The 144,179-nt window shown below is 40.5% G+C and overlaps 1 protein-coding gene and 1 pseudogene across 2 annotated transcripts; both read left to right on the top strand.

Annotated features, from left to right (window-relative positions):
• The first annotated feature begins 55,048 nt into the window (after positions 1-55,048).
• Positions 55,049-125,429, top strand: klf7b (Kruppel-like factor 7b). Of its 2 annotated transcripts, XM_039818284.1 has the most exons (4): positions 55,049-55,527; positions 101,516-102,167; positions 111,937-112,060; positions 116,944-125,429. In XM_039818284.1, the coding sequence occupies exons 1-4, from the start codon at positions 55,426-55,428 to the stop codon at positions 116,993-116,995; spliced, it is 930 nt and encodes a 309-aa protein (XP_039674218.1). In that variant the 5' UTR covers positions 55,049-55,425; the 3' UTR covers positions 116,996-125,429. The 2 variants fall into 2 exon arrangements, with proteins under 2 accessions (XP_039674218.1, XP_039674219.1); XM_039818285.1 differs by lacking the exons at positions 111,937-112,060; positions 116,944-125,429 and adding an exon at positions 109,884-110,300.
• Positions 125,430-137,886: 12,457 nt separating this feature from the next.
• On the top strand, positions 137,887-140,915 carry LOC120570089 (annotated as a pseudogene).
• The last annotated feature ends 3,264 nt before the right edge of the window (positions 140,916-144,179 follow it).

Genomic DNA, 144,179 nt, shown 5'->3' with positions numbered 1-144,179 from the left:
GTGAGGCCTAAAGCTAAAATGACTGGTCTTTAAGAGAAGACCAATAATGTCACACTTAACCAATTGATTAGTGATTAAAATATTCATTGGTTACAATCTATGTATGCAACCACACTGCCTCTAAAATGGCTATCTGTCTGAACACACAGTTAGAATAGAATAGCTATGCAACACTTTCAGATGTTGGGTGTGTAAACACATAAAAGCCTATAATGGCTTCTAGCAGGACTTTTTCTCCTGTTTTATTTAAAAAATGTAAACTGATCTCAGTGCTGTCTTCCAGCTTCACCATGCTTTACCGTGATAAACTTTCACACATTCACAGTGTAAGCTTCCTTTCCTTTCCTGTTAGTCAGTGTAGCTTCTCTGTTCAAACCACAGTCCTGTAATGTGGTCTATACAATATGAGCCGCTGAGAAGCCGGAGCAGTTTTGGTCAAGTGATTTGCTCAAGCTGATGTACTTATTCTCTTTCTACAACCACATTTTCCACAACGTTTGTGGGATTTAGACTGAAGCTGTGTATTATTGCTTCTCCTCCCCCCGCCCCCCCTCCACTCCCCTTGGCCTTGATATCAAATAAAGATGAAGGTGTCGCCCTAATCGACATTGTTCCCAATGAATCATTTAGCAATGTTAGTCTAACATTCCAGATTCCAGGTCAGTGCTTCTCACTACTCATCCCGCTGCCAGCAGGGTTTAGCCTGGTTCGGCCTGCCTGCTGCAGACTGGCAGCGCTCTGTCTCTGCTGCTGTTGCCAACCAGCAAACCCTTTTTCTGCCCTGGCCGTCCCTCAGGCCCCAAGCTCCGATGTGTGCAGGCACTTCCTTGCTGGAGCAGAGAAATGCTGAGGGGGGTGGAATATTTTAGAGAAAAACATTTACCACTCAGCTTGGATTGGGTCGGATTAATGCATCTGTATAAATCTGATCTGTTATTCACTATCTTCCAGCCCTTTTTTGTTCTTTGGTTTAGCACACTTGTTATGAAGCTCTTTATATTTTATCCCACTGGCATTTAGGTTGTAGGCTTTTGCATGATTGTTAATAGGTGACTTTACAGTATGTGTATGTATGTTTTTTGGCTGTAACTTGCTGCCTGTCTCAGCAAGGATCTGGGTAAATGTAATGGGCAAATATATATATAAAAAAAATATATAATATATAATAATGTTGCCTGATATTACTTTTGATATCAACTAGGTAGTGTTTTGTCTTTTTCTTTCTACTGTATTGCTCCTTTAAATTGTTTATTTGTTATTGTTTTCAATTATTTCTTTGTCTTTTAGTTTTCCTTTATCCAAAATTGTAAATATTGTAAAATAAATTTAAATTTCTTCTTTGAAGGTAGGGAGAACAGCGTCAGTTGTAAACTATATATATATATATATATATATATATATATATAAATATATATGCATAGATCAATAACAGTGAAAAAGATTGATGTACGGGTGTCTGTGTGTGTGTGTGTGTGTGTGTGTGTGTGTGTGTGTGTGTGTGTGTGTGTGTGTGTGTGTGTGTGTGTGTGTGTGTGCACTCGCTGCAGTGTAGCAGCCAGTAAAACTAGGTCAGGAGAGAAGGGCTCCCTAGAAGACGATGTGAACTCGTCACCTTGAATTGCGTTAGAGGCTGCTGAGGGAAGGGACGGATAGAGAGGAGGGGGAGGAGGAGAGGGGAGGTCTAGAAAGGACAGCAAAAGAGAGAGAGAGAGAGAGATGTAGAGACTGGGAAGGAGGTGCAGAGCGTGTAGGAGTGAAGAGGACAAACAACAAGAAAAATGAATGGGAGTTGGAAAAGAAGTCAAAATAAATCCTGACTGTCAGATGTGCATGTGTCCCCTATGGCTTCATTTAGTTTGGACATGTCATCATGTACAATATTTCATGTACTGTTACATAAAACAAACACCTCTAAACTTACGATGTAAGATGTTGTTTTTGGACATCTGCTAAATGTCTTTATTGAAGCCACATTTAAATTCTTATTCATGTGTCAATGCTGGAAGGTATCCTGTGGAGTGTTCTTGTAGACACACACAGGCTTCACTTATGTGTTTCTGATCTGAATAGGAGAGTTAAACTATCCGTCTTTTTAAATTACTCCTCTTTTCACATAACTATTGATTCTCTCTCTCTCTCTCTCTCTCTCTCTTTCCTTCAATCTTACTCACTCCAGAAACATTATTGTTGAAGGAGTCAAAGCACAACAAATTATGTGGGAAATTGCTGCACGTGAGATCATAATTGGCATCTTTTAAGCCCTTGAGAGACTAAGGCAGCACTGAGGACACTTGTATGAGGAGAACAAGGATACAGATGAAGGCATGAAGGGAGGATGAGTGGGATGCGTGGGGACACTTAGGGATGTTTGAACTTTTCAGTCACATGTAAATAGCGTGTAACAGGAGTCACTCAGTCTCTGACTTGTTTTTGTCATTTGGCTATGAACATGGTAAATCAATTAACATGAAGGTCACTAGGTAATGGACATGTTATGTACAACAGAGCCCAAACATGGCAGCTGTCCTCAGTGGACAGATTTAGGGGAAAAAAACAGCTAAACATCGACTGTGTGACCAACAGTCATGCCACCATATATAAGTGTAAGGTATGAGTGTTAGGTTACTTTAAAAAAAGGTTTACCGGATGTGACATATTTGTGCAGGCAACCCTGTCTCCTAAAAGTTACATCCGTACAACTTAACTCTTTTCTCAATTACATTTCGAGGGAAACTTATTTTCTGCCAGGTTAAAACATGTCCTCATACCAGCAACAGGCGCATGTTGTGAAGCGGTGGCACGTGGTTAACTGTGTGATTGAAACAAAAATACTTGGTTAGGTTAAGGAAAAGATAACTTAAGTTAAGTATGTAGGTTAAGGCATTACGTAGGTGATGTAAGTTAAGAAGGTTATTTAAGTTAACTTACATACTTAAAGCTTTAGAGTGTAACTATTTTATATTGATGAACATCCGTTTCATTCAAGCCATTGCCAAATGTGTTGATACAAAGCTAATTAAGACTATCAGCTCCACAAAACTCTCTCTTTATTTCTTGAGTGACGATAATTACCTCTTCTGAAGAGTCCATCATGTTTTTTCAATCCTCTGTGTCCTCCTTGGCTACTAGCAACTGCGTGGAGGAGCGGTGGGGGTGGTGCGCGATTACAGAAGGCTTGTATCATGTGGACGCGCCAACAGTTTTGTTGTCATTACTTAGAATTCCTCATGGAGGCGACAGAAACTACGCAATGTATCGATTTAAGTTCAAATAGAACATCTTTGACTTTGGTTTCACAAGGGAGGGATTAAAAAAGCATTTGTGATACGTCAAAAACAAACATAATTGAGAATGCAGTTTAGTTTTATGGGAATGTAGGAGGCAGGTGTGATGTAGGGCTACATCAACAAGAAAGGAGTCGTTTTCTTTGGAGGTTTTAATTGGAAGCAATTGTAAAAACTGTAAAAACAACATTCAATAAAACACAACACATTAATGATAGTGATTACAAAACAGGAACCGTCAACAGTAATCAGTCCAAAGGTATCATACAATATGATTTATATGAACAAGAAAACTGAATTCTCAAAAGTAGGCTAGCTGTAGAATTAGTTACATTGCTCAAAGTATCACCTGTGAAAGAGTAAACTTAAGTCTCAATAGTAAGTAAAACACAGAATCTAGTAAACATACACACACAGAGTCAAAACACCAACACTTATCTCAAAAGTTAGCATGACTTAGCAGCACACAGCCTCCGGCAGTGTAATGACTAGCGTGGTACTATTTGATACTTCTTAAGTAATTTTCACTTTCATTGCTGGGTGCAGAAGACGAATTTCATGCATATGTAGTAGACAAAAGAGATTTATCTTATCTTACTCAAGTATAGGAAGCATCTTCCGATGGTGGCACTGTCTTGCCTTCAAGTTAAGTGAATTAACCCCCTACCAGCCCTTTAAATTTCTTTTAGTTTGATATGCACTTTGAACCAGAACAGGAAGTCGGCCATTTTAGTTTTTAGAATGCAGCCCCATTTTTGCTAAATGGACTCAAATTCCATCTGCTGCGCATGCAATCCTTTTTTTTTTTCTTCGAAAGCATCGTCTGTAATACTAGTGCGATGAATATTTTAAAAAGCCTAATTTCTGTAAGTTAGTAAATTGTAAGATAAACCGCATGTATGTTAGCAGGTTATCAGCTTAACCGCATGCCATGTATACTGAAATCACTATACAACTGATGCATAGTAGGAGTTTATACTATAGTGTATACTTTGATTATGCATCTTGCTAATTGTATATTTTTGTTTGTGTTCTACAGTTTCACTCCTATTCATACTGTATATGACGGTGATGCCAAATAAATCATCAGGAGCTTGGACGCTATATCCTGACTCCCGCTGAATTGTGTACATGCACACACACAAGGAGCGCAGCATAGGCGTTATACATGTAAGTAACCAACTAATTAAAGCTTTATAGTTTGCTCAAATTACATGAAAGTTGTTGTCCCCCAATAGAAATTTGGGGCATATAGTTATATATTAATATATTAATCACAGGGTTGGTGGTTCAAACCCTTTCTCCTCCTTTCCATGTCGAAGTGTCCTTGAGCCAGACACTGAACCCCAATTGGTCCCAAAGGCCGGACAAGGATTGCCTGGCATGGCAGCTACATCGCTGTGTGTGTGTGTGTGTGTGTGTGTGTGTGTGTGTGTGTGTGTGTTTGTGTGTTTTTGTGTGTGTGTGTGTGTGTGTGTGTGTGTGTGTGTGTGTGTGTGTGCTATATAAATGAAGTCAATTTACAGCTCAAATAATTCCAAGTACACTACAAAAAAGTCCTTGTACCTTGTAAAGTCCAATTAGGGGAAAACAAATTTCCCGGGACAGGACACAACTACTGTCTGCTGTTACCATGGTGATGGTGTGTGGACTGTGCTTCTCAGATTCACGTAGAGGTCGGCACAATTTTAAGGCTTCACTGAATTAAACAACTCTGCACATGGAGACTGAGGAGAAGGGGGCTTAGAAATCCTGGATTAGTGAGGCTAATGAAGAGAGAGCTTAACCCATTCAAACTGCTCAGTCGTGAAACATGATCAAGTCAAATTTAGTGAATTTAGAGAAAAAGAGAGGCAGGAATGAAGAGGGGAAGAAGGAGAAGGAGGGGGATTTAGATAGAAGGAAAGAGAGGTGAACAGTGAAGTCTTATTCAGTGTTTGTCCCAGTGCAAACATATCTCACACTTCTGCCACAACACATCACAAGTACAAACCCATAAGAAGTACTAACCTCACCTGCATGTCTTTAGAGGGTGGGAAATATTAGAGCGTTGGGATCAAACAATGAGGAGATTGTTTCCGGGTATATTTAGCTTGTTTTGTTTGGGGGTTTAGTGAAGCCATTTTTTAACATTATGTGTAAAACCTTTCCTAAATAACTAAATAACTAATAACTAAAAACTAAATATCATTATGAGACATGGAGTTAAGTTGTAAAGAGTCACCGTGTTGCATACAATACATACACATTAGGTGAAAGAATGAATAAGGCTTTGTGAATGTCACAAATACATCCCCCAATTTAATGGGAACAAATCCAATTTTCATTTGTGACATTTCAAAATTGGCTTGACATTTAGATGAACTATGTTAATTAAAATCTATTTATTCTTAGTAAATAAACTGAATACAAAAGTGTTGTCCTTGGACAGTCTGGACAACAAAATCCATTCAACCTCCCACTAAAAAAAATATAAGATGTAATGGATTCAAAATGACATTTTACAAAATGTTATGTCAATCAAAACAGCTGTAAGGATGTATAGTATTTACCATCAGTTACACAAAAGTAAAGGTACATTCTGGCAAAATATGTCACAGCTCATTGATCTTCAGTTCTGAGCCGTTATGGCATTTTGCGATGAAATCTCTGATCCTTCAAAATTGGATTTTCACTTCACACACACAGTGATGTTTCAAGCTGCACATATTAAGACATTACAGCACATTTCTGGTGAATATCAAGATAAAGGAAAACATGTGGGTACATAGAGAATATGATGAAAGCAATAATAATATTTCACATGTCCATTCTAATAGTTTTTTAAGCAACCAGAGATCACAAACAAGATGAAAACAGAGCACTTGCATGTACCCATCATTGTAAACACAGAGTGCTCTTCTGCTGCTTTGTCTCTCAGCCCTCTATGCAATCGTTGTGTTCTGGCAAGCTGCAACAGAAAATGACAGTAATTCAGGTAATGAGAGTGAAATAGCAGGATGGGAGACAGAGGCTTAGCCGTTTCTAAAACTCAGTCTTCAAAAACCTTAAAACCAGGTTGAAAGATGGGAGGAAGGCAGGAAGGGAAAAAAAAGAAAGATGGAAAGAAAAGATATGTCCAGTACTGCTGAGATATTGTCAAACAAGATCTAAAATGATTTCGTTCAGTTTCCCTGACCAGGATGTTTCAGGTCTGGCCTCTCTGAGCAGACATGAAAGATGGTGAAAATGCTGTCTAAACGCTTTTATCAAATCATATGACAAGATCTTCTCACTGGAAAACGAAAGGATGAAGCAACTGCAGAGAAGATAATGCATGGAAAGATTCCCATGTTAAGTCAAAACATCCAAACTATCATTTGGAAAGATAAAGGTAGTTGTGAGAGTATTGACCATCATTAAGGATCAACGATGGAAGAAGCTTGATACCTCTTAGTCACCAAGAACCTTGGTTTGTCTATAACATTTAACGTTTCTTTTAATATGAACACGATCTTGCCCTGACCTTTACAGACTAGTTGTTTGACATTAACCAGACATTAGTCTTGCATTGCCAGACCTTCCTCCACAGCGCTGCGGAGGAGGGTCTGGCTAGTCCACACAGCATTCCGAGATGGGAGAAAAACATGCTCCGGTTTATTGGCATTTCTTTAAACCAATCACAATCGTCTTGGTTGATGCTAAGCACTGTGCCGCTGCAAAATAGCCTCGGGAAGAAACTTGTTTTGGTGCAACATGTGTACGTTCAAAGGTTGTTTTAGTCGTGTGAGAGAAAACTCAGATAGGACAGATAGTCTAGCTAGCCTTCTGGATTTATCCTGCAAAGATCTGAGGAACAGTTAACCATAGTCCTCGTAAATCCACCTAAATTTTAAATGCCAACACAAAGAAAGCGGAAGGTAACGGACATCCTGGCGCAAAGAAGGATAGCCGGTGGAATTTCCGGCGGCAAAGGTTCAAACCCGTAAGTGGAACGTCGTGGATATAGACTAACCAGACATTTACCCAAAAGCTGTCTGAATTAAACGGAAAATACCTTGTTTGTAACTGCCCTTTAGAACGACACATAGAAGCGTTTTTTTGATCTGACGCCTCAATCAGCAGTACAATGTCATTGTTAGTGCCTCCCAAAAGATCTTGGTTAAAGGTCCCATGACATGGTGGTTTTTGAATGCTTTTATATAGGCCTTAGTGGTCCCCTAATACTGTATCTGAAGTCTCTTTCCTGAAATTCAGCCTTGGTGCAGAATTCCAGCCACTAGAGCCAGTCCCACAATGAGCTTTCCTTAGTATGTGCCATTTCTGTGTCTGTAGCTATTGAGGAGGAGAGAAGGGGGGCAAGGTGGAGGGTGGGGGTGTGGCCTTGACCAACTGCCACTTTGCTCATTTGAAAGCCATGATGTCTCTCCGTGCGTTCATGGACATCGGAAAAATGTTTTTCCGAGTGAAAACGTCACCATTCACGTAACGTCCTGTGGGAATCAGAGGTGGGAAACTCTGGCTGGATTTTGATAACCGAGTTTCCCAGTTGGTGACGTGTTGTTGACAACTGACGTTTGATGTAGGCGACTTTGGTTCACTGAACATATTTCAATGACAATAAACTGTTTATTGTGGACAAATGCCTCTGCCATAAATAGGCCTATGTTCGTTGTCCTGCAGATAACACAAACAAACACCTGGCGATGTGCTGTTTGGATGCTCGCATAACAAAACAGCAGACAATATTTATGTTACGCATATTAATGTTAAAAAACCTCATAAAGTGAAATTTTCTTGCCATGGGACCTTTAACCATAGAGGTTGGGAATCACAAAACGTTCATATGAGTCATTTCTTTTCAGCAAATAAAGTCACTTGTTCTCTCTCATCATGCTCTGGACCAGTCAGTAACATTCAACACTCTTTCCAGTCAGTTCCTTGACCATCAGAAAGCGTTTTTGGATTGCAGAAATGAAAACTAGAGCTACGTTCCTGCTGCCAAAGTTCAGGTAAAACTCCTTGGTACCGAACAAAGTAGCTTGAAAAAATTACAACAGTGCAAAAGGGCCTTGCAGGAACATGTTTCTACGTTGTTTACTTGCAGAAAACATCCACACCGCCTGGTTCCAATGTGTCTGAACACAGAATTTCCTTGGTTCACAGTTCAGGCGTTCAGCACTAATTTTTATCCTCCAGTCCAGGAAGCACTGAGAGTCATCTGAATCAAGAGGACAGAACCTGTTACTCCCCATTAATGATGCTGTGTATGTGTAAGCACTAATTAGCCTCCATTACCTTGGATAAGAGCTGCAGAGAGAGGAGAGCATCAAAATTTAATGAGCCTCTTGTAGCCGCTCTGAATCTTTGCTGTGTTTTAAGTGCTGTATCGAACTCCTGAACGCTCTCGTGCACAAACACTACTGGTGCATTCAGATAAATAGGCAAGTTAGTTGATTTGAGTGATATTAGGTCAAGGGAAAACATCATGTCCGCTTAATAAGGGCTGCCTGTTTCTGGCTGAGAGCCACTTGTAAGATACAGTGCCTTGCGAAAGTATTCGGCCCCCTTGAACGTTTCGACCTTTTGCCACATTTCAGGCCTCAAACATAAAGATATAAAACTGTAATTTTTTGTGAAGAATCAACAACAAGTGGGTCCCAATTATGAGGTGGAACGAAATTCATTGGCTATTTCAAACTTTTTTAACAAATAAAAAACTGAAAAAGTGGGCGTGCAAAATTATTCAGCCCCTTTACTTTCAGTGCAGCAAACTCTCTCCAGAAGTTCAGTGAGGATCTCTGAATGATCCAATGTTGACCTAAATGACTAATGATGATAAATAGAATCCAGCTGTGTGTAATCAAGTCTCCGTATAAATGCACCTGCTCTGTGATAGTCTCAGAGGTCCGTGTAAAGCGCAGAGAGCATCATGAAGAACAAGGAACACACCAGGCAGGTCCGAGATACTGTTGTGGAGAAGTTTAAAACCCGGATTTGGATACAAAAGATTTCCCAAGCTTTAAACATCCCAAGGAGCACTGTGCAAGCGATAATATTGAAATGGAAGGAGTATCAGACCACTACAAATCTAACGAAAGACCCGGCCGTCCCTCTAAACTTTCAGCTCATACAATGAGAAGACTGATCAGAGATGCAGCCAAGAGGCCCATGATCACTCTGGATGAACTGCAGAGATCTACAGCTGAGGTGGGAGACTCTGTCCATAGGACAACAATCAGTCGTATACTGCACAAATCTGGCCTTTATGGAAGAGTGGCAAGAAGAAAGCCATTTCTTAAAGATATCCATAAAAGGTGTCGTTTAAAGTTTGCCAAAAGCCACCTGGGAGACACACCAAACATGTGGAAGAAGGTGCTGTGGTCAGATGAAACCAAAATCGAACTTTTTGGCAACAATGCAAAACGTTATGTTTGGCGTAAAAGCAACACAGCTCATCACCCTGAACGCACCATCCCCACTGTCAAACATGGTGGTGGCAGCATCATGGTTTGGGCCTGCTTTTCTTCAGCAGGGACAGGGAAGATGGTTAAAATTGATGGGAAGATGGATGGAGCCAAATGCAGGACCATTCTGGAAGAAAACCTGATGGAGTCTGCAAAAGACCTGAGACTGGGATGGAGATTTGTCTTCCAACAAGACAATGATCCAAAACCTAAAGCAAAATCTACAATGGAATGGTTCACAAATAAACATATCCAGGTGTTAGAATGGCCAAGTCAAAGTCCAGACCTGAATCCAATCGAGAATCTGTGGAAAGAACTGAAAACTGCTGTTCACAAACGCTCTCCATCCAACCTCACTGAGCTCGAGCTGTTTTGCAAGGAGGAATGGGCAAAAATGTCAGTCTCTGGTGCGCAAAACTGATAGACATACCCCAAGCGACTTACAGCTGTAATCGCAGCAAAAGGTGGCGCTACAAAGTATTAACTTAAGGGGGCTGAATAATTTTGCACGCCCAATATTTCAGTTTTTTATTTGTTTAAAAGGTTTGAAATATCCAATAAATTTCGTTCCACTTCATGATTGTGTCCCACTTGTTGTTGATTCTTCACAAAAAATTACAGTTTTATATCTTTATGTTTGAGGCCTGAAATGTGGCAAAAGGTCGAAAAGTTCAAGGGGGCCGAATACTTTCGCAAGGCACTGTAAATTTACTTATAGAAAAACTTGAGTTTGGGGACAATGTACATGCTCTCTGGATGTCATTTTAATAAAGTGTTTTGGGAATCTCAGAAAAAAAAAAACCTAGATGTTTGTGGTAGTGACCGCACACAGACCTGAACTTTAATAGGCTAAATGTGGAGTCATGACCACCAATATTTGTGTTTTTTTTCTTGACTATTTAAGTTCATTTTGCAGTTCTCAGCACCTTGTGTTCTATGAAACAAGCTTTCTATGAAAGCTTTTTCTTTTGTTAAAGTAATCTTTCATGCTGTCAGGTGAGAGATTTTAAGGACAGGGGAAGGCACCAAAGAAATGTTTTCCGGTCCCTGTAGCTTTAGTTGAACATGATGGATTGAAATTGTCTTTCTTTGTTGTTTATACCTGTTGAGAAATGGATTAACCCACACAGTTCTATTTCATTTTTAGTGCTGCCTGCTCATCATATCCGTATTTACATTCACTTGTGTATAATGTTTACAATATAGTGTTGTGAGCGTCATACAGTATTTAGCGTCATGACAAATGAGAGTGGTATCAATATACTATATACTAATACTAATATACTATACTGTGAAATGTAATTCAGTCAGAGACACATACATCAAGGAATTGACCACATTGGTAAAACAGTTGAGATTTGGCAGGAAAAAAAGCCTTTGCTATTTTAAGGAGTTCTCAAAAATGGCATGGCACAAAAGAGAATACTACTAATCATTATTTCAGTCCAAAACACAAGGATATTCAACTTGCAATGGTATATGGTTTTTGCTTAATAAATACTTTACATGATTAATAGATTATAAAAATTGCTGTTGGCTGATTAAGTATTTGAATAATGTGTGTTCCAGCACTAGATTGTTGATATTTTCCTCTTTTATTTGCCTTTTTAATCCTAAAAACACTCAAACTATTTCATATAAAGGTTGATTTTATCCTTTAATACAACTTTTTTTTCTCTTTTGCCTTTCTCAAATACTGTACTGATTAGCAAAATTTAAATTGGATTTAGAATTGATGAAATCTAACAGATATCCAACCCTAGAATGATGAAACCAGGTTTCTCAGATTTTCAGGGTTTGAGTAATTGTTTCTAACCCAGTTATGACACTTACAAATATCGACCAGAAACTCTGATTACTTTAGATCGCCTCTCGAAAAACTTTATCAAAATGGTGACATTTTCCATATGAGGTCTCTGCTTTGGAGGATTCTGCAGTGTTTGATGAGTATCTGATAAACCTTCATACAGACCCACACACACTTCAGACAGAGCGTCTGCCTCCTGGGCCACTAATGGACACAGAGAGCAGCAGAGATCAATACAAGCAGAGAGAGAGAGAGAGAGAGATAGAGAAACAAATTAATGGACCTTTCGGATGCCTTTTAGTTTGTATTGCAAGTTGTGAAAGGGAAATTAGCCATTGGTATGTGCGTGTCTGTGCAATGCTTATTAACAATAAAGCAAGTTAAAATAGGGTTCATACATTTAACTGTCCATTCCTATTCTTGGTGACCTGTTTTTTCTAAGGTATTAAATTTCATGATGTGAGAACCATGGAAAGCATCAAGTGGCGAGAGAAAATAAGAGAGAGTTCATCAGATTTTTGCTGCTTCATACCTATAGAGAATATTAACAAGATGAAAAAAATTTAACTTTACAAAGAACTTTAGGCCTGTTTAAACAAATCTGTCATAGTACTTCATTATTGATTTCATCGACTGACAGTGATTGTACCTTACATCCAGTCTAATTTACACTGCTGATAGACAAGAGGGTGGAACACTTGGTTGGCAGAAGACGCATGGCAGCAGGCTAGTGTGTGTAGGAGTCCATACTTGTAAGTGTTTAGCCTTGCACCATTTGTGACCTTAGCCCTAGCTAGCAGCATGTCTATTCTTTTCTACTGTAGAAGAAAAGTGGAGTAAAAGTACTGTAAAATCAACTGACACATTTAGGATTTAACGTTGGTTTGAACCCTGGGCAAATGTTTTATAATTTCTGTTTTTGAAAATATGTTTGTACTCTTTACAAAGACCTTAAAGTATTAATGCTGTAACAACTCCTGTAGTGAGAAAAACATTGATGATAAACGTAGGCATTACTTTAAGACTCCCTCCTCCATGCATCTTACAAGGAGGTGAAGTCGTGCTCTACTGTAACTCAGTCAAAATTATTGAATATCTGATGGGAACTCTTGTTCTTTTCAGGGAAACAGTCATGGCTTCACCAGTCTGTGTGTGTGTGTGTGTGTGTGTGTGTGTGTGTGTGTGTGTGTGTGTGTGTGTGTGTTTATCAGAGCATTACTAAAGTATATTGTATTTGATAATGCTTTCTGCGGTCCTTTGGGCTTTTGCAATCATGTAAACTTTACTGGTAAACTTTTAAAGACTTAAAACTTGCTTTGGACATGCAATCCATCAGTGAAAAAAGAGAAACTCCCAGATTACCTTTTTAATAGCTTGCTAACTCCCTAATTTAATGTGTTTGGTGAGCAGACAGAAGCTTGTAGGAGGCGATGACACGTACAGTTCAGCAGGAGTTTTTGACCACTACACTACATTATTTTCTGGGGGGACATTAATTATATTCATATGCCAGTGTCCCCTCCTGTTTGTCTTATCTATTACTATCAGTGATATGGATGAAAGTCATTACACTGAATGATGAGTTTGTGTTCGCCTGGTTTACACAGGAGTTCAATTACAGCGTATAGATCTACTTTCGGCTAATGTTTTCTGAAGACAAACAAACCTCCAACTTAATGAGCAGCTCGCTAGAACAAATTTGGACTAAATTGAATTAGACCTCGTGCTGATGCTGCCCATGCTGAGTATTCTGAAGACTCGGTCGTTTGTCAGTGCCACCAAAGTGATGATGTTAACGTGACTTAAAAACAAATCTCGCTGTGTAACGAGCTCAGGACCTTGGTCATGAAATGCACGATGCAATTATAAGTCATTTTAAGTCTCATAGCAATTATTGTTAGCTATCATCAGCCACACAAAGCAGCAGCCACTTCACCGATGGACTGAAGACTGCTTCCATTTGTCACTGTCACACACACACACACACTCACACACACACAAAGGAAGGACAATTCATACTAATACACACACATAGAAACATAGATGCACAAATGCACACTACAATTAAAAGATACCAGGGTCCGTGCCCAAACACATAATTTAGTGTTATGATAAACTTTCATTCTGGCTCCTAAGTGGACGTCTTTTGAACGTTCAACAGAGATGCTAACCTTGCTCAGTGGGTAGCACTCACAATGGAGTATCCTATTTTGGCGCAGGTGCATTTAGGGTGTGTAGGAATCCATTTTTGCTAGTTTAATGGCAGAAAAAAGGGTCTGTGTGCCAGGCGCGTGGTTCAAAACGGTTGTACTTAGTGTCTTAATTAATCATAGGACCACAATGGAAATAAGTTTGTAACTTTCTTGTATTATCCTCGACAGTTCTGATAAATGTACAATGTCACTGTGTTGGCATCTTGTTATGCATTTATTTCTGTTACTGTCTAATAAATCAACAACAAGTTTTGGGCGTAACATGCAATAAACCAATCAGAGTGTCATCTCCCATTCCCTTTAAATGCCAGGCGTGTTTATACCTTGGCGCATTGTTATTATGATGGCGGATTTGCTAAGCAGGAAGGAGAGATTTTCAGGAGAAGAAACTGATCTGCCGTGAAGTTAAAGCACGCGGGCAGATCATATATGGCATGAGCACTATGCCACCAAAACTCCACGAGGTGAAGCAGGAGTTAAAATAACAATTAAATGCTATGTTAGACCAGGTTTTTGTTTGCCAGTGGCGCGATCGCTTTCCGCTGCCTTTAGATAGCAATACGCCACGAATGCACCAGAACTAGAGCTTCGTTCGGGCCCAAAAAATCAAGCCCGACCCTGCCCGAGCCCGTGCACGTTGTGTCCGAGCCCAGCCCGGCCCGACACATTAACTGGAATTATGAGTCCGAGCCTGATTTCAACCCAACACTTTTTTAATCCGTGGGCCGTTATAACTGACGTTCTCAACTACAATTCAGAGTTGTTTGAACTGCAGAAATCTGTTTAAAATGATCTTAATGAATAATGCAACAGGAGCGAAGCATGTAAACTGCGCTGTTTGTTTATTCAAAATGGAACGGATCGCAAATGGATCTGAATGAAGAAACGTAAAAAACTCAACGTATTTCTCTGTGAGGGCTTGCCCACTTGCCTCGCCCTCAGGGGGAGCCTATGCTTGGAGAAGTAACAAAAGAGGACGTTCAAGGCTGACTATCATCTTTTCTGCCACGGGGAGCCTGCTTCATGTGTCTCTTCATCATCCACTTCTCCGTTTTATCAGCTGTCATAGGCGAACAGCGTGCCGCACTTAATGCACTCAACAAAGCCGACACATATGTTGTCACTGCCCACGACTTGTTTAAAATGGTTCCATACCTCCGACTTTCCTCCAAACTTGCTCAAAGGTAATTCTCCCGTTTTTTCTTTTTTTCTTTACATCCTCAAGCTCCATGTTGCACTTAAGCTCCACAATACAGCCCGCAGCCCCGGTGTGATGTGTGCGAGAGGAGGAGACTCCGCGCATGACTAACTGTAGTCCAACTTGTGTAACTTTTTGGACACATTTGTTACTTTGGCCTAAATAGATAATAGTTCTGATTATGGCATAGCTTTCTCCCCACCCAATTAGGCTAAAATAATGATTAAAAAAAACACAAATGCTTGATCAAGGGTCCGGCCCGGCCCGGGCCGGCCCGAGGATAGTGGCGGAAAATAACGGCCCGGCCCGAAGTCGGACTCGGGTCGGGCTCGGGCAGAGAATCGAAACTCTAACCAGAACACACTTCCCTGTAAGACCAGCACGTCAATGGGCACAGAGATGGGAGCAGGTAAATTTGCTATTTAAATGACGTGGACGCTGGACGAGAAATGGACAACTGCTTTGTTAAGAAAATCTAAAAGACGTATTCGTTTGATTTCTGATGAGGAAGGAGAGGCTGGGGTCGAATTGAAAGTTAAGCAAAAGGTTTAATGAACAACACGATGAAAACGACATGACAAAAACAAATGTTACACTGCAGCTGACAGCGGACTGAATCCATGCTTCTCCTTGTGGAGTCAAATAAAAACAGCCATGCGACATGACAAAACAGTACACTGTAAACAGCGGACTACAACATGCTTCCTCTTGCGGGGTCACAGTTGAAGCCCTGAATCCTTCTCTGGATTCCACATTTATTCCCTACACCTGGGTGGTTCCTCAAATGAAATCTTTCCCTATTGGTCAGATGTCTCTCAAAAGAAAAGGTGTACGTTCCCAATCAATGTGTCTTGAGGCCATACCCGGTCACAGGATCTTACCGAGGCTATGTCAATTGTTTCCAAACTACAGGAATACACATTCTTTTTCCTAATCAATTCTGGCCCAACAGGGGATGGCTCCCCAAAAAGCAGGAACAACAGTTACCTTTTCTGTGAGGACAATGAGTCTTCTACAGCATCTACTTTCATGCTAAATAACAGACATGACCTAATTAATTCTTTAGAAGCTTGAGTTTGGGGTGAGGCAGACAAATGCTAATTAGTGTGGTGTGATGCAATCGGTTGATTCAGTGTTTTTTCTAGCTACAGTGTTCATTTAACTAAAAGTATGTTTTTTTTAATCAGACATCACCAATGGTTTAACTTTTTACAACCTAACAGCTTCGGTCTTAAACTAGCAAAGAAACTTGCGTCGGACTTTGCGCTGCGCCGGGTGCGAGATAGGGCCAACAATGGAGTATCCTATTTTAACTGGCACCTTACTTTTTTCCTGTGACAATAAAATTGCTGTTTAATTTTATGTTTTATATTACACTCCACTGGCATCTGCAATGAGGCTCCAAAGGTCCAAACTAAGATGACTAAAATCTATATTTTACTTTTCTATATTTCAGGCAGCAAATCCTCTGCCAAATAAACTGACTGTGACTGGAGTTTGATCTGGTCTCTTCTGGCTCCTCTGGCCTCTGACTGCAGGGTCTACAATGTCACATGATCACTGCCTCTGGTCCTGTGTGTCCTCTCAGCCCTGATCTCCCTCTTCAGAAACAAAACGGTACATTTAGTACAGAACACAGGAAAACATAATTTATTTCCTGGTGATCTCAACATGAGCTTCTGTTTTTTTAGATCATACAGCAGACACACAAAGAGAAAGCCCCACAGACATTTGTAACTGCATCCATGGATACTGTCGGCTAGGTAACAGGGAAAATGCTTTATTGCAATACAGTATTGTACATGACAGACAAGAGACACAACAACAACAAACTGAAAACATCTATTGAAGGTTTAGTCTTATAGTATTCAAGACTCATTTTTGTCTAAATAAGAATTAAAGTTTGCCAGTTTATAGTCACATTCATAGTAAGTATCCATAATGGTCGCTTGTTCAGTTTGTTGTTTCAGGATTTGTTATAGAAATGAGTGCCAGTGTCTTAGAACTAGAAAGAAATACAATGAGGATGTTTTTTTCTTCTTTTTAACAAAATATCTCTCCATCGCTCTGCTTCCTCCAGACTGTCTGTGTGTGTGTGTGTGTGTGTGTGTGTGTGTGTGTGTGTGTGTGTGTGTGTGTGTGTGTGTGTGTGTGTGTGTGTGTGTGTGTGTGTGTGTGTGTGTGTGTGTGTGTGTGTTTTGGTGGGGGTAAACTCACCTTCACCCATTTCCTTGACCCAGTTTCAGTGTTGTGTCTCTGCTGCACCTTTTAAAGCTGAAGGAAAAGAAATCCCATTTAAATCCCCCCCAACATGTCTGACCTTCTCTGCTGCCCCTCAATACACACACACACACACACACACACACACACACACACACACACACACACACACACACACACACACACACACACACACAGCATGTTGTCCTCTTTCTGCCTGGCTTCACCACAGAATTTGGGCAGAACAGTTGAATTATTCAGTATTACCGGCTTCCGCCAAAAAAAAAAAAAAACCACAAAAAAACACACACACACACACACACACACACACACTGTGTGACTGGAGTAGATAAAGAAAAGGTGGAAATTACGAATCACCTCACAGATTTTAGTCTGTTCACTTTTAATTGTCCTTTTTTCTTTCTTTTTGACCATACCAATATGTCCTTTTTTCAAAGATAACTCCTCATACAACTACCATTAGCTATATCATTTTATATTTTATTTGTTACAGAGTTTATTGTTGTGCTTACAGTAAAACTGTAGACAGACGTAATCAGTGTTGTACAGCTGCATTATTTATATGTATGTATGTATGTATGTATGTGTATGTATGTGTGTGTGTGTGTGTGTGTGTGTGTGTGAGTGTATGTGTGTGTGTATATATATTACTGTAACGCTAAATCCAATGAGTATGTAAGGTAAAAGGGGTCAATCATTGTGAGAACTATCAGCAGCTCCAGCTCCACATGGCTGCGCTTGTTTTGGTGTGACAGGACATTTGTTTGGTTCAGTTTTCAGTATATAGTCCTGTAGTTAAAGTACAGCTATGTATAATCTTTGCTAAAGTAAAAGGTTCATATAATTAAGACCATACATGCAAATTTAAAGTTTAAGTCTCTCATTAAGTGATGCAAAATTATAGAGGGTGTGCAAACAATGTGTGTCTCCAGTGTATAAAGTTGGATTTCTGAGGACTATGGTTAACTGCTCCTCAGATCTCTGCAGGGTAAATCCAGACAGCTAGCTAGACTATCTGTCCAATCTGAGTTCTCTGTTGCACGACTAAAACAACTTTTGAACGTACACATGTTCCACCAAAACAAGTTCCTTCCTGAGGCTATTTAGCAACAGCACCGTGCCTCCATCCGTCGTTTAGCGCCAGCCCATGACGATTGTGATTGGTTTAAAGAAATGCCAATAAACCAGAGAACGTTTTTCTCCCATCCCAGAATGATGTGTGGACTAGCCAGACTCCCTTCCGCAGTGCTGTGGAGGAAGGTCTGGCAAGACTAGTCTTCCACTATTTTAGGAACAGACGCATCAAAATGCGTTACTAAGCGATCGATGCGCCATTGCAGAGCCAGGAAGCCTTCCGGTAATAGCTTTTTTTTTAGGCTTCTGATTGAGCAACATGAGTTTATGATTAGGGTTATATCACCGCCTGTTGGTTTGGCATGCTCTTAACAGCGGTTCAATTGTGGTTTGTTTTTTTTGTTTTTTATTTAGATAGAGATTTTTTAAACAAACTTTGACACGGGATACTTTTGTTTGTTTTCTGTTTCCTACCAACAATCACAATTGGCTTATTTTGACCACAACCATGATCGTTCCCTACTGTAACATACAAGTACTAATTTTTAACTCAAAGCATGCTCCTTCCCTAAACCCAGCCAAGTGGTTTCTGTGCCTAAACCTAACCAAACCTTAACCATAGCGTTGGATAATCTTAAACGATAATTTGCCGTTAGGGCGTTCGGATCAGAAAATGTATTTTTTTTAATATAATTTGGAAAACCTGTGTTGCAGCAGCCAGAGGCATTACGGTGTGCCAATGTCCACTTTGCATATGAGTTCAACCTCTCTCTCAAAGTTCATCAATTAACTGCAAATCTGTGTTCAATATGCTTGAAAAACACAAATAATGTTGGCAAAACAGTTAAAAATCACAATGGAAATGCTAATAAGAGCAGACTTGAATACAGCATGCTTGTTTGAACCATGATGGAGCCTGAAACACAACACAGCCCCATCTAGTTTTTATATGTGGTTATCCACCCTAGTGAGTGCTGGCTTTTGGAGGGCCAACGTGACAGAACAAAACAACAGGGACCCTGTAAAAATACATTTTTCAAATTCTCGAAATTCTTTTTTTTTTTTTGGCAATCTTTATATTTTTTCATGCATGACAAAAAAGCAAAATGATCTGATCACTTCTGGACCTAACTAACCTTCCACTGTTGTGCGGCCTTGTCATCTTTGTCCCTCGACAATGAAGCTCTCTCCATCTCTGGGTTGTTATTTTGGTTTGGCTTTCTCCCCTAAGGCCAAGCTTATCAGACAGACCCTGAAGTATTGACGCCAAAATCCCAGTCTAGTTTCTTTGCACTTCTCAGCAGGTGGCCACACACACACACACACACACACACACACACTTCAATGGTGATGTCCTGAGGGACAACAGCGAAGGAAGAAAACAAAAAAATAATACCACTCCATGGAATTAAAGAGCATTCTGTCTTCTGTTTCAGATTCTTCTTTAACCTCCAGCTATCCTTCCAACAAGACAGATTTTGTAGCCTGTGGTTCATCACAGCACACACACACACACACACACACACACACACACACACACACACACACACACACACACACACACACACACACACACACACACACACACACACACACACACACACACCTACCTAATAGATGAATCTTTACCAAACACTGCAGATGTCACCGCTGGGCTGATGACATCTGGTCTGCCAGCTTATTGCTTAGATATAATTACATTCACTGTAGAAATATGACCAAATATCTTGTTACTGTAATTCTTAACACACAACACCTTTAGAGTAGCAAGACAACAAAGTGTAGCATGTTAATGTTGAATATAAGCATGTAACTTACATCTAAAGATACCACCTTTGCAGTACCTGCTGAACCAGGAAACATCATGAGACACTATGTAAATGAAATTCTCAGTCATCCAAGTGTGACGATATCTCAAAAGCCGATGTGCCCTTTGAAGACATTTCACCACTCATTCAAAAGGTTTCATCATTTCTACTGACTAGTATAAGTCCTTGGTATTAAAAATCATAAAATGAATTGCAAGAAAATAAACCAATGCTGCCACCACCGTGCATGTGATGTACATGTGTGGCTATATGCATCAGAGTCAGAGCAGCAGATGGTCCTTTTATGTCCTGATAGAGTGTTCACACCTGAAGACAAAATCTAAAGACCTGTGGCAGATATTCAGGCAGAGATATAAAATATAAAAGCTAACTACCTGTGGCATTTATTCAAATGAACGACAGATGGTACAGAGCAGATAAAGTAGCAGCTGAAAGGAGAGATAAGGAAACTCCATGTGGAGTGTGTTTGGTGTCCTGATCTAAACACCTCACCAGTGTGTTGGTGGACGGTTCAGGGGACATGAGCCACTGTCAGTTTTCAGTACTGACACACAGTAGAGGAAAGTGTGACATTAATTTCAGTACAAATGAATAATAAATCACGTTATTCTTTTCACTTCATTTTGGTATTAGGTATTATAACATTTTCATTCTTTATTTACAATTAACAAAACGGCTCATGCAGAAGAGTGTCAAGCAGATAAATGTCTTAAGATAAGACTTCAATAGTGAACTGAAACTTTACTGAACCAAGCGAGGAAGCTGCAGCGGTTGAGATTCAAACGGCAAACATCAAACTACACAAGTTATAGATGGGTTTTTTTCATTAAAGGAGAATTCCGGTCAATTTCAACACGTAGCTCTGTTGTTTGTACATTTTGAGTGCTGTATGTAGCGAGAAAAACGAAAACAATCGGTGCTGCCTATGCAATGTTATCCTCCTGCTACAGTTTGCACCCAGGAGGCTGAAACAGGGCATGTTTTAAACGTGCTTTTAGCGTCTTAACATGTTCAAAATGTCATTACAAGTGCCTACCCATGTGAAGGGATTCCTTCCGAGTGAACACAGTGAATCTGACTGCAGTATATGTGCTAATTCATACCTCTGTTTAGTTGCGGTGTTGAGCCGGCAAGACTTAGGTAAGACAAGTGCTTAGGGACCATCTACAACACCGAAAAGAGATACAACAAAAGTATTTATTGATTTAATGATTAAATAAGGTAGTGTCTTTAAACTTACCTCAATTATAAATTGTCTCCTGCAGCACCTACTTTAAAAAAATAAGCATATGCCTATTTTGAAAATATTTTTGTATCTCTTTTCAGTGTTGTAGTTTGTAGATGGTCCCTAAGTCTTGCCATCTCAACACCGGAACTAAACAGAGCTGAATTAGCACAACTTTATGCATTTTTTTCCACATCTACTGCAGTCAGATTCACTGTATTCACTCGGAAGGAATTACTTCACAGGGGTAGGCACTTCTAATGACATTTCGAATTCTCCTTTAAGTACCACTATAGTCAGATAGTGAAAATAACAAGCCTCTTTATATTTTGGTGGGTGCCAATAGGTGGTGAAAATGCTCCATCCGTTTTTAACATTAAAAAGAAGAAGAAGAAGAATTTCCAGTCAGTGCATAACGGCCAAGTGCGTTTTGAGACAACACTACCCTTTTGAAATGTACGCACTACACAAGTGAGTACATAGGGTACAGTGTACTGCATGTAAGTGTACTCACAGAAGTATCCAAATTGAGACACAGCATTAGTCTTGTTAAGTGTCTGCATGTAAAGCATGCTAACCACACTTTTAAGTAGCATTAATGTTTACCACCCTCACACTCTTTGACGTCCTGACTCCTTCCTTTTCTCTTTACTTCCACATTTAACAAACAGATGCACCAAAAGGCCACAACAGAGCTTTTAACAAGTTTTTTAATCCCAAGAGAGACTCTCATGCCAGCCCCTCACAAAGCAGCAGAAGAGACTATGTAAAAAGAGGAGGACAGATGAGAGATGGGTGGATTGAAAGACAGAAGGGAAGATGGAAGGATAGATGGAGATGGAATTCAGACAGGAGGTGAGGAGGCGGAAAGCAGTTTGAGAACTTTCCGCACAGCGTAGAGTTTCAGAGGGGCAACTAGGCATGTGTGTTCGTGTTGTGTCTATCCATTTGGAAAGCTCATAACTGGTGTGTGTGTGTGTGTGTGTGTGTGTGTGTGTGTGTGTGTGTGTGTGTGTGTGTGTGTGTGCGCGCGCATGTGCACGTGTGTGGGTGGAAACAGTATGCTACGATAAGGTTTCTGCTTCACAGAAGTTTGGAGAAAACCACCAGAAGCACAAACTAAAAAAACTGCAGTTTAGAGGATTTTGAAACTAAAATGTAGCTGTTTTTCACAACCACACACTCTCTGCTCTCCGCCTGCTTTCTGCTTCACATGACCTTCATTGAAAAAGGGAAGCAAAGTCTTCCAGTAACATGATGTCATCTCTGAATAAAACATGTTGCAGTAGAGCAGGAGTTCTCTGTTGGAGGAATGATCTCATCCTTTTACAGGAAAGATCTTCTCCTGAGCACAAAAAGATTTAAATGCCAGTGTCATCACCATATCACATCAGATTTAAAAATATACTGTGGCTTCAATTAAATGGATAGGGATGAGAACTTACACACACACACACACACACACACACATATGACTCATAACACATCATGAAATCTTAAAGATACACTCCCTGATTGTGTCAGATTGTTTTAGAGTGCTCAATAGCTGCACCAAATCCCTAAATTTCCTCCCACTGGTGAAGTTTCAAACCTGGCCACGTTAGCTGTTCCCCACCACCACCACCTTTGCAGTCTTTATGCTAGGCTAAGCTAATGGCCTACTGACTCCAGCTTCATATTGAACAGACAAAATTGAGAATGGTATCGATCATCTCTTCTCACTCTCGGAAAGAAAGTGAATAAGCATATTTCCGATAATGTTGATCTTTTCCTTTAGGGCACATTTTTAGATTGCATTTCTCTGTTCCCCCACTCCTAACCCTGCGTGAACTTTCTTCCACGGTTTGAAAATATCAACAATGAGCTGGGAGGAAATTTGGATGCTTAAAATAAGTCTATTTTGTTCCATGTATTGTGAACTGAAATACAAAAACTGTACCAAGCATGCTTTTTGCATGCTTTTTGCTAGAGGATTTTTGAAAGTTGTTTGTTTGCCAGTGCCAAACACACACGCACACACACACACACACACACACACACATACACTCGGAAATGCCATAATGACCATGGAAGCATGATGTACAGCCAGCTCACTCATTTTGGTTTGGCACAAGAATAGCACTGTACAATTAGAGAGTGATGTGAACACACACTCAAGGCCAAGCTGTGCAGGTGCAAAAGGATTGAAATGCTAACACTGTGTTGTCAAAACAAACAAATAAGGTAAAGAAATATGGAAAAAAAAGCCAATCAAACCAGGCAAACTGAGATCTGAACCTGCACAATCAATTTCACTGCTGATCATTTTAGTCGAGCAATCAAACTAATGAGAGCAAAGAGGAGAAATTGAACATGTAGTAATTACAGGAGTACATCACGACCTCCTGCTGACGTACAAGGCCTGCCCAGGAAGTGACACGTAAGAGAGCAGCCACTGGTTAATTACTATTGACCCTCCACTGTCGTCCCACTGGGCGTCAGCCTCAGTCGCTCCTGATGCTAAAATAATTAATGCTGTCGCCGTCATCCCCGGTCCCTGTAGCCATGGTAATGAGAAGACCCCCTGGGTACCCCGTGGTTGTCAAGCAGCAGTTAACCAATGAGAGTCTGTGTGTGTGTGTGTGTGTGTGTGTGTGTGTGTGAAATCATTTATGTGTGTGTGTGTGTGTGTGTGTGTGTGTGTGTGTGTGTGTGTGTGTGTGTGTGTGTGTGTGTGTGTGTGTGTGTGTGTGTGTGTGTGTGAAATCATTTATGGCTTTGGTTTTCAAGACTCTTCTTTTTTTTCTTTTCTTTTGACAACAGTTCAGATGTTATTTGTGCTCCACCTCACATTAACATGCCCAAATTAACCAAAAAGTGCCTTTAAATGTGCTAAACCTTTAATTAAGTTTGGATGTATTCTGCAAAAGTCATCAGTAATACGGATAATTAAAATTGTTATTTTCTCCAAAAAGTATTTTGGAAGAAACATAATTTTTGTTGAATGTGTCACAATATTGTCATCAGGATTTTCAAGGATAATTGGGACAACCAGAATCTAAACCAGAGTGCAAAGCTAGTCAAGTATAACGAGATGTTTGTATTTTCTGTTTTCTATAAACACAACAAAACATGGGAAACTGAAGGTGTCTAAACCTTCAATGATTGAATTTCTATAACCTCCACAAATGTGTTTGTGCACCGTGAACACCTTGAATACTTTAAGTGCCACTCAGCACAATTAGGTTTAAAGCTGCTTTGTGTGTGTGTGTGTGTGTGTGTGTGTGTGTGTGTGTGTGTGTGTGTGTGTGTGTGTGTGTGTGTGTGTGTGTGTGTGTGTGTGTGTGTGTTGGAGAGAGTGTGTGTGTGTGTCTTTCCCTTCTAAGTGGTTGCAGTCACCGTGAAGGTCCTGAAGCAGCTATTGTGTCACTGCTGGCAGCTGAAATCAGAGTTCCAGTCTAGAGATGACAAATAGAATCAGATATAACAAAAGCCTTTACTTTGTTCACAGCGGCCAATCAATTCATTCAATCAGTTGTTATAAAATCGCCTAAAATGAAAATCTTTTCTGAGCTCCAGCCTTTTGGGAAATGTGAGTCAGAGTCAGATGAATATATCTGTTTAATCTCTGTGCATTCAGTAGAGAGATGGGTCCACATTGTTTGCAGCCAATACACAAAGACAGTACTCCACAAGTGAAATGTAGTTTGTTGCTGCAGTCCGGATGCTTTTGTTTGACTAGTTGGCAATATACCCATGTGCTCTTGTAGAATATGTCATTCCAAAAAACAGCCTCCACCCTTCTGGTTTCCGGCTTTCCACAAGATTTTGAAGGAAAAGGACAAACACAAACTGGAAGCACACTTTAGTATAGTCTAAAAAATCCCTGTATCCTGTATCATGAAGCTATATTAGCAGCAGTTGTTCTGGCTGTGATCATCTTGCACTGTTTCAGGTCACATTGATTTTTTTTTCGGTTCTCCACAGTAATCTCTTGCACTCTCAGCATGTCTGTTGTCCTCTTCTTCCACTGCTTTCATATCCGTCAACTGCACTGGCTATTATAGATTTAATCGCAATAAATGTGGGGGCCAAACAATTTGTGACTTGAAATGCACTTGAAAAGGATTATGGGATACTTGACATTTGTGTGTGCTTGTGTGTCTGTGTGCATTCTCATTTGGATCCAAAGGTGTCCTGGTGGTCCTCTGTTTCCTGTTGGAGCCTCTAATCCTTTTAAATCAGCTTTGTTAATCCCACTTTCTTCTCACAGCTGCTGTGGCTTCATGCAGGCACATACAAGCATGCTTACCACTGTGCATGCGGGCTGCGTTTTCTGCCTGCTTCAAAGTAACACTGACATTTTTTGAAATACGCTTGTTTGCTTGCTTGCAAAGACAGAGCAAGATTAGAAGATCAATATTAGTTTCCTCTGTGTGCATCCAGAGAGTTCAGAAACATTAAGTCCATTAACATTTGCCGAGAGGCAGTGTACACTTTGGACAGGTCGGGACAAGATCATGATCTCGTTATTCCGATTTTTATGAAAGTGGAAAACGTGTGGTGTGGTGCCTGATTTAACTTGAAAGTGTCTTTAAAAATACATAAGGTTGGTTGAATGAATATACTCCTCTTAAATACTTGATGAAGTGGAAAATTCCTAAATGTGAAAACAATAATTAAAGGGTAATTACCATTTTTTTTCAACCGATGCCCCATTTCCCCATGCATTTGTGTCTAATAGACTGATGTGACCAAAAATCGTTGAAATTGGTCCAGTATTGAGCATGATCACAATGACGGGCCAGCAGTCATCATTCTCAGGTTGTTACTAAAAGTGTCTGACAACATTATCGATCTCAGGACGTGACTTTTTGTCGGAAGACAGCGGTGTGAAGAGTCGAACGCCAGTTAAGACCTGGGGTCCAGGTTGAAAAAAAAAGGCGGTTACCCTTTAACTAAAGAAATAGAGAGAAAAGGAAGGATAAGAGGATGAGAGATATAAAAGCAAAGCAGCCACTTCTCTGCGCTACCACTGGGATTTCTTTTTTGTTTTGCAACTTTGCCCTTTTTCTCCTTCACCTAATCTCTTTCAAATATTCTCTCCAAATCTCCCACCAGCCCCCTTCCCAAAGATCTGTTTATGGAGGCAGAGGCTTTGAACCCAGACAGTCTTTATAGTTCAGAGGCTGTGAGGTGGCAGCTGCTAATGTCAATGCTAATGACTGTTTGCCAACCTGGTGAATGCTCAAAACACCTCTGCACTTCCAGCTTATAGAGGCCAAGTTGCCAACAGTCCTGAATTCTAATTTCGGAGAAGTCAGATGGTGGTTTTGGGAGAAGGGTGGTACCAAAAAAGCTTTTTTCAAAATAAGTGGCTCTATGAATGTATTCATTGAAAACAAAGATGAATGAGACAAACAACCCAGAGTTGCTAAGCTTTCGAGTTATTGCAGAAGTGACTAGAGAGGCTGCATTCTTCAGCTATAGCATGTCAACACCAAATTAGCATCTGGAAGCCCTAGGGACAGAAACACTGGGAAGCCCCTGTTTCCCCGCTAAGGAAAACCTGAGGAGTGACACAAAGCTGCAGGGAGAAAGAGAAAGAGAAAGAGACAGATCATAATGAGGACTGCTCTTATACAGAGTGTCTGCAGCTGTGTCCCATTTCAGGCTCCTCTTCCTCTCCTTCTTGCAAAGGATACAGCCTGTCCTTAAGAAGGCTGAAGGTCAGCGGGCTGAACCTGCACGTCCTCCCAAATTAAACAGTCTACAGAGGATTCAACGGCACCGTCAGATCATGCCATGAGCCCTCTAGACATAATCAGCAATGTGAGCAGTGCTCACCACAGGGTGGGGCACAGAGCACAGAGCAGACGTAGGATTAGAGTAGGTTTAAAGCACCAATATGCTAAGGGTAGCAGGAAAGCACCTTTTGTATTCATTAATGAAAAAGCTGCTAGCCCAGTCTGACTGTTGTGTGGTATAGCCCTGCTTGAAAGATCATGGTACAGTATGATTTTAGGGGGGGGGGGTTACAATTATGTCGCTAAAGTTGCTAAAACAAAGAGAATGAGTTTTATCATGGGTCACATTCAGACTGTATTGTATTGATTGTGCATTGATAGGTCATCCACAAACAATGTCAATGATGAAGATGATTGAACTTTGAGTACAGTGGCGAGGTGTGAAGTCTGAATAGGGCACAATGCCCAAGGTACAAAAAGGTACAAACCAAATCTGATCATCCGTGAGGGCTTCATGCTACTGTCACGGCACAGGTGGGCTATACTAGTTACTAACAAGTCCCAATATATGCTATAGGCCTTATTTGCCAAAGTCAGAATGGATGGTTGTGGCGGCCCAGCATCCTTTTGCATCGCCAACTGTTTACTGAGCTCTGCGTTTGTTTCAGTTCATTTAGGTGAACAAAGAACTGCAGCCGTAAACTAAACCGAAATACTTCAGGAATGAGGGTTCTCATTCGTTGTCTTCATTTACCCAGCCAGCTCATATTAGATAAGACCCACCTCAACGTTTGACAAACAATCAATGGGTCAAATGACAAGCAGTGACCAATTTCCAATTGGTATACTCAAACGGATATGTTGCTGATTTAAATCCAGCTCTGTGTCATCTTTGTGTGGGCAGTGTGTTTAGATCAACATTGTTTGGCTTCCCTCTGTGGCGTCAGTGCACGGAACTCCCTAGGGAGCCGGGCAGCGGAGGTCTGTCTAGATCCGCCGGATGACGCAAAACACGTCACGGAGGACTGCCAAGATCCGCTGCTCCACTCCTCCGTGCACTGGTGCCATGGATGGAAGCCAAACACTGTTCATCTAAACACACTGCCCACACAAAGATGACACAGAGCTGGATTCCTTTAATAAAACAATATGGAAGTGCCTGAAAGACTATAGATGATTTATGTCAGCCAAAATCCATTGTCCAAATCTCAACCTACCACTCTGATCTCAAGGTAATATTGGTCCTTTATAGCTTAAACTTAGCACAAAATATTGCTAATTTGGTGTTTGGTTTGAGATAATATTATTGTAGCTATACTGTATAACCTAGTTGTAAACTAACATTGTTTAGTGGCTAAAAGGAGGCTTGTACTATCCAGCCATCTCACTGTTGTGTCCTCTTATCTGTAAACCTTTTTTCATAGACTCTCTGCAGTTTCACAATCCATGTCTTCTCACAGCTAACAAATACAACACACATTTACCACTTGTCACACTTTTCTGTTTCACTCTGTTATTTCCTCCTCACACAGTGTCATTGTATTCCTCTCTTTTCAGCTGACTCAGTGATATGTTCAAGGAGTTTTCCACCAAAACCTTTTTCTTTATGCCGCTGTATAACTGGTGTCTATTTGTTTCAGGTTTCTGAATTCAACTCAACCACCCTGTGTGCATTTCTCATTCATATTTATCTTCAGTCAATTTATGCCATGATTTAACCTAGTTTTCTTTTCCCCTGTTAGCTCTACTGTTCTTCACAATTAGCGTCCAACACTAACTGGCTCTTAGTTAGCAATTAGTGTCCTCTCCCACAATAAAACACTTCAGTAATAACTGCAGGTCTCTTTCCTCCCATCTGAAAAATACATAAATACATCAAAGCAATTAAATTAGAAGCACAAATTATAATAGTGAATGAGAATGCAATAAGCAGCTAAACTCAGATGAGTTCATTAGAAAAAATCTGAATGTGCTGAAGGATTTGCCAGGAGATGGTGCTGACTATGAATTGTATATTGGTAAGCATTGATTAGGTGGCACCATAGTTAAAAAGTGTTTTAAAAAGAAACCCAAAGATACAGTGCAGTACGTAAAACATAATTTCAGAACATAACATTTCAGAAGGCAAGGCAAGGCAGCTTTATTCGTATAGTACATTTCAGCAACATGGCAATTCAAAGTGCTTTACATAAAACATTAAAGAGCAGTTAAAAAAAATGCTTAAAAAAAAATTAAAACATTAAAGACCAGTTAAAAACGATAAAAAAAAAAAAATTATTTTAAACAGGCAGGACCATATTTCTTTACCATCTCATCCACCACGGGCCCCGCAGGAACATGTGACTTTGTACTCTTGTTACCCATAACAAGAGTGGAAGTACTTCTCTTTAACTACAATATAGCTGTCGCTATAAGGCTTAATTTAATCAGGCAAACTTTGCAAAATCCTAAACAGTTCCAACTGTTTTCCTTTAGATTTTATCATAAAATCTATGTCACACCCACGTTGGAGAAATTCTCAGAAATATGTCCGTTATCTGTTCAAAAATACCACTAGATAAAAGACGAGAATAAAAAAAAGAAAAACGTTTTTAAAATTTTAGGTGACCTACCCTGTGAATGGTATTTTTACATTCACTGTTTCTCAGTTAAACACATTATGTGTATTATTGAGGTCTAACAAATGTGCTGAATGCATTTTCTTCTTCATGAAACATTAGTACAGCTGATGTTTTATTATTTGACTCGACTTTAAGGGCTGAACATAGCAGACCAGTTGGACCGACTACTGGAACAGGTGAACAAGGGATTATAGTTTCCAAATAAGGAATGGATCATCAATGATTTTTCCAAATGGTTAAGATAAAAACTGTTTTGCTTGTTTTTTTGTTTTGCAGTGTTTCTTACAAGAAAAGTGGTCCGACAGCCGAAACAGCAATTTCACACGTTTTCAAATTCAGATAAGAGTCAAAGAATAGACTCTTGCACATGTTCACATAGCCCATAGGCCATGTATTTTTCAGACAGCACTGGCTCTAGTGTGTGCACCATTCATTAACACATCTCACCCAGACAGAGACCATGGAATTAACATGGAAAAGAAAAGTTACGGGTTATAACAGTGTTTGAAGACTGGGTAACTAAGAGGAAAATGTCAACAGATTCACAGCCTCGGGGCGGAAAACCCAAATCAAGAACTACCATCTTTTTTATCCTCCAGTGCAAAACTCAAGCACTGAAGCAGTTGGCAGTTGCATAGCAATTAGAGCTAGGATAAATCAATACCTCCCAGGATGTGACACAGTGAAAAGGCTTCCTTTCACACAAGCAATGAACTATTAAGCTCAGTATATAAATATTTATAAAGTGATGGGAGATGGGAAAGAGATGAGAACTATGGCTTGGTTATCATGCTCTATAGGCAGCCCAGAGCCAATGATCACTGTCAGTGCACTCAGCTGTATTCTTCAGTATCAACATTCTGTTTGGATTCTTTTCAGTGACAATTTTCCCTTCTCTTGTTCAATAATAATTGTACATACACTGGTACAATTCTGATGCTTTTTATTGAGTAGTCGAAGTGATTTAATAACTTTAGATGAGAAATCTGCCAAAATAAACTCTAAACTTCACTCAATTAATGATAAACCTAATTGTTTTTAAATATAGTTTTACCACACTAATTCTATGTCTCTTTCTGAATTGTTTACTTTCTGTTTTTCAACAGTGTAATGGTAAACACTCCGAGCCACAACTCCGAGGCAAACTGTGAGTATGTTTTCATCTTGCTTTTATCTAAACGTTGTGCATAAATGTGACAATCCGGGTGAAAATTGCTGCTTTTATCTCGTTCTCAATGCCAAAGCCTCATTATAGGCAAAATTTGGCGACAGTTTTGTCAATTAATGTGACTGAAAGCATGGCCTATAAATTGGGTGTTTGCAATGGAAGTAAGTGTGCAGATGTTTTGATCTTTCCACTGACTTTTTGGAACCACATAAAAAGTCTGCGCCTAGATGGATAAAAGAAATTCCTCTGTGGATCACGTGACCATCCAGCCTTTATAGTACATTACGTGACACAGACAACTGTGGAAAATGTGGGATTGAAGCAACACTATAAGACAGCAATAAAAGTTTTGTTGCCTTTTGTTTAAGTTGGTCATCTGTCCCAATAGAAATTCATTGATTCCATTAAACCAGCAGATGCGGTTCAATCTTAGCTAAAATAAAAGAATACATGTTTATTGGTTTGACCTCACTTTCCTCATTTGCTGCACTTCACTTTTCATAATTTGTACAAACACTAATTAACTTTATATATTATCATAATTATTGTAGTAAGTGGTTTTCACTTCATTGCACTGATTGTTCAGTTTAATTAATCTGATAGCGTGGATTGAATGATTTTACTTCAGGTAAAAAGCTCAGCATATTGCAAGTGCTTGTTGTTTTTTATGAAGACATATTTACCTAACCACATAAACATTTAATTATAACAGCATGTCGATTAGTGGCAGCCTAAAATGTCCTCTTACTTGCATAATAATATATTTTATATAATTATGATGTCTATAAAAGAAGCAGTGACCTTCAAGTTACTGGTACTGTACAGCAGTAAAAAAAAAAAAAAAATGTTCACACAAAACTAATTAGATATAGCTATTAAGTTCACTGGCAACATTTACTGCCAGTGGAGAAGTACAGAAATACAGTTATATGAACATAATTTAAAAAAAAACTCATTTAAACACATCAAGCCATACCATTGCTTAAAGGTCCAATGTGTAGGAATTTCTCCCATCTAGATTGAGATCATATATCACAATCAACTCTCTCACACCACACAGTTCAAAGTACGTATTACAGCTACGGTAGCCTTCACGCTTCAAAAAGCCGGTCTCTTGCTCTTTTCAATAGCCTTTATCTTTTTCTGGGCGAAGAAGAAGACTCCTGTTCCTGAAATTTGGATTTTGAATACGTGTGGTCCTCCATGTTTCCTTCTTCAAACTTGCCGGTGTCGGGAAGCTACGATACCCATTAGCAGCATTAGCAGCACCTGTGAGTTTATCATGTGACGGGGAAAACGCGAAAGGCGGAGCATTATGTCCTGTATGTCCCTTACCGGCTAACGTATTTCAAGATGGTGCATGAATATGGAGCGTCTACCCCAGTTCATGTGAATGCAAATGTAAAATTTCCAGCCAAAAGGAATACTTGGAATTGATGGTGGCGGTAAATATTAATGAAAAAGGACAAGTTTGTGAACGGTCAACACAGTCTTTGATAATGAACAACTAAACACGTTACACACTGGACCTTTAATAACACACCAACCAGACGGCCAACCCTCGGCAGAAAAGCCAGTCGGACTGATCAGTCTCCCCGTGTTGGTCCAAAAAGTGCCACAGAACACACCAAAGAGACGAGACGTAATACGTCTCCATAACGGCAGGCGCCGCTAATCTGTATTGTTGCCCAAAAAATGAAAACCGGCAGCTGATTGGACGAACACGTCACATGGGTTTGTTTTCTTCGGAAATTCAAAGCCAGACTGTCATGGCGGCTCGTTCAGAATACGATCTCACTACTAAAATAGTTCACTGAAACGAGCGAGAAATCGGCCATGCAGGTGCTGAATCTGTCTTCATTTCAGCTCAACTCACCCAACTCACCCATTTCTGGGTGAGTCCCGACTGCCCTGTCTCCGACTGAACACGTCAGGTCGGCCAAAATTAACGCCAACGGCCCCTCAGACTGACGACAGCACGGGACACACCGAATAGACTTGAGTCACTGACCTCGCCAGACTGTCCAACGGCCGATTATCGGCTTGGTGTGTCTCAGGCTTAAGGTCCGCATACTGTAATCAACATGGCCAGTGCAGTTTATTCTGAGTCACCTCTGCAACTAAACATTCAGTGTCTGGACAGTAGCTCTCATTGAGCATGCTCAGGCATGTCATCCATATGTCACCCACTGCATATGTTTGTAATATTTTGTTTTGACAATAAGACGTCTATATGGCACTGAGAAATAAGATTATTTAGGATTTGGCTACACAGATAATACTTAGTAGAATCAATTTATTTCTGGTTTTAGTTTTTTTCATGGGATTTGTTGACAATAAGAAAAAGATAAAATATTGAAGTCCTTTTAGTTTTTTTGACGTGAGCATCACCCGCACCAACTACGACATTAAAACACTGGTTAGAGCTTAATACAGTAAATTAGCACTCTGAAAGAAACTTCTTCTTCTTTTTGATACTTTAAATTACATTTTGATGCTAAAAGTTAGAAAGTTTGCTTGCAATTGCAGTATTCTTGCATTGCCATGTTGCTACTTTTCATTGAGTGAAGGATGTGAATGCTTGTTCAGCCTCTGCAAACAGTTTTTATACACCGGTGAGGTGCACTGTAAAGGTCTGAAAATAATGATCACCCTCTAAACATAGGCCACATTAGCATCACATTAACCTTTGGGAAGTGTGTGTGTGTGTGTGTGTGTGTGTGTGTGTGTGTGTGTGTGTGTGTGTGTGTGTGTGTGTGTGTGTGTGTGTGTGTGTGAGCCAGGGTTAGAGGACAAAACGGTCAAATTCTTTCTCCTCCTCCTCCCCTCCCTCCCTCCTCCCCTCCCTCCCTCCCCCCTCCCTCCATCTCTCTCTCTCTCTCTCTCTCTCTCTCTCTCTGTAATTCCCTTGAAGTGGATGTCATGTCCTCTCCCTCTTCTTCTTCCCCTCTCTTTCTTCATCTGTCTATCTTCTTTTATTTATCCGTCTCCTGGCACAAAAACAAAATGGAAGAATGTGACACTAAAAAGCACTTTCTTCCCTTTTCTCTTTTTTTCTTGTCTGTCCTGTTTTCTTCTCTTTTTTTACCTGCATTTATGTTATGTATGTACTTATGTTTTTCTCTTAAAAACACTCATACCATTCTGATATAATATTTGATATCACTTCTGGTGAAGTATGCTAATCAATTTGATCAAAAACATGTTTGAAGTGTGATTGTTGGCTTATACATAAGGATGACGAGGGGGCTATGGCAAAGCTTAGCTTATCCCTTGGGCGTGGGCAGTATTATCTTGTCTCACACAACCACCCTTTATATACCTTCCCAGAAACTAATTGGAGTGGACCAAATGACTGAGGTGGAAGTTCACAATATAGGTACTATATGAACGAACAGATATTTACAATTTGTCCACTTCTGTTCACAAATCATCCAGCAATTACAGAGCGAATGTAAATGTAATCACCAACTTCAGGAAAACATGTTTTATCTAAAACAGATATACAGTATGTCCCCCTCCTCTCCTCAAACATGGGGGAACCAGGAAGTTTACACATATGAGAGCCTTTGCAGAACTTTTGCCTTAGGACCAGAACAGGCAAATAACAAGGTAACATGACAATATAACAAATGTGTTAGCAGCCAAGTAAATGTCGCTTTATTACTATGCTTAGCATCGATCAAACAGAAGACAGTTTGTGGTGCTGGCCTTACTGCTTTTCATGTTTCATGCTGAGCTGTACACTGAATCCTCCCATGTTCAAATATGTAAAGGCTACATACCTAGCATGACATGCAACATCATAACATTTTTTCAACACATTTTTCATTACAATGCATGGTAAAGTTGGTTTATTTTATTTTTATGTTTTTATCCATTTCTCCCTGCCTCAATTCCAGCTTGTATTTCAGAATTTCGCTACCTCAGTAGTTCAGTTTTTAATTACAAAAAAAACAAAACGAAAGTGACCAGAACCAGTTTTTGAATGCCGTTTTTTTTTTTTTTTTTTTTAATTGGATGCTATTATTAATATTGTTAAAAGTTGTGGAAATTTGATCTGTTGTGAAAATATCGGATCAGACATGATCAAGTCTCAGCAGCTCTTTAGAATCTTCTAATTTTTCTCTTTCTGTAGCGGACGCAGACATGATGCGTAGTATGATGCATGGAAACATAAAATCCAAAAGTATAAGCTCATCTATTCTGGTAAATAACACACACACTTTTTTCTTCAGCACCTAAAACTACTTAACTACTAAACTTTTTAGCTACACGTCTGAAACTTTTGGGCAAAGTACCCACATTTGTCTACTACTAATGGCAACAATTTAAACTATATCACAGACTTTGTGAGATGATGACAAATATAAGGTGATCCTTTGTTACAACCTACCCCACTACTGGGGTAGGTTGTAACACATACTGGGGTAAGTTGTAAAAAACTAAGGGTACTCAAAGTGATATGCCACAACAACAGTTTTATTTTAAATGAATGTCTGCAACAATAAAATATGTGTGTGAATATGGGGAGTGTATGTGCATATTGTGTGTGTTTGTGCATGCACACATGTGCGTTTGTGTGTGCATGTCTTTACGTGCACATTCATATGTGTGTGTGTGTGTGTGTGTATGTGTGTGTGTGAGTGAGAGCAAATTAACAAAAAACATATTTACCCCCATTTCACAGAACGAACAAATGAAATGCATTCTTTATCAGTCACAATGGTGACAGTATAGTCACTGCAGTATACTGTATATGTTGTGTTGTGTGTGTGTGTGTGTGTGTGTGTGTGTTACTTTCATCACACTCTGGCTGCCTATATTATGGACCGCTATGGGCTGACTGGATTACAACCAGCTACTGTATGGATGATTGGAAAGCAGGGAGAAGCAGAGTCTGACAGCTGAGGAAGCATTTAAAGGAACATGCCGGTATAGTCAGATGAGAGGACGGATCAGTTTGTATCTGTTTGTTCTGTACAGAAAGATCAGGATGTGTTTAGCCAAGTATTAGAAACACACTTCACTGTCATCAATCCAATCCACCACGCATTTATTTGGCTGCTACTGAAGCACAAGAAAAAATCTAAAATTGTTGCTTTTCCCTCTGGCTCATTTGTTTGTATGGATCATTTAGATTATCTTGAACATTTGGTTATGTCAATAGTATTTTTCAATTCAAATCAATTTTATTTATAGTATCAAATCATAACAAGAGTTATCTCGAGACACTTTAGAGCTAGAGTAGGTCTAGACCACACTCTATAATTTACAAAGCCCCAACAATTCCAGTGATTCCCCCAAGAGAAAGCAGTGGCTAATGCGACAGTGGCGAGGAAAAACTCCCTTTTTAGGAAGAAACCTCGGACAGACCCAGACTCTTGGTAGGCGGTGTCTGACGGTGCCGGTTGGGGATGTGATGAACAGTGGCAATAGTAGTTACACTAAAGATAATGGAACAGTGACTACAAATGGTAGTCATAGTAGTTCATGTCATAGCGTGGCACAGCAGAGCATAGGTGGACGTAGCAGGACGCAGCCGGACGTTGCAGGGCATCGCAGAGCGTAGCAGGGTGAAGCAGGACCACAGCGACCACTGCAACCAAGATCTTGGTGCCACCCTAATCCAAGGAAATATGCTAACACTAATAATGCCCGAAATGATACCAAACTTCTACACTAGTAGGTTATTTACTCATAAAACGATGGAATGGAAAGTTTGTAAGTACACCAGGAGTTTATGTAAATAACACTTGCCTGCTGGCTTCTGCTCTCTGCTGCTACTGCTACCGGCAGTAAGACGAGTGCTTAGGGACGTCTACAAATTACAACACCGAAAAGAGATACAACAAAAATATTTATTAATTTAACTTATTTTTTTAAAGTGCTGTAGTACAACTAGCAGGAGACAAGTTATAATTGAGGTAAGTTTGGAGACTACCATATTTAATCATGAAATTAATAAATATTTTGTTGTATCTCCAGTGTTGTAATTTGTAGACGGTCCTAAGACTCGTCTTACTGCTGGTAGCAGTAGCAGCAAGAGCAGAACCACAGGCAAGTGTTATTTAGTAAACTCTGGTGTACTTACAAACTTTCAATCATCTTTTATAGTACATAACCTATTTTACTAGTGTAGAAGTTTGTATCATTCGGCATTATTAGTGGGTAATGTACATGATACACTCTTGGATCCATTAGCGCCTGCACTAAGCTATTCAGCTGATAACGCTAACTCTCCCAATGTTCGACCCAGGTGAAAAAAGCTTGGGGGGTTTGGCTCGAGGTCATGGGGCAAAGTACCCTAGGGTGAAATTACTCCGAACCATCACTTTAATGTATTAATTTAAACGTTTAGCTTTGAGGCAAGAATTGTTTTACTCTTAAGTCAATTCTTAGCAGTGTTCTTGTGAATAATTCTCAGAGGCTTTATAAATACGGGTCCTGAAAAGGATGGAGGGAGGATTATGAGGGAAAAGAAGGGATGCAGTGTAGATGCAGTCACTTATTGTTTTTTGTCAGCTTATGGCTTTTAATTAATTGATGTAGTATGAGTATTTGAAATATTGCTCATTTGTTTCTCTGTAGCTAAACAAACTTGTAACTCCATCCCAATTCTTGTATGGCTAAATCATAATGAAAACACAAGAAAAGCTTGAAAAGAGATAAAACTAAAATACATTTAGAGCTACAGACTTGGTAAGTCAACAAAAGAATTAAACTTTAAGGCACTACTGCATTTTCAGGAAATGTAATAACTATTTGTCTTCATAGTATGACCTAGGTAATGTTTGTTGTCCCTCGTGCATGAGGGATGGAACATTTGATCAGACCATCACCTGCAAACAAGAAAAAAAGCTATAATTGCAAAGCTCAACTGCAGTGAGCTCCAATTGGCCCAATCTCCTTTTTAAGCTCTATCCAAGTAGAATTTTGTGTGTGTGTGTGTGTGTGTGTGTGTGTGTCTCTGTCTGTCTACTCTCTCCTCCCTCCCAGTTTTAAGCCCAGTGCTGAGCCACTAATGGAGGACAAGCCTGTTAGAGCAACACGCTACGCTTTACTAGCAGCACACCAGGGACACACACACACACACACACACACACACACACACACACACACACACACACACACACACACACACAATAAAAACTCACACATGTATTCATACAAAAGATAACACACAGAAATACCCCAAAATCGGAGCACATACACACAGATGAATACTCAGGGAAACAACAAGCATTCAGCTCCATTATGGGCAACACACACACACACACACACACACCAGACACTAAACACACCCTTACACACATCCCAGTAGAGTCCACCACCATAGCAACAGCCTGCAAACAGCTAATCTATTCAGTGATGCAGCAGTTGTCTCTCAGCGTGAGCAGAGCCTCCAATTATACCTTCATTTGTTTGTGAGTTGTTTTGAAGTCAAGATGAAAACCAGCAGAACGGCAGCGCTGTGATTTAGAGGAGCATCAGACCTTAGTACCACTTCAGACATCATACAACATGGCTTTATTCTTTGGTACAAAAAAAGGCCAGAGGGATAGTATTGTTGGGTCAATGTTGTATCAGGAATACTAAAGGCGCCTACACACTGTAAGATAACAGTAATCCTGCAGCAGGTTCATTGCATATGCGAGATGGGACTGATCAAATCCTTATCTGTGTCAGACTGTGTGATATCAGTTTTGAAGCCTGCATGCCACATTGTGCTATGTATGTAAATAAATGGTGCTACACGTCATCAGCTGGCGTCATCCATCTGCATCACTCTCATATTTTGAAAATGCAACAAAACAAAAACAAGCTTTGGCTTTTAATTTTATTCACAAATGTCACCTAAAGTGTCACATTAAACAATGTTTTGCCACTGACAGGCTCAAATTTGTTTAAATTTCATCCATCCATCCATCCATCCATCCATCCATCGTCATCCGCTTATCCGGGATCGGGTCGCGGGGTCAGCAGCTCCTGCAGGGGACCCCAAACTTCCCTTTCCCAAGCCACATTAGCCAACTCTGACTTGGGGATCCCGAGGCGTTTCCAGGCCAGGGTGGCCTGTGAACTATATTTGAATTTCAGTTCAAATAGAAATTCTAAGTTTACTGATGCCAGGTCAACACAGTAACTTTAGCTAATAGAATTAGCTTGCCTCCGCTCTGTCTGCAGCTCTCTACTCTTGGACAAGCATTTTTCTTTAGGAAAATGTGCTTTGGTAAAGGATTTCTTCTCCTTTGGCTGGCAGTAGTCATCCACGCTCAAAATGGTCACTGCAGACCCAATGGTCTGCATTAGGATCCATTCAGCACAACTAGCCTCACCGTCTTTCTAGTCTTTATCTTTTAGACAACACTAAGCTACGCTTTCTATAGCCTACTCAGACACAACAAACTCTCCCCAACTCTCTCAATCAATCCACACCATGTCCTCTGGCAACAAGTGATCTTCGAGATTTCGGAAATATAACATAGGCTGTTTTTGAGGGGGGTTTCCAGCCTGGCCAAAATTTAAACTTGCACATGGCACTAGTTTTAACCACACTTACTCAAATGTAGTAAAGCATGTTGAACGAAAAGAGTGAAAAAGGAGAGAAGGAACAGGCTGTGAGGAAGGAATGAGGGTTTCAGAGACATAGCAGTGTGTTAACGGGAGCCAAGCATGGAAAATTGGACTGAATTTTCCGCCTGTGCGATTTCAATACACAAACGCAGGCGTACATAACCACTCTTAATAAGTGCCGGGCTAATGCATTGTATAATCTCCTCTAAATTAATATGTTAGACACAATTGCCTGGTAATTAATTCCTGTCACAGCATATCCAAATGAGAAGATTTATTCGGTTCTGTCAATCACAAAACCCTGGAGCCTGAAGCAGATTATTGCCCAGCGACGTGGCAGTGTAAGGATGATGATGTGCTTATGTGTGGCGGTTGTATATGTCTGGTTTGTTTAAACATCCATTTCCCAGCCTTTAAAGAGCTAGTGACGAGGGCCAGTCATCAAACAAAGGTCATTGTGATGACGGGATGAAGGGAGAGTCCAGCCTTTTGTTTTATGGCTTCATAAAGAACATAATGTCTCCAAGGGCTCTTCAACCATCCAACATCCAACCTCCATTTGGTATCATGGCTTTTCCTTTCCCACATGCCTTTCTCCGTCATTGAGTACGTTTACATGCACACCAATATTCCACTATTATTCAGAACATTACAACATTCCGAATTTGATACAAGTCATGTAAACAGCCTATTCCGGTTGGATATTCCGAATAAGGCCTTTTTCCGAATATAGCATTTTCCGATTAAGACATGGGATATTCCAGTATTATTTGGGTTTTAGAGGCATTCTTTGGACATGTACACAGCGCATTGGAAATATGCGTCTGAATCAGGATTTGTATCGCAGTTTACGCCAAGTTTACCGCCTCTTGCCTGTTTACGGTTTACGGTCAGCTCTGTGCGTTGCTATGGTTGATGTAAACAAACCAACCAGCCAACAGTTTGCAAGGCTACAGACCTGATAAGAAGGAGAAACACAGCAACTTTTAAACATTATCAAAGACTTGGATATCAACAGGTTTTTGAATATGCACACACATCGCTACGCCGAGCTTTTCAAAAAGCTGGTTGAAGGAATGAAAGAGGGACGCTGTGTTCGCACGGTCAAACAAGTCCACCGCCGCTGGTAAACTTTGAAGAAATCGTATTTTGCACAGCTGCATGTAAACGGAAATATTAGTGGAACATTCACTTTCATTAGTCATGTAAACAGCTTAGATGGGATGTCTTTTTCAGAATAAGGTCAAAAACTGAATATTATGTGCATGTAAGCATAGTCAATGTTTCTCCTTTTAGGTGAAACTGCAGCTACATTCCTACAATCCACACAGATTTAAGTAACACTTTCTGTGAAGCCTGTCTCTATAATGCATTATAAACACAGTTATAATGTGGTATAATCTGCTTACAACGCTCCATAAGTATAGTTATAGGCACTCATTGACACACACATGAATAATGATAATGCTTTATAACTATAATCATAACACATTATAATGCATTTCTATAATGACTTAAGGTCAAGTATTATAATACTCTATCATTTCTGTTCACTTTCTGTCTATAATGCATTATAAACACATTTATAATGAGTTTATAATCTGCTTATAACAATGTATAAGTATAGTTATAAGCACTCGTGAATAGTCATAATGCTTTATAATAATAATTATAACATATTATAAAGCATTTTATAATGACTTATAAGGTCAAGTATCATAATCTAGAATTGTTCATTACTCCCTGACTACCATATTCTGTCCATGATCATAGTGTATTATAATTCTCATAATTCAATGCATTATAATCATTTAATAATGCATAATAATCAGTGCTATAAGGCATTATAATGTGATCATAAGTGGTCATTGGGTGCTTTAAGTAAAGTGAAAACATATTTAAATATATGCAAGAAGAACACAGAAAACTTTGTAAAATGTATTTATATGTTTAACTGGTCACAACAGAAATTGAGTACTGCAATTTGAATAAACTTTTTGGTAAAGAACAACTGAATGATGGACATTTCACTAATGTAAAGTAAAGAATAATTGTTTTTCACTTTACTTAGAGCAAACAATGACCACTTATAGTGACTCATAACCTGCTTGTAAGGTATTATATCTACATATACCTCAGGAATTTCCAATGACCACTTAGAGTAATTCATAATCATATATAATGCCTTACAGCAGTGATTATTATGCATTATAAAATGATTATAATAATATAATAAAATTAGGAGAATTACAATACACTATGATCCTGGAAAGAATATGGTAGTCAGTGAGTGATGAGCAATTTTAAAGTATTATGATACTTGACATTATAAGTTGTTAAAAAAATGGTTTATAATGTGTTATGATTGTTATAAAGCATTATGATTATTCACGAGTGCTGATAACTATACTTTGAAAGATGATTAAATGTTAACTAGCAAATAATGACGGAATGGACGGAGCTTACAAAAACTGATATGTGCAGTATTTTTATATTATGTGATTGTGCACATACAATACAATACACAACAATACACACACAAGCACACACACACACACACAAACAATTTCTGCACACACGCAAAGTCAAAAGGTATTTCACTTTTCAACTATTGGCTCATGCCTGGTGCTGGTTTGAAAACACACACACACACACACACACACACACACACACACACACACACACACACACACACACACACACACACACACACACACACACACACACACACACGCCTACAGGCATGTTTTTTCTTTATTAAAAACCGGAAAGTGCAATTAGCTGCTGAATATGTTTAACCCTGTATCGCTCCCTCAGCTCGAGGATATATTGCTTCTTCCTCTCCATTATTAAAAATATCACAGATATGAGAGGAGGAGGGTAGCGGACAGGAAATATCACAGCTATGTTTACCAGTCGGAGGTTGGGAAATGTGTTCTATTTAGTCGTAGGAAGGCAAGTGTGTGTTTTAAGTGTGTTAATGGAGACTGGATTCATATTTGTCCATATTAGGGGTGGAACGGTTCGGTTGATAACTCGGTTCAGACATCACGGTTCGGTTCGGTTCGGTACAATGGAGGGAAAAGAAAAACAAAAATGCAGAAGGCATTTTTTTTTTATTGTGCATGTCTCAGGCTGGACCACCTAGTGTCATACAGTCTCTCCCCTGAGCTAGCTGTAACAGCCTGAAGTGTGTAAAGTAAGATGTAAGTACCCCACATCATCTCCAGACTCCATCTGTAACTTGTAAACAAAATAAGACAATCAGCTATAAAACTGAAAATACAGCATCTATTATTTATGACAAATTACATAGAATAATAACAAAACAAAATTCTAATTAGGTGAGACTAGGGTTGGGTATCGTTTGGTTTTTTTTCGATTCCGGTGCTAAATCGATACTTTTAAAACGGTGCCGGTGCCTAAACGGTGCCTGAACTGGTACTTTTCAATAAAGTTAAAAAAAAAGAAGAAGAAAAAAAATAAGGGTAGTAAACAACAGTCAGTGACTTGTTTATTGCTAAGGCCATGGTCAAAATTAAAGATTTAATAATAATGTAATAACTATAACAATAACAATAACTTATTTCACCAGTATATTGCTGTTGAACCCCAGATGGGAAAAGGGTATTTTACAATTACTGTGAATGCACCACGAGGCTACCTGTTTTAAGTGAATGCACCGTCTGTGTTGTTTTAATTCCAAAAATGGCGCCTCCAAAAAAGCGCCCCTTTTTTGTTGTTTAATTCCGACGACGGCAGCTGCAAGTGAAAGCACCGTCTGTGTTGTTTAATTCCGACCATATAAACATACTGTTTATCTATGAATTCCGACAACGGCAGCTGCTGCGCTGCATTGCAGACTGTTACATCCCGCTGTTGAAGTCCTCCACAGTGAAATACAGTCTCACTTTACACTGTTTAACGTTAGCTGTCAGCATTTTACCGGTGTTTAATCCAGCTGCTAGCTAAAGGTAGGCTAACGTTACATGCTGTCAGGTGTAGTGTAAAGTCAAGCACCGAAATGAGGCACCGAAACTTTCGTTCTTATTCGGTCTCGTTACTACCGTTTACGTCGGCACCGGTTCCCTATTGGCACCGAGTTTCGGTACCCAACCCTAGGTGAGACCTTCCCCCACAAAGGAGAAAAGAAAGTATTCTTGCTATTAAGTGCGACAGGCATACCTTTCTAGTTTCCACTCTGCCACGACCTCCTGAGAAGCTCTGCGCTAGGTGAGTCCTTGTGTGCTGCTCATACAGGGGCCGCGTCTGTGGAACTGACGCTTTAATTTCCCACTCAGTCAATAAAATGAGCAGTCACCGTGAGATAGCTTTCCGTAGCACGCAAAGTCCAACCATCAGTTAGTGAAACAGAGGGTGCAGCTGACAACCATCAACGTCCGTGTTTGGTTGTATATTGAAGGGACTACAGTTTGCCTCATGTGTGGACGGGATGGCATGTTGTAATGAGATTTGAGTACATACAGCCAATACTTGAAGCCAGGTTCCTCTACGAGTGAATATGGGGACATTGAAGATGACATGTAAATTCCGATTGCTTCAGTGATTTTTTTTTTTACCTTATTTGTATTTGTATTTAAAGGCTGGTTAAGCACTGTAGGGAGAAGTTTTTTTGTCTCGTTCCAGTGATTGGCACATCTGGGTGATGCCATCGGATATGCGTTAGCATGTTAGATGTACTTCCACTCACATACCAACTGCTGAACAACGCCGACACAGACCTCATCTTATCCACCACTCTCTTGCCTGTACTACTGTAACTGACTGGGAAACCAAAGTTTTCCCAAACTTGCGATCTTAACCCTCATATTATGTTAAGGGTCAATTTGACCCATTTGCGTTTTTGTGTTGACCAAAATACTGGTTAACCTATCTTTTTCTCCATGACATTGTATGACATTTCCTCATTTAGGGTCATGAACTTGTTCATAAAATCTGGACACACTGATGTGTAGTGGAATGTCTGTTCAGAGTTTGTATACAAAGATGATGTTGCGGGTCATTTTGACCCGGAGACTTTCAACACCCATTTAGGTGTGTGTGTGTGTGTGTGTGTGTGTGTGTGTGTGTGTGTGTGTGTGTGTGTGTGTGTGTGTGTGTGTGTGTGTGTGTGTGTGGGGTGTATGTGTGTGTGTGTGTGTGTGTGTGTGTGTGTGTGTGTGTGTCGATGCTATTGACGATCCGGATTGTGAATTTTCCTATGATGAAGAGGATTCAGGGGACCAGTCTGGTGTAGTATACATTAGCTGAAAACAATGGGCAGCAATCATCCTCAACATGGACAGCTAAAGATGCTAACATAAAATGGTCAACATCAAAACACTGACGCCAAGGCAGACTGTCATCAAGATGACTCCAAGCCCCACAAGATTTTCTGCCACACTAGTTGATGATATTCAATCACCATTTCATCTCTTCATATCCCAACCACGTTACATCCCGCAACACCCTGCTGTGATGTTCATACGCACAGAGTAGTCAGGATCCGGTATTGGAGACTGCACTACTCAGTACGACACAATGTGCCCTGCTATGACATGAACTTCCATGACTACCTCAAAGTCACTGTTCCATTATCTCTAATGTGACTATTATCGCCACTGTTCATCACACCCCCAACCGGCCCGTCAGACACCGCCTACCAAGAGTCTGGGTCTGCCGAGGTTTCTTCCTAAAAGGGAGTTTTTCCTCGCCACTGTAGCAACAGCCACTGATAATGCTTGCTCTTGGGGGAATTACTGTAATTGTTGGGGCTTTGGAATTCATAGAGTGTGGTCTAGACCGACTCTATCTGTAAAGTGTCTCGAGATAACTTGTTATGATTTGATACTATAAATAAAATAAAATTGAATAGTATTAGCTGGAGTGTACAAGTCAAAGGGAGAAGCAATTGTCAGTCTGTGGAATGATGAGAGTGGAAGGCCGATATTTCTAGCAACAATGTCTTTGGAGTCAATTCATACGAAAGCTTGGGTGTTCCGCAACACCAGAGCTGGTCGAGTGAAAGAGACAAACTAGCTGAGATCAGAGATGTATGGGATGAATGGGTCAAAATTGTACCTGTCTTGTACAATCCTGGTCCCCATGTCACTGTAGATGAACACCTTGTTCCATTCAGGGGGCGCTGTCCCTTCTGACAGTACATGCCCAACAAGCCTGCCAAGTATGGCATCAAAATATGGGCATCCTAGGATGCCAAATCTAGCTACTATGCATGGAATATGCAAGTGTATACCGGAAATATTTTCACTAAATAATTGGTAAAAAAAATGTTTGTGATGAGGAAAAAAAGTTGGTTTTGAGTGTATTTGCACTGTACGGGTCATTTTGACCCGTAACATCATCAATGTCATTTTTTTTCAACATAATACGAGGGTTAAAGAGGCCACACAATGCCGTTGTGATGTCAGTCCCAGTGTTGTCAGTGTTAGGTTTTTCAACCTAATGGGGCATCCATGACAGTGGTGGAGGAAGAAGTATTAGTAGATTGTATTTATATTATCTTAAAATAGCTCACTTGCGTAAAAGTAGCAATACCACTCTATAAAAATACTCAATTACAAGTGAAAGTCCTGCAATTAAATATTACTTAGATAAAAGTACAGAAGTTTTTGCAACATCTATCTATCTATCTATCTATCTATCTATCTATCTACTATCTATCTATCTATCTATCTATCTATCTATCTATAAATTGCAGGAACGTCTGTCTGTCTGTCTGTCTGTGTGTGTGTGCGTATGTGTGTTATGCGCATATCTCTCGAACCGTTAGTCCGATGGATTTCAAACTTGACACGCTACGGGCACGAGTAAGTGCAGTGCCAAGTTTGATGTTGTTTGGATTAGAAATGCAAAAGATATCGTTAAATACATAGGTAAAAGAAGCTCTAGCCTCTGGCCACTCCCCCTCTCACACTGTGAACCAGAAAGCAGCGGAGCTTTGGCAGCTAAAATGTGACATACACCTCGGACCAACAAAAGTGTGCAAAGTTGCACTGTCTTTGACTTTGAATAAACAAACGACAATTCCCGAATTTAAGGACGTTTCAGAATCCCACACATGCAAAGCACAACCAACTACAGACAACAAGTGGCTGACAGATAGCCTGCCTATAAGTGGCATCACGCTCTGTCTAATAAAGCGAGACGTATCATATATGTGTGTCTGTGTTTGGAGGGAAGGTAACCTGCACATCACACGCAGATGCCAAATGCACAACGCTTTACAACAGCGGGGAGGTGGGGGGGTGTTACAGCCTTTTTATTCTTTTCCTGCTATTGCTGTGAGCTGGCAGAACATAACATAATCTCGGAGATTAGTCCTTCACAGCGCTGTGCCATGCAAGAAAATCTCAGAGCTGAACCGGGCAGACACAGCACTTTTCATCAGACTCACCCCGGGTTAATTAAGTCTACTGCTAACTTACAACACTAATAACATTACCGTTGTCAAAATACCCCGCGAATCAAAGCCATACTTCACCGTTAACCGTCAAGCCACTAAACCTGTATGGAAATGAACACCGCTGCTGAAATGTTAAATTCGTTAACGACCATACGGTTGATTAACGCAGATACGTATGTGCTGATTGACTCTCATAACGGGCCGGGTGGTTAGCACACTGCCATGAGTCTATGAGGCTAATGTCTGATTACTCCACATTGTCATTGTGATATTTTGTGATTACTTTCTGAATCTGCAACGTTGTCTGTCAGGTAAATATAGTAGTACAATGTCTTCCTCTGATGTAGAAGTAGCCTACACTGTAAGTCGGTAGTAGGCTATACAGTGGAATTGCATATTAATTGGTTTGGGTTCCTTCTGTAAATAATTTTGGTGTACAATTTGGTTTTGAAGAATTCTGCAAGCAGCAATACCACAGGCCAAGCAATCGGTAAAATAAATGTAGTTGAGTATAAAGTAAAACATTTCTCTCTTGAAGTATAAAGTGGAAAAACGCAAGTTAAGTGCAGTACTTCACCACTGATTCATGATAACACACATATTCTTTATTAATGGCCAATATGTAGCATATGTTCCAGGATTTGAAGATTTAAAAAATAAGTAAATAAAACTAAAGCAACTGTAATCAGTTAATATTGTGTAAAATGTGTTAAGACCTAAACATTCCTTTTGATTATGCATGTGTTAGTGTTTTGTTATGGTTTTATGAACTGACAGATGGGCCAAAGACAAATGTCTTATTACAGTCAGTGGTGTCTGTAAATCAGACCAAATGTTTCCATGACCTACTCACTGAGCTCTGGCCTCAATTTAACCATTATGTGAAGGTGAAAAAAACTTGTTGCCCTCAAAATCAGGACGTTGTGAGAACACATGGAGAAAGCAATGAGATGTATTTTACTATTACAACCGGCCCACTGAACACTACAATTCTGTGTTTTTCCATCTCTGTTACTGTGCTGTGCATGCAGAGTTGTTCCTGTGTTATTTTGAGGACTTTGATCCACCATGTTGCTCATGGTTCACAGCTTGTGGTTTCACCTCTGGTTCTCTCGGGCAGACGGAAATGTTCTGCTACATCCTGATGTCCAGCTCAGTGATCCAGCTGTGACTCTTGCAGCAGAACATGGTGTCTGTGTCGTCTCCTCCTGTCAGGGCCAGAGAGACGGAGGGAGTTTGTGTATTGTTTGGTGGGTTGTCCACCTTGATTGAGGTTTTCGTGCACTTGCAGGGAGGAGGACTTTGTGTTTGTGATGTTCTGTGGAGGCAGGAGACAGCTCAGGCCTTAAGGGTCCCACTCCGCTCAGTTGCTCCAGTTTTTTTGTCTTAAAAACTTTTTTAGGCTGGCCAAAAGCCTAAAAAAGACTTGAACTATGACTGCATTCTTTGCTCAATGAGTATATTTGTATGCATAGTATAGTGATATCCCAAGCCCACTGGGTTGCACAGATTTTGACAGTCTGACCTATTTTTTTAATTGGAAATTCGAGGTAGGGACACACATTATGACTGTTGGGAGAAATATGAATAGGTTTTGACTGTTAAAACTTACTGTCCCAGTCTTGTTGTTGTTATAGTTGACAGTCTGCATAGTTGAAGGATGCTACTTGTTGGCGTTTTCATTCAGATGCTGCCTGTATATCCCATTAAGAAACTAAATTTGTATAACTAGAATCAGGACAGTCAACATTGCGGATAAGTCTTTATGTGTTTTTATTGTCAATACTAAAAAAAATTGTATTTTGAAGGAAATAGTTAATTTGTTTTGGGTGCAAGGGCGTAGCACAACATTCTGGGCCCTGTAGAAAAGCATTTTCTATGGGCCCCTCCCCGCATCCACAGCTATTCATTCTAGCATCTTTTTGGGCCCTGGGTACTCAGTCCCTCCCCACCAGTCCGACACCCCTGGTTGGGTGTAGCAGTTTCCTTACAGAAGTTAAAGTGGAGCATGAAGATGTCTTGCTGCCGTCATCAATATCTGCCACCATCCTGACTACGAAACACTCTGAACACCTCAGATGTCTTCAGTCAGCCTCTCACATATTGTATCTAAACACCCCTTTCCTCCAACTGTTAGTTTTCTCAAGCCAAAAATAATTAAAATAGAATGTGAGTAATTGAAACATTCACAAAGCCTTGGGGCTCTGCATCAGCCAGTGGAGCTGAAAAAGGCTCGACGGTGTGCAGACGTGTTGAAGATTAAAAAACTGATTTGGGTTGCACCTGCATAGATACTGCAGCAGACATTGATCAGAAAGCCGGATACGATGTTTACATGCCTGTTTGTTTCTGAGGAACAGAGCCAGCATATTTTTCTAAACCAGGAGAAGGGCTTGTTTGAGTTGCTGAAGCAAGAATATAATGATTATATGTGCAAACACAAATGGTTCCATCTAAAGATTACCATTCCCAGGATGATACTAAGAGTTTATGGGACTAGAAGCTTGTTGTAAATAATCACTTCATCCTGTGATTATTTTACATTTATATGCTCTTATCTTTCTGTGTTGACTTTCATTGCCACTTTGTTTTTACCATGTCTTCATAATTAAATGTGGTTCCATATTAACCAAACAACAGAGAAAACAACTGAATAGTTTTTTTGATTAACATAAAAACAACACATTAGATACAGTATTCTTGAAAAGTAAAAACTAGAAATGTCATCCTAATTTCCAGTTTAACATCCTGAAGTTCCAGCCCTGATTAGATGATGAAATAATTTTCCTCTCCTCCACCCTTCCTCTCCTCCTCTCTTCCTCCAGTCCTTCTCAGTGCCAAAACAACACAACACAATAATAAGATTACAACACTGAGTGAGTGTGGAGCTGGTACTGATGCCCAGATTTTAAAAGGTTTTGTGGGAGGCACACCACCACACACACACACACACACACACACACACACACAACCATACACACATACACACATACACACACACACACACACACACACACACACACACACACACACACACACACACACACACACACACACACAAAGCTTTTATATGTTCTCCTCTTATGGTGTTTGGTGGTTTTAGTCAGAAACTGAGACAATGGAGTAATGGAGATGCACTTTACTGTAAAATTCTTTCTCTCTTCTCTTAATCCTCTTTGTGTTTTTTTTATAATTCCCCTCGATCTTTATTTGCAACAACAGAGGAGACAAAAAAGAAAGAAAAGCAGAGTCCAGGGTAAAAGAAAAACAAAGAGTTGATGTAGAAGTGGTAATGGTTGTACTAATGGTACTATAGTAGTATTGATGATAATAGCAGTAGTAGTAGTTATTGTGGAAAAAGAGGAGGAAATAGTCATTTTATTAGTAACAATGGTACTGTAGCAGTAGTTGTCATTGTCATCGTAGCATTCACAATTGTAGTAGTAATAGCAGTAAGAGTAGAAAAAGTCAGTTGTAGTGGTAAATGTAGTAGTAGCTGGAGTAGTTGAAGTAGCATTCATATTTGTTGTAGGGCTTTTTTGTCTTTTAAAGCTACATTGTGTAAGAATTTCTCCCATCTAGCGGTTAAATTGAATATTACTTTCTAGCCCTTCCCATTCCAAGCGAGTTTTAACTCCTACGGTGGCTGAACTCAAAATTACCTCTTAGTATCGCCGTCATTTACAAGCAGCTGTTCTAGCCACTCCAATATTAACTTTGGTCTTGTTGCTTTGCCTGTTGTGTTGTCGTTTTAATTCTCTTTTTCGCTTCCCTGGCGAGTAATCTCCTCCTAGCATTCGTCACAGTGCCACTGACTGTAAAAGCGCGAAAAGCAGAGGTATGTCCCTCTTTGGCTAATGTATTTTAAAGATGGAGGCGCTACATGGCGGCCGTCATTCGTGCGACTCGCTCGTATGTATTCTGAATGATTCTGAATGGCAGATTCTACGCTTACGAGAATACTTCGGTGGAAGTCGGTGGTAGTAATTACACATGAATGAGCACATATTTCTGAAAGAACAAAGGGGTTTTTGCTAAGTATCAACTAAAAAAATTGTCGTGGGTCCTCGTGACTACAGCTGTCAGTCATGGCCGCAGCCGTTACGCAACAAATCCGGATCCGGTGGGTATTGAAGGACAGCGGAGCACGGAGCCGATCCGCAGCTTTTCCGCAGTTGATGGAATTTCTGTGTAACCCCAACCAATCAAGCTGCTTAGTAGGGCGGGTCTCTCCTAGATCTGCCGTGGGATACATAATTCCACAGTACTGGTACTGAGTGAATTGAAATTATAAGAATAAAACATGATGATTGTTTTATACTTTAATGTTGAATCTCACAAAGATGTTGCATGTGAGTGTGTTAAGGGCCTCTTATAGGCACTCAGTATTAGTATTGATCCATACTCTCAACCATCCACCCCCACAACAAACACACACACACACACACTTTCACCATCTCCTTCCTGACTCCCTCCTTCCTCTTATCCTTCCTCTGTTCCTCTAGTGGCAGACTGAGCTGTAAAAATCAATGGGGAAAATGTCCAGAAACAGACGATCTAGAAGCCATCTGGCCCTCGTTTTCCTCAGAGACCAACAGTGTGTCTCCTGGGGGATGAGAGAGGAGAGAGAGAGAGAGAGAGAGAGAGAGAGAGAAAGAGAGATAGAACAACACGAAGCAAGTGTTAACTCAGTAACACACAGATTGTCACTGTTTTGCTACACATCATGTGGCTTTTACATAAGAGACAGATAGGTGGAAGCATACAGTAATTAGACATATTTTTGCATGTAGCCAGCTCTGCTTCCTACGGTTTAGATTCATACTTATTCAGATGAAAATAAGTAAGGACATTAAAGGCAGAAAAAAAATTATTATTGTATTGTGTTCTTCCCCAGACACTTTGTCTCTTAACTTCTATGTCTCTTGGATTACATTTTGAGCTTTTAACACCACCTCCATCAGTAGAGGCTTTTTGTTCAATGCTAAACAAAGTGTCAGAATGCATCACCGTCCAGGTTTTAGTCAAAATCAAACCAGTGTTGTCTGGAACATCACATTTGAGTTTCAAATTTTGACCGTTAACCCTCTGGGGTTGAAAGCTCCACTGGCAGAGCTCAGCAGTATTAGAATAAATGTGTCATGTATTTAGATTAAATGATTAGCTAACTTAATTGTATCCACATTAATCCTAATCATGTCATCTGTAAGAGTGACTGAATGTGTGGTTTATGTCAGTCACACTGGTCAGGAGGTGGAGGTAGGTTACAGGAACAAATAAAAAAATAGTGATTAAAAAAAGTGAACTGAACAAAGAAGAAATAACTTGTTTCTAGCAAGAACCAAAAAGGAAATAAATGAAAATTGAAGAAAGAATAAAAACAAGTGAAAGCAAAAGTAAAGAATAAAAAAAAATTGTGTGAAAATAAATGGTAAAGGGATAACAGAATCAAAGAAATGAAAAGGAAATAAAGAAGGAACGAAAGACAAGATGGCAAGAGGTGAGGAAGAGGGTCAAGAAGAAAGGAGCAGAAAAGAAGAAAGGGCGGTGGAATGAAGGTTGGAAAGAATGAGGAAAAGTGGGAATTTAGCTAAATAGACAATAAAGATGAGAAGAAAGTGAAGAGGGGAAGATGGGTGCAGAGAAACTACAGACCCAATCTTGTAAGAATCTACCAATATTGGTTTAATACAACTCAGCAGCCCGTCAAAACGTTTTGAGAACCTGTTGGAAATTATTTCTGACATCTGATCCTTTAAAAGGCTACATGACTCTCTAGAAACCTAACAGAGGAATCATCCTGTCTGTCTGTCTGTCTGTCTGTCTGTCTGTCTGTCTGTCTGTCTTGTTCTCTTTAAGACACTATATTTACAGAACATAATTTAGACATACAGTAAACTATCAGAATGTTAAATCATATATCATATATAATGACTTCTAAAAATTCCAAAACACCAAACTAAATGTCATCAAAACAGAAAACTGAGTGAGATTATTTTAAAATGTGTCCAATAATTTTATTTCAAGACACTTGATTCTTGTTTAAATCAAAATTGTATTGGGAGAAGAGGAAAATTAGATTTTTGGTTATCAATAATTGACTAAATCACGATGCATTTTTGCAGTGAAAGTGATGTTAAACTGGAACCAAGGTGAAATATATAATAGGACTGTAACAGTATGTGCATTTTCCTTTAGTTGTTCGAAACATAATGTCCGGTTTGATACGTGACTTTCTTTACTTTTGGTACACCCTATGAACCCATTGGCCACTGTTGAATTAGCCTAATACAGCTAAGGTATTTAACACATGCTAAACATCTAAAGTTCAAGTTTTGGAAAGCTTTGTATCTGTTGATGTCTGTGTTAGCTAAACCATGCTATTTTGGTTAGCCTCCTGATCTATTGCTCATATAGTTAAGTGTCGTCAATATGGTGAACACCAATAAGAAGTCAAAGCTGGATGAGCCTCAGAGGTCACGTACAGGAGTGGTGAATCGTCATAAAACTGTGTGCTGATATTTTTGAACTGAAATTGTATACATATCTGAAAAGCATTGGGACAGCATCACCCAAATGTGTTTAATGTCTCCTGTAGAATGGAACACAAGCTGCAGTCACTCTCACCAGGGCTACATAGCCTAAGTCTGAGTAAACATATCAAGTGTGCAGGTTATGATGGAGCATTACTTACATTTTGTTTGTTGTGTCTTATTTACATGACTACGTTAAAGCTATAGTGGGTAGTTTCTGTCACCCCCATGTGTAATTCTAAGAAATGACAACAAAACTCTCAGCGTGTCCACATGATACAAGCCTTCTGTGATCGCACACCACCCCCACCCCTCCTCCACGCAGTTGCTAGTAAACAAGGAGGACAGAGAGGATTAAAATTACATGAAGGACTCTTCAGAAGCGGTAATTATCTTCATTCGAGTTTCTGGGCGCGTAAGTCGCCGGATGACACAATCTTCTGAACATAGCCATACTGAGAAATACAGAGAGAGTTGTGTTGAGATGACAATTAGCTTAATCTTAATTAGCATTGAAGCAACTCATTTGGCAATGGCTTAAATGTAACATACGTTCATTAATATCAAAAAGTTATGCACTAAAGCTTTAAGTGTCTCACTGTTTACAGCAAGACTTATGGCTAATGAGCCACAATTTAATGTTAACATGTTTTACAATAAATGACACAAATGTTATCATCTGTGTTTCTTTAAGACATTTTGCTGGACCAAAAACTTGTTAAACATGGATTTTTTTTTTAATCACTATTACACCCCTTCTATATATCATGGTTTGAGTGATTGGCTATTTGTAAGTTTCCCCATTTTAACACTGCACAGTTTCACATCTTCTGTCATTTCCTGCAATGTTGCTATCATTAGCAGATATGGAAAGTAACCAAGTACATTTAATTATGTCTTAAGTAGAATTTGGAATTGATTTTACTTAGTGTGGTATAAGTTGAGTATCTGAACTCTTCTTCCATCACTGATCATTGGTACATGGTGTGTGTTAGTTTATACAGTGACATTTGGCAACAGTGAGAGTTCAAGTTCAGAGGATATATATGTATAGTGAGGCAACAAAATATGCTAATGAATGTGAATGCATTTGTACTCCGTAAATGAACAAAAGGAGAATAAAGTCTTGTAAACTGAACAGGTGGGAGGATTCCTGTTGAGCTCTTCCCTCCACTGCACCCCTGCTCTCCACACAGACATGAGCACATGGAAACCACATGGAGGAGTCTCTGAGGTGACGCTGTCACACCTCAGAAAAACAACACAGCATTTTATCTCCAACATCACTGCTGCTGCTTCTGACGCTCAGCTGATTTTTTTTCTGCACATTTATACACTGTTTACATCTTCTTGTTGTGTTTCCTCGCAGCAGCAGCGCTCATGGTTTGTCTCCTCTCTGCCTGTGCAGCCTGTAATGACTGAGACAGGAATGCTGCTGGTTTTATATAGGCATCTAAAAATAACTCACCCCTCACTGCCATCTACGGCCGGACTGACAGCCTCCTGCAGCCAATAGCGTCCCTGCATCGCTGAAAGCTCCGCCCGCTCACTCAGTTTCAGCGCCTCCTTAATTGGACGCCAGTGACATCATCAACCCTATTTACCTTATTAGGTCACGCATGAAATTGACTGACAGGTGGCTCCTCCCCTGCCTCCCTCCCCTCTCGCGCCGGTCGCCTGGATTGCAGCGCGGTCCAGTCTGCTGCTGGAAGAGCAAACCTGGCAACCTGGCAGCTTGTCCGGAGACCGTTGGCAATCTGGCAATGCGGAAATAGATCTGGCACCCCCGAGCACGGACTGAGGAGAGAGGCGTGACTGAGCGAGCAGAGAGGAGAGTGGATTGCACTGGCAAAGATAAAATAATCAACTATTTCTTTCCTGTTAGCTTTTTTTCTTTTTTAAATAAAGTGCTCAGGTGCGCTCGTCTGCATCGGCTGGGATTTTTCCAGCATTTGTTTTTCAACCTGACAAGTCTGGGAAGAAGGAAAGAAGAAGTGTGTTTTTATCGTTTGGATTCCGGACTTCTTTACTGACTTTTCCTTTTTTTTGCATCAAGCATGGATGTGTTGGCGAATTACAGTATTTTCCAGGAACTCCAACTCGTTCATGACACTGGTTATTTCTCTGCGATGCCTTCCCTGGAGGAGAACTGGCAGCAGGTCAGATTCTGCATTTTCTCTTCTTTTCCGGGAAATTGAAGGGGTTAGAAACTGGGATGAAATGCCATGTGTGCGCTGGTTGGTGTTTTCTATGTGTGTGGTTTTAGTGTTATGCATCAGTAGAGCGCTCATGGAGCGGCAGCAGTAGCCCCCGTGTAGTTGCGTTAGTTTTTTTGTCGCTCACATGGAGCACGGCGAGGTCCGCTGACAGGAGAACACACACACACACACACACACACACACACACACACACACACACACACACAGAGAGAGAGAGAAAGGAGAGGATATAGATACTCTAAGCACTAATGGCACTAATGGACAAACAGCATTTTAAAATGCGTAAAAAAAAATTCGAAGAATATTTACATTTTCGCACACGCCCCTTTCTATGAACGAATGGTCCCTTAAATATACCTTAAACATACTTAAGTGTTTATTAAACCCCTTAAGCATAAGTGTAAAAGCAGGAGCATGGCGCTGTTGTCCTGTGAAATCCCCCATGATGATATTCCGATTTTGACTCAAAACCTAAAAAGCATTTTAAATGCTGCTGGGGGAAAAAGAAAACTCCCATGGTCAAGCTGAAAATGTTGCTTTTACTTAGAGGTTGGTAGTTTTTTGGCTTGACTTTGGTCTGTCAATGATCAAATTCAGCTGGTTTACCACTTACTTATCCCACACATATTCACCCCAATGGTAATATGAAAGGCTGTTGGATAGAACTCTGCAATGGCAGGTACTGAAAATCTTGCTATCCTTTACGAGAGAGGAGAGAGGAGAGAGACATTAAGGGCTCCACGTCGATCTAATGAGGATCAAATTTCAGCTGTTTTGGTGACCTATTTGGTGCATATTTTACCTTAATCTGAATATCATAAGTTTTAGGAGGTTGTAGAGTTTAAAAACAAAGGCTTTCCTTTAACTTCCCATCAAGGTTGTATTGCTTATTCGTCCTGTTATATTGGATGAAGATACTGTAGACTTCATGGTATAGAACTGAGAACTGAGTGAGAGCTGACTGAAGGTGACAGTGGAGTGATTTAGTGTTTTTCAGTCTGACACACACAGACACACACACACACACAGGCCATGGAAGATGGACACATGCTTAATAGCTAGTGACTTGTTCTTAAATAATATATCTACATCTGCCACTGTTTGTTTGCAGATAATCCTGCTGAATTATGCATTATCAACCACTATTGAACATACACTACTGAGCATGAGAGCCCACAGTCTTATAACCTTTGTGTGACATGAAAAATATTAACTGTACTAATTATGGTGATTTTCTGTGTATGGCACGACCACGTGGTCGTTTTGTGGTCTGTGGGGATAAATAACATTGACATTGGCCTTTTTCTGTTTCCACAAATAGAGTAAAGGTTTCAAAATCTGAATTAGAATTCAAAACATTTATAGACTCAAAAGAGATGAGAATTTAATAAGAGTATCAGGTGAGACAAATATTTTCCCTAAAGTTTCCCCCCTTTGAACTTGAGAAATAAGCTGTTAATTGGAAGCGATTTCAGCCTTATGTGTGAGTGTGTGTTGCCACCTTTATATGCCATTTAATGTTCATTAAACCAAAGCCTCCCAATAGGTCCCTGCATGGGACAAAATCCACTCAGATGGTGCTGGTTCGATATTCAAAAGGGTTGGACTATGGGTGTTTATTAGGCATGGGCCGGTATGAGATTCTGAGGTTTGATAACCTTCAGCAAAAATTGAATATAAAAAAGATTGCAATATAAGCCTCTATATTACTATTAGAACTATACCATACATATGTCAAGGATGTATAAATTAAATACCTTCAGCTGGAGTCCGATTTACAACGGCAACAATGTTGACCGCATCAGTGATCTCTTTCCATTCCACATTCTTTCTACAGCCTTTAATACCAGTTTTCAGGCTGCCAAATAGTACACACACTAGTGCAAATGAACCTGAGATACCCATAGACAGTATATAAGAATGGACCAACAGATCCCGTTGCTCTGGACGGAGACCAGTGAAGGATATTAGAAGCACTTTTCCGGTGATGGCTGAGCGTGCTGCGCAGCCTCCAACTGAGCTTGAAGACGTAGATGTGACGTGAGCAACCTGTCTGAAAGTTGTAAGTCTTCTGGTAGCTGTGCCAAGAGAAATCTCAATCATTCCCAATCTTGCAGAGACGGAGAGCGTATGTATATGTAAGGAGATAACATGGGCACAGGCTAATTATTGTCTAAAATGCTAGTTAACATTAGTAATTAAACATAAACAGCGAATTTAAGTCAAAACAGCCTGCTAGCTTCTCCTGTACTGTACGGTAATTCCTCTACTATGCGACAGTAAGTCACGTGTTTATGACAAAATCGCTAGCCTATTTTTTTTACAAAAACGTCTGCTACAGAGCCAAAACGTGAGATACAGAGCCTTTTACACATTGTCGTGTTTCTAGAGTCTTTAAACGCTTCAGATGTAAAGTTATTCGCTGTCAAAGTGACGTCAAAATGAATGGCAGTCAATGGAATGCTAACGGCGGGTGAGAGCTAGGTAGCATCAAAATAGCGCCATAGGAGCTATGCGTTGTGAAGAGAGGCTTACCCCCTTGGAAAAGTGCCGCTTCTTAGCCGGATTACGTCTCACCATGAAGCCTGTCGTAAGATGATTTCTGCGCTCATATCTGCACTGGTTTCTACGTTAGGTTGATAAATGAGGGCCATTGTATTTTATTTTGAAACACACTGCACACTGGCAGGGAAAGGGATTTCTAAACTGCACTTTCTGTCCTCAAAGACTCATAAAAACAAAAACAGCTCATACTTTACCTTAGGAACAGTATGACAGAAAACCGTGACTTTTTCAAACCGCTATATACCTTGAAACCGATAACCGGCCCATGCCTAGTGTTTATAGTCCTGAATGAAGCCCAGACTGCATCTCTCCTCCCTGACTGTCTTACTGACACAAATTGACTCTGCCTCCTCCTATTTTTAGTCCAAACAGCACGTAGTTTCATCCCCTGTAGCATATTTTTTTCTGTCTGTAATCATATTGGTAAATGATTGAGAGGTTTCATAGAGTTTCAGGTTTTGATGTCATGTCTCATTTTCCACAGAATGGCTGGAAAAGCTGTTTAAATCGGTGCAGAGAGACAGGAATGTAGAGCTGGGGGGAAAAGTAATTCCACTCAGTTTATCCACACTTTTATTTGCAGACAACAGCTGCACATATTTCAGCCAAATCCAGTTAAAATAAGAGTACACTGTAAGGTATCGTTTGAAATGTGACAGCTACTGTATGTGACACCGTGTTTTGGCAATAAAACCAAAAGTGAATGACAGCAGCTGTTTTATGTGATTGGCTGAGAAGACATATCAGTCTCAGAGTTAGTTGTTTATTTGGATCCTCATTGGTAAATCCTGGACCTGTAAGAAGGCTTTGCTAATAGCTAACTGTCAAGGTGTGTCTTCTTGATGTGGAGTTCTTTTGCCCAAAATGGCCAGAAATAAATCAATTCTTCTAAGACTTCTGGGTTAATGAGCAAACAGCTAATTTTGAGCTGTTTCATGACCATGAACAGTTGGGTTCTTGGATGTATTGGTGGTATTGGTGGCTGTTGCCTGCTAGCTAACAAGATACAACAGGTAAAGACGAGCTGATGGAGCTTCTTTTAGTGAAAGCAAGCAGTTTCCCCTTGCTTCCAGTCTTTGTGCTAAGCTAGGCTAACAACATCTGGCAACTGTCTCTGTGTTGAATGCACGGATATGAAACTTATATCAATTTTCTCATCTGAATTCTGGTAAGATATCCAACCAGCACCCAAAATGTCAGAATATTTTCTATATTACTTTCTTTTGGATGTATCCCATCATATTTGTAAATGTAGCTTCTAAGAAAATTTCCACTTTACTCACACAAACTATTACACAAGTTTTTATACTCTCCAGAGAGAGAGCGGTTTTGATATAAACTCCGAGTGGAAAATGTTGTTATTGTAGATGGAAGGCCAAAACTGATTATAAGAAAAATATGTTTTGTCAATTTTATCTGCGCTAGTGGGGGCAATCTCAGAGGGAGGAGAGACACCCACACATACACACACATACACACACACACACACACACACACACACACACACACACACACACACACACACACACACACACACACACATACACACACTGGGACCAGGCACATCCACATTTTTTCCACTCTTGTTCCTTCTGTCTCCCTCTATCCCCTCATTCACTCCATCACACACGCACACACACGGCTGGCATGCACTAATGGAAAGCTATGGTCTGGCAGGACTCATCCCGCCACTTTTGACAGTAATTGGCCGTTTGCTGTCAGAGAGACAGAGAAACACACACACACACACACTGAGTCAAACACACACACAAACAAACAACCAGATTTGTGTGTGTTATTTATCTTTCCTGTCTGTCCCTGCATCATGCTCCTGGTCTTTGTTTCCTTGTACTGGCTTCTTTTATCAACTGCTTTGTATCATGGCTAAACATGTGGAAAACACACACACACACACACACACACACACACACACACACACACACACACACACACACACACACACACACACACACACACACACACACACACGCGCACACACACACTCTAACTGTCTCTCTCTCTCTCTCTCTTTCTCGCCTGTCTATCAGCCTGGTTGCCTCTGACAGTATGAGCCCATGTTCTGCATATAATTGCTGCATCTTTGCAGGTCTGGAATGATGTGATGGGCTTTAGGGATTTCTGTGTGTGTGTGTGTGTTTGTGGTGTCCAAGGATAAAATGGCAAACCCAGACTTCCCAATTAGATATAATCCACTTATTTCAAAGCAGAGCCATGCCAAAGTCTGATGAGCTAAAGGGGAAAATAGACAGCGACAATAAACGGTTGATGGAGATGAAAACTGCAGCAGAGGTTTAGGTTTCATGAGGTTCTTGTGAATACAGATATACAGTATCTGCATTTATAGACTCATACTATACAGTAAATGGACACTGCATGCAGGTAAGCAGCCTCACTTAGAAGCCTAACGATGCTTTAAACTGGCTGAGTCTCTTTCTCATCTTGTCTCTTGGTTTATGTACTCTCTCTGTGTCTGTAGTTCTTTTCGAGCTGATTGATTTATTTGCTGTGGTGTCGTTACAGCACTATGCCAGACCAACCAGCTCTGTGTTTGTGATATACGGTACACTGTCTCCATTAGGCCTGACAAGCCTGCAACCGACAGCCCTGCGTCTTTCTCAAGAGTGCATGCTGGCAGTGTTGTACCTACTGCAGATTCAACCATTGCATGTACTTTTGTCCAATCCTCACAGTAGTTCTGCAAAAGAGATACTGACAAATCTCACCAATCACTGCTATTTTTCACATCAAATCATCCAATTCACAACTACTGCTAAAAGTCTAGGTCAAATACAAACCTTGCCCTGTGGCAGAGCTTACTCTTACTTAGCTGTGTATCTCCTCAACAATCATCATTTCAAATCCAACACTCTCCTGCACCTAATCTGAGCTATCAATAACACATTAACTCAGCCTGAGCATTTGACTTATATAGCTTGTTGGTTTGCGCCACACCCTGGGAGGAAACACTATAGGTTAGATTTAGGTAAAAACATTTCCTCAAGTATTTTTTATGCACCAAAGTTTTTAAAGTTCTTGTTTACTCCCACTGGAAATACTTCTGTATCATTGAATTCTTTGATCAACCACATTTTACTTGCTGACTTACAAGTACAGGATTGCCACAGTTTATCGTAAAGTGATGTAAAAAGCTAGCAAGTTTGCACTTTTTTCAAAAATGCTGCTATCAATTCACAAAATTCACAACAAAACCCATTTAATATACAGTTTGGACTGAAATTCCTTGTCAGAGTCAAGGTACAGGTTTTGTAATGATGATCTTTTTACAAATTGATTCTGCTGGGATCCGTATATTTAGAAGTGGGGTGTATTTCATGTATTTAAAGTGGGTTTTGTTTTGTATTCAAAATGAGACCCAGTCCTACTCGCACACCGATAGATGAAATAAGATTTTGATCGTAACAGTCATAAGATACTCAGCCGGCTGAGCAGCTTCTCATGTACAGTGTCCATTGTTTCCCCTTCCTCTCTTCTCATTGGTAACCTGTTAACCTACTGCAAGGACCACTGCATGAACTTGGTTTTTCCCTTGCCCTCTTTTTTTTCTCTCCCCCCGGGGGGGGGCCCCCCCCCTTTTTTAAAAAAACCCCCCCATTTCACAGCCCAGTAACTCTGCATGTAGGGATGGAGGGGATGGGAGTGGGGGTGAGTGGATAAGTGGAGGAAAGAATGAGGGAGAAAGGAAACACTGGTAGACACAATACACGAGCTAAGATGCATAAATGCAGGTAAATGTTAGTCAGAAAAGAGAAGACCTTTTATCACGCAATCTTCCTCTTGTCTATCTTGCCATCCGTCCTGCATTATGACAGACGCACACACAGAGTTATGTAATTGTCTGTGGCGCACAGCTGCTTCCTCAGTCATAGCAGATGAAAAAAAGAGGACGATGAGAGAGATAAACAAAGGAATGGAGAGAAAAGACACGTCAGAAAAGTGAGGGAGCGACACAGAGAAAGACAAAGAGAGGTGAAGAGAAGAAGGAATGTAGCTGCTGCTTATGTAATCCAAATACCAGAAGATATACCTTTCTTGAATTCATCAACTGGAACTTTTACTACTTAAATTATTGTATGGCAGTATTACAATATATTTCTAGTGCGGGAACAATAAACCAATTAATCAACCAGTTTATTAAAAGAAAATGAATAAAAACAACTTCATTCAATTAATAAGTTAATTTATAAAAAATTGCAATAGGGTGGTGCCTGCTCTTAGGTTTGGTCAGTAAACAATGTAGAAGCCTCCTTTTGGGCTCCGCTAATGTTTCATCACTTCTAAAGACTGTGATGTCTGTCCAACACTTCGCGAGTGAAATATCTTAGCAACTAAAAGGATTGCTATGAAATTTTCACACAATCCTTCATGTTCCTTTTAGAATTAATCCTGATGACTTGGTCATCTGTCCTTGAACTTCCACTTGTCCAACACTAATGACAAACAGCTGCATCGCCTGCAGACTAGAGCTGAAACAATCAAATATCACGATTTTTTTGACCAAATACATCAATGTCGATATTGCGGTGATATTGTAGGGTTGACTATTGGTGCTTTCACAATATATTTACACAATGAGAGTTTTGATAATTAATCAACAATAATGTGGATACAATGACTAAGTGTATAAAGGCAAATAATAGAACAGCTACAACAGCCTGGTAAGTTCAGAAAATGACATCACTTTACTGTAACGCAGCCTTTAAAACCAGGAAAAGACAACACTTGTGTCATATCATGATATTACGATATCCAAAATTTAAGACGATATCTAGCCTCATATATCGATATCGATATAATAGCGATATATTCCCCAGCCCTACTGCAGACTACCAAGATTTTAACAGTCACACCAGATTAATATAAATTAAGCGTAGATTAAGGCCCTGTCCACACAAATGCAGATATTTTCAAAACGGCAGCTCTTTCTATACGGTTAGGCCGTTTTGTCCACACGAAAACGCAGTATCAGGTCACTGAAACCGAACCTTTTTGAGAACTCCTGCCAGGGTGAAGATTTTTAGAAACTCCGGCTGCATTGGTGTCGTGTAGCCGGTAAAAACAGTGATTTTGGCTTGTGACGCCAGAGTGCGCACTGTTGTTTCCTTTGTTTGACATCAGATTGTGCACCGCTATCACCTTTTGTTTACATGAGACGAATCTCTGCAATGGCGGACGTAGCTAAGATATTGCTGCTAATAACTGTGCTAACAGGGCTTGTTACCTATATACAAATACATGCACACAGTTCTCCCATTATATTGCCGAACAGAGGTGTCAGAATGCAATACTCCGCAAGTCACTGCTTATGACTACACTCCCACGACACAGAACTCGCCGCCATTGTCGCCGGTTTTTGCACGAGATGGACGAGACCCGGTCGGACCTCAACGGAATCTTCAGGATTCTGATTGGCCAACATGGCTTAACGGTTAGGGTTATATCACCACCTGTTGGTTTGGCATGCTCTTGACAGCACTTGATAGCGTGTTTTTACGTTTTCATGTGGACTGAGTTTTTTTTAAACCTTGCTTTGTGTGGATGAGATTTTTTTATTTTTTTTATCGAAGGAGGAAAAACTCAGTTTATCAAAATACCAGTGTACGTGTGGACTAGGCCAAAGTTTAACAAGTGAAACCTGATACATGATGCATTGCTCCTAAGCTAAATCAATTGTTAATATCCAATTTTATTTAGATGGAAGAAGTGCCAGCAATAATGGTTTTGCAGCTTTTTCCCACTTTTGTTGACACTTTTGTAATTCTTTTTAGCAAGTGGGAGATATTGTAGCTGTCCTACAACTAGGAAGCTGATATGGTTTTTACCACTTGGCTGCTTGTTTCATTTCGAACTGTACCCGCCAGGCTCCGGTTCATTAATAGAAACTCTAGTTTGTCTGTATGTGTCAGCCCTGTGATTGACTGGCAACTTGTCCAGTGTGACCTGCCTCTTGCCCACTGCATGCTGGGACTGACTACAGCATGCTGTGACTCTGAACAGGACAAGCTTTATTGAAAATAGATAGATGGAGGTCCTAAAATATGATGTTTAAGCAAATAATTACGAGGCACTATTTCACTAACATAGCTATTTATAAAGATATCATAGTCCAGAGACAACCACAAACCAGAGAAAGACTGAAAAACATTTGAAGCTGTAAAATAAGTCAAACCTGTAAAAACAGAAGCCTTTAGTCACAAACGTGCATCTTCACTTCTTACAGTGTGGGAGCTGGTGCCAATATTCTCAATATGAGCCGCTCTAATCACTGCATTCATTCATTTTCTTTATCGTTTTCCCAAACACACACACAGTTATTGTCTTCTCCTCATAATTTAAAATCACTCGAGTAAAACACACACACACACACACTCGCCTGAGAACCCATAATTCAGTAAGTGAATAAGGCACTCAGTCTACGGTGGCAGAGATTAGATAAGAAAGTGAGCAGTCAGACTGCAGCAGCAGGAAAGCAGAACAAATGAACTGCACTCATGATGGAGAGAGCTTATACTGTGAAAGCCATAGCCCTGATCAAGATGAGTGTTTTTTTTATGGAGGGCAACTCTCCAGCACTATTCACCATGGAGCTCGATTACTACAGTTTACAAGGAGATTTATCCATTCATCTCTCCATGCTTCAAGCACACTGTGGCTATCAGCTATTGTGTTTTTTTTTGTATTTATTAGGAATGTATAAAGGTAAAGTCTAACATTTTAGGAAATGTGCTTGTATTACCTGCTGTCAGATGAGAAAACCAATATCAGTTTCATCTCTGTGGCTTCGGTAGAGGAAGGTGTTTAGCCTAGCTTAGCAAAGACTGTAAGCAGGGGCTGACTTTTGTCACAGCTCCAACAACTGCAGGGCTGTCTAATTTACATGAAGTTTAGTTAGCGTGTTTTTAACAGGTTAAGAGTATAGTTGTGGTATTCAAAGCTCAAAGGTGGAATTCCTGAGAGAGAGTAGATTTGCTGGCAGAAGTAATGTAAATCCACATTATGCGTTCATATAAAGTTCAACTAGTTCAACTGAGTTGATTAATCGTTTCAGTCATTCTCTGGTTCCAGCTTCTCAAATGGGGATATTTCCTTCCCATTATTTTCCTTTCCCATTTTATATAATTGTAAATTGAATATATTTAAGTTGTTGACTGTTGGTCGGACAAAACAAAACAAGGCGTCACCTTTGGCTCTGAGAAATATGATGAGCATTTCTTTTCCCACTATGTTTTTGTGCTAACCAGCTGGACAGTCCAAGCTGTGTTCTTTCACCTTTTAATTTTATGTTACACTGCTTTGTAAGGGTATAATAAACTGTTCTGCCAAAAAGCAGCACAGCCTGCAGTCAGCCTTTAGTGGTCCAAATAAGTTCCCTTGAATTAAGAGTGCTAACTTTCCGTCTGGTCAGTGACTGAGAGCGTGAGTAATTACTTCATCACAGAGCGTCCATCATTATGCCCTGGATGCTGAGTCATTTTCTTGTGTGACTGGGCACTTAGAGAAGTCCTATTTCAGCAACTGCAGGTTAATGCACACATTTGGCACTTTTTTCCATTTATACCAAGTTATGAGACTGGATTTGCTGGTCAAACACACTTATATTTGGGAAGTTATTTCAAAACTGAAGAGCCGAGAGTGTTTGATTGTATTCTTTTTTTTATTAAGAGAAATCCTTCTGGTGATCCCAGGCTGAGCTGTGTTTACACACACACACACACACACACACACACACACACACACACACGCACACACGCACACACACACACACACACACACACACACACACACACACACACACACACACACACACACACACACACACACACACACAGACAGGTGTGTTGTGTAGTCTGCGTTTGTGTCACTACATCCTGCTGGGCCGGTGTTTGCAGACCGATTGGCTCAGGGATAAAGCCTTGTGACCTGGCATCCATCCAACCCTCCCGTTCTCTGCTCACCAGCTCTCTCTCTCTGTCTGTTTTTCTTTTCTTCTCTCTCTCTCCTCCCTGCTTCTCTGCCCCCTGTTCTCCCACTAACATCCTTTTTGCTTTTGCACATTTTGAGTTTGCTCATAAAACAACTGAAAAGATAGGAATTAGAAAAAAAGTTTTTGCTCTGGTCTGAGTTTGAAAAGCTGATTAGTTAGCAAGAAAAGATGCAATAAAGGCTGATGGAAACACATTTTCCAAATAAACAATGACATTGTAGGACCTGTTTCCTCTAACTTTCTTCTGCTTCTCTTTTATTACTGCTAATAAAGAGTAGAGAAAATTAAGGATAACAAAGAGAGGCTGACAAAATCATGGTAGATGGAATAATTAATTAAAATTACAAATACCAGCAGCATTAAAATGTCACGATGTACCAGAAGAGTTACTGCGGCTCTTTTGCATTAAGTTATGATCTCCTGAGAAAATTCGCACAGCTCAAGTTAAGGAACACACTATCACATTTTAATTTGCAGACTTTTTTTAATATCTGCACATCTGGTTCGGAAATACACCCTCTTCCTGTCTCTTTTAGTTATTAGCTCCTGTGCTGAACAACAGCCACCAGGGCACTCACATGTAGTGTGTGTGTGTGTGTGTGTGTGTGTGTGTGTGTGTGTGTGTGTGTGTGTGTGTGTGTGTGTGTGTGTGTGTGTGTGTGTGTTGTGTGTGTGGTGTGTGTGTGTGTGTGTGTGTGTGTGTGTGTGTGTGTGTGTGTGTGTGTGTGTGTGTGTGTGTGCAAGGCCTACAGTTGGCAGTACACCATCCCGGATACTTACACAAACATTTGCCGCTGGTTTCTTAAAGCTCTAGTAGACTATAGTGCGTGAAAGTAATTAGACCTTGCTTAGTTTTTTTTGTTAGGCTACTCTAAAGTAATTCAGACATATTTTAATAGTAATAAGTTCACCACCATGTCCCCAGGCTATCTCAATAACAACCAATGTCACCTTCTCACAAAACGATAAAAACATGGCTTCATTTGTGGTTCGTTAACTGTGTTGTGTACATAGCTAGCAAAATGAGAAGAGAAAGAAACATGCCTCTGCTTCCCTAATCCCTAATTGTTCCCAGAATGCCCTTGTAACTGACATTGTAATTGTGCCAAACTTGTGCATTCTGAATTTGATTTCAAAGGCACAACGTCTGTGCAGGGGTGACCGGAGCCGAGCATCTTGAACCTGCCTTTTAAATTGAGCTCACAACATTTTCAGCAAGTTAAGAACACAGTATGCTGGCTGTTCACCTTTAAAGAAAATTGTGAATTATTTTCTGCTGGTGTTCAGGTAGAGGAGAAGGGCAGACAACTGAATATATGAATTAAACATGTAAAGTCCATAGGCTTCAACATATCTTTGAAAAAATGAACAAAAATGACTACACTTAAGAAGAACATTGTAAACACAGTCAGCCATGTGGTTTAGTTTGAATGCAGTGTTCAAAGTAAGTTCCTATCAACCTTCATAGTTCTTATTAATTCAGTCCTACTTGGTCAAAAGTCAAAAACAGTCATCTCTGTGCAGCCTTTGTGACAACTGCTTATTTGATCAGAGCATGTAGTTGGGATATATGGCTGAAATCAGTATTACAATGTTAATGTTTTTCCAAAATCACGATTGGACAAATGCATGCAAGATTGGTTCACTGTTGCTGTAAGTTTTATATCAGACAAAACTTAGAGTGTAAGACAAAACCTCATTTTGTTCGTTGTCATGATTTTGCAACAACGTTGAACTGTCGCCAAGAGTCAGTCAAGTGTGTCTGTATGAAAGCTCCTGCTAAGAGTTTCATCAAGGATGTCACATTGTTTCAGGTGTGTGTGTGTGTGTGTGTGTGTGTGTGGGTGTGGGTGTGTGTGGGTGTGTGTGTGTGAGTGTGTGCGCCGAACAAGAGACAGAGTTGCAATGAAGGTGGAGCGTGCCAGCATTGCAGCGCGCCTTTATGCATGCATGGCTTGTGTGCGTGTGCAGAGTGGGATACAGTAAATGGGTCATATGCGGTGGAGGAGGATGACCTTGGGAATTTGTCCTGTTTTTCTTTACGAGTCTGCAGACACAGTTCTTTGTCTCAGAGAGAGAGAGAGAGAGATAGAAATACAAAGACAGAGAACTGAAAGTCACATTTACCCAATGCTACATTTGTTGACATTAAATGAAATGGTCTTCCCCAAACTGTTACCAGAAAGTTGGGAGCACACTATTGTTTAAAATATCACTGTATACTGTAGCATTATGATTTTCCTTAAATGGTTCCCTGAGGAGTTTTGGACCTTGATTGGGGCTATAGAGCTGTTTTTCTATGAGTGGGTCCTGTTTTGTTAACCTTGTGCACGAGGACACATACACAGTCCCACCAATGGTGTCCCACTAATCTATTGATCCATAGGTGATGTTAACACACCAAGATGTGCAGCAATGTGCCAGCAAAGGCAGAGAAGGCTGCTTGCTAGTCAACATGGATGTATGCAATGCTGGTTTTAAAATTGTTTTTTTAACTACTTAAAACATTGGTTTTGCAAGTGTTTTATTTGGAAGGAGATACATGCAATAACCCTAACCCATTTGTTAGAGCTCAGAGATACATTAATGTAAATATAACTTTATTATGTTTACAATAAAACCCCACAGGGAACCTTTAATTGGAACTTAGAAAACAAAACCCAGACCAAAAGTACACTAAAGTATGTGCAACACGGTGTCCACTTTTGATCTCATCTCCTTCCGGCAGCTGTCTTTGAAGTCATTGCAATAGTATGTGTTTGAAATGTTGAACACAAGCTTGTTCTCCCTCCACCGGTTTTCCCTTCAAATTACGACTCCTCACAATCTTAGTTTAAAAGCAAACTTTGTTCACGTGAGCTGCTGCTGCATTGCAACTTCAGCTTAGTTGGCTCCTGTCACGTTGTCAAATTTTGCTTTCATGTTTTCCTCCAGCTCTCATTGGCTGGATCCACCTGATCTGGATATCAAACAAAAAATGACATGACAAAGAATGAACAGCTGCAGGACCAGAAATGTTAAATGTCTGAGTCACTAACTGAATCCACATTATGTCATTTCCTCTAATGTGTTTCCTGATGCAGCTTTTAGTGATCTGACTCAGTGTTTTGGATGAAATTTTAAAATATATTGAATCATTCATTTTTACTTAATAATGTGTTAATCAAAAGAACTACTCCTATCCAATTATCTTACTATCACTCTGAAATACTTCCTTCTAGCCTAACTTTCCTATTCCCTAATGTCCAAATAAAACCCAATTTTGATTAGGACAATAATACTATTCATCATTAATGTGTGAGTTGTGGCTCATCGGGTCATCATTTTTCAATATTTGTCATAATTGCTAGATTTCTAAATCAGGCCAGCTGTGTGCTGTTGTATGTAGACAAATGGTTGTAGTGTCTGGCCCAGCAGAGCCATGCCCGCTACACTGGGATATGTGGGTCGTCAGCTATTTTAATCCACAATGTTGCCAGTAGTACCAGAGGGAATAGACATAGTGTGTGTGTGTGTGTGTGTGTGTGTGTGTGTGTGTGTGTGTGTGTGTGTGTGTGTGTGTGTGTGTGTGTGTGTGTGTGTGTGTGTGTGTGTGTGTGTGTGTGTGTGTGTGTGTGTGCGCACGCGCATAAATGTGCTCTCGGCCCATATGAACATATACACACACATGAACAGAGACAAAGTAGACAAAGATCTGTGTCTATCTGAGAAAAAGACAGGGAATATGAACGTGGGGCCACAATAATGCAAGTTAATTTGAAAATGTTGATTAAGTGTCAAGCAAGGGTTTTCATTTTCTAAAAGGAATGGTTAAACCTTCTCTTTTTCCTCCTTTTTTTGATGTCAAACAACACCCTTATGCATTACATTCCTTCATTCTGCTGCCTCTGTCTCTCTTATTTTGTGTGGCATTGCAGCTAAACAAATAGTACATGCATTGTTATTAACGTATTGTATATTTCTGGCGTTTTTTTGCTAGATGATTGCACAAATTTGAATTAGTGATTAGATTAGCTAACCTAACAGGTAGCATTAGATAAATGCTACCTGTTAGCCCAGTTTCTGGGCTGCTGCATTGAGGCCCTGGAGCAACTCACTTGTTTATACATTATAGGTGGAGAGGCATAAAAATAGAAATAATATCATTGGTTGTATATCAAAGACGGTTACTGTTATGATAATCGATTAATCGTTTCAATCATTCTTCAAGCAAAAATGGCAAACATTCTCTGACTTCAGCTTCTCAGATGTGAAGATTAGCTGATTTTTAAGTAATAATGTGAATTTATTCCATTTTAGAGACATAATGAATCAATGAATAGAGAAAAGAATTGGCAGATTACTTGATAAATAAATAATAGCCCTATTAATAATAGCCCCTTTGCAGCCCTATTTTAAATAATTCAGTTTGCTGTCATGTCGATTGTTGCCCCAGTCCACATTACAACAAGAGACCAGTGAGATACCACAGAGATACTGGCAGGGAGTCCAGGGGAAAGACAAAAATATGCCTTTTCAGATTTAGGGTGGACATGGCCTCAGTTTCCAGCTGAATGAAAAGCCAACTTCACATCGATGCCAATTCTAGACACTGTGTGTGTGTGTGTGTGTGTGTCTGTGTGTGTGTGTGTGTGTGTGTGTGTGTGTGTGTGTGTGTGTGTGTGTGTGTGTGTGTGTGTGTGTGTGTGTGTGTGTGTGTGTGTGTGTGTGTGTGCGTGCGCGCCGGGGGAAGAGGGGAGACATTTAATTTATTTAAGGATGAACTGCAGGACACAGCAAAGTGGAGAGAGAGAGGGTGTTTCTCTTTTACCCCCAAGACAACTTTCTAATACAGAGATGGCTTCTTCTGGCCAGTCACACACATACGCACACACACAGGCATGTATGAGTCATGGGTTCACCCGATTTGCTTTCCAGCAAGGCCAATGAGATCAGTGGCTTCCTAAAAATACAAAGAATTCTGGAGGTAAAAAGAGAGAGTGACCCCAGAGTAAAAAAAAAAAAGGTGTGATGACAGTTGAAGCCTTCCTGGAGACAGACACACACACACACACACACACAATCTTGTACATCTATCCATTGACTCCATTTCATACTGTTTGTCTTTTGTCAAGCAGAATTGCTGTTGAAGTTTCCTTTAACATTGTGACATTTTGGTTTATGAGGATATATCCTCAGAAGGTTATTTCTTATCACAAATAAAAAAACATTTTTTTCTAACTCTTGCTCTCTCTCTCTCTCTCTCTCTCTCTCTTTCTAGTCTTTATTCAACTAGTTCCAGTAAGTCCCATTAAGACCTCTTATGCAAGGGAGACATGGCCAAGAAAGTTAACAATTGAAACCTACAGAACGATACAAAATCCAACAAACAGTATTACTGAAACAGGCCAAAAAGAGCTAAACACAGTCATTTACCATATAACACTTTCAATTCTTTCAAATTATGTGAGAGTTTCCAGCTTTCTTAATTCAGTTTCCTTCTGAAGAATATTTCAAGTGGCCAGAGCAGAAAACTAAAACGTTTACTAAAATATATCTTGGTTGGTATGATTCTGTTCAGGATGTCTGAGCTTCTTGACGTCACAACAGTTGACACGTCTTAAATTATTCAGTGTGATTAAGATGGTTTGGAGCTCACTGGTCCATTTAGTCTGGTAATTCTGTGATTTTATTTAGTGTTTCTTCATATAAGATTTGGAAGAACAGTTTTAGCTCAGACTCATTTTCTGAAAGTGTAACATTGTATTGATAATTAGAATATCCAGTACCAATGATAATCCTGATATGATCTGGCTCTCTTTGTTAAGTTTACATAAGTCTATTACAGACAATGACATGAATAAATTTAAACAAATGGAACATAAAGGAAGGGATCAGCTGGGGTTGGGTCTTAATGGATTGGCTGTGTGTGTGTGTGTGTGTGTGTGTGTGTGTGTGTGTGTGTGTGTGTGTGTGTGTGTGTGTGTGTGTGTGTGTGTGTGTGTGTGTGTGTGTGTGTGTGTGTGTGTGTGTGTGTGTGTGTGTGTGTGTGTGTGTGTGTGTGTGTGTGATAAAGGAGGGGTGATGTGAGGGATGAGGTCATCATGTAGTGTGAGCATGCGTGACTCTTTGTGTGTGTGTATGTGTGTGAAACAAAGGCAGTTGGGACTGTGTGTATAAGTGATGACTTCACTCGTTATGCATTTATTTATGATCATTGTTAAACCTCAAGGTGTGTGTGTGTGTGTGTGTGTGTGTATCACCTTAAAGGGAAAAGACTGAAAAGAGAATTTAATTTGATCCATCTGATCTATTGCAGTGATTCTGGACAGTAAAGTCAGTGTCTATAAACACACACAACTGTCTTTTCCATCAGAGCATCACGACTTGACCTCAGTATCTTAAAGGGGCAGTCCAACATTTTGGTAAATCCTCTTTTTTTTACCCTCTGTGTGTGTCCTGTACAGAGATAAAGGACAGCCCAGGACATGTTTAGCCTAGTTTATCGAAGTACATGGAAACTTGTAACCTACCATCAATAAAATACACCATCCAGTAAGGCCTCCTGTACACTGCCTGCATGGTGTGGCGTTTCTGTTGCGTGTCAGTTGCATGGCGGCTGCGTGGCGTTTTCTGTGTCTTTGCAAACCAGAAACGTGTCTGACACGCTAGCAGCGGCACTGCTGCTGCTAGCCCTGTCTGTACACATGTATGCTTCCCATTGATTAAATGAAATAATAGTGTGTTTACTGCACTCAAGCAGTAGTATACTTCATGTTAAACATAAATATATACGGATTTGATTGCAGCAAAGACAACATCAGCAGTATTGACAGCAAAATAGGCACCATAATATTTCGTTCTATATTGACAGGTGCAATATTTGAAAATCAATAATTATTATTACATTTTATCTGCATTTATGTCAAAACCTAGAGACTTTCAAACATCAAAATGTCATTTATCAAATGTATTCATGTCAAAATGACATATAAACATCTTTTCGTATTCTATTTTGCCTGGAAACCCTTCCAACACACTTGCGTGTCGCTTGAAAAATAGGCGTCGGTTATTACTATTTCTAGCATGCACGCCTGAGACGTGCGTGTCCCAAGGCAGTGTGCAAGCTCTAACCTGTTAACATGGGAGCCCAAATAAAAACAAAAAAGCCACGCAGCTGACACGCTCACCCAACACAGACAGTGTGCAGGAGGCCTAACTGCATTATACCCCCTTGTTGCCAACAGAGACAACATCTACTTAAAGTTGAGGTTAATTGGGTAAAATGTCATCAACATGCTGTTAATTGGCATGTTGTTACATTGTTTCCATGGCAAAAGCATTAAGCAACACCGAACTAAATGGTTGTTGTGAGCACATAAGTAGGCCACGAATTACATTTTGTTGTTTTATATCTCCGGTCTGCATGTTGTCTGAGCAACTTTAACACAAAATACGCTCCTGAAAGAAAACTGCGTCAGATGTTTGTATAGTACGATACAAAACATGTTGCAGGTTCAGGTTTTCTGAACAGCTTTGTCAGTATTGTTTCACATATCAAAGCTGTCATTGTAACCTCAGATTGTAAAACATTATTATCAAGAGCAATGCAACACAAATAATTAAATTGGAATATTACATTTTTTATCTTTTATTGTCAATAATAACGTTTGTTGTGCATTTTTATCAACATGCAACTGTGTGAAAAGTGAGTGGAAAGTCAGTTTTCCTCTGTTGTTAAGCATCTAGCAGCAGCATGTGTTTACCAGGTGATGTTGTGTAATGAGGCCCTGCACTGAGTCAGGACGCAGATTTGTGCACAGAGGTGCTTTAGGAATATCTGTGTTTTGGCTTCTAGGTTTTGTTGTTGTTCGTTGCCTACAGAAATGTCTCTGTGACACTTGGTGGCTCATGGTGAGATGTAGCACTGTGTTTAAAATTCATTGATTCAGATTTCCAGCTGAGCTGTAAACCCAGACTTTACTTGGCTCAAGTGTTGATTTAAAGCTACTCTCTCTGCTTGTCTTTGGTCTATAAACCGCATCGTCGGCCGGTCAGTGGTGTTGTTGACTCTCTGCCTCTGATACACATCAGCAGGTCCTGTGCACACCCGCCTTGTTAACTCTGCTTTTTTGTAAGTGGAAGAGACGCTTTAGCAAGCAATAACAGCGAGAAATACTTTTGGAGCCCTCTGTGCATGCTGGAAAATAAGGTTTTTATTGGTCCTTGGCTAGGGAAGAGGTTCTGCACAGAACCATAATGATACAAAGGACCCTCTCACAACAGCATAGTGGATCTGTTTGGGATCAGTGATAGTGATAGAGCACAGTACAGGACCAAAAATTTTTCACTTTTCTTTATCGAAATCACCTGCACTTAATTGGAGGTATGCCTTTGTGCCGTCTGAAGTGCTGCAGTGAACCCTGAGATACTGAGACCCTCCTGAAATTTGAAAACAGTCTTTCGTCGCTCTGACTGCTGACTGTGGCCATTGTTGATGAACAACAGTTCAAAATTAAACAGTGGTTGCACACAACTATATATATATATATATATATATATATATATATATATATATAATTTTTTTTTCCCATCTTGCTTGGAAACATAATTTTAATATATCCTCGTGTGCTTCTCAGTAGGTGACAGTTTGGAAATCAGCTATAGGAAATATAATAGAAAAATCAAGATGAACGCTAGATAAATTGCATGTCATTGTTCCATCACTGGGAATGCCACGTAGCCTACATTTGAAAATAGTGACAGTAAACAGCAAACTACAGTGTTCGAGTGCAACTCCCACAAAGATGAAAGCACAGCTGTGTGCACAAATCAATGGTTGTGCACATAAGTCTGCAGGGGAGGTGGTGCATGGACAGGTGCAATAGGCATGCTAAAATCATAAATTGTTTTTTTGCAACTTTACGCCCGCCTGACATTGAAGTGAATTCTCCTGACCTATCGCTAAGATGTTTACCTGCCATCGTATTGGTATTTTTTTTAAACATTCAACGGATGAATAACATTATTACAAAAGTTCACTTGGACTTCTTTCTGTTCTGTAGAATAACTTTATCAGGGCTGCGTGCTGAGGAGAGTTATGTTGAAACTGTTCTTTACAACATCAGAGCTATTTCTTCTGTAGTGTGAGATTCAAATCATAATGTTACATGTTCTGACAGAGACAGTACACATAGCACTTTGAGCACGCCTGCACACACACACACGCACGCACACACACACACACACACACACACACACACACACACACACACACTGTAACATACGTAGTTGTTGATGTGACCTCACACAGGAGAAAGGTGACAATCCTCTACTTCTGCACTGTTGTTGTTGGGGGAGTGTGTCTGACTCTATCATTTTCTGAGTGTGTGTCTTTGTGTGTCTGTGTGTGTGTGTGTGTGTGTGTGTGTGTGTGTGTGTGTGTGTTTCTCTCTGCCCTCTCTCATCCCATCTCTCGTCACGTCTTTGTCTCAGAGTTGTTCACTGTGCCGGCTGCTTTTCTTTGGCCCTCTCATCGCTCTGAGCGATGAAGATTAGCTTGGCACATGGGACACGCACACACACACGCGCACGCACACAAACACACACACACACACACACAAACACACACACACACAATCCAGCGTCTTATTACAAGCTGTTAACCCCCGTTTATAAGTGCAGCCTTTGAATCAGCTCGGTGAAAGGGAGTGTAATCCCTGCCGGACGATTTAATGGTAATCTCCACATCCTGATTACATTACACACAAACACACACATGTTGTCTGCAACACTTCTAAAGGACTAAATTGAAACCAAATTTTACTGAAATGAACTTAAGTCCCATTTTCTCTTTTTACCCACCTCTCTGCATTTTAGTTATTTACCTCGCCCTGTGTTTCTGGGTTATTAAGAGTTTTGGGTGTATCTTTTTCTTCTTCATGATCACTCGCTGTCAGGATGGTCCACAAAGATTAACATTGATGATGTCTTTTTATAGCATTTGTGCCTTCATGTTTTGGTAACTGACAGTACAGAGTAAACAGCATCAATGCCTTTTTACATCTGACATATTCAGCTTTATTTTTAGAATTATTTTAACTCAATCTAAAATTCACCCACATCTTGTTTATTTTTACTTGTTCGCATCCATTTTTGAACTATATCTGCAGCTTTACCCTGAATACCTCTTACAACTCTTTCTCTTTAGGCTGCATTCAGACTGACAACAGCCCTGCGTCCAAGAAATAAAATGCAGCTCCTCAATGTGTTGGCACAGTGGTGGCCCCAAGAGGGCTCCTGCAAAAGATTTTTACCACAACACACAGCTTTGGTCAATCAAATATATGCAAGCCCACAATCCTGGTAGATAAGATAGAAAATAAGTGAACGTCTTGATTCTACAATTCACATTAACAATTGTCAAGATGGAGGAAGGAATAATTGATATAAATATAAATTAGTTTTTGCGTCTTCAAACTCATGAATCTATATATTAAACTAGACGTTTAGGATTGTATTAGCTGTAGAAACCTGTACTAAACATCAACCCTTTTGAGAGTTTGGTCTTTTTAGTGCGGTCCAATTTTCGGTTTGATCGCAACCTTATAATCGGGTGGCTTTCATCCTTTAATATATATGTACAACTTTAGTTTGTATAGGTTCTTCCTGTTCATTTATGCAATGTACAAAGCTGCTAAACGCACAATAATGCCACAAAAAAGTGGAAAGTTTCACTTCTACTACTTAAAAACATTAATTGCTGAAATCATTCCAATGCCAACATCCAAAATGTTAATTGTTCGGTCAAGTCTGTGGTTAAAGATAAACAGATGTGTTATTATTATTCTAATGTCATTTAATGTATTTATCTGCTGTGTTTGTTAAATTTAATCTACTCCATCTGCTCTCGATAAAATATATGACCATGAGTCAAATTTTTGTGCTGTGACCTTCACACATGGATCTCCTGACTCCAGTGAGCAGTAGGGAGTCTGTTGTTAGCACACCAACTGCTGACACACACACACACACACACACACACACACACACACACACACACACACACACACACACACACACAAAATACCCAGGCCAGCGATCATTAAATGAATGTATTCTTCAGACTGCAGGCTGTCAGCAATATACCAGGAATACATCAGGGGGTAAAAGTCAGCATGTGTGCTGTAGTATGCAGCCTGTCACACACACACACACACACACACCAAACACAGCACCATGGTGCTGACATCATATATAAACACCATCATCATGCACAACATCATTTAACAGCTTGTGGTATCTGTTTGCATTCAGACTAATGTGTGGATGATAAAATCAAGCTTGTTGTTCAGAGTAGCAACCATTTAAACTAAACGATTGTCACCAACAATAACCTCATTTAACTGATTGAGAAATGGGCGATGAGCGACACCAAATAACTGCTCGCCAGTGTGGGGGTTAAAACAGGAAGTTGGTGGTGCAACTATAAAACAAGGATTTAGATTATGTTGGTTTGTCTAGTTATTGAGGGATGTCTATATACGTCACTAGCTACAGGTTAGAAATCCTCTTTGTAAATATACGCCGTTGTAAATGTTCTCTGTTGTATTGGATGAGCAACATTCTCTAACTCTGAAAGGTGCTGTGAATATTCATGGTCCTCAGAGGGTAATCCCTAGTGATTTGGCAACCTCCTAACCTTTCATTTGGTGCCATCAACATGTCAAAATATTCTCCTTGACTTTGGTCCATTATACTAACCGCTGGATTTCCTTGAAAGTTGGAGAGCAAATTCCTCCCCTTCTGACCTTTTCTAGCATCCGGCCATCATTTCTTTTAGTGCTGGCTATTATTTAAGCCATTATTGGAATACCAGATATTATGTGAGACTTTACAGTAGTTCTATTAGTAGTAGTAGTAGCTGTTCAACTCTGGGAGCAGCAGGGTGGGACGCTCATAGAATTAGGGTTACACTGTAAGGCTTTGGTTAATGTACCACTGGGTCTGTCCTCTGAAAGCATCTGCCGGCCTCAGGTGGCATGCTTTCACTTTTTTTCCGTGACACCAACACAACATAAAAAAATGTCCGTGAACTCGGTCACGCAATGCAGACCGCCCTGAAGGATCCTCCACAGGGGGGCAGAATGCTAAAGGCCATGCTCAACACAGCTTGACTGACCTTAAACAGGCTTCTACTTACTCACTCACACACACACACACACACACACACACACACACACACACACACACACACACACACACACACACACACACAGAGTTATAGATGGGTTGTCATATTGTCACACGCTGTAGAAAATGCAACCGTAATATCAGCATTTTCTGGATTCAAAGGAATCAAAGCAGTGCTACCTGCTGACAGCAGCTGATACTGAAGTAAAACTCACCTCACTCCACAAAGCACAAGTATAAAAGTAATCAAATGTGAATTTGCATTCTTATCATGATTGGACCAGCTGCCATGCACACACAGCGGTATGTCTTTCATGCACCTAAATAAAGCCAGACACCCCCTGTGGATTTGGATGGAAGATATAAAGTGTGAGTGTGAAGAGTGTGCGTTTGTGTGCACGTACGTTCACATGCATACTATCTCCTCTCTGGCTAGTTGGCAGAATTGCAGTCTCATATCTGCAATAACTTAATGTTCTCCTTCAGTGGGTTCATTGGGTTCAGTGCAATGCTGTTCAGTACTGCTGGTGGATATAAATTATCTCTGTAGGACATTTTCTTAATGTTTTGAAATTTGTTTATTTGATGTACACACAGTATGTACTGCAATAATGATAATATTACCATATACATATATCTGCATTAAGTTTTATTCACTGAGTGTTTACTTTTTATATCTAAAGATGTTTCATGAGGCAAATTTGTGAGTCATTCAGTAATGCAGATTTTATGAAGTTAAAATGCTAGCCTTGATACATTTGATACAGTATACATACAACTCTATTTTGAACAACACTTCATTGAAACAATATGCCCTTTACATTGAACAGAAGTGTTTTGTCTGCAGTGTTCATCACATGAAAATACTGTAAAATGTGCAGCATTTTATGCAGTTTTCCCCAAAATTCACTCTATTTTTTTAAAAAAAATCCAGGATTGTCTTGTGGGATATAAAACAACAGTGTCTTTTATTTTATTTTTTTTAACAAATGTAAATCTGTTAATGTCAGTTCTGACTGCAGGTCATTTTAATGATATGGATAGTGACCAGGATTCACCATTATTATAGGCAATGGTTATGTAGATTAAAGTGAAAAATCTCAGTCCTATGTTTAACACTGCAACGTCCAGCAGTTTTTATTACCGTAAAGATATCGAGTCCCTTTGGGGGCAACTTTTATCTATCCATCCTGTCTGTCTATGGATAAATGGACATATTGATTTCTATGACATTTAAAACCAGCAGATGATTATGAATGAAGCTTTAGGTTTTTATAATTATACTATCAAACTAATGAAAACTGTGCAAAGTAGCCCGGCCACTACAAGCAAAATATGACTGGTTTCCGTTTTGCGCCTCAAGAATATTCGGCTTCAAGACATTTCCCAAAGCGGTATTGCTGAACCTGTTAGCAAACGGTGGAGCAGCATGAATAGATCCATACCAAAGCAGAGCCAGAGGGCAAATTTCAGACCCAGGTCCCAGAGTGTCTCGGCCCTGACAGACAGGGGAGGGGACAAATGAGACAGTGTCAATATTGAAGCAGGCTAATGGGCTAATGAATGTGGAGAGTTCTGCCTAATGTTCCCAACAGAGATCCTAGCGAAACCATTAAAGCTCTTTTATATGACTAGACAGGCACAATGCAGTAACTCGATTTATGGGGTGCTTTCATGGTCAATTAGGAAGGGAGAGAGAGGAGGGAGGCCTGATTGTGTGTGTGTGTGTGTGTGTGTGTGTGTGTGTGTGTGTGTGTGTGTGTGTGTGTTCTGTTGTGTGTGTGTGTGTGTGTGTGTGTGTTGTGTTGTGTGTTGTGTGTGTGTGTCTTTTATGAGCTTTAGACAGAGTTACGTCTGTTTTTGTCAATATTGTCCTGAGGTCCTTTTGATTGTGTCCCTCTGATCAGCATGTGCACAGATTGAACAATTGCACAATCAAAAATGCTGTCAATCAAACATCATCATATCGGTCAAATACGAGGAGGACATACGCGACTGACTGGACATGTCAAGTAAAAGAGTAATATTGGTTCAAATAGTCACCTGGGTATCCTCCAGACCTCAGTATGTCAGACTGAATAATAAAGTTTGACATTATTTTTATGAAAGCAGAAGCTCCCTATGGAACCATCTCATCACATTCTTGATTAACTTTTACACAGCTGACTGCAGCTGCCCTTTCATCTTAAAAAATGTCCAGATGAGTACTCTGCCCTTGAGGGTCTTATATCAAATGGCAAAAGATCAGACCTGCAGAAATTAAGTTGGCCACTTCAACGCATGCAAAAGGATTTCATCACTGACCCGAAAAGGAAACATCTGAGTGTTCCTGTTGACACGAAAAACTAGTCAAATAAATGTTCAAACTGTGTTTAGAAAGGTTGTCGTGGTTACTATTTGATATAACTTGTTAACTATAACCGGGTGTTTGATAATCTCTGTTGTTTAGTCTTGTTTCATCGGACCCTGGTTCATTTTCCCCCCTTGATACGATTCGTTTGGGCAGAGCTGAACACGGCAATGAAACTCAAGAGTGGACCAAAACAGCTGCTCCAAGACCGTCTAGAGGATGTGGTCTTGGTTTGTTCACAAATTAATTCTGAAGTGATTTGCTTGGGGTGGAAACATGATCCGACCTCGCTCCGACCCAACTGCAAGTTATTCTTTGCAAGTTTGACCTGAAACGGCTCCCACAGCCAGGTTAATGATGCATAGGTGAGCAGCTAGTCGGAGAATGAATCACACTCTGACCTGGACCAGCAATAAAACACGTTGGGCAGATAGGATCTTGTTCAGAACCATCTTCCTGTGTTTATGTTGGCCCGCCCGCCCCAGACTCATCCACTGATTCAGACCAGAACAAACACACAGTATTAAGAAAAGCCCTTAAGCTTTGCAGCCAGAGCCATGAGTTTAGTCACTGGGCACACAAACAAAATGGTACAGCAAAACTCATTCTCACACTCAAATAGGTGGTGCTGGAAGCTTGTGTGACTAATGGTCACTTGGTTGCTAACCGGACATTAATAAAGTTTATTAAAAGGAATGCATCCACTGCTGTCTGAGGCCTGACTCCAGACCATGCCGCATCTCTTTTGTTGAGCAGGGCATGGCAGGGTTATATAAAATTGGAAGTTGAGATGCAGCTAACATAACATCTTTCATAATTTCTGACTCTGGTTTTCCATCCCCTCAAAGGTCAGTGCAGTTGAACTCCATGCGAAAGCTCAAATTGACTTTTTCACCACCGGCAAATCCACCAATCACAATTGAAAAGAATGACTTTCCATCACAAATTTTGCTTTTATACATTAACGTTGGTGTCATGGAGGCTTTGTGTCGTAGCCTCTCAGGGTAGCAGCGTTTCAGACAGATTGGTTCTATAATTGGCATGACTCCTGAGCTAATATAAATTGTTTTGGAGAAAGAGAACAAGAAGGAGGGTTCAGACTTCAGCATAAATAGGCACTTGGTCTGGGAAAAGAAAACGTGTTTATTGACTGATTAGATGACCAGATGCTCCACAGAACGCTTCAGCAAGTCCTCTCTACCCTTATATCAGTTGGGACATGGGAATGGATTGTAATGTTGGATGTGTTTTTACATTTGGATATGAGGTGTTTTATGGGCAGCGACATCACATGTATTGTATATCTTTTGCTTTTGTTTAGTTGCATTACTGAAGATCGGCTATCCATCCATCCATCCATCCATACATCCATCCATTCACCTATGATATTTACAGTTGCTCTTTGCATTCAGCCAACAACTTGCAGACAGACTTGTGATTTGCAAGACCAAAAAAACAAAATCTTAAATAGTTAAGATTCCATTAGTTTTTATTCTAACAAGCTGATAATGGCCAGAAACACTGTCAATATCAATATCAGTCATGACAAACCACCCAAATGACCCTGACATTCATTAAATCTTCAGTAGAGGTGCACTCAAGATAGAACAGAACAAAACAAGACATATTCTCTAAGTCTTACATATGCTGCTCTCTGTTTCACACACAGAAACACTCCACCTCTCCGTTGCATTACTGTAGTTTCCCCTCAGAGAGTTGTTGCGGCAGGCAGAGTCTGCGTAGGATATTTTTAGTTTGCAGAAAAAAAAACGAATCAGGTAGTAGGACAGTTTCCCTCCTCTATTTCTTGGTTTGAATGAAATGTTTCAGTGGTTAGAGCATCAGTTCAATGTGCAGCCTTGATGACCCAGTGAACCCTATATTATAGATCTGTCATTTCATGCTAAGCAGGTAGCATACAGCCTATTTGTACTATAGCTCCAGTATTTGTTACTGTTAGAAGCAGCATTGTTTTGGTTTTGTTGGTCTAAAAGCTGCACAGAAATGCTTGGTGTGTTGATTCTCAGCAGCAATAGTAGCACTGGCAATAATTTCACATATCCTGGAGTCATCTGATTTTACGTTGATAGGAAAAATGTTGTTTAATGCATCTTTAATGTACCAAACCTTGAAGCAGCAGCACAATTGTTAAACCCTTTTTTCAAAAGCCAGCAAATAAGTCTCTTTTTAAAACATATTTCTATTTGACATTATGAATAACTGAATTGAAAATGGAATTGAATTATTTACATGTATGTTTTACTGTTACATAAATTATGAAAACAAAGTATTTACAATATCAAACTGCAAGTTGTTGTGGCTGAAAATATGAACAGACCTCCCCCCCAAGAGGCACATACTAACAAGTATATTTCTGCTAGCTGTGTGTTAATGATGTGTGCGCCATCTGAAGGAAGCATTTCATTTATTTATGAGATAACATTTTGAGTCAAGTGTTTAAATGTTTTTGTTAAAAGGCTAATATGTGAATTATGGATGACGGCTTAATCAGAGCAGGCCATGTAATCCGAATCACGGGCAGATACACAAATGTTCTTTTCATTTTTGTTTACATTGCGAGATAGGGCAAGTTTCCTAGCTCACCTGATCTGTTTCCTTTGCTCTTCGTTGTCGTAGAAGTACTGGAAACCGCTATCAACGTGTTGTTTAAAGGCTCTGAGCAATATGTATAATACAACACATCTTCTTTGTAGCGTCCCTGTTGTTTCCAGATTACGACTTGAAGTTAAACACACCGAAGTCAGAAAAATGACTCCCAACTTGGGAAATGGTACCATCCAAGGAGCATTTGAATGCAATTGGCCTTGGCGGAGGTCTGAGTCCAGTTTACTCTCTTGATATGTGGTGCAGGTTGGCATATGTAGAACTGGTCTGACGGAACAGATTCCTCTTGTGGAGAATCCATGTGAATGAGTGAGTTTGTGAATTACAGGCCAGTTCCACGAGATGTGTTTCATTCAAGCCGAACATCATCATGTAGTTTATGTTCTTGTCATTCTTTGTCCTCTATCAGGAACTACAGGAAGCTTTTAACAAACCACTTGGCAGAAGTGTCTCTTTACCTCTCACATTTACCCTTATTTAAGTTTCGAAAGCAACAGTTTTTCTAAAGTCAAGTGTTTAACATTCACTTTCAGTCTGTGGCTCTCAAACTATGGTGTGAATGAAAGTGAACAAAAGCACTCAGAGTGGAAACCACTGGGTGCTTCAAGTAGCTCAGATACACTTTGGCTGATAGAAACGGTATTTACATTTGAAAAAACAATGACGAGATTTATTCAAACGCTTTATTTTCAAATTAAATAAGGCCGAGCTTTAATGATCCCTTTGGGGAAATAGAATTACTGCTGGAGAATACTGAAAGGAGATACAGCAAAACAATAGATCATAAATAAGAATGTAGTTAATGAGGGGATTCATTATATCACATTAAACTATTTAAACACAAGAACACTAACACACAAATCGATATCTTTCATTACAGCAACAGTGTTTGCACAATAACAGTAGTAACATCAGCAGAACGTATGTGGGAAAAGACAAAAGAAAAGGAAATGTGTCTAATTGAAAATAATACAGTTCTCGGGAGCAAAGGTTACATTTTTATAAAAAAGAGGAGGTCATTTTTACAAGAAAAATAAACAGGAACATTAGTTTTATAGTATGTTTTATATTGTTTAAAAAAAAAAACGATACTAGAAACGATACTGATACACGTACATGTATGCACTGTCTGTAATGTAATGTGTGGACAGCAAGCTTATAATTTTTTCCAGGCTGGACAAATGCCTCATGGTGGAGGATAGGCCGTCCGACATGACAAATGACCTGCAGAGAGAGAGAGAGAGAGAGAGAGAGGCTTCATTAACAGAAAGCACAACAGACAGAGGAACAGATGATTCTGCCACAGATTTCAATCCCTCCATCTCGGCCAATTAATGAAATAGCTAGGACACACACACACACACACACACACACACACACACACACACAGGGACAAAGAGGGAGAGAATGGCCATAAGCCTGGTTAAGCAGTATTAAATTATTCCTCAAATTAAAAGGCCGTACCTGCCTTGTCCTTTAAGAGCTTGCTCTGTGTGTGTACGCATGCGTGTGCGTGCAAGTGAGTGATTAAGCTGTTAATTAATTTGATGTCCTTGTATTTAATAACCGTGGACAGTGAAGATGTGTGTGTGTGTGTGTGTGTGTGTGTGTGTGTGTGTGTGTGTGTGTGTGTGTGTGTGTGTGTGTGTGTGAGAGAGAAAAAGAGTGCGGATGAGTGATTGTGTTCTGGATAATGTCTCTGTTGTAACAGCTTTGTCTGAAGAGGAAAGAGAAAGGAAGCGCAAATGAGTAAAAATCCACACAGACATGTATCTTGAGCTCGTCTCACAGAAAAGATTTATTCACGTTTCTACAAATGTATCATAATTGATTATTTTATATATGATTTTTTTTTCCTTTTTTAAAATTGTGATAAATATTAATATTGAAGTTACAATCTTGAACATCATTTCATTCTCTTTAGCAGCACCTATGGTGATAAGTGGTAAATGCAGGTTTTTTTTGTATGTTCGGCCATAGTAATCGTTTACTAACAATGCTAGCAGAGAACTGTAAAAACAATACAAGGCTTTACTCACAAGTGAGTTGAAGAACCTGCTGTTGCGTTAGCTCCGCCTACCCTCTCTGGCAGACCAACCGATGCTTGGTGATGGAAACGCATCGCTAAGTGTGCGGCGCTTGTGTTTTTTCCCAGGAATGTCGCCACAGACACCCAGTTTGTAACACTGCAAATGCTAAGGGCCTTCATCAGTGGGCCAGATGCTCAATCGCCATTGCATTACCTCATTCAGCAATAGATACATCAATTTAGAGGCAACAATCCACATCAGTTGTGTTTTGGCTTGTGTATTCATTTTCTTTGCATTTGATTGTGATTTGTCATTCTGTGTGCAGCCAGAGTTTTCAAAAGATGAGAAAGTAATAGAAACAATGGTGAAGGAGAAAGAGGAGCAGGTGACCTTTGCTTTGTGAATGAGGAAATGAAATGTGTGCATTGAAGAGAAAAGAGGAGGTGTTTATAGAGGTGAGAAGGAGGAGGAGGGGAGGCGTGCTGAAAGGCATGAAAGGATAGAGAGAAGATGGAGAGAGCAGTTACACAGCAGGAGAGTCTGAGTGCTCTCCTCCATCAGAGACTGTTGATTAAAATTTCATTGGCTGAGGCTGGAGGTCGGAGGTGATGGTGTGTGTGTGTGTGTGTGTGTGTGTGTGTGTGTGTGTGTGTGTGTGTGTGTGTGTGTGTGTGTGTGTGTGTGTGTGTGTGTGTGTGGGGCGTGAGCAATAAAAGCTCTGAGCCGGCTCTCTTCATGCACTCACTCACTCCTGTACTCTCACTCTCATTGGCTAATTATCTTTCTTTGTCTCTTGAGTTCACTGCTTTCTAATTGGCTACTTGCTTTTAGTCAATACTTACTATAGTTACTAGTTTAATTAGCATGTGCGTAATGGCTACCCTATGTGTTGTGCTTTAATTCTGAACATTGGTTGTGCGTGTCCCCAGAAATTAAGGCTCTTAGGTTCAATCGTGTTGAAAGGACTGTTATAAGACAATTAATTATCATTGATATCAAAATATTTAACCATTTTCTAAATTGTATTGTCCTCTAAATTTCCTTAGAAAACATTGCACATTAAACCATTATTCCTAATTATAAATATTTACTGCTTTACTTAGTTTAATGTAAATAAATTATTCAGTTAAATTAGGGGTTGGTGTTATTTGAAAATGTCCATACCAGTGCCAATACAACTTTTAATACCATTACCAATACTGAAATGTAAAGAAAGAATATAAAGAAATATAAAATTGTTATTGATTTCACAAAAGATGCCAAAGTTCTCAAATGGCCTATGCTGTTTAAACAAAAAGCAGCTGAACAAGAACTTTGTGTAAATAAAATGATGTCCACATTTGCTAAATAATGGTTTCAATCAGGAAATATCTGATCTAAGAATAAGTAAATAAGATTACAAATCCAAATAGACATCCGATGCCAACCTCTTCAGACTTTTGACTGTTGCTCTGACTAAGAAAGCCATTTGTAGACTTTTCTTCAGGCTCTGGCCTCTGTGGTTGCAATTGTCAGGATTTTTTACATTTGATGAAGTAAATGATTAATAAGTTAATTGCACAAAAAAAAAACTGATTCATTATTGATGAAAATATGTTTTATTGCAACCCCAGACTGAGGCATGTTCAGTTTTTCAATCTTGTCTCAGATCCAAAATCTCAGCGATTGCAGGGATGTCGTCTCGTTCTTTCATCAGGTCTCGTCTCCATTAACCTCTTTCATTGAAGCCTCCACCTGCTTTTCAAATCAGACCCCACAGGACTCTCCTCTGTTTGTGCTGCTGCTTTTTCAATTAAGGCAGAGTGAGAGGATACCTGAACACACTGATGGTACACACAGATGTCCACACAAACACAAGTGTCAGCTCTGTCACTGTGGCAGTGCTGTGTCGGCGTCTTTATGACTGCAGCGAGTGTCACACATACTGTAACTGATTGATTGTAATGTTTTTGTCTGTTAGTGTGTGTGCATATGAGGCAAACCTGGAACTATTTGGGACTTATTGTTAGTATTCAGTAGTGTCTGTATTTGGTGATTTGGTCAGGTTTTTTTGGGGGGGGGTCATTGGAGGAAATGTGTGTGAGGAAATGTGTGTGAGGAGCTGCGCAGCGATGGAGGGTCTGGCTAGTCCACACAGCATCCGGGATGGGAGAAAAACGTGCTCTGGTTTATTGGCATTTCTTTAAAGCAATCACAATCATCTTGGGCGGTGCTCAGCACCAGACCGAGCCAAGGTGCCGCTGCAAAATAGCCTCGGGAAGGAACTTGTTTTGGTGGAACAAGTATAATTCAAAAGTTGTTTTAGTCGTGCAACAGAAAACTCAGATAGGACAGATAGTCTAGCTAGCTGTCTGGATTTACCCTGCAGAGATCTGAGGAGCAGTTAAACATAGCTCTCATAAATCCACCGGAGTTTAAAATTACAACACAAAGAAAGAGGAAGTTAACGGACATCCGGCCAGAAAAAATGTGAAATCCGGCGGAATTTCCGGCGGTAATGGAGAAATCCCAAAAGTGGAACGTCGTGGGTATAGACTACTGTGTTATTAACCCTTTCCCTGGTCCTTGCATCGCACTGAAATGCGAAAAAACACAAAATCTTCACCGATTTTGAAAAGCTTTTACTGCCACATAGAATAGTGTTAAATGGAACATTCATTGTGTACTTCTTTTTTCGTGTGAAAAACACAGCCTTGCAAGTCCAATTGATATCAGCAAAGATTAAACAAGAGACTCAGATTCAGTATTAGCTTATCCAGGTTTTTTTTATCATTTACATGTTTCTTTCCAAAAAACAGTACAGCTTTTTACAGATAAAAACACTGATGCGTTGAAGCTGAACGGTTAAGAGACTGAGCTGTTAGCCTGCTGTTCAGTCTGCACCGTTCTGTTTCTTTGTAACTCTGCCTAAGCAGCTGGTTTTATTGAGTCACACACCTTCAACCAGAGAAGGGAGCTGATCATTGATGGGATGAGCTGCTGTAGTTTGTCTGCAAAGCGGGTTTTCACTCCATCCAAGCACCAGACAGCAGTTTATGTTAGTGATTTGCGTCTTTTTAACCAGTGTGTAGGAAGAATATTGTCCCTGTATCTTTAGCTTTCAATTTTTACATAAAAGAAATAGAATAGAAAAATAGAAGGAAACAATAGAATGCAGCAAAGAAATGCAATGAAGATATACCTGAAAATATACATATATGCTAAAACAAACCACGCTACAAACTAAGTTAATTTTGTATAATGTTGTCTTTAGAATATTTAAATTGTCAACTCTTCAAGTTCAGATCATTAAAGATTATTTAAGACTTAAGGAATAGTGGTCTTTTTTGCTGCTGTATTATCATATGTTCTAATTGGTTGGGCTATCAAATTTCAGATTAATTCAGTGAAACAACTATCATAAACACATCAGAGCACTGCAGAGGTTTCACTGGTACTGGAAGCAGCAGCTGCGGCAGTATTGGAAGCAGAGGCAGGTCGAGATTGTCACCATCCAGCATGAAGATATTGGCTGGTTAGTGCAGCTGGCTCAGTGCAGTGGAGGCATGAGGAAGCTGGTGTCTCCAAAATGGCAGCGGTCATGCATAAGCGAGCTGAGGTTCAGGCTGCATGAGAGGGTAGTTTTTGTTCTGTATGCTGCTGTGCTACAGTAGATGGCCCACACATCCATGTCCATACATATGTTTGTAAAACTGATATTTTCGACCATGATGCGGTTCCAACTTTGTGCTAACAGGGGAAGTTAGTCTCCTGTTTTAACATGGCAATGCTCGCAGGTCCATAAAGAAATGTTTTTCCCAGTTTGGTGTGAGAGAACTTGGCTAGCCTACACAGAGCCCTGAACTCATCCCCATCCAACACCTTTGGGATGAACTGGAACACCTACTGTGAGCCAGACCTTATCACCCCACATCAGTGTCCGACCTCACTAATGCTCTTGTGGCTGAACGGGAGTAAATCCCTGCTGAAACCAGAAGGGTGGAGGCTGAGACCACATCCACACGTACCAAAACAATCTATTTTTCCCCTAGCTTCCGTGGCATCGTTTCAAGAATGTTTGCATCCAAACGGATTCATTTGTAAATGACTCAACACGCTACTTCATATTCCAGGCCTATAGGTAGCGCTGTTTCTGCTACAGAAATTCACCAAAAACGGAGAAGAAGCATAACTGCTAATTTCCACCGGTTGCGGAACGTCTGCGGATCCGCTCCCGAACGGCATTAGTCATTAGGTTTCCATTAAAGTCAATGTGTGTATTTCCACAGACTGCGGAACGGCTGCTTTCCGACTTCGTCCCAGTTCCGTCTGTCTGCAGCCCTCCGGAGCAGATACGCAGAGCTTCTATTTTTGCCAGACGCCGGAGAGCTCCGCAGCAATTCAGCACACGGCAGATAGTGCGGTACAGGAAGTCGAGCACGGAAACAAAATAAAACATCCGGTTCATTTTCAAAATAAAATATACCATGTTCACGGCGGATCACATTTCCCTGCACTACACCTTGAAAACGTCATAATGGGCGGAGACAGGCCTGAAGTCGGAATGGAAACAAACTGTTGTTGGTTTTGCAGTTCTGTTTATAGAAACTACATCCTGTTATATTGCGCAATCATAACGTAAATTCGCGAGATCTCGTGGCTCCTCGTGACTTCAGCTGTCAGTCGGAGCCGGTCCGCAGACATTCTGCATTCGGTGGAAATCCCCAGTAAAGCTTGTGCACTGTATACAAACAGACAGTAGAAGAAGAAACCAAACAGCCCTAGTAACCCTAATATCTCCAGCAGGAACACAAGCACGTAGTCCGCCATTGTTGTTGTTGTTATGAGATGTCGTCGCGGAATAAGAGGTCGAGGGGTGTGGCGATGACATCATTGATACGCAAGTATGCGGCTTCACCATCCAAACGAAAACGCGAGGGTGGTGTTTTCGATTTTTTTTTACCCTGGGACTAGGTTTTAAAAAAAAGTGCGTCTTCAGGCAGTGCGTTTACTGGATTTGTTTGGACGATCTGCCAAAACGATGCAAAACGTGCATTTACACCAAAAATCGTTTCCGTGTGGATGGCCTCTGATACAGCAGCAGATTAATGCCCATGGTTTTGAAATGACATCACAATCCCATAGATGGTTATGTGAGTTGCTCCGGCATCTGTCTGGAAAGCTGCAGATCTAACTGCACTATAAACCAAATAAAAGCAAACAGATGTTTCAGTACTCACCTTAAGTATAGAAACAGTTTGGATAGTTATTCTCCTGTTCTGAGGGTGTTGCATTCATCACCACACAAGCCTCCACAGATTCATGCATTCACTTCTTTGCCTCGTTAAAGTAGAAGTCAAAAGAAACGTCACTGCTTTCAAAATTCCTCTTAATTCTTACTGATCATGGAATTATCTGGAGTAAAAACATGAGGGTTTTAGGACATTAGAGGCAACAACATTTCTCGTGACTTTTAATGTGTAGCCTTCAGTGAATTGGCACTTTAAATGTGAGCTTAAAATGATTGAAGAATGATGTGACACAGCGAGGTAGAAGGAGATGTGTGGCTCGGTACAGACGTTGCTTCAGTAACTCAAACAGCATCTTCACAGGCAGCTTCACACAAACTGCACTTCAGTCTCTTAACAAAGCACCAAATCCACATCCACATCCACTCTGCAGCACTGATGCCTGCTCAGACATAAAGGGAGGCAGCTCGCTGCCAATGGCACCGGTTTGATATCGAGGCATTGCATATATTCACACACATCAGTTAAAAGTCATTATGCTCTTCTCACTCTTACAAACACACACATCCACCATGTACACAGCCGCATCAGCAAATTAGCTGAATAAAGAGCCTCTTTTTCCCTTTTCCTTTGAGTGGCTAATTAGCCATCAGAGCCTGCTGTGTGGAGAGAGCGAGATCCATCAAGAGGTAAAGCTTCAAAGAGCAGTTTATGGAAGCCAAAGCACTTTAATTAGGACCTATTTGTACCAGAAAGCGAGGAGAAAAACATAATTTGAAGCCAAAAGCTGTATAATGTTGAGGGAAAATAAACACTCTCTAATGCACACATGAATATATAGAGACAGGAACAAACTAAAAGGATTAGACTCAAGGAGATGAGATCCTCTCAAGGAGGCTTTCTACAGCAGCGTGCTGGGAAACTGATTCCTCATTCGGGGACATCAGTTTTGTGTCGTAGTCAGTGAGGAGCTTTACATGAATGCAATTGTGACACAGCTATATTTACGATGAATGAGAATAATGTGAGAAAGATACAGTCAGTATGTTTACATGCACACCAATATTCCACTATTATTCCGAATATGACAATATTCCGAATTTGATGCAGGTCATGTAAAGAGCATATTCCGGTTGGATATTCCAAATAAGGCCTTTTTCCCAATATAGCATTTTCTGATTAAGATATGTGGGATATTCCGGTATTATTCAGGTTTCAGAGGCATTGTTTAGACATGTATACAGCGCATTCGGAATGTTCGTCTCAATCTGGGTTTTCACCGCAGGCTTATGGTCAGCTCTGTGCGTTGCTATGGTTTCTGTACACAAACCAACCAAGCCAACAGTTTGCAAGGCTGGAGACCTGATAAGAAGGAGAAACACAGCTACTTTTAAACATTATCAAAGACTTGGATTTCAACAGGTTTTTGGATATCAAACAAACATCACTACGCCAACCTTTTCAAGAAGCTGGTTGAAGGAATAAAAGAGGGACGCTGTGTTCGCACGGTCCAACGTGTCCGCTGCATGCAAATGGGAATATCAGTGGAATACTCACTTTCATTAGCAATTTAAACAGCTTAGTCTGAATATCGTCTTTTTCAGAATTAGGGCAAAAAACATAATATTGTGTGCATGTAAACATACTGAGTGTTCTTCATTTGTGGAATTTTATTGTAGTAATATGTAGTTACAAGAATGTTAATGCGTTTAATGGAGACCTGTCACGGCACGTCCCCACTTAAGTCATGTTTGTTTAGAGGAACATACTACTGTTTTGCATATTTTTACCAATTATCTACAAATTACATGCACAACAACTCATGACCATTTTTGGGAACTTTAGAGTTACAAAAAAGGCTACAATTACCAGAACATGACTTCAAACATCAGCCAATCGATTGTTCTGCAAGTCCAAAAGATTTATGTTGTGTTCAATTCTCTAGATGACCTTTTCACCATTTCCATCCATGTCAAGCATATGTGTTTTTCATCAAGGATTCAGATGTGTGTCAAAGAAATGTAAAGGAAAATTGGGTTCCTTTTACAGCCTGGGGCTTGATTTCAATGTTCTGACCGTCATTCCTTTAGATTTCCAATGTTACTGAGACACCAACTCTGCTAGACACAGATTCACACAGTGTTTTAAAAAAGACAATCTTGGAAAACCCATGTGTAAAAGAAAACATTAAAATCATCACCTCATTACCCAAACTGTTGGTTTTGTCAATTTGTCAATGTACTGGTTTAGTTACTTGTTCAAGTTTTACCAACTGAATTTACTTTAGTTGTGCATTTATATATTGTTGCTTTATAATCCAATGGACAATTGACAACCCAGATGGTTATTGCTGGATCCATCAGCCTTGGACAAATTCCAGGAGCTGGACTGTTCTTTTTCCTAGTAGTTTTCATTTTTCCAGACTGATCTGTGTCTGAAGTGTAGATGTACCACTGCTAAGCTTGTCAAGTAGTTCCATGAGCAAAATCCCATTCTGTGTCTAAACGACTGTTTTTCTACTGTAAGCGTGTACCTGACATTTACATCACAAGATTACAACCATGTATCCCCTACTGGCTGAGCTGTTGCTGCTGCTTCTTCATCGGTCTGTCTGTCTGATGTTACACAGACTTCTCAATCTTAAGAGTATGGAAAGAAACTTGTTGTCGCTACTTGGAAACTCATGAATAAGCATGGGCAAAGACTTATTTTAAAGGTCCCATATTATAAAAAATTTGATCTCCATGTTTTTTTTCTATTACAAACCAGGTCGAGGTGTAATGGAAATACTGTATATCAAAACGCTCAATCCAAAGAGAAATGCATACAGTTCTTATTAGCTCGTATCAGAAACCTTTAATTGATCTGTCAGGACTTCCGGTTGTGATATCACAACTATACTATTTATAGGTAGGAAGTGCCGTTACTGTCAATTCCGGCTCCCGGCTCGGCTGCAATGACGGTGCAGAAATGCTGAGTGCGCAGATGCAGAAGACTCAGAAACGCTGACCAATCAGAGCAGACAGGGCTTTTTACAGGAGGGGGGCTTAAAGAGCTAAAACTAAGCGTTTCAGACGGAGGGTAATTGCAGGTATATTCAGACAGACAGTATGAGGAATATGATGTGGTTTTTGAACATTAAAGCATGTAATCATGCTTTAGTTTAAACCCAAAATACAGGTATGAACCTGAAAATAAGCATTATAGTGGAAATGTGTTCTAAGCTGCACCAGAATCAGTTTCTGAATTAAACAGAAAAATTAACAATGCAGAATCAAGAAATTGCATCTGCATGCTTCACTTCACAAAACCTAGTTTTGATGGTTAATAGTTTGTAAAAGGGTGACAGGTCATGTTGTTATGTAAAAATTCACTGACTTGTATTGGAATCGGTTCTTAACTTAATATTTCTAGGCTTTGTAAAATATTGCAGAATGAAAGCTGTTGATGTTGCTCATGTTCTGTTCAGTCATTTCTCTAGCAATAACCACATGCGAAGCAGACCATTATAGGAAGTGTCACTTTACAATACAGAATCACGTAAATGGCTTAATTTCACCATTGTCCTAATGGAAATGTTGGTAATAGTCACATAACTGTGTGCATGCAAACACAGATGGAGCATCTCCTGCTGAACCACCCACTTCAGTCTGTTTGCTGAGCTCCATCGTCAATGATCTTTTGTTTGTCAAAAGCTCTTAGCGCTTCCATCCAGAGAGCCCTCTGCTCTCTGCATTCATTATTAATGGACCTCAGCAGGCTGCACGCACACACACACACACACACACACACATACATACACACACACACACACACACACACAGGACCTTGCACGCCACCGGTAGCTATTTTAGACGAGATATTAAATCAAACACTCAAAATATAAAGAGAAAGAAGCGTTCATTGAGGGAACAGAGTATGCAGGAGGACAAGATGGATCCTTTGTTTTTATCTTCAGCTCTGTGTATGAAAGTGTGAAATAAATCCACAAATGGATCACAACCAAATATAGTTGCTTTTACAAGTAAACCAAATGTAGAATCACTATATGAACCTGTAGAGCCTTCAGATAAAGGGATATATGTTATGCTATGGAGTGACATTTGCTTTTGATCTTGTTTGACATTGATCTTAATAGAGTTACATAATTAAATCAAGCAACATTGAAGACCATGAAATTATCACAGTGGACATAATTCTGTGAAATGAGTACATTAACTGCAACGGTCCTCTGCAATTGTTCTCTGTACATGTGCGCTGTCATATGAACACAGAGCAACAGTGTTTATTGATGACTGATTTCTTACACAGATCAAACAATAGAAATAAGCGTAAATAGGCAGAGCAGCTGGTTCTACATGTGTTTCCTTACTAGAAATTAACATTTGAAACTCAGCTCCTCTCTGTCCTCAACACAGAAACACTTGACTCTTTTACAATATTACAGAGTTATAGTTTTGCTTTTAATCCTTTTTTTGTTTTGTATGTTAGGTATTAACACTAAAGTACCCATGAGCCTCAGAGGCTGTGAAGAATCTTGCAAGCCAGTGAAATCACAGCTTTGGCATATTCTGAACCCTTCATCGCTGCAATCAGGAACAAAACACTACACCTCATGCCACATTCAATTGGGAAACTCCAAATTTCGGGCAGCTACATTATCTCCCAATTGTTGAAAACAACTACAGAAGTGTCAACAAACTGGCGGCCAAATGGCTGCCAAGCCACCAATGCTGACGGTTATATCCAGATGAAATCTAGTATTAACACAAATACAGTTGAGTCAGTATTAAAAAGCAGCTATGCAGTATGTCTTTGTGGGTTTGCTTGTTCGTATATATCTGGTAAGACTGCAGGGCTAGCAAAAAGGTAACTATTTCAAAATAAAGCTTTCATCCTATTCTGCCAAAGATGACGTGAATGCAGCATTAGTTATTTATTTCTTTATTTGTTCTACAGAGATCAACCTCTAACTTCAGCCAGCCATTAGCTGCCAGCAACAGAATCTGAAGCTCTCTGATTGGATGTTTCTTGCTGCAGCAGGTCTCTGTTGACTTCTGTCCGAAAACTGTTGTGTTCACTGTGTTGTAGATTTGACTTTTTTTCGGTAAAGCAGATTTTCTTCAGCTCAGTGTCTCATTGTTTGTACCGATGATTCAAGGAGAGATTTGTGTCCACCCGAGTGTTGAAACGCTCCAACAGTCAGTCAACAAAATGTTTTTACAGGAATGAATGTTACTGGCTGTGTGTGTGTGTGTGTGTGTGTGTGTGTGTGTGTGTGTGTGTGTGTGTGTGTGTGTGTGTGTGTGTGTGTGTGTGTGTGTGTGTGTGTGTGTGTGTGTGTGTGTGTGTGTGTGTGTGTGTGTGTGTGTGTGTGTGTGTGTGTGTGTGTGTGTGTGTGTGTCGATGTGACCTTTCTCCATATGGTGTGGGACTGAGCAGGGGGACAGGAGGTGAGCCCTACACATGCTATCAGTCTGAGCTGTTAGCCAACTGACATACACACACACGCACACACACGCTGCTGGCCATACATGTCATTGTTACCTGATATTCATTGTGTGTAGGAGAAACAGACGAAGGAGAAGGTCATACGTGTGATGTCAGAGGCGGTGTATTCACTGCCAGCCGTGGGTTTGATTGCCGCTCGCTCCTCTTCTACAGCCTCAGGCTCTCTCTACCCTCTGTCCTCCCCGCCCACCTCCCACAATCCCCAGCATCAGTCCAGCCCCCGCCAAGAGACACACAGACCTTTCTATTTTTGATTTCTAGTCCAAGTGATAAGAATGGTACAGTGTGCCGTTAGAAATCACTAATAGAGGCTGTATTTACTGTATCAAAGAGAGCTGATATTTATGGTGCTGTAGTTGTGTCTGATGATGATTAATAATGTTACTCATACAGTGCAGTAGCAAAGTACTCCTTTTAATGACCTTTACATCCTCACAGTATCTTGAATCTGTAACTGTGTCAGCCAGATGGCCAAGTTACCCAGATGTACATCAATGGTACACATGTAACTTGCAATTGTATATACATCACACATTGATTTACAACAGTTGACACCTACCATCCAATCACGAACAAGTACTTCTGCAAACATGACATTTTCTAAACCACTGATTGGGAGAGACAATTTTAAATTTAAACCGAACTTAATGAGTTAGGTCTGATAAGTTAATCGTTAGGTGGGGATTTACTTCATGGTTCAACATTAAACACTGTTCTTTTACAATACGGTGCATAATTGGAATGATAGCTTTCATTGTATTAACTGTTGGATTGTTATTTGTATGAAATTTGTTTAGAAGCTTGTGTGATTGGTTGGGTTTGTAGAGCCTCTTAGACTCTGTTAGTATTGCTATGAGTGATCAAAGAGCAGTGTACTTATCATTCTACCATCCAAACCATGCAGCTAAGTTGTCCTGAAATAAAGCACTTGGCTGTTTAAGTTCCACTCTAGATAACCTGATGTCTGCTTGATAATCTTCGTTATTGGTTCCTAGATGCATTAGCAATGACTGATCTAATTTAAACCGATATAATAGCCTCCTTTAGCGTGCTTGATTAGATATTGTATTACACAGGGCAACTACTCAAAGGAATACCAATGCTAACAAATCATAGCAACAGTCTAGACAAAAGGCTAACCCGAAAGTTTTCCTCAGCACTATGAGCCTTTGCAAAAGATATTGTTACTTGGCGTCATCTTTGCTTCCGTACATGTAGCTTCTCATTTTCAAGTTTCCTTATGAAGCAGTGTTACCCTCCTAAAGAGATATCTTCGGTTTATATTCATATGCAAATGGCCATCCTTAGGAAAAAAAGATATTCTTTCAAAGGGAAGAAGAAAGGGGGGAAAAAAGAGGGAGAGGGAAGTTCAGCTTATCACCACTCAACAGATGTTCAGACTAAATGTGTTGGTTTGTCTGTCTCGTCACTGAGGCTGAGCAGAGCAAAGCTCCAGCGCTGGCCGGTCTGAATGGACCAAGTCAACCAGATGTGGCTAAGAAAAAAAAAAGAAGAAAAAATCTATAGTGGCTGTAATTTGTTCCAATAGCAGAGGTGGAAAGAGCCAAAGGATCAGGATGAGAAGCCTCAGCTGCCAAAGGCCTTTGGCCACACAGAGGAAATAATTCAATTCCAAATAGATACAGTAAAGGCAGTATGCTGCAGGATAGTGCTCGAGCCAGGTAGCTTGCAAGAAAGTGCTGAGTGGACAGTTACAGAGCAGCTTGCTGCCGCCCCCATCTCGCTTTCTCCCTCTCCCTCTCTCTCTCTCTCTCTCCTGACAAAAAGAAACATCACAAAAACAGGAAGAGAATGTGTTTACTCAACTATAGATTTTAAAGATTACTACGTGGAGTTAATGGGGCTCAAAGGAAATGTCAATGTCATTTTAAACACCAAACTTACTAATTAATCATAAAATCCTGTTTTGCACAATCATCTGCTCCTCTGTATTTATATATGATATATATTCTCTTAATGATAAAGTTTAAATACTTCTGATTGGTTAAACATCTTAATGCCATTTCTATGGCTTGAGGAACTGGACCAGGAATAGTAGCATACTTGTTGGATATTTAGTCGTAAAATTACAGTGATTATCTTCACTTAGTGTTCAATGCTGCTGTTTTGTGATTTAAGGATCATGTTCGCCACTTGTTGAACCACTTGCATAGTTTTGTTGATTTTGACACACAACTGGACTGTAAACTTACAGCTGAAAGTTCGATCCAGTTTGATCATATGACGTATGACAGTTGGGCGGCAACTTTAATGAGGTTTGGTGAAGATTTTGTTATTATAGTACATAAAATAGTCTTTATTATGGGAACACACAGACGCATCCACAAACATTTAAAATCCATGGACCCAACAGGTGTTTTTTGGGGGGGGAACAGGAGCAGATTTTGGTGAGAATTTTCATGAAATTCAACGCTACTCCTGTTGAAATGTCATAATGGAAAATAGGTCATTAATTTGGGGTTAACCATGAATTGATTAATGGTTGACACATTGTTTTGTAGAGCAGTAGTGGTAGTGTGCACATCTCCACTGGTGAGGTGCAGGGCAAATAGGGGCTGGATACAACTGAAAAGAATGAGATGCCCGCACTCTGCTAATACTCCCATACGTTTATTGTGCTGGAACGTTTAGCATCTCATTCTTTACAGTTGATACATTATTTTGGCATATGTTTTAACAGTTTCATTGTGTAAATATTTACTAAAACCGCTGCTCTAAAATCTGATGTTCCACCATCTGGTTTGCATCTGTTGCATTGTAAAACCATCTAAACTATAAGAGGCACTCTTTGTACCCTTTTAGTAGTATTTCTTTTTTTAGTTTACATTTTATATCAAACAGCTGTGGCAACTTCAGTTTTACTTCTTTAGATTACGATCAGCTATAACAGCTACATGTGTCTTATTTCCCCCGTGGAACAAGGCAGACAGAAGTTCGATAAAAACCTGTGTTGCAGGTGTAAGAGATCAAAGCAGGAGTGGGATCGACTAAAGTCCCATGTAGACCTCAGAAGTGCAGTTGGTGGTTCAAGTGAGAGGGGACAGGAATTACAGAGGACATGAACGTTTATATGTTTAGCCCTGAGGTTAGAAAATTAGGTTACTGACCTAAAGGTTTCTGGCTCAAATCCCTTGATGTGGACGGTGCCCTTGACCAAGGCACTGAAGCCCCAGTAGATGAACAACTGTGGTGATGCTGCTCTGCTGCCAGAACTGCAACTGTATAAACAATGCACAGATGTCTCTGTTGTCTCCGGATAAAGGTTGAAAAAACAATTGTAGAATTACTCGCTTGTTTCTTTCTCCCTATCTCCCTTCCTTCTCTTTTGTTTCTTTGTTTGACTTTCCCTCCATCATCTCGCTCAACTTCCTTCCTCTATCTTGCGATATAACTTCCATGGCTGGATGATTTGGGTGAGCAGAGGGAAACAGGCAAGGCTTCCACAGTTCAGGGCTCCGGAGAGCTCGGCCAGGCAGCGGCAATCAATCACAGACTAAATCCCTCCTCTCTCAGGACTGCCATGTGCCAGGTGACATGGTCAACAGCTGCAGAGAAATATAAAGCCTACAGTGGGTATTTGAATTTAAATAGACTAGTAAATAGGGGCTCTGAACACACTGCAGTTGGGAGAAAACCCCTGAAAGAGGCAACAAAATTGCATTGGTCTTTTGTTCAAACAGTTAAACCAACCTATGTTTACATTTTCTTGACAATCCTACACTCGTCCTTAATGGTGGATGGCTGTACACAAGGCTTGGGACTTTGACATGGAAGGCTGCTGTTTTTGTTCCAGATCCTAGCATCGTGACTTATAATCAGATTTGGTTTCTTTTAACCACGACCATGGTCTTTCTCTATCTTTAAAGGTTCCCTTTGGAGTTTTTTACCTCTAGTAGCGCTATGGTAGCCTCGTGAGACCGTCCTGATCTCGCGAGCTCCAGTTTTCTACTCGCAGATCAGTCTGGCATCTTGAGATAAAGAAAATTTGGAGCCGTTCGCCAAACGACCGACCAATCAGCGTTGGTTTTGAGGCGGGTTTAGGTGTGGTTTCGGCAAGAGTTTGATCTGATTGGTTGATTTGGCCCATCTATCACCAACATAGGTAGCGATAGACAGACGGTTTATCCAATCAGCTAACCAGTATTTTCGACCTCTTCCCAAAAGTTCTCCAACAGAAAGTTCCCAGATGGATATGCCGAGCAAATGCGAAGCAATCCATCTGACGGAGTCAGGTTATCGCTATGGAGCGAATTTTTAATGAGTGTGTCCCCAAGACAAGGGTAGCCCATGGTTGAATGACTTGATTGATAAGCTCTGAACTAACACCTCCATTGAGTGATCAGAGACCCTGGAAAGTCATGCAAAGTCAACTGAAGAACAATGAATAGAGAGGTGCTATTCCTGGCATTGCAGTGCAATTCATTTTAGTTAATGCTAGATTACTGTTTCAGTCAGAGACACATTAAGAAAGTGAGCATTTATTACAAATAGCAGTGTACTCTCAAAGAATCTGAGCGGCAACAACAAATCCTCCAATATATTGGTTTTTACATACAGAATGATATTGTACTGAGATCAGAGATTGCTGAATACATGAACATTAGATAATAGCAAAGTCAACAATGCCAAAAATATGATGAGTTTGAAGTTGTGGTGGGAGCTTCAGCAGAAGTAAATGGTGCTGGCACAAAGGTATCAGCGGAGTAACAACGAGACTGGTGAGGTTATAAATTCCTGAATATGATTGTATGTCACTAGTCAACGGGTAATCATTAGAGGATGGATACCCGAACCGAGCCCGTCGGGACCCAACAGGCCAGGCTGGGTTCGGACAGATATTTAGAAATGATGTTCGGGTTTGGGTCGGGCTCGGTCACATCAGCGCGATAAGGCATTGAACAGCTTATACCTACAAGCTTATTATGTAGGTGCGCGCCTGTGTTAACGTGCACTTGTTGCCCCGTGTTCGCTGATGCGCTCATCTATTGACATTTCCAAATGCCTTCCTACAGTTGCTTAATGAAAGCGGGCTTTCCATACAAACAAAACGAAAAAACAAGATTTTAACTGTGTCAGGCTCGGGTTGGGCACGGACATAAATATCTTAATGCCTGTCGGGCTCGGGCCGGGTTCGCTTACTGCTCTGTCGGACGCAGGCAGATGCAAATGCGGCCCGATCCACACTCTAGTGGTCGTATAGCTGATGTGGTGTATCGGGTTATATAAATAAAATGGACTTGCTGAAGCATGGATGAACCTGATGACTAAAGGCCATTTAGTCACCAACTTTGCAGTGAGACAGCATCTTGCATATGTAGAAGGTGTGACTGAAGTTGCGAGAAATACTGAAATAACAGTTGTAAAGTATGTTTATGTCTGACTCTTGTGCTTCCTTTTCTTGCAGACATGTCTCGAGCTGGAGCGCTATCTACAGACGGAGCCCAAGAGACTCTCAGAGCTCTTTGATGAGGAGCTGGACTGTCTCTTAACGCCGACCTTCATACAGGGCGGTGACAGTGATGAGGACCTGATGGACCCCCTCCTCCCCAGCCTCCCTGACCAGCCCAGCCCACCTCCACTACTGATAACCCTCCCCAAGGTCCAGGCCAAAATCCTCCAGGTGCCCAACCCCAGCAGGACCCAAGCAGAGGCAGGGACTGAAACCCTCACACCAAAGGACCAAGTCCTCGCAGGAGTCAGTGCCGCACAGCTCAGTGCCGCTGTTACATCCCTTACACCGCCATCGTCACCAGAGCTCGGCCGCCACCTCATCAAGCCCACACAAACACTGACTGCGACGGCGGACGGTACACTAACGCTCAAATTTGTGGCAAAGAAGGTAGGGTTTGGGGCGGCTAAACTGGTGGCAGCACGAGCGTTACCATCGCCGCCAAGCCGTGGAGGAGCCCTCAGTGACAGCGAGCAGGGAGGAGGAGGAAGTCTTGGAGGAGACATACCAGAGAACAAAAAGAGAGTCCACCGGTGCCAGTTTAATGGCTGCAGGAAGGTTTACACCAAGAGCTCCCATCTGAAGGCACATCAGAGGACTCACACAGGTAAGCCCTTCATTACATTCATTACAACTTTTCAGCACAAATACTTTATATTACATTATTTCAGCACAGTGATTATGAGGTTACAGTTCCAGTTTATTTATTTAAAAAAAAGGGACAATGTATATTAATGAACATTTCAAAAAATGTAAATATACAGGATTATAGCCAGAAGCTAATTTCCATCCTTAGTCCCTGACAGGTTGATGGTCCCTATAAGTTAAGTTAAATAAATAAAACAAGTCAGAGTAAAACATCACAATAAAAAATTACATAAATTACAGATCAACAACAGAGGACAAATTACAGATTATCCCAGTTAATGACAACAGGTTTGATTCTGCAGTAGCCATTTTTTAAACTGTTTGGAAAATGAGGTGAAAGTTGATAATTCACGTATTGCGCTTGGTATAGAGTTCCAGGTATTGGTTGCGCTAAAGGAAAAAATAGCCTGGCCAAATGCACTTCTCTTAAAGGGAACAGTGCAGTTACCTCTGGAGCCTGCTCTGGTTGAACTGTTCTTTTTTATATATTCCAGTAAAGTTGGTGGAGCTAGACCATGAAGGATTTTAAAAACTAATATAGAGTCAATGTATTTCACAGTGTTCTCCCAATCTAGCAGTTGAAGTTTCTTTAAAAACAGTGCTGACTTTCAGCTATATCTTCAGGGTATTCGCATCGATATTATGTGAAGACTGTAATATTCGTAGCCCTTTGTATACTTGGAGCCATTTTGACAAAGATTTGCAGCATAAGATCATGTCCTATCATTTGACATGTTTTACTAATCAAAATAATACTAAGTTCACTACCCATGAATGAACATGCAATAAACCTGTAAATGTACTGTATCATTAACATTTTGTTAATTTGTGAAACATGACACTACTTTAGGGCAATGCAGCAGGACAGCATACAGACTTAACAACCAAGGAGTTGTATGGCCAAACATTGTGACGTTATTGGTTGTCCAAGTGAGTCACATGACCGCAATCCAACTGATCATGTGTTTAAATGCTGAAGACCAGACTGCAGGCAAAGTGCCCTGAAAAAAGAATCAAAGCTGGCTGTAGTACAGGCCTGACGGAGTGTCAGCTGGGAAGATACCAAGTGTCTGATGATGTCTGTGAGACTTGGCAACAAATATTGAAAATAATGACCTTATTCAAGTTTATTCAACTTTTCCAGTTACTTGTATATGTCTAAACCTGGAGCTTTGAGTATGGCTAAAACCCCAAAGATACTTCACCTTGTGAATTGGTTGAGCTCATGGAGACATTTGCCAAAAAAACATCAGAAAGTTGAGGTTTTTTTAAAGGCCCTCTGCTCGTCTTCTTCTGCTTCTCAGGTGATCCTCTAGATTTATTAATTTCCTCATGCTCCAGCTCATGGCCAAAAGGCCCTGCCTCAGTAATTGCCTGATGAGTGATAGACTGGTAGTTCAGTAAATGACATTGGTAATTCAGCCGTGTCCAACTGGGTAAGACATGCAGCTTAAGTTGCTAACTACAGCTGCCCTCTCAGTGACCCTCAGACAGAACATACATCAGGCTAATGTGTCCAGGGGCTGTTTGCCGTGAGCTCTGCAAAGTGTAAGCATGTGGGGACGAGTTTTGGGTTAATGAAGGAGACACATGAGTGAAGATGGATTTGACTGATGCAGATAATGATGAATTCCTGGTTTAAACCGCATTAAGTCACCTGAACGGCCTGTTTGTGTTTTTTCTGAACAAGTTATCGCTCATATAGAATCTAAACCTTTCAATCAATTACACAATTAAGTCTGTATACCAAACAGAAGAATATCTTGTTTGACATACAATAAAAGTAATTGGGGAAAAAGTGCTCTGACTTTTCAACCAAATTCACAAGTAAACCAACCAAAATAAAGTTGAGTCCACTAAAAAGAAGTCTTACCAGGCATTCAGACTAAAAGCAGCCCTGCATTATGACGCAAATAAATGCAAAGGGGTGCGTTTGTAAGGGTGTTATTGTTTCAGATACTAGTAAGGTACTGTTGAGAAATCAGATGTCAGAACTCTCTACAGTGTTTTACTATACTATGAGGAAGGATTTTACAACTGTGGAGAGCACATGATTTCGTAATAATAGTAATATTTTTTGTAATATATTTATAGTAGTAATTTTATGTTTTAAGTTGAACCAAAGAAAATAGAAACTTTATGAATTGTTTGTCTGAAAATTTATTTAGCTATTATTCTTTTTGGAGGTTGTTTTGATTTGCGATTGTCGCTCAGAGCTACATCACTACTTTGCAAGTGACAGGAACTAGTTTAGCCCCACATATTTATACATTCTTCAGTCCTTCCAGAAAAACGCGGAGTTTTTTTGTGATTGTTGCGGGCAAAAATGCTTGATTATGCGGCACGTTTTCTTAAAAAATGCGATGGAATATGCGGGATATTTATGTAATTTTATGCGATAAAATTGCGGGAACTTGCAAAAATTGCGGGGAACTTGCAAAAACTGCGGTTTGATGAAAAAGAGAAGAAAGCGTGATTCCCCCAACACCCTGCTTTTTTTTAACTTAATTTCCAAAAATAGTTTACAGATATTCAGTCATTGCAATAAGTAAACAAATAAGATACAAAAATATATACAAATAATATAATATTAAAGTAAAAATAAAAGTAATAGTCTAAACAGAGGAAAATAAAAGATACAAAAGAGACAGACTTTCAAAAATCGTTAATAATATAGACAGCAGGAGCATTTAAACAAAGAAATTTGAGTAGACATCAGATATTAAGAGAGCTTTCTTATTGGATACCAACTTAAGAGACTCAAAGTACATGTCAAATTCAACCTCCAACACCTGCTTTTCAATGATGTTCACGTCACGTAATTACGTCACTTCATAACGTTCCCATGGCAACAGGGGAAAATGGCTGCTCTTGTGTGAACGCAACATTTTTTCAACTTTCTGCTAAGATATATGTGACTTTTTTGCAACAAAAATGCGGGGATTATGAAATCCATGCAAGCGCTGTATAATTTATGCGGCGAAAGTGCGGCATATTTGAAAAAATGCGGCCCCCGCATGAATATGCGGACTTTGGCTGATTATGCATTGAATCATGCGATCGCATAATCGCGTTTTTCTGGAGGGACTGATTCATATAAATCCTTTCATCTGTTGTCAAGTCAAAATGCATTCTAGATTTTAGTCGAGTAACTGAGTCTGAATCCATCACTTATCTGCAGCATGAGGCCTGTACAGACCTGCACCACCTGAAGCTAGCATTATTCAACTTTAGCTTGGACCCCAGTGTCATTTACAGTATCTGGAGTGGTTCATGGCCTCCAGTTGTCATCATCCAGTGTTAGCAGTTTCCTTGGTGTTCATCAGGATTACAGTACATAGCCTGCAGACCTTCTACTGTATTAATACTGTCAACCTTGGCATCATTAATCCAGCGTGTTACAGGCTTATATGATCCCAGCGACCATCGCATGGCTTTAAGTATAGCATTACATTCAAGGCCAGCACCTAGCATAGCCGGGGGAACCCACAGCTGTAGCTTTATTATAGTTAATCCAGAATGGAGCAGCTATCTTTCTAGGTAGCCTGGCCGCTAGCCGCAGTATCTTTAATCTTCTGATGATTCTACAGTCGAGTCATGCTAACCAAAGATGAGCTTTTAAAGGCCGAATCATTCACTGAGGAGAAAAAAAGACACCCTGGAGAAACCGCAGCTTCTTCAGTGTGCGTGTGTGTGGTATAAATGTGGGGGTGGTGTATTCCCTCCCAATATGTTCACTACAAGCACAGCACTGTGGTTTAATTAGCTTAATCCTCTTTTTGGGTTATTATGACCATAAATCATTGGACATACATGTATGGAGGGATTAACGTAGCAGAGACCATGGGGAGGAACAACTGCAGAAAGCCTGCACAGTATCAATACACTTAATGTCACATTGTGCACACCAGAGGCCATTAGAAACATAATTGTAGTGAGGTTTGTCAGGAGTTTACTGTTACATGTGCAGCAATTCCACATAATGTTGGTAATAATATTCCTCTGTTCATATCCAAAACAATTTCTCTGAGCCGCAGCAATATGAAAATGTTCAGACAGGGAGAGTTGTAACATTAAAAGATGTACAAATTAATTCAGTAAATCTCTAAAGTACCCAGTCAGAGCTGTTCTGAGTCAGAGCCAGGTTTTTCTGGTTCTCTGATTGTTGTTTTTCTCACTCGCTTGGATCTGGTTTTATCTCTAAAAACACTAGATGGCTAATAATTGTATCCTCCTTGTTATTCAAGCTGCAGTCCAAAACAGTATACTTAACAACATACTTGGCACCCGAGATAGCAGAATAGATGAGCAGTTTTGGAAGGAGTGGAAGAGTATTTGTCTTAACTGTACTTAAATAGGAAATAGTCATCAACTCAGTGTGCAGGCACCTGATACAATATTTCGATGTGCATATAATACAATTGCAGATCACAGTTAAAATACACTTAGCTGCTGTCAGATGATGATTTGCTTCCATTACAGAAATAAAACCGAGACATGTATATAATAGTGAAGAACCAAGACTGGAAACAGAGGGGGCTGCCCTAGCTCCATCAGTGAAGAAATACACCTTTCAACAACTCTAACAACAAGCGGTCTGGTTGTGTAAAAGTTGAATGGCAGTTCTAACCTACCCAGACAAAACCCAAAACAACCAAATAGACACCAATCAGCAAGTGTATGACAGAATTGTTGTACAATACACCATACAGACTTAATGGTTTAGTAAAATTAAAATATTTTTATAGTGAGAGTCCTCAGTATGTGTATATGTGTAAAAAAAGAGCTGTTTTAAGAGGCGTTAGTACAAAATGACAGGAAAACAGAATCACAATCAATAACAGAATCAAAGCAGCTTTATTACAAGCAGATCTGTATCTACATAAAACTACACAAACACTGAAAAGAATGTCCTCATAAGGATAAAGAGCAAATGTCTGAACTTAATTGAAGTAATATTCTCCAAAGCCCTTCAGTTAGCCACACATCGAAATTTAACCAACACACCCTAAACGACAGGATGAGAATCCATACACTGATAGTATGAAAATCAATTAACACATTGCTGGAACTTGCTTGAATGTTGCCGTGTAATTGTATCCATCATTAGAGAGCAATGAGTCTGCATTGATTTTTGTGAACATTAATATTAAATGATAATGTAGATTAGGTGCAAAATGAAAATGTCTGCACTGCATAACCTTACAATGATAATGTCATTTTTTATTAATTTTAAAAACAATTAATGCAGGTTTTGCGTTCACTTTTTATGATTTATGTATGTGTCTAAGGCTTGTAAAGCAAAACAAAAAAGACATTCGGATTTAACACATAGTTTGCAAAATGGCTAGCTGTGATGTAAAGTATGTGATGTGTAGTTCACAGGTTAAAACATGAAAAAAACACTCCAGCTTGAGTCTGACTTCCCAAGACCTCAACCCCCGCCCCACCCCGCCCCACCCCCACCCTCAGCAGGTAGACACAGCCTCATGTGGATTCAGGAAAAACCCTGCTGTAACCCCAGACTTACACACACACACACACACACACACACATACCTCTAATACTCCTCTACTGAATCCAACCTCCGACCTGCTCTCTCTCTCTCTCTCTCTCTCTCTCTCTCTCTCTCTCTCTCTCTCTCTCTCTCTCTCTCTTTTCTCTCTCTCTCTCTTCCACTTGCTCATTCAGTTTGGGTTGCCAAGCAACTGCATCACACTCTTCCATAATTGGTTAGTGGCTGGTTGATTGTACATGCCTGTTAATCTCTCTCTCTCTCTTTCTCTCTCTTTCACTCACCCCCCCTTTCTCTCTTTCTCTCAGTTGCTAGGTGACTTTTTCACGCATCCTTGCCTTGCCGTGCTATAATTGGCTGGCGTCATGGTTGCTGTGGCGTCAGGCCCGAGCTGGCCTTGCTTCATTCCTTGTGTGTGTGTGTGTGTGTGTGTGTGTGTGTGTGTGTGTGTTAGGGGGGTCCTATTGAAGGAAGATGGGGTGCCCTGGCCAATTACAGAAGACGGGTGTGAAACGGCCGCCTGTCTGGCACCTGCGGCCCCCACTCATACCCCATATCACACACACACACACACACACACACACACACACAAACACAGGTTGAGAGTGTAGCATTTCTCCAACAGGATAAGCTGCCAAGGGGTTTGCTATTGTATGTTGAAAATATTGGTCCTGTATTCAGTCCTGAGCGAGGAGGACTCTGTGGAGTGTGTGGGAGGATTCACACATTCAGATACTGCTGCTGAAGATTCAACATGGAGGATTTTTGGTTTCTTTACAGAACAAGAAGTGAATCTGTTGTAGAATCACACTTTTTTCACATCTGTCTGATTGTGGGCCTTTACAAAAATAGCTGTTCTACATTAAAAGTACAGTTTGAACAAAACAAATGTAATTGGAGAAAGTCTTGCACTGGTTGTGACCATCTTGAACTCTCCCATCTGAATTAATCTCTTTTAACAACCTTAGTTGAGGTGAATTAGAAGTAACAAGACTACAGAAAGCAACTAAAGATTAAATATTGACCATTAGAGCCAAACCAGATGAACTAACCAGATGATAGTTCATCATTTCAGTTAATTGCTCCACTCGTCCTTTTTCACATATGCAGGAGTGCTCCCAAAGACCTGTAAACAGACTTTGATGTGTAGTATTGGTGGAGTTCCCAAGAATCCACGCATGTGTTGTTCTATAGTACAGTAGATACTAATTTAGCTAGAATATGGACAGAACACCTCCGAGAGCATGTTTCAGCTCTTCAAAAAGACCAATGTAAGGAACGCTTGATAGTAAAACCCAAATAAATGCGAAAGCTAGTGCAGCAGAGGCTAGCTTGAAGAGGGAGGATACTTTATATTTGGTCTTGTCCCCTAACAAATCAGAAACTATAGATGAGGTGGCAGAGGAAGGCCTGTCTCCAATAATGCACAATGGTGAGGCAGCAACAAAACCAAGATCCCTGTTGTGGAAATCAGCAACCGACTGTACAAGATTTGACTGGAGAATTTGAATATGCAAATCATGGAGAGAGCAGCTCATGATCTGAAATGAATTCAGTCCGAGAACAACTTTGTCTCCTTGCAGCCACGTTGTGTCTGTGGATGAAATACGACTCTGATCAAAGAGACACAGGAACTGGGGGGAAATTAGGTGGACGAGGGGCATCATTCACAGTTGGATGTTCCTGTAGCACGTAATCTTTTACTGGTCGTTGCATCACCTTGACTCTCAGAGCTGCTCTGCACCTCAGATATTAGTCCACGTGAAGGTATACTTTCTACAATTTCTGTTATTCTGGCACGATGATTCAAGGTGGAGAATCAAGGCAATTACAGTTAGTTCTTCTGTTGGTATGGAATAGAGGAGTTATGCCCTGTGGTACGGTTGGGGACTTTGGGGACTGTGTAAACAACGCAAAAAGGAAAGAAGGTACATGAAAATCAAAATAGGAAGCTGCATCTGTAGATATGTCTACATTGAAAAGTGTCTTCAAAGTAAAAGAAAAACATAAGTGTTTCCTTCAACTAACATTCAAATGTTTTCAAGAAGGTGTAACAAGATCACATACTTAAAAAAAAAAAAAAAAAGATCATCAAACTGAATTGCCATTTTGTTCACTATATTATTTTTCTGATGTCCATTTCTGCTGTTTTCTGTTCAGGAATGGTTCCTGAGTTTCCTAACCAATCACAAGCAGCTGACGTAACTTTCCCACCAACTTAATTTCAGTCGCCACACGGGTGGCAATACAGAGATCTTGAAACAGGTCGTACTTATATAAAAATTGTTTCTCTGTCAGGGTTTGTTGGCTGTCATTTTTATTTCCAAAAAATCCTGCTGAAAAACCGACATGCTTGTACACATTCTTTTGCATCCAATTATGTTTCCACCATATTGTGAAATACTTTAGTTTTCACATTAGTGCCACTTTGTTTTGGATTGGTGTGTGCTGTGATGGGAGTGGAGAGGCTGCTAGGACATCTGGCTAACTGACTGTAAACTGCTGTATTACTCCCCATTAAGTCATTAGGACCCCAATTATAGTTACCACCCCCCAGTTCTCACACACACACACACACTAGTGGTCTGCAAATAGGTTCGGCCAGTTTGAGAGTATGCAGTGGAGAAAGGCCTGTGTTTTAAAGTGTTTCCTCTTTATTAATATTGTAAATATTTAACATTTATGTCATTAAATTAATTGATTTAAAATAATTTGGTTTGCTTGATTATTGTGCAGTGTCAAAATGGCTTCCACCCTTTTCATTTAAACAAGGCTACTGCATTGAGGCAGTGGGAGTCCCGACCCAGAGGTCTCTGAAACTAAAATAACACTGGATCGAACTTGGTTCAACTTTTGCCACAAAGCAATGCAACATCAAACTTTTTTTTTTTTTAAACCCAGAACCAATCTTACTCTTTCAGGTTTTGAACCAAAATTAATACTTCTGAATATATCCAAAATAAAATGAAACGCACAAACAAGGTCATGCCAGTAAAGAAATATTTCAAGGTTTCCTGTGAAGGCAGCAGGGGGTTGAATTCACTGAAAAATGAAAAATTTAGTCTGCACACACAGTTGTGCATGACAAATTCAGTTTTATTGCACTTTGATATATAATCCAGAAATGGCTTGTTCATGTTGTGTTACTCTGTTATATGTAGAGCTTGTAACTTAATTATACTTATTTCAAGTGTTCAGTGAAACGTTCCCCTAAATGTGTTTTTGCTTGCATTGTTAAACATTGTATTAATGAAACATAGTGTAATAAAGGAAAATGTATTATTTATTTTTACTTGTATTAACATTAGTTGTTGTAGTCTTACTTTTTGGCGTGGTATATGATATTCTGATTTAACTGCTGACCGACATATACCCCCCATCACACCCACAGAAAGAAACACACTCAGTCAGACATCATCACGTCCCATCTGAAGACAGGCTGCTCCTGAAAGACACACACACACACACAAACACACACACACACACACAGCTGGAAGGCTTTCTATCACGGAGAGATAACTACAGGCTGAGAACAATAGACAATCTCTTTTCCCATCTGGTGAAGTGGGGGATGAAACTTCATTTACATTTCAGATCCCACCACCTCTGTGTGTGTGTGTGTGTGTGTGTGTGTGTGTGTGTGTGTGTGTGTGTGTGTGTGTGTGTGTGTGTGTGTGTGTGTGTGTGTGTGTGTGTGTGTGTGTGTGTGTGTGTGTGTGTGTGTGTGTGGGAACAAAATGAGATTAATTTCAGCGTGAATTTAGGATTATGAATTAACACACCACAGTGCTGAAAGACTTAATTTACAGCTAATTGAGTGTATTGGCTCATTAAAATGGCTGTTGTGTTAAAACTGGTCTGCCTGCCGGCCCTTGGGCTTTGTGTGTGTGTGTGTGTGTGTGTGTGTGTGTGTGTGTGTGTGTGTGTGTGTGTGTGTGTGTGTGTGTGTGTGTGTGTGTGTGTGTGTGTGTGTGTGTGTGTGTGTGTGTGTGTGTGTGTGTGTGTGTGTGTGTGTGTGTGTGTGTGTGTGTGTGTGTGTGTGTGTTTGGGTCTGGAAAAAGCCAGGGGTTGTTACCTGTAAATTAGTGAACAGCTGTTGTTTAGATGCGTGCATTTAGATGTAGAAATTATAATAAAATGTGACACCTTCTCATCTCTCTCTCTCTCTCTCTCTCTCTCTCTCTCTCTCTCTCTCTCTCTCTCTCTCTCTCAGGTGAGAAGCCCTATAAGTGCTCATGGGAGGGCTGCGAATGGCGTTTTGCCCGCAGTGACGAGTTGACACGACACTACCGCAAACACACCGGAGCGAAGCCATTCAAGTGCAACCACTGCGACAGGTAAACACACACACAGGCATCCACCATACACAAGAACTATGACAAACACTTTACATTTACAGGACATTTATGCACTTTATCTGTCAAGGGCTTGTGTTTAACCTGCATTTGTCCCCAAAAGTAGAACTCCAAAAGCCAAAAACAAACCTGTGTTACCTTCTTGTCAAGTCACATATTTGGGCCATTTTTGTCAACATTAGGGCTGCAACTAAGAATTGTAATTGTCGATAAGCCTTATTCTTAGAAAACATTTGGTAAATAGAAATAATAGAATTAATAATGGGCGATGGCCATAACAATTTCCCACAGCCCAAAGTCAAGTCTTCAAATTTCTTGTTTTGTGTTTCCAGTTGTCCAAAACATAGACGTGTCCAGTTAACAAATGTAAGACAGCGCATTTCTATTTGAATAACTCTTTCATGCTTCTCATTTAAATCAATAGAGGGATGGAAACGTTTGTACGTTGCTTGATAATGCATCCAAAACAGTTGGTAGTTGGCCCAAAGGTTCTGACACATTATTCAAGTTTGCTCTACATGCTTCTCATGTAGCAGTTCAGTTAACATCTCTTTTCTTAAGCACAGGTAAATAAAAGTTCTTAAAGAAACGCCTTTAGAGACAGAAAACTGCAAATGAGTCTGTTTGAAGCTTAAATGGACGTGATCATTTTCTTAAAGACATTCCCATCCTTCAGCAGCTGGAGGAGCTCAGGTGAGCTCTTATCTGAACTCCTGGATGATAAAGGTTCAAGACTGTAGTCAATTTAATGATAAGCAATGTTATTATCTCAAATTAACTTCCTGATGGACATTATTTTTGTTATTGGCTTATTATTATTGGCTTTCAAGTCATGTTATCCAGCCAGTGGTGGAAGAATTTACTAGTTGATCCTGTGTTGTTGTTTTTTACCAGCGTCTTTCCTATGCAGTTTGACCTCAGTGGAAAAGAAAGGTAGAAAAAACATGATAGGGTTTGTGTTTCAAAATAAAAGCAAACAAAATATCCTTGTGGACAAAAGCCAAGGAAGTCACATCTTGTCTGTTTGGTGTTCCTCAAGGTTGTGTGTAGGTGTGTGTGTGTGTGTGTGTGTGTGTGTGTGTGTGTGTGTGTGTGTGTGTGTGTGTGTGTGTGTGTGTGTGTGTGTGTGTGTGTGTGTGTGTGTGTGTGTGTGTGTGTGAGAGTGTGTGTGTGTGAGAGTGTGTGTCTCTGTGTGTGCCTACTCATGCCCCTTTGCTGGCAGTTAAATGGATTCTGGCTATTGGCAGACTAGTCGCAGCTAATTGAGTGGCACCAGATGCCAGCTCCACTTTAACATACACTCTCTCTCTGGTGTGGGTGGGGGGGTGTGTGTGTGTGTGTGTGTGTGTGTGTGTGTGTGTGTGTGTGTGTGTGTGTGTGTGTGTGTGTGTGTGCCTGCACTACCTTTCTGATGATCAACACACACACACACACATTTGCCCTAGAGACAGTGTAATTGGCTGTTGTGGGTTCCCTCTAGTTTGGGTTTTAGACATAAAACCCTCCAGAAACCTGCTGGAAGCTTCTAATCCTGGCTGAGAGCTGGGACTGTATTAGCTCCTTCTTGGCACACACACACACACACACACACACACACACACACACACACACACACACACACACACACACACACTGTGTAGAGACACAACACATACAAAACTCAAAGACGTTTAGATGCAAAGTCATATTAACACATGAACATTTAAAGGCCCAGATGTAACAATGACACACTTGGATACACAATGACACAGATATGATTTACAGATTTCTGCTACTAGTTAGCAAAACTTTCTATATTAATCGTGTCATGTTTCTAACTATTTCTTCTATTGTAAGCTAAAACTTAGTCAATGTAGCTGCGTAATGAGATTACAGTAGGACCTAACCAAGGTGTGTAGCTGCCTGAAAGCACCTTTTTTTTTTTTTTTTTTTTTTTACATTTGCAGTAATTTCCTTTTTGGCTTTTTGATTCTCAAATTACAAAGTGGGTGGAAACATGCTTTACATAACCAGGATGTACCTCAGTCTTACACACACACACACACACACACACATCTGTGGTGGGTGGAGCCCATCGAATATTACCATGAGAAAAGCAAAAAGTGGCAGCCATGGAGAGGTTAACATTAGATAGACTGTTCAATCTGACACAATTTCTCCTGGGGAAACACACACACACACACACATGCACGCACACACACACACGCATGCACGCACGCACACACACACACACACACACTGCAGTCTGTCATTAATCCTGCCTAATCAAGCGGGGACCCCCCAATGTTTCCATGGAGCTCGAAAGAAGGAGGAGTGATGAGGAGGAGGACAAAAAGAAGTGAGGAGGAGAAGGGAGAGTTTAGAGGAAGAGAAGTGGAGGATGGGAAGGAGCAGTGGGTTGTGTGTGTGGGAGGGGGAGGGTTGGGGTGGTACCAGCTGGTCTGGCTGCTCCGCACCCCAACAGTGACACAGTAACTGGCATGGCCATCTGTCCAGCCACGCACACACACAAACACACACAGATTGGTGAAGGTGTACAGTAGGTACCACATGGCCAGCTAAGGGTTGAGGGGAAACACTAGATCACAGACAACAGAGATGAGAGCAAAGTTCAACTGTGCACTTGACATCTGAAAACGTATGCGAATTAACATGAACCCAAGGTTCTGTCCACACTTTTCTACTAAAATTGTCCCCACTGAAAACCCAAAACGGCAAGAAAAACAGCGGAGTCTCTTAGTCTCTTTTTTCTGTTGGCAAAAATGTATGTTTATATACGTCTATAACCTTTGTTTGATCACCCATCAGTTTTTGAAATTTACTTTTGTAAACTATATACATGAAGGGGTTACAAAGTGAATTACTTTACATATTCTACCGGTTATTTCAATTTCAGTTTCATTTATAGTGTCAAATCATAACAGGAGTTATCTCAGGCCACTTTAAAGATAGAGTAGGTCTGAGATTTGCACAACTGAACATCACCATATATAACAGAATATATCAAAATATATTACTCCCAGCTTTATGCACAGGACTTTAGTTTGACATTTTACAAATTTGCAGGTGGCTGGTCAGAGATATCGCCTCAGTTGAATTTGTGAGGACAATTTCATGCTTATGTTGACGATTTTTAACTGGTTTCTTACTAAGTTCCTAATTACTGAACTCTGGATGAGGTTTTACTGCAGGATCTGCAGACTGACATCAAGAGAATGAATCACAGTAGAAGCTTTTGAGAGACAGACGATTTTGCCGCAGCGTGAAAACTTTCTATTATACTTTTGAGTGTTCAGCTGGATAGAACAACAGCCTGCCTAAACACACACACACACACACACATAGAACACATAGAATAGCCTTGACTAATTAATAATGAATAAAGCCTCTGGCAAATTGAATTTTTAATTTCTCATTTTATTCTCGCCCACATTTTGTTTTGCCTCTGCTCTAGTCATATCATTTGTGATTCATTTTATTGTGGATGTTGAGCTTTAATGTCCTCACAATGGTGTAATGAAATTAAAATACTCTTGAGATTGGGATTATTATATTATACATCACCAGCACCTGGTTTTATGTCTCTCTCACACCAGGTGCAGTCACTGCTGAGTTAAATTGCCCGGCATCAGAGTGCACTGCTGGCCTGTCTGCATTAGTGTCCATGTTCACAATGCATATCTAATTAGTTTCTACAATAGGATTCTACTCAGAGCTTGAGGACTGACTGCAGAGCTGTGGAGGTGTGGCTGTGATTTATGGTCGTGTTTTTGTTCATATTTAGGAAATCACTGAGCCTGAATTGGCCGTATTATTCTCTATGTCTGAGTTTCATCGGTCTGACATAATGAAATTCACTGTGCATTTAAAATGAAGTGGTTGAAAATCTCTGCAGTTCTCTGCATTAATACATTTGTGTGTTAAGCCGTGAGCTCTGTCTCATTCATGTTGAAATAATTCTCTTACCTTTTAGCTTTTCCAGTAGGCTATTGTCAGTTATAAAAACATATATGGCAGCCATAGGAATGTCTTGTCAAGGAAGTATCTATTGGACTTTGACATGTTACCACTTGTTAGATAATTCAGAGCACCCCAGATGTCATTTTTGAGGGAGAATTTCAACATTTTCATCCACATCGCCCAAAACTGGTCGAGTTAGCATTAGAGCCTGAGGTTAGCATGCCTAATATTTAAAGTTTATCCATTGTGGTTTGTTGCTGTTTGAACCAAAAGGCTAGAAAGACATAAAGTAGCAAAGAGAGTACACTTTGGTGTTTCATGTTCAATACTTGTGACACACTGTGGTTTTTGGTATTTTCAACAAACATTAGTAGTAGTTAGCTAGTTAGTTTATGTAGCTAAAGTGTGCAACAGGTAACTTTGCTGTCCAACAAACAGAATGCAAACTCTGCATGAATATAAAGTTTCCACCACCTTCAAATTACTGCATTAATGTTTACTTATGTTCAAACCAGCGCGCACGGTGGACAGTTCAGGGGGCTTGGGATTAATAAGAATTCCTAGCAAATACACAGAGCCAATGTGTAGTGTATGGAGGCTGAAAGCGTGGAACATTTTCAGCAAATACACATAGCCAATGGGAGGTTCAAGGGGCCTGAGATTATGGAGAGCTCACAAGATATACCCAGAGCCAGTGGGTATTTCAGGGGCCCCGTTCACAACTAATATATCACATGCTGTGTCCTGTTTTTCTTCGCTGCTGTGTGCTCACTCACTTTTATAAGCATTAATAGTTTCATCTTAACATTTTCCATCTCTTAATTTTACTGTATTTTGTGTACATATTTGATCCATATGTGGGATGTTTAGTTATTAATTATTTCTGACATGGTTTCTCTCTGCAGGTGTTTCTCTCGGTCGGACCACCTGGCCCTGCACATGAAGAGGCACATCTGAGGGAAAAAATAAAAGGAGTGGGAGAGGAGAAGAAGCAAGAGGAGAAAAAGGAGGAGGAGGAGAAGAGATAGGAGGAGAGAGGGATGGGCAGTCGAGCTATACCGCCCTCCTCGTTCACCCCATCCATACCCCATCCGTCGGCGGCCATGACGCCTGCAGGGCAGCGCATCCATCTGGGAGGGCCATAAAGATCAAACGGACTGACGGCCCTTTGATTGGAGACGGGGGTTAGAGGAAAACGAGGAGTAGCTAGATTGTTGTTTTTCTTTAAAATCACACATATTCGCACACTTGCAATAGTGAACACTCAACACACCCGTCTTTGAATGCATCATCCCGGTGAACCCCGGCTGCTCTCATGCGGCTCTGGGGACTTGGACACTGCCAAACCAACATATACTTAACTTGCTTGATGAAACATTACGCAGCCTTTTTATCTTTCTTTGTAGTCAGTGTGCTTAAACCATAAAGTCACTTTAGGTGAGGAGATAGTTCAGTGGGGAAACTTTGAATATCCATGTAGTCAGTTGTAAGTGCTTTACCGGCTTTTGAAATCAAATACTCAACTTTTTTCATTGTTTTTTAACGTTTCTCATACACGGGACACGGAACCATCATCTGCCGCAGTCAGCTCCAGTAATCTATGTGAAGAAAACAACAACAAACAACAAATCTGCAGGAGAGAGACTGTATGGATTGACTTCTAGCATAGCTGACAATCGAACCCAGGGCTCGGACACCGGGTGTTTTCCGTGCACCCATGGGACCTCGGTCAGCGGGTGCTGCTGCAACTCTCAGGCTCTCCTCCAGTGGGTGTTTGCATCTCTCACCTTCACTGAGACGCCTGCTGCCTCCACAGGCTAACTGACAGAAATGCGCAGCGACACTTTCTTCCCTTTTTTTCTACTTAGAGGACGATCATTCTTCTTATTGTTGTTATTACAAAGAATGACACTTTGTTCTTTTCTCTCTTGGAGAAAATGTCTTAAAAATCACTGAATTGTGTTTGAGAAAAAAACTCAAAATCTAAGATGACTTCAACGGAATGTGTGGGATGAGAAGGAGAGCGTTGTTGGTCTTTTAATCCCCATGTGCACCGGTTCTGCTTCTGCAGTCTGTGAGCAACCAGTGGATGAACAAAAAAAACGAATCATACCAACTCTCAGAAACGGGATTTGTATTTTTGTTGGACTAAAATAAAAGCAGAAAGCAGAGAGGTCTTCAGTTGTTCGTGCTGCTCTTTCTGCCCTGCGATTCACTCCAGCTGAAAAACACAACCCTTGCATGACCTTTTGTGGTCTCGCACTCTACCGGAGTCAGGCGGAGGTTTCGCAAAAGAATGGAAACCTGTTTTTTCTTCTTTCTTTGTTTTTTTTGTTGATTCTGAGAGCCATCCTGGAGCTCTTTCACAGACTCTGAGATCTCATCTCCCCGGCACCACTGCAGGGCATGAACAGAGGCTGAAGAGCTGCTTTTTGGTTACTCACTCAGCTTACTGGGACGCCAACCGACCTTTGTGTGGTGGTTCCGAACAGACACGGTCACGTTGCCCCGGTCAAATTTTGCCTGTTTCGTATCCATTGACTGCACTGACTTCTTTTCAATGTTATCTGTGCTTTTGTTTCCAACAGCGATAAAAGGAACACAAAGAAAAAAAAATCATAAAAAGACTTGAAAAAATACGACACAAAAAAACAATTCTGTCTCGCTCTACACATTGTATACAGAACAAGCACACATATTCCATCAACACACACACACACACACACACACAGACAGACTACCAGTTTCTTTGCTCACGGCTCCTCTTGAGATAAGACTAATAAGATTTAGGAAAATAATTATTAAACTAATGAACAGAGTTGGAAAACAAAACACTGCATGGCAGGCTTTATTGCAAACACACATACACCAGCTCATGTACACACACACACACACACACACACACACACACACACACACACACACACACACACACACACACTTCCTGGAATTATACGTTCTGCTCCCAGATCTTTCTTCACAGTAGGAATTTAGCAACTGTTGTTTAGTAGAAGAGGATCTTAGCTCTCGGCTGGAGGTAAAAAACTATTTCAAATCCTTTGAAGTGAGAAATCAGCTTGTTCTCAGTTCCAACAATCACCCACATATCCCTCGCTACAGTTTGTGCCTCTCATTTAATCTGCGTTTTTTTAATTCAGAGAGAGGGTATAAACTAGTAAGTAAAAACAATTGCAGCAGGCCGTTAAGCAAAACATGTTGAAAACGTGTCCATAATCCTCAAACTCCTTTCTATCCTGCCTCTCATCTACAGTGAATTTGAATGTCTTGACCCAAACACAGCTTTCCAATTATTGAAAGTCCTGAAATGACTAAATCGACTTAAAGATACAGTTATTTAACCTGGAAATCAGGTTTCATAGGCAAACTGTCATTGGGATCACAAGCTCCTTAAACTTGTTTAATGTTGATGTCCCCATAACATATATTTTGTTATTGGAGGATTAAGTCTTGTGGTAACACCAACATTAATGTTGGTGATATTTTGCACATATTTCAATTAATTTAAACAGAATCATCACAGTGAGAGAATTGACTCGTAAGAAGTAAACCTCCGTGCTTTGACACACTAATTTGCTAAATAAAGAAGTAAATAAATGCAGTTTAATGCCCAAAGCATTTCGGTGGGATTATATCTAACAGCTGTTTGCTAATTCGCTAGCTAGTAATACAGCTAGCTCACTAGCTACTAAAACAGCTAGCGAACTAGCTATTTATACAGCTAGCAAACTAGCTAGGCTGTGGCGGTGCTTACAACTGCCACAATGTACGAAGGAATGTTGTTTTGCTACTTCTTTCTGTGTCAGAGTGCTTAGAGGTTTATGGGCATCACCTGCTGGGTTTTCAAAGCTATAATTAATTGAATTGTATCTGCAACCTGAATGTAATCACTAACGCTAACATTTCCATTGTAAAACAAATTATGCATGAGAGGCGAAAACTGTGGCGAGCACACATATCCACAACGCCTGCTTCCTTTGCTTAACGGTTGCAGAAAAAAATTAACTTCCTTGTAATCAGGGCATTACTGATACACACTGACACCGCTGCTCCATCCACCCACCACCACCTATATGCCCCGTAGCACATGCAAACAGTCTAATACTTGCTGCTGCTGACTGGTGCAGCTGGGTGAGGGTGCAGGGTTCCTGAAGCGGGGGATTTCACATCCCAGCGTGCCCAGTCAATGTGCCAGTCGGCCTTGCCAGCCTTCATTAGGTGAAAAAGTGAAAACATTCCCCTTCAAGCGGGTTTATGGGGCAGCTTTGAACAATCGATACCAAAAACCTCCAGCGTGGAACTGCCCTTTAGCTACAGGCAGAGTCTCCCCGGTCAGGAGAGATCAGCGGGAGACCGCCTCCATATGAGGCCTCTGTATCCAGCGGCAGCTTTCTCTACTAACTCTCTGTTTCTGCTAAATATGACATAACCAACACACGTTTGAGATGAATCCAGTGTTTCACTTTTTTTTTATTTCACTGTTAGGTTTCTGTTACAAAAGCTATATTGATGGTTGTTTTCTTCAGCTTGGATGATGCAAAGTCATGCCAAAATGTTGAGATCTGCAATGGGATGTAGAAGGAGCCCTACTATACAGGAAGTACAATCATAGAGGGATGGGGATAGTAGCACTTTTGAGGCTTTTGATGGCATGAATGTGTATATTTGTGTATGTATGTGTCACCATTAGGCATACTGTGAGGGAAGCAGTGATTCAGCAAAGTGGTTGATAACAGATTTTAAACTGCTGGCCATGTGTGGGAGAAATGTTGGTTGATTAATTTGCTGTTTGAAAATGCTTTTTAATCCAAGCAAAGGCTGACAATGTGTTTATTATGTTTTATTTGTTCTGACCCCTCATTTGTTCATAAATTCATTCATTCATTCATAATCATGAAGCTCGATGACTTGAGTCAAAGACATGCAAACGTGCACTTTGTTTTAATGCATGCTAAAATCAGACCCCTCGCTGCCAGATTAGTTTAAATGACACTTATGGCTCATTATTTTTCTGTTTATTTTTCTCCTTCCCAAAAATCTCAGAATGTATCAGTATTTGTTCTGATTATTGAAAGACTGGTGAAGAATAAACAATAATACAAATATCTGGATGTAAATAAGATCTTAAAATACCATTTGCAGCACAAACACTGTAGTTTCACCATTTTGAATGAGCTGCTAATACCACAAGAGGACCTATTTTACAGAAAACTGTGGGAATCAGTCAGTGTCTTCTTGTAGTAGCAAACTTTTTCATGCATGGTCACCTGGAACTAAAATTGAATAATGGTTTAAATTGATCGGCTTCTTTAAAATAGTACAATTTGTTTAGGTAAAAATCAATTAACAATGAGAATGATGAGCCTTAAGTACACTCTAAAAGGATCAACACATGTCTGTGTTGTTTTTCGGGATAACACATTGAACAATTGTGCCCCAAACTGCATAGACATACCAAGTTGTTGAAGATTTCGTATACCAATTTAGAGTTATTGTAGTAAGTAATTGTAGTGCTGGCCAGCATGCAACAAATACAACTCATGGGTTTTCTCCTCTTTAATTAAAATCTGTCTTGACATCCGACAGATCTCAAAGTCAATTCAGATACAACTTCACATTTCGGATCCATCATGTTGAAGCAGTTTTCTGTCACAGTGTTGCTCTGGGTCTCCTGTCGTCTCTCAGGCTCCTCCAAGCCAGCTAGCAGCCGTCCCACAGCTCTGATTAGCATTAGCACTCCCGGGTCCTCTTCTCTAGTTGCAGTTCAGCTAATGAGATAGCTTTGGGTCACAGGGAGACTGGTCTGGTCTGGAGATGAGAAAAAAACAAAACAATAGGGACCTTGGGCCGGACCGATTCCAGCACTCCGTACCCAGTGGACAGATTTGATGTGAAACAAACTCCTGTTAGATCCCGTTAGCATCGTGAAATGCCAGTAGATAGTGAGATATTTGTCAAAGAGACTAAACTGTGATGAAAAAAAGGATTTAAAAAATCATTTACCCACACGAATATCCAAATCATTAAATCAGCCCTTGCATTCTATCTCATGGATTACAAATGAAATAAATTACCATTTATCTGCAAAGTCCCTACAGATATTTAATCCACTCTGTGTCCCCCCAACCCTCCCTCTTCCTTCACGTGCTATTAATGTTTCCCTCCATCACCCATCTCTCCCTCTCTGTCCACAGCAGTTGTCCATGCACTATCAGCTGCAGGAATGCTGAATGCACACTTTACACATTTTGCCCAAAGATTTGCATATTTGCAAGTTAACTGCTGTGAATGTACTAGATGTAGAGGAAAGAGTCGAGAGGCAGAGACGCAGAAAACGAGTGTTGGATGGAAGGAGAGGGATTGTTTTTCTTACATGATCGTTCCATTAAATCTTAATTACCGGTATGCTCCAACTCTTCATGCTTCATAACATTTTCAGTCTACTGTTAGCTGGAGCTGAACTCATTGTTCACAAAATAATGTTCTCATTGGAATTAAAGGCATGAAGTGAAGAAGCTTTAGTATGTTGGCTTCTTAGCCCACTGCAAATAATAATGTCAAGTCTTATAGTTCAAAGTCCCAGGCTGGAATCCTTTGAAATGTTGAACTGTTGACTATCAAAACCAAGTTTACCATTCCCATATATCAAATGGTTAAAGTTCAATGGAAATCCAGACAAGAAGTTCAACACTTTGGGATTTACTAAAGGCGCTTTTACACTGGCAGGTTAGTCCGAATTTGGCAGTGGTTTACCTAAAAATATAAAGTTTTTGGGGGAAAGAAATTACGCGCTCACCTAAATGAGGTTGTTGCAAATCAGAGCCAAACAAACTGTAGTACAGTTTGTGTTCAGTCAGGAAGCAGTTTGTACGCCACGACGAAAAACTTGTGAACATGTCATGGCAAAATTATTCTTGCAGAATTCTGACTCAAACCAACAAACCCAGTGTGAAAACAGATTTTAGACGTTGTCTTTGACCACAGCCAGTTGTTTGGACACAGTCCTTTGAGGCACCAGGCTTCAGTTTCCAGTTTTGTACCATATCACTCTGAAGAAGGATTATCACTTCTGGCAGCTTTTGTAAATAGCGTGACATCTTACACACAGGCCGCTCTGTGTGAAATGAACCGTATGTGGCGACAGCCCCGTCTCAGATATTTCAGCGTTTCTATAGATCTGCTTTAGTTCACGCAAACATTGCACTACATTATCATACTTAGCTAACGCACTCTCCATGTGCACGCACTGCTAGCTTAGTCTGTTGGAGCACTTGGTCAAATATCCACTTAACATTTGCTACACATCCAGGATGCACTTTTCCACCAAGAATCATTTACTACAGGTCCACTCGCAATAGATCAGAGTGACACATCAACTTAAACCTCCAGTGAAATGCCTTTTTTATCACCGTTATTACGGGGGAGTATGTTGAACTTCACTAACATTCAGTCATGCTCTGACTTGGTTAAACTTTCTTGGTATCAGTGGCATCCCGGAGTGACTGTCTGTAACTACTGTGTTTGTCCATGCTTGATGTGTCCGTATATAAGAAATTCACAGATCTTTACCCCTTCCCTTTTGTCTGTATATTTCACCTCACCCACACCAAACCCTCTCCACCAAAACCACAAGAAGTCAGAGCCCTCTGTGGCCGAACACACTCATAGTCTTCAGATATCCAGCTGTACTGCGAAGTATTCGTAAGAGTTACGCAGCTTGGGAGCTCCCAGCAGTTCTTTGATGAGACTGAAATAACTTCTCCACCTTACCAGCTAAATGTCAAGTCGTTCTGTACTGTTTAAGTTCACTCGACCCATCCTTGTAGGTGATTTGCCATCTCTGTCAGTTTAGCTGCTCAGTTAGACCCTAATGCCTGATGCATTCTTGTAGAGTACTTGGAGATTGAGAACTATGTTGAGAACGTTTGCCCAGTTGTTTGACCCCTCTAAGTAAATGCAAAAAGGATTTGTATCAAAAACATTCTGTTTGTCTCTGGCATAGCTCCGTCAAACTTTACAGTACAGTTTTGTATCTAAGGAAATGGACAAACTTAGTAATGGAATTTGGCATTACTTTTTTTGCTGATTAACTTTCAATTCCTGTTCCAACTGAACAAGCCATGCTCAAGCTCTCACGGGATCAAAGATTTTCTTTATTTCTGTCACATTTTTTTTATTTTACAATCCTCAACAAGTCTAATAGTCTAAAACATGTTCTGGGGTGAAACCTGGATCTTTTACAGATTTAGAGAGATTCAATTTTTATTTGGTAGAAATCAAAGAATCCCTCATATTGTCGATCAACAACATTTCGTTCCTCAGACCTTCATAAGTGATCGACTGTCTACGTGATTCTTTATTTTCTTGAAAAAGTTTCTGGATTTTTTTCCCAATATGGGTCTTATTTTCATACTTTCGCCCATCGTTTCTGTTGGTTATGACAACATGTGGCTGCCTAACAGCTGCTTTTCAGAGATCTAGGACACGATGGAAAAGACACAAGACACCTTTAAATGTTGTTTCATGTTCAAGTGCCAAACATAAGTTTTAGCTAATTGTGGCTAAACTTGAGGTTTTTCAAATGTGCATGATGCTCATCTTGCTTGCACAAGCGGATGTTGTTGTAAAGCTGTTTTAAATGCAATCTCCAAAATCTCTGAAATGCATCTGATGAGTAAAATATTGATTTAATCAACAGGAATGATAGTCAGAATAAGACTCATGTTAAAAAGAAAAATGATTTGCCTTTAAGGTAATAAGCATTAGCAACCCATACTCACAATGAAATTCTGTTGGGGACAAAAAATGATTTTGGTGCCAATCCTGATGCCATTTATTGGGGGGAAAGTGACCAATCCAGTGTCGTCGTTTAGTGAAAGCTGTCTTTTAGCACCTTTATATCATCACAGTGAACTCAAACCATAACTGTTAAGGGTTCACAACTATATATGTCCTGGGATGAGTTGACATGTAAAGAAAAGAGAAGACAGCAGGTGTGTTTTTACCATCAGGACATCCCTTTCACCCGTCGTACAGGGGCTCTGTTACTCGGATACCTTTCATATTAACCTTTGATCCATAAACCTTCACTCCACATCCGCCTTTCTCTCTCTGTTACAGTCACCTCTTTTGATTTTTAGTTCTCTTGTTTTACTTAAAAATTTTTGCTGTACAAAGTGTTTAAAATATTATTTGTATTATATGATGTTAGTATGGTAATGTTCTTTATTAAGGAAGAAGAAAATTTATTTTTGTTACTGGTCTGTTTCATAATTCTTTTCTAAATTGGTATTGTAAGATATCTATGCAAGAACTGTTAAGTGGAGCATTTTTATTTAAGAATGTAATATGTGTAATAAATGGTAGAATCTGGTCATGGCTCTCTTGTATTTTGTTCTTTTAAAGGTTATTAAGAACCCATACTTAGAGGGACACTTTGCAGATTTCAAACCAGCTCTGTGTCAACTTTGTGTATGCAGGGTGTTTGGCGTCCAGAGCAGCGTAGGTCTGCAGTGTTGTTTAGCGTCATCCAGCGGATCTCAGCATACCTCTGGGACCCATTTCGTGTAATCCGGCAGATCTCAGTAGACCCTTGCTGCTCTGCTCCACGGGGAGCTCCACGATGTCAACACTGCCATGACACAGAGCTGGGTTTAAATCAGCAAAATATCTCTTTAATGCTTAACACACTTAAAAACTGCAAACTGGCCGTTTGGTGAAATTCCCCATTTTGAATGAAAAATATGGTGCCAGGATTTTTTTTCAATCCCTCTGCATAGAAATGTTTGGTCATCTTATAATGTACTCCACCTGGGCAAATCACAGACAGACCTGTACGTGATGCAGGATCTTGTTGCTGAACAGTGAAGTGACTTTGTTTGGCTCAGTGAAATCAGTGTTTGCTTTGTAAGCGGTGTCTGTCATGTGCAGATTTCTTTTCTTAAATGACATACTTTGAGAAAGTTATGGACTATTGTAACCATTCCTCCTCCTCTACATACTGGGCATGAAGCTACTTTGACAAAATCCACTGTCCTCGTTCTCTGCACAAATGCATTCTGAAGTTCAGCTGAAGCTAATAGGAGTCTTCAGTTGTGTTAGTCAAATTGAGTGGGTTAGCTTAACTAATGTACGTAACTTAAATAATGTAACTATTACGTAACTTTCTACACAAATATAATTTCTTAACCTAACCAAGTAGTTTTGTTTCACATCATACTTGTTTAGAACAGCAACCATTTCACAATGTGTGCCGGTCACACGTTTCCCTCAAACGTAATTGAGAATGCAGTTTGGCTGTATGGGAATGTAATTTTTAAAAGGATTGATGGTTGGATGGGATGCAAGGTACCCACATAATGTACTATGTTCCGTCTATTTCATTTTAGAAAGCTTCATGTGTTAAAATTGTTTAGATTTTCCTCTGGGATGGGATGCCTCTGGATCCCTCTAGAGGTAGAGGCATCATTTCTGAACTGTCACCTTTTTCAGATGGCAATTTCTGAAATGGTTTTAAACATGAAATATAAACTTCTGCAAACTATCAACAGTACACCTGTGTGCTGCTCAAAGTAAGGTTCTACCTGAACAACATGTATCTTTTCCTTTCATTTTCATCTCAAGCACACCGAAGCAGGCACAAAACTGAGGGCCAGATGTACGTACATTTGCGAATGTAGCGTTGTCAGTGCTATGGCCAACCCACAGAACGCGCACGCTGTGATACTTCAGCTTACATCGTATTTACGAAACCTGCAGTTCATCGGGTAATCACCGCCTTTCTCCGCCTACTATACTGTAAATTGCGCTGTAGCAAAGCGTTAAGTACTTGTGCTATGATACGGCTGAGTGCAGACTGCGATATCCCCACTGCTGATGCCTGTTTGAAATGATCTTGATGCCAATATATTTGTAATGTAGCGAAGAGTTTAACAACTGCTGGAATGGAATGTGAACGCTAAGTCGGAGATTCTTTGATCTTTGATTTCTTCCAGTAACTGTAATATTACATGGCTGCTTAATCTGTAACGCTAAATGATTTTGTGTTCACTCAACTGAAAAAGTGTGATCCTTGTGGCAAACATCTTTTTAGCCCATCTCCTTGGCCTACGTCCCGCTTCCAGGTTTACACCTGCTTTAAAGAGGCGGACAATTTTCATTGCAAAATAGAGGCGCACTTTCATGGGCGGTTTTTGTACATACCGCGGAATAAATAATTAGGCGCCTATTTATGCTCCCCTCCCATCTCTTAATGGGAAACTCCCACTTTCCCCTTGACCCTCCCGTGAATGCATATGCATGACACGGAAAAGCGTACATACCTCGCCATGCTTTTACGCGCACGTTGCGAAACAAATACGCCTGAAGTGGGCACAAAGCGTAGTAGTACATCTGGCCCTCAGAATATAACCTTCTACAAAATGACTAAAATCCCCCCTGTATGGTCAGCCAGATGACTTTAATTATGAGTAACATGGTAGCACATTTATCCTTCGTAATGGCCATTTAAGGCAGATGGACACATCCTGTCCAGCCGCTGGCATGAGTGCAGACGTACGGAAAACCTTCATCCCATTACCACAACAGAAAGGCTAAAATTCTCAACACTGCTGGTAATTTAGGTCTTTATTACAGATTAAAACAATCTCATGAATATCTATAGCTCTCCCCTGCATGTAAATGGCTTCTCCTAGGCTGCTTATAGAGTCCTGGTCTTTAATTAGAGCTAGTTTGTCAATGACTGAGCTGACATACAAACCAATGACACGCAAACTAAATGAGGTAATCAAATAATTAATGGCTAATTGGGGATCAATTAAGCAGAAGTAAGGGAGCTCATATACGGTATCTGCTCTGTGAGTTTTGTCCTTTTACATAGCAATAGCTAATTAACAAATTAAAAGGGACCAAATCGTAATTGTATTCCTCTGGAAGGACAGGCTTGATATTCCTTCCTCTGATTTAAATCATCTTAACTGGCCACTTGGCTTTTCTGTAAATACAGACTTTACATTTCCACACGTTATGTTTACTTTGCTTACAGAATGCTTAAGATGCTGGATGAAGACATTTCAGCAAAGCCAACGCAGAGGATTATTATCATTTCTCAGCAGTGGGCTGTGTTGGCTAGAAAATGGAAATACACAATGATGATTAGTGTGGGCATTTTGAAGTTTTGCAAGCTTATTCAGTTCTTGTCAGAGGTATAGAAGGAAGGCGAGTGAGCTGTTTATAATCTTATTCAGCAGCATTAGTCTGTGTAGTGTTGGTAAGTGTTTACAGAAACAGCAACCGTCAGCTTTCCTTAACAGCAGGAATAAACAGAAATGTGGTGAGTTGCCCCATGGCATATTCTATACTTATCTCCCAAAAGGACCACGTCAGCTCATTTGAGTGACTCTTAGACCGCACTGTCCACCACCACTTACCCATATAATGCTGCTTTGTACTCAAAGAGATATCAAGACTGCTGTGCACAGAACAAAAGCAGCTTTAAAATGACTCATGATGACTATCTGTCTCTTTAGCTGCTAAATGCTCCGCTGTGTTCACCAGCACACCAGGTAGTGTTTAGAGGGGTTTTAGAGCTTTTTCTCAGCAAACAGATGCCTCTTGCGCCTGAAAATGATGCTATGAGAGCAGTGAGAATAAACTAAAATAGTAAAGTTGTGGTCCGGACAGCTAAACAATAACCTGAAACTCGCTCCATAAAGCCGAGGGGAGCTGCGACCCTCTGTTGCATTGTTTTCATCTTGTCATTTGATTATAGTCGCTTAGGGAATGATTGTGGTTATGAATGAAGTATGGTTATGGTATGGGGAGTGTTAGGCAACTAAAACACTTGGTTTAGGTTAAAGAAAGATCATAGATAGTAAAAAGAAAAAACACAAATTGCAGGTGACAGGAGAAAAACCACAGTTTCCTACATAAAAGTCAGACTACTGCACCATCCACCACACCGACATCCACACCCGTACTTTACGCTTCACTTCATAAAGGGCACACTACTTCCTCTACTGGCACTGGACATAAATCATGAGGTACAGAATCATTACCTTGCTAGTTTTTTTTAAGATAATTTTTTGGGCATTTTAGGCCTTTAATTCCACAGGACCAATGAAGACATGAAAGGGGAGAGAGAAGGGGAATGACATGCAGCAAAGGGCCGCAGGTCGGAGTCAAACCCGCGACCGCAACGTCGAGGAGTAAACCTCTATACTGTATACGTGCGTCTGCTCTACCAACTGAGCTAACCCAGCCACACCTTGCTAGTTTAACTTCCATGCAAATCCCATGGCCTGTCATTGAGGTAAGGTGAACGACTTTTTTTTTTACTTTGAAATCCACATTTCCAGGCAACTTCCTCCAAGAAGTGAAAGTCTGTTTGCTCCAAAAATTAAAAGATATCCTCCCTGGAAGAATCCTGTAAAAGATAAATGAGGTCTAGTTTGAAATCTAAGATGTTTAATCATTTTTGCTTTGGTATTGTAGCGACTTAGCAAAGTATCTCATCAATCTGAGCTGTGTGAGCGCACCCAGAGTTTCTACCAAACACACTGATCTAAAAATATCAAACTATGTGCACAATCTCTCTCAAATACACACACACAAATCCACTACCTGCTTGTTTTTCTACGTGTTATTTTAGCAGTGAAGCTTTACAGCTTCTTTGTTTCAAAATGTGTCACAATAAGAAAGTATCAGCCTGGTGTGAAATGTACCAGGGTGTGTGGGTAGGTGGAAATTGTGGGAGGTAAGAAGCATGACATTATTTGTATTTGTTCATAAAAAAAAAAACTAATGCATATAATTTGATTGCGTTTGCTTACAAAACATGAAGAAAAAACATTCTGTACCATTTTGTATGTATACTTATTTCACCAACAGAGTTTATTTCTGTGTGCTCAGTTCAGAGGTCCAGAATGTGTTTAGCCTGTTTACACCAAAACTAAGGGTTCAGGGAAACTGCTTGACTACTGTAAAATTACACCTTCCAACAATTTCCAAAAATGTCATTTACATGACACATCTTATTGCAAGCGAGTCACCAATCAGGCTTTGTCTAGAATTTGGACTTTGTCCAGGGTAAGAAAGGAGCCCAAACCTGGCAACCCCTTTTCTTTCCACTCACTGTGACTGAGACTGGTGATTACAGCGAGCAGAAGTCTGATTAGTGTGTTACGGAAGAAAAGAAGATAACAGAGTCTTTCTTCAACTTGCGTCATGTTGTTTTTACTCTCAACGATCTCTACCGGCATCAGCAACTTGTTGGAGAAAACACAAGCAGCCCAAACTAGGGATAGACTGATTATCGACCCTGGACGATTATCAGGCCGCTTTTTGCAGATTATCTGTATCAGTGTTTTATTTGCCTGATAAACGTCAATTAAAAAGTGCGCTACTTTGGATCGGCTACAGCTTTGTGTCTGTTCCTCTGCTTCGGTTTCACTCACCACTGAGTCTGACATAATGTCCCGCCAACAACACTATCTGACTATCTTTTACTGTGTATTATGTTGAAAGTGTTCAATTTATTAAATAATTGCTTAAAGCGTTCTAACAAAGTTTTATTATTAAATAAATGTCTTTTGAACACATGCTCTGCAGCCAGAAGCGTATTAATCCATAAATATTCCGTCTTGTAAAGTAGTAGCCCACTGAGGAGCTTGTTTCGATGCACTCGTGATGTGTTTGTGATGAATAGAATGGAAACCTGAGCCCCCACTGTGTTGCTCTTGGACAGGTGTGTTTCTCTGCCGTTGGTTTCCTAGTGTTCTGGGTCGTTTCAGGCTGCCAAACTCAATACAGCTCCTGCCAGCTTGTGGAGGTGGGAACTCTGATTAGTTGTGATTCTGTCTTCCTGCGTTTTAAACACTATTGCTTCATGATAGACTCACTGTTGATAGCGTTTGCCTGCTCTCCTCAGCCAGAGTTTTGTTCCAGTCTTACTCAAAACAGTTCTGTTTTACCACTAAACTAAATTCTTTAGTTTGTTTCTGTCTATATTGCAGCATGCATGTATTTTTATATTAACACGGGGGGGGGGGACACAATTACTTCTCAGAGACTTCAGCAGCTTAGTCTGCAAAGGGTCAAAGCTCAAGAGTGTGGACTCATGGGGTCACCGGAGCAGAGAGAAGCAGTCTGTGTAACTTCTGTCTTTACATGATCAGATAGATTAACTAATTACAGCGAGTGTCTGCGGAAGTCTTTAGCTTATCTGCTGCTTACAGCCCCTCAGGAGGTCAAACGCACATTACCTTGCTATCACCGCTAATCTCTGTCTCCCTGTCGGTCTCTGCTCCCTCCTCACAGGGACATGCACAGGTATGAGCTATTGTTGCCCGGGCAACAGCCCGTTTGCCCTGATTGGCTTTGCTGCCCCTCTGGTGAAAGAGCCTAAATAAACTTTTTTTTTTTTTCTTTTTTTTTTTTCTTTTTGTGCTGTTGTTGTTACATCAATACGATAATACGCCCATCAAGTTAAATCAAATTAAATTGCTATATCATCCAATCTCGCCCTGTGCCCCCAGTCACGTGACTTTGATTATATTCCCACACATGGAGCACCGCATATGAAAGAGAGGGAAAGTCAAGCCCCTCTGCCTACACGTGAGTTTTTAAAGTTATGGAAATTATGACTTATGCCCTGTGAATAGTAACCAAAAAAATCCACTTGATCTTTGAATAAAGTGCAGCTTCAGCTTATAAGGTTTGCATCACATCGCGCAGCATTGCCTTATATTTAGAAAAAAAAGCTACGTTATCAAACAAAGCTAATGACAGTCTATGTTGCAGCAGCAGGCTAACGTAGCTACGTTACGTCCGTTACATTAGTGTGTGTTCTGTAGAGAAGAGAGAGGCTCAGGGATGGGATGGTTTGGGCTCTTGAATCATGGTAGGTTATACGTTGTTTAAAGTCAATATGTTATTATTTTATGTATATCAAAAGCTCCAGTTCACAGAGCATTTGAGAACCTGGGGATCGAGTACAATACTTTTACTAGCTGTAGTCATGTTGTAATTGTTGTTTATATATAAACATAAATATTATCTATGGTGCCAAATCATAACATTAGTTATATCAACTAGAATCATTGAGTGCATTGAATGCAGCCAAAGGTCAACTGGCAGCACTAGTGTCAGCGTTCAGTCTTTTAGCAGTGAAAAGTACAGTATGCTGTATAAGTTACTTTATTCAGATTCTAATAATCCTATTCAAGATGAGGCCTACCACAAGGCTACAGACCAGAGAGGGAGGGAGAGCATGCGGAGCATCACTCAACAAATCAGACTTCTACATAATGGGTGTTTCTCAATCGGTGTTCTTCTATTGACTTATGTTCTTGTGTCCCTGTGAAACGTCATCTCGTTTCACAGGGACACAAGTTTGCTTTTCACCAAGAACAGTTAAGATTCCCGGAAATGTTCTTGACACGCCCATTTTACCGAGGATGCATTGGTTGGTAACTTGTATGAACTTCGCAGCACCCGTATCCCAAAATTCATTTTGGCATTCAATGATGGTTGGATTTCCAGTACATAGACAGCCCAAAAACGGGACAATTTTAACAATTTTCGCCATCTTATTCATTACTAAATTAACTTCTGAGAACATTTTAGGTGAGAAATGGACGCTTTAGATTTCGAATATAGGCAGTCTTGCGAAAATCTTTGCCGAATTGACAATTTGCTCCAAAGTTTTCGGAGCTCCATAAAGTGACGCGGCCGCCAGATGCGCCTGCCGGGGCCGCTAGCTCGTCACTCGGACAGTCACACTCGGAGACCCCGCTGTAAGCCGGAGGTCTTTTAGACCGGTCCTGTAAATAAGAGGCTTTTATTTCGCCGTTGACGGATCGTTTGTTTAAATATCACAACACATGTCCATCATAAGATTAACGGGAACCTGTGGTTAACTGTCTTTTCGGTGTTAACTCCACAAGCACACACACACACAGACAGACACACACAGACACACAGACACACACAGCACAGCAGGTAGAGGCGGGGGAGAGAAATATACCCGTTTCTTTTCGGGAGACTTGTTTAAATTATGCCATACGCTATAGCCTACATTAGATTTTGTATTTAGTTCATATTTTTGGTGTATTTGTTTTCTGATTTATTAGAAGTTGAGTTTCAGTCTTTATGATAAATGAACAGTTGTACATAAAGTGGTAACATGCTATGACAGGTTATGTAGACTAAAGGGGAGACACCAACCTTTATAATTTGAATTGCTAATTTCCATCTCCCTGGGCATATACAGTGCACTACAATAATATAGAAATGATAATTCCACATAACACTGATAGGAACACATAGGAAACACCACTGCATATGCCTACTTATTTTTTTATTTAAACTGACTTAAACTTATACGCTATAGTAGGGATCGCGTTGCACTCTTTTGAATAAGTAAGGGGTGTTTGAGCTAAACCATAAACAATCAAATTAAAGCTCAATTAGTTTTATTTTTCTAATATTATTGCAATAGTTGTAGCATTATGAGGTTTTCTTGTCCGGAGATTGTTTTAATACAAAGTGGTTATATTGTTGTGGTTTTTATATCTAGCGGTTATTTTGGAGCCTTGCAGGTAGCCTCTGTGCTGGGGGTGTTGAGCAATAACAGGAAGAACGCATCATCTCAAACTGTTAACAGCGTTTTCTGTGCTTGTGAACTTGCGAGTTCATTCTTCCAAGAACAACCAGCAAGAACGTTCTCCCCAAGAACACAAGTCCGTACTTTGCATTCTTGAGATTGAGAAACACCCAATGAGTGTGGTGAGTGTTCTATAAAAGGGCCATGTCAGTAAAAGCGTAATAAGGAAAAAGATAGATGCCAATAGTATTCTTAATTTAAAGGGGTGATAGAATGCAAAACCGATTTTACCCTGACTGTCATAGTTGAATAACGACAGTTCGGTGGGTAAATAGGACATACATAGAAGCTCAAAGTCCCACTGACACCCCTTTACTATGAAAATCTCATATTTTGAAACTGCCGCTGAAAACGGGCGAATCCCAACAAAGCTGAGTTGCTTACGCAAGCGTCTCAAAATCCGGAACCTTAAGAGAACAGTCACGCCCCAACATTTACATAGGCTACACAACTGACCTGAGATCAGGTAGTCTTCTGAATCTAGCTAGGTCACGCAGATCTCTGCTATTCCATTACAAAATTCACTTCTGAAACTTTTTTATGCGAGAAATCAACCATATAAAGCTCAAATATGGGCCGCTTTACGAAAAAGGATGGCTAATTGCAAATTTTCTCCGACTGTGTGTCGGAGTTTAGTGCCGGTGTTGGTGCTGCCTGGGTTGCTACAACGCCGCCCTGACCCGCATTGTGAGCGAGCTTGTTAATACGCCGCAATCTTTTACCGCAGCCCGCAGGTTCCAGTAAATCTTATAATGGGTATGTGTGTTGAGTTATTTAAACAAACAATCGGGGAAATAAACGCCTCTTGTCCGCGAGTCTCATAGATAGAGCCGCGGTGAGATGGAGTCCATCAATGAGAGCTAGCTAGCCTCCTCCTAACTCTGACATTCACAAAAATACATTCAATTGATATCCGAAATCGGACAAGTGTTAGCTAAGCTTTGTAAGACCTTGAGGAACCTGTAATATTCATGCCGTGACGAAATTCAAACTGTAAATATACTTTAGTTATGCGAAAGTGAGCAAGCTGCGGTATTTCCCCATTGTAATGAATGGGACATATAGCAAGCAGCTGCTCGTCCTACAAAGACGCCTTGCGTTCATAAAAATGCCTTAAAATCAAATCCGGACACAACGGTTAGCTTTATAAGACATTGGGGAATGATGTTGTAGAAGTGGCGTGGCGAAATTCAAACTGTAAATATAATTTAGTTATGGCGACAGTGTAGCTAGCTAGCTGCGGTATTTCCCCATTGTAATGAATGGGACATATTGCAAGCAGCTGCTGGTCCTACAAAGACGCCTCACGTTCATAAAAATGCCTTAAAATCAAATCGGACACAACAGTTAGCTTTATAAGACATTGGGGAATGATGTTATAAGTGGCGTGGACGAAATTCAAACTGTAAATATAATTTAGTTATGGCGACAGTGTAGCTAGCCCGCGCGGTATTTCCCCATTGTAATGAATGGGACATATAGCAAGCAGCTGCTGGTCCTACAAAGAGCCACAGCGTTCATAAAATGCCTTAAAATCAAATCGGACACAACGGTTAGCTTTATAAGACATTGGGGAATGATGTTATATAAGTGGCGTGGACGAAATTCAAACTGTAAATATAATTTAGTTATGGCGACAGTGTAGCTAGCTAGCTGCGGTATTTCCCCATTGTAATGAATGGGACATATTGCAAGCAGCTGCTCGTCCTACAAAGACGCCTCACGTTCATAAAAATGCCTTAAAATCAAAGTGGCGTGACGAAATTCAAACCGTAAATATATTATAGTTATGCCGGCAGCTGGCCGCGGAGCCCCGTAGTGCAGTATCCACAAAGGGTGACTTTGCCCTGGGTATGGAGCCCAGCAGGCTGCCGCTTTCTCGTCAGACTGTGTGGAGCTCCTAAAGTCCGACACGTCTTACCAAATTTGCAATTAGCCATCAAATTTTGTAAAACGGCCCATATTTCAGCTTTATATAGTTGATTTCTCGCTTAAAAAAGTCTCAGAAGTGAATTTGGTAATGAAACATTGCAGTGTCTGGAATATGAGATTCTGTCGCTTCTCTAATGTATGTGTATTGGGGATTCGCTCAACCAATCAGCGCTTGTCTCTAATATGTGCGTATGGCAAGTCACTCAACCAATCAGCGCGCAGCTCATCTAAATATTCATGACCATACCATATTTGGAAGAAAAGCTCTTGTTACAAATAGGGCCAAAACACAGGGATGCATAAGGGCCAATAAAATATCAACCAGGCCATTTTCAGCCCAACCAATGTTACATATCCCATTAGGAGACCATAAGGAACAGTGTGAAATACCCTATATAATCATTCTATCACCCCTTTAAAGATACATTATAGATGTGATGATTAGCGGAAGATAGTGGACCCAAATGTGTAGGAGAGGCAGGCAGGAGATGGTTTGAGCTTGAGGATTTATGTTAACAGAAAACGGCAGTACAGAGACTGGAAAAAGTACACGGAAAAACTCTGAGGGAAAACTTACAAAATCACGCAGGGAGAAATAAAAAAACAACGGCAACAGGCTACAACATACTGAGCGAAACAGTCACAAACTGACGGGCAAAAAAAAAAAGACTTTCACAATAAAACAGGAAACAGAAAAACAAACCAGAATACACAATACAAACAAGACAGATAAGTACACAATCGCAATAAGACAAAACAGGACCAAAATACCAGACAGAAATAGACAAGATACAAGGCACAATACCAAAACCATAACAAGAGAACTTATTCAGAATTATAATGTTTCTTTTGGAGAAATCTCCATCTTTGAAGGCTGGGGGAGGGGGATTGCCTTTTTTTCCAGCTTAGAGCAATAGCCCCTCCAAATGTCTATGCACATCCCTGCTCCACTTCAATACCTCTCTCTCACAAACATACACAGTGCATTTAGTTACCTGCTTTCTGCGGTGAACTGATTTATTTTACGTCATGTAAACAAGAAGACGTTTCCTTTACTCATGTTCAGACACATAACCAGCTTTTTAATGGGATTTGTTTTTACGTGTGCACATGTGCATGACAAAACTTCAGTAAGGGAAAGTACCTCTGTGTCATTTTGGGAATAAACTGGAAAGATAATTACTCATATTCCAAATAATGAAATCTACAAACTGAGTCAAGTTGATTTTGAGTCAAGTTATACAACTGAAAACATAACAGTAAAGGAAAAAAAAAGGTTTCCACAGCTTAATATCAAACTGCATAGTAGAATTGAGACAAAGTAACCCTGTGGGCTCTTTCTCTACAGAACATGTACTCTTACTGCAGCATCAGTCTAAATGACACCGAAAAGGTCTCCATCTTAGGTTACTAATACACTTATAATAAGCCAGCCTAAGTTAAAGGAACACGCCGACTTATTGGGACTTTAGCTTATTCACCGTAACCCCCAGAGTTAGACAAGTCCATACATACCCTTCTCATCTCCGTGCGTGCTGTAACGCTGTCTGACGGCTCCAGCATTAGCTTAGCCTAGCACAGATCCTGCAGGTGAATGGTTACAGTAATCCTACTGCTCCAAATTGTGACAAAAGTGAAAAATTACGCCAACATGTTCCTATTTACTATATTCTCAGACAGGCTTGCTGCGAGCATATCACTCCGCCAAAGTACTATATTCTTCCGCCTAAGAATATAGTTCCCGGTTTGTTTAGGGATAGAAAGTGGCTGTGTCTCATGTTACGTGGTTTTTGTACACGCTGTGACTCTACAAATCACAACATGTAAATAGGAACATGTTGGCATTATTTTGTCACTTATTCGGAGCAGTAGGATTACTGGAACCATTCACCTGCATGTTCTGTGCTAGCCTGATGCCGCTGGAGCCGTCAGACAGCCTTACAGCACGCAAGGAGATGAGTAGGGTATCGACTTGTCTAACTCTGGGGGTTACGGTGAATAAGCTAAATTCCCAATAAGTCGGCGTGTTCCTTTAAGAAATGTACGATGCAGTCGTATGTTTAGGAACAAGTTGCAATATTATGAGAATAAAATTTCCAGAAAAGGTGCAGAATGATGCTCCAACAATACATTTAGAATTTTGTGAGAAAGATTTAACAATAAAATAAGAATAAAGTCTTAATATACAGTATTAAAGGCTCAGCATTATTGTCATTTAAAAATCCATCAAGGCAGAATGAGATGCTTGACAGCGGCCACGACCACACAACGCACAGAAGCGACTTCTGGTAAGACGCAGGAGGAGCCAGGCCTGGAGTCAACCCACAGTGCCCGGAGCCTCCTAGTGTTGTCAACACCTCCTGCCATCAGCTCACCTGCCACCATAACCCAAGAGACAGCATCTCCTGACAACCCACAGGACCTCCAAAGCCAGCAAGCTGCAACCATAACAACTGGCTGTGCCCCTTCGATCCAACCAAGAATCCACTGGCCAAAATCCTCCAAGAGAGTTGAGTGGCAACAATGTGAGGAAGATGTAAGCCAGGTCCTGGAAGTGATAGCAAAAGGGGACGTGGACCACCGACTGAGAACGATGACCACCCTCATAGTGAACATCGCAGCTGAGCGATTTGGAACCGAGGCACCCAAGCCTGCTCCAATATACTCTCAGCCACAGAGTAAGGAAAATACAATGCCTCAGGGCAGAACTTGGGCTGCTAAAGAGGCAATACAAGTCAGCAGGGGAAGTCGAGAGAGCTGGCCTAGCAGACCTGAGAGCAATCCTAAGGAAACAACTCTTGACCTTACGGAGGGCAGAGTTCCACAGAAGGAGGCGGAAGGAGAGAGCCAGGAAAAGGGCAGCATTCTTGGCCAATCCATTCAAGTTGACCAAGCAGCTTCTTGGCCAAAAGAGTGCTGGCCGCCTCACCTGCTCCAAGGATGCCTTAAACGACCACCTCAAGGCTACATATAGTGACTCCAGCAGAAAACAACCGCTGGGTCCATGCAATGTGCTGATAACACCACCAGAGCCTTCATCAGACTTCGACCTGAAGGAGCCCAGCCTAAGGGAAGTGGAGGAAGTGGTGAGGAGAACAAGATCGAGCTCAGCACCAGGCCCAAGTGGAGTGCCCTATAAGGTGTATAAGAACTGCCCAAAGCTACTACATCGGCTTTGGAGGGCCCTGAAGGTGATCTGGAGAGGAAAGATCGCCCAGCCATGGAGGTATACTGAAGGAGTGTTCATACCAAAAGAGGAGAAGTCTGAGAACATCGACCAGTTTCGGGTCATCTCCTTGCTCAGTGTGGAGAGTAAAATCTTCTTCAGCATTGTGGCCAAGAGGCTCAATACCCCACATGCTGGTGAAGGTCGCTCTGGAGAAACACCATGTACCGCAGAAGGTGAAAGATCTCATCCTGGACTATTACAGCAAGTTCAGCTTGAGAGTCTCCACTGGTCAGCTAACATCTGATTGGCACCAGCTTGAGGTGGGGATAATCACTGGCTGTACCATCTCAGTGACCCTCTTCGCGCTGGCAATGAACATGCTTGTCAAGGCAGCGGAAACCGAGTGCAGAGGCCCCCTCAGCAAGTCTGGAGTATAAGAGCCTTCATGGATGACCTCACAGTGACAACAACGGCGGTACCAGGAGCCAGGTGGATCCTCCAGGGGTTGGAGAGACTCACGGCATGGGCACGCATGAGCTTCAAACCTGCAAAGTCAAGGTCTCTGGTTCTAAAGAAGGGGAAGGTAACAGACAGATTCCACTTCAGGCTGGGAGAACACCAGATCCCGTCAGTCACAGAGAGACCAGTGAAGAGCCTTGGGAAGGTCTTCAACTGCAGCCTGAATGACAGAGACTCCATCAAGGCAACCGGTGCTGACCTGGAGGGATGGTTGAGAACAGTGGATAAGTCTAGGCTCCATGGAAGATTCAAGGCTTGGGTTTACCAGCATGGAATCCTCCCAAGAATCCTCTGGCCTTTGCTTATCTATGAGGTCCCCATGACTGTGGTGGAAGGTTTTGAGCAAAAGGTGAGCACCTATCTACGCAGATGGCTGGGTCTGCCGCGTAGCCTAAGTAACATCGGGCTATATGGGAACACCAACAAGCTCAGGCTCCCTTTTAGCTCAGTCAGGGAGGAGTTCACTGTTGCACGGGCACAGGAACACCTGCAGTACTCTGGATCCAGAGATGCCAAAGTGTCCAGCGCAGGGATTGTTGTGAGGACAGGGAGGAAGTGGAGGGCCGCCGACGCAGTCCACCAAGCAGAGACTCGGCTGAAACACAAGGACATCCTTGGAACAGTGGCAAAGGCAGAGCCGGACTTGGGAGCTTAACGGCGACCCGATATGACTCTGCCAGCGGAAAGGAGAGGCAGAGGCTGGTACAGGAGGAGGTGCGAGCTTCAGTCAAGGAAGAGCGAACTAGCAGAGCAGTGGCCATGCCAAGTGGGAGCAGGCGATGGAGTGAATTGTCACCTGGAAGGACATCTGGAGTTGGAACCCCCAGAGGATCAAATTTTTGATTCAGGGGGTCTATGATGTCCTTCCAAGTCCATCCAACCTGTGCACATGGGGCAAAATAGAAACACCTGCATGCCCCCTTTGTCACATCCTGAGCAGCTGCTCCAAGGCGCTGGGTGAGGGCCGGTATCGATGGAGGCACGACCAGGTCCTCAAATCCATCGCTGAGGCAATCAGCTAGGGGATCAAGGACAGCCGATACACCCAAGCTACAGCCAATGCCGTTAACTTCATCAGGGAAGGACAAAAGCCAGAGAAGACACCAAAAAACTGCTCTGTAGGTTTGCTCTCCACGGCCCGAGACTGGGCGATGACGGTCAATCTGGAAAGGCAGCTGAAAATCCCAACACACATTATCCAGTCCAAATTGAGACCTGACATCATCTTGGTCTCTGAGGCCACAAAACAACTCATCCTGTTACAGTTGACAGTGCCCTGGGAGGAAAGGATGGAGGAGGCGCAAGAGAGAAAGAGGGAGAAATATCAAGAACTGGTGGAGGATTGTCGGAGGAATGGATGGAGGACCAGGTGTATGCCAGTAGAGGTGAGCAGTAGGAGATTTGCCAGTCACTCCCTGAGCAAGGCCTACGGCATGCTGGGCATAACAGGTGCTAGCCGAAGAAGAGCCATAGGCAACAATGTGGAGGCAGCAGAAAAAGCATCCAGATGGCTCTGGTTAAAGAGGGGAGAGCGGTGGGGGCAGTAGAATCCCACTTGGACACAGGCCGGGGTCTGATCAGCCTCGGTCGGGTCACCAGGACGAGGGTGTCTGTTGCAAGACCCGAAACACCCATTGACTCCTGGAAACAACACTGATGATGTGTCCAAGGTTGTGCATCAGAAGATGTTTTTGTAACTCAATGTGCAATACAGCATTGCACAATAAAATGCAGTTGTAGCCTCCTCCATGCGGCACACACAGAAAATGTATAAACACATTCAAATATTTAAATTAGAATAGAATGAAACAATGTAATAGAACAAAGTATATAAAAGTAGCTCTAAAGAGATAATCTAAAAGATAATCGTATGACTTTATTTTTTAAAATATTACCAACTTTAACTTAAATCCTCCCTGTAAATTGTAGTGTAGGTGGTATCGGAGAAATCCGCTCACTGACCAGCTGCATGTAAACGCAGGTTTACTGTTTCAATACTGTTTCTTACTTGAAACTTGCATGCTCTTGTAATAGCAACAGGCTGTCACATACTATACAATCTTTCTTCGACCAGCCCCTCCCTGCATTTTGTCCCCACTGACACTGTGTACATTTTCTTGAATTTGAAATACACAAATCAACGTTCATCTTTCCAAGTAAACACTGACTCAAGGAGATTGATCCATACTCCTTCAAATGTATGACGTTTTTGCTGATTTTGCTATATGTAAATTGCATGACGGCGTCCTGCTGCCTGAGTCATTAAACTGCACTGGTGATTTGTTTCACTTTTTTTTGGCATGATCATACTGCCCTCATAAGAAAATAGCACTGCCAAGTCTTACAGGACGAACACACACATGCGGACACACAGCTCAAGTAAGCTAAAGCGCCAGCCTCCCTGAATGACGACGTAGAATTGAAATGTAATCAGGTGACATTACATCTTTATCTGGAACAGTAATCTGGCAAATCGTCCTCTTTGTGCAGACAAATGTTCTGCTTATCACTGAGAGTCAAATATCGAGCAGTGATGTTTCTACCTTCGTCTCCCTCTGTCTCAGTCAGAGCTTTGGACGTTTGGTTATCTTTATCACCGGCTGTACTGTAAAGCTTTAAATTATTCAGTGCACAGATCGAGAGAAAGAGAGTGGGAAAGGGGGGGGGGACATTATCTTTGACAGCAGCCTCTATTTTCCTCCTCTTCTGTCTCACTGCACATCAGATCAGACAGTGTTTACCAGAATAAACCCTGTCCTCCTTCCTCTTCTTTGATCTTCCTGTGGATGCTCTCTCATTCACTTGTTTGCTGTGCAGGTATTACTGGACAGACAAGTTAGGTTTACTCAGCAGCTGTAGATTATCATCTCCTGCACAGTGATCCTGATCCACATATGATACAGTGGAACATTCAGAAGCATAATGTTGATGCACTGATAAAACCAAAGACTCTGCACCCCCTGCCTTACTCACCTAACATAGGGTATACTGCAGTATAGAGTGCCTCTTATCCTTTCCAACGTCTGATTCACCAAATTATTTTTAACTCACAATTTGGGGAATTTAAGTCTTATAACTGTCTGTTGTTATATAGTGTCCCAGAGTGATTTCTGTAGTGTATCATAGTGTTATTGTCAAGTGCCCGGTAAGGTTTCCTATAGTGTCTTTTTCTTATATGGTGTCCTATAGTATTTTCTCCAGTGTTGTCTTATTGTGTCCTACAACGTTTTCTCTTGTGTTCTACAGTATTTCTTTTTATTGTACTTATTACATGGGGAAAATAGAGACACTGCTGGTACACTTCCATATCAGCGTGGTGTTTTTTAGTCAGTGCACAGCGAGAGAGCTTGAGCATGCAAAAATGTGAAATTTGTCTTCAGGCAAGCATAATGAATGGAGGTTTAATATGAGCTTTTCTTACAAGGAAATTCCTATTTTCCTTAGTGCCAGATTATGTCCAGGAAACTTCCTGGGAAATTATTAAGAACAACATTCTAAGATTACAGACTAAAATAAAGCATTACAAAATGTTCTGCAGTGTAGTGTTGTTTATATGACATCTTAACTGTTTTCAGTAATGTCCTAAAATGTCAAAACGTAAAATCAACATATGACAAAAAGTATCAAAAACTGAACTCTAGATGGATCATCAGCCGAAGAAATGTCAGAGAAAACCTCAGAGGCCTCTAGTTTCACAATGATGGTAGAGCAGTTTGAGCTGGTTTGAGATCTGTAAAGTTTCTGTTCATCAATGGGATCCCTCAGCTTCCAGAAACTACATTTTATAAAATGTGTGTTGAAAATCTTGGTCCATCATGAACCTAAACTCACTGTCTCTTCATCATTTAGGTCAGGATCTGTCCATGCATTTGACTCACCTTTATAACCACAGCATGCCCAAATGGGCATCACTTTTACGGAAATTTAAACATAGAGATATAGAGAGACATAAAAAAATATATTTTTCTTCTTCCTCTTTGATGCGTACATCCCAGCTGGTGGAGCTCTGTCGGTAATAGTTCGCTGACAGGGCTGTAGTCAAGTCCACCTTTGTCGAGTCCAAGACCAGGACTAGTCAAGACCGAGTCAAGACCGAGTCCAAAGAGATTAAAGTCCAAGTCAAGACCGAGTCCAAAAAAGTTGGAGTCCAAGTCAAGAGTCCAAATGAGAGACAGTCAATACTGAGACAGAAAAAAACTGAAACGTGGACCGGAATGAGCGTGACTAGAGTCTCTCAAAATCTGACGAAAATCTTTTAAACTGACCTTTGTTGATCTGAAATGAAGACAGATTCAGCAACTGCATGGCCTATTTCTCACTTAAAATGTTTTCAGAAGCACGTTTCGGTGAACTATTTTAGTACAATATGAGATCGTATTCTGAACAAGCCGCCATGACAGTCTGGCTTTGAATTTCCGGAGAAACCAGACCCACGTGTCGCGTTCGTCCAATCAGCTGCTGGTTTTCATTTTTGGGGCAACAATACAGATTAGCGCCGCCTGCTGTTATGGAGACATATTACGTCTTGTCGCTTTGGTGTGTTCCGAGACACTTTTTTGACCAACTCGGGGAGACTGATCAGTCCAACTGCCTTTTCTGCCGAGGGTCGGCCGTCTGGTTGGTGTGTCTGGGCCTTAAGACCCGTAAGCAAAATGATCATAACCCAGAGAAATAATGGCCAAAACAACAAAATCAGACCCAGGTTGTTAAGAATAACATGGATTTTCCTTTAATCAAAAAACCTATCGACTCTCCTTAGATGTAAGTTTGTAATGGAACTCCTGCCTTTGATAAGAGGCCTGAAAGAGCATCATTGGATTCCTCCCGTCCATGAAGCTAAA

Source organism: Perca fluviatilis, chromosome 12 (assembly GCF_010015445.1).
Source record: "Perca fluviatilis chromosome 12, GENO_Pfluv_1.0, whole genome shotgun sequence".
NCBI lineage: Eukaryota > Metazoa > Chordata > Actinopteri > Perciformes > Percidae > Perca > Perca fluviatilis.
Note: the sequence above shows the minus strand (reverse complement) of the source record. Positions and strands in the feature narration are given on the sequence as shown.

Bases quoted from the DNA above. Each gene is read 5' to 3' on its own strand.
- klf7b (XM_039818284.1), top strand. From the start codon at position 55,426: ATGGATGTGTTGGCGAATTACAGTATTTTCCAGGAACTCCAACTCGTT. The intron at 55,528-101,515 runs GTCAGATTCTGC...CTTTTCTTGCAG, and splicing joins TGGAGGAGAACTGGCAGCAG to ACATGTCTCGAGCTGGAGCG. The intron at 112,061-116,943 runs GTAAACACACAC...TTCTCTCTGCAG, and splicing joins AAGTGCAACCACTGCGACAG to GTGTTTCTCTCGGTCGGACC.